The sequence below is a fragment of the Limanda limanda genome, chromosome 4 (genome assembly GCF_963576545.1).
Source record: "Limanda limanda chromosome 4, fLimLim1.1, whole genome shotgun sequence".
In the NCBI taxonomy this organism is placed as follows: Eukaryota; Metazoa; Chordata; class Actinopteri; order Pleuronectiformes; family Pleuronectidae; genus Limanda; species Limanda limanda.
Window position 1 is genome coordinate 5993977 of NC_083639.1, and position 121541 is coordinate 6115517.

General features: G+C 40.6%; 7 protein-coding genes across 12 annotated transcripts; 2 read left to right on the top strand and 5 right to left on the bottom strand.

Moving 5' to 3' along the window:
- Positions 1–15585: 15585 nt before the first annotated feature.
- znf362a (zinc finger protein 362a) lies at positions 15586–25763 on the bottom strand. Of its 4 annotated transcripts, none has more exons than XM_061069932.1 (9): positions 25417–25763; positions 21839–21902; positions 20401–20641; positions 19600–19725; positions 18278–18605; positions 17588–17812; positions 17152–17230; positions 16874–17032; positions 15586–16776 (listed from the first exon to the last, which is right to left on the bottom strand). In XM_061069932.1, exons 2-9 carry the CDS (start codon positions 21899–21901, stop codon positions 16657–16659), a joined length of 1341 nt encoding a protein of 446 aa, XP_060925915.1. In that variant the 5' UTR covers position 21902; positions 25417–25763; the 3' UTR covers positions 15586–16656. The 4 variants fall into 4 exon arrangements, with proteins under 4 accessions (XP_060925915.1, XP_060925918.1, XP_060925917.1 ...); XM_061069935.1 differs by having other exon boundaries at positions 20401–20602; positions 25417–25687; XM_061069934.1 differs by having other exon boundaries at positions 20401–20608; positions 25417–25686.
- A 2321-nt stretch (positions 25764–28084) lies between these two features.
- LOC133000067 (uncharacterized) lies at positions 28085–31877 on the top strand. Of its 2 annotated transcripts, XM_061069937.1 has the most exons (3): positions 28085–28138; positions 28707–28856; positions 29824–31877. In XM_061069937.1, the coding sequence occupies exons 2-3, from the start codon at positions 28709–28711 to the stop codon at positions 30945–30947; spliced, it is 1272 nt and encodes a 423-aa protein (XP_060925920.1). In that variant the 5' UTR covers positions 28085–28138; positions 28707–28708; the 3' UTR covers positions 30948–31877. The 2 variants fall into 2 exon arrangements, with proteins under 2 accessions (XP_060925920.1, XP_060925919.1); XM_061069936.1 differs by lacking the exon at positions 28085–28138 and having other exon boundaries at positions 28417–28856.
- Positions 31878–36006: 4129 nt separating this feature from the next.
- On the bottom strand, positions 36007–70617 carry trim62.1 (tripartite motif containing 62, tandem duplicate 1). Its single transcript, XM_061070507.1, has 6 exons — positions 70590–70617; positions 68740–69296; positions 46599–46694; positions 43674–43930; positions 42074–42189; positions 36007–38889 (listed from the first exon to the last, which is right to left on the bottom strand). The coding sequence occupies exons 2-6, from the start codon at positions 69145–69147 to the stop codon at positions 38339–38341; spliced, it is 1428 nt and encodes a 475-aa protein (XP_060926490.1). The 5' UTR covers positions 69148–69296; positions 70590–70617; the 3' UTR covers positions 36007–38338.
- A 1009-nt stretch (positions 70618–71626) lies between these two features.
- tnfrsf1b (tumor necrosis factor receptor superfamily, member 1B) lies at positions 71627–77107 on the bottom strand. 2 transcript variants are annotated; one of them, XM_061069864.1, is made up of 9 exons: positions 76972–77107; positions 75542–75629; positions 75079–75204; positions 74783–74941; positions 74022–74115; positions 73679–73941; positions 73466–73552; positions 73205–73263; positions 71627–72553 (listed from the first exon to the last, which is right to left on the bottom strand). In XM_061069864.1, the coding sequence occupies exons 1-9, from the start codon at positions 77020–77022 to the stop codon at positions 72032–72034; spliced, it is 1449 nt and encodes a 482-aa protein (XP_060925847.1). In that variant the 5' UTR covers positions 77023–77107; the 3' UTR covers positions 71627–72031. The 2 variants fall into 2 exon arrangements, with proteins under 2 accessions (XP_060925847.1, XP_060925846.1); XM_061069863.1 differs by having other exon boundaries at positions 71627–72556.
- A 2154-nt stretch (positions 77108–79261) lies between these two features.
- On the bottom strand, positions 79262–82684 carry miip (migration and invasion inhibitory protein). The gene is made up of 9 exons (XM_061069181.1): positions 82416–82684; positions 81144–81291; positions 80724–80823; positions 80525–80636; positions 80354–80433; positions 80119–80245; positions 79927–80023; positions 79653–79754; positions 79262–79551 (listed from the first exon to the last, which is right to left on the bottom strand). Exons 1-9 carry the CDS (start codon positions 82682–82684, stop codon positions 79426–79428), a joined length of 1161 nt encoding a protein of 386 aa, XP_060925164.1. The 3' UTR covers positions 79262–79425.
- Positions 82685–97264: 14580 nt separating this feature from the next.
- On the top strand, positions 97265–106209 carry mmel1 (membrane metallo-endopeptidase-like 1). Its single transcript, XM_061070296.1, has 23 exons — positions 97265–97421; positions 97779–97823; positions 98110–98169; positions 98299–98460; positions 98593–98673; positions 99089–99184; positions 99651–99769; positions 100150–100215; positions 100771–100905; positions 101140–101229; positions 101495–101631; positions 101722–101815; positions 101924–102052; positions 102941–103039; positions 103129–103212; positions 103410–103513; positions 103947–104005; positions 104122–104241; positions 104410–104543; positions 104679–104744; positions 104832–104927; positions 105371–105447; positions 105917–106209. Exons 1-23 carry the CDS (start codon positions 97265–97267, stop codon positions 106014–106016), a joined length of 2310 nt encoding a protein of 769 aa, XP_060926279.1. The 3' UTR covers positions 106017–106209.
- Positions 106210–110358: 4149 nt separating this feature from the next.
- Positions 110359–118986, bottom strand: prxl2b (peroxiredoxin like 2B). The gene is made up of 7 exons (XM_061070336.1): positions 118866–118986; positions 115414–115618; positions 114772–114823; positions 114542–114605; positions 114367–114442; positions 112732–112850; positions 110359–110718 (listed from the first exon to the last, which is right to left on the bottom strand). Exons 1-7 carry the CDS (start codon positions 118926–118928, stop codon positions 110692–110694), a joined length of 606 nt encoding a protein of 201 aa, XP_060926319.1. The 5' UTR covers positions 118929–118986; the 3' UTR covers positions 110359–110691.
- Positions 118987–121541: the final 2555 nt, after the last annotated feature.

Here is a 121541-nt window from a genome sequence, read left to right on the forward strand (position 1 = left end):
ATGGCGTTGACATCAGCTGCTGTGGCTCGTGTGTTTCTGAAAAATCGCTTTAATCAGCAGACGCCTCTTAAGAGAAACAAGTCTCACAAGTTTCTTCCAAGGAAACTGAAAATTAGGTTTCGATAAAAACAACTCTAAAAATAGTCCAGGAAATTAAATGAATTTTGTTTGAGACACACCTTGGATTCCTTGAATGCAGAAACTCAACGAAGCTGAGAGGGTGGGGCAACGAAATGATCCGGTAGAGTGACACACTGAGTTCCATGGAAGAGCACAACTTACAAGGAAATGCTAATGAATCATTTCCATGGAATTGATACAAAAAACACGTGCATTAATGCATTTTTTTTACAAATTAATTGAAGATGTGTTGTATCGTCTATTTTTAGCAGGTGTCGATGATGGTGAAGTTGATGCTGAAATCTCCGCGGACCCAAAACTTGCTTGTATAGTTTAAAGTTTATTACACAAAAGTCTTACAGGTCAGGACGGACTCTAGAAATCCGGAGACATCCACACGCCAATAATGGAAGCCTGCCTTTGCAGGAGTCAAGCCCACATTTTATAGAGAGGTTGCGACCCAAGGCAAAACAACGTCCCAAATCTCGTGGTTCAGCAGGACATAACTGCATGTGTCTAAGCATATAATGTAAATGAAATAGTGTATTCATAAAGACATGCCTCATCTCTAATGATGATGTCCCATGTTCTATACTCATCCATTAACAGGTCAGAGATCACTCCCTAGAGGAGAGAACTAACTAAAATTAAAGCCCTCAAAAAGCCAATTAATTTGCCTGAATAATAATAATAATAATTAAAAATTCCTCCAGAATACGTAAATTTTCACCACTTTCTAACTTTCTGCAAATTTTGGTAAGAAGTTGAGCATGTTAAAGCCCTCAAAAAGCCAATTCATTTGCCTGAATAATAATAATAACTAGGAAGACTGAAATCAAAGTATTCATGGTCAATGGAACATCGTGTTTTAATGGCGTGTAATCAAACTTTGACGCCACGCCACGGTCACACCGTGTGATTAAAAAAAAATCCGTCAGTCAGTTTTTATCTCCATCTTGTCGTGATGACACTCATCTCAATTTGAAGTTGATCCGATGAAAACCCTGGTACAAGTGTATCAAAGTAAAAATGTGGAATATGGCCAAAATGGCCACTAAATGCAAAATAGCAGGCTTCCTGTTGTGTTTTTCCAATTGCAACTAAAGACTTTTTTGTTTGTCTGGTCATGATGCACCTGTATATCGATTTTTGTGAAGACCGGTCAATGTGAACACCTTCCGGGGGTCTCGGGCTGTCTCGGGGGGCACCGTTGAGCCATTTTGCGACGCCCATTGAAAATTCCTTCAGAATACGTAAATTTTCACCACTTTCTAACTTTCTGCAAATTTTGGTAAGAAGTTGAGCATGTTAAAGCCCTCAAAAAGCCAATTAATTTGCCTGAATAATAATAATAATAAGAAAGAAGTAAATTTTCACCACTTTCTAACTTTCTGCAAATTTTGGTAAGAAGTTGAGCATGTTAAAGCCCTCAAAAAGCCAATTCATTTGCCTGAATAATAATAATAATAATGAAAATTCCTTCAGAATACGTAAATTTTCACCACTTTCTAACTTTCTGCAAATTTTGGTAAGAAGTTGAGCATGTTAAAGCCCTCAAAAAGCAAATTCATTTGCCTGAATAATAATAAGAAAGAATGAATAATAATAATAATAACGAGCACATCCATTTTGAAGCGTTGCATGCTTTTTGTCTGAAAAAACTAAAATAACCAGTTCTGAGAGAGAGAGACGTAACCTTTGCAAAACATAAAGTTTCCTTTGATCTAGGAAGACTGAAATCAAAGGATTCATGGTCCATGTATGTCCGCGTTACAGAACATCGTGTTTTAATGGCGTGTAATCAAACTTTGACGCCACGCCACGGTCACACCGTGTGATTAAAAAAAAATCCGTCAGTCAGTTTTTATCTCCATCTTGTTGTGATGACACTCATCTCAATTTGAAGTTGATCCGATGAAAACCCTGGTACAAGTGTATCAAAGAAAAAATGTGGAATATGGCCAAAATGGCCACTAAATGCAAAATAGCAGGCTTCCTGTTGTGTTTTTCCAATTGCACCAAGAGACTTTTTTGTTTGTCTGGTCATGATACACCTGTATATCGATTTTTGTGAAGATAGGTCAATGGGAACACCTTCCGGGGGTCTCGGGCTGTCTCGGGGGGCACCGTTGAGCCATTTTGCGACGCCCATTGAAAATTCCTTCAGAATACGTAAATTTTCACCACTTTCTAACTTTCTGCAAATTTTGGTAAGAAGTTGAGCATGTTAAAGCCCTCAAAAAGCCAATTCATTTGCCTGAATAATAATAATAAATAAAAATACCCGGCAACATATTTACCAAACAATTGCTCCATGAAGGCATAGCCAACTAATTATAGAACAGCATTAACAATATTAGAACACTGCGGGTTCACTTCCGGTTACCCCGGAAGTCGAGCACCTATTTACATCCGCATCACGGACTGCTCGCATTTCCCAAACAAACAAACACGCGACACTGAACAACGGTAAGACAAACGCTGTGTAATATGGAATTATTGTGAGATTTTAAACTAAAATAATAATAATAAATAATAATCCTTACAATTTCAATAGGGCCTCTCACCATTCGGTGCTCGGGCCCTAATAATAAGAAAATACGAAGTGAATGTGATTATTGTGAATCGCAAATGAAGCGTTGCATGCGTTTTGCCTGAAAATAATAATAAAAATAATAAATAAATATGCTAAAATATATGAAAATATAACATTTTTAGGGCTGCAAAGCAGCACTGGGTGGGCCCGAGCACATCCATTTTGAAGCGTTGCATGCTTTTTGTCTGAAAAAACAAAAATAACCAGTTCTGAGAGAGAGAGAGAGGTAACCTTTGCAAGACATAAAGTTTCCTTTGATCTAGGAAGACTGAAATTAAAGGATTCATGGTCCATGTATGTCCGCGTTACAGAACATCATGTTTTAATGGCGTGTAATCAAACTTTGACGCCACGCCACGGTCACACTGTGTGATTAAAAAAAAATCCGTCAGTCAGTTTTTATCTCCATCTTGTCGTGATGACACTCATCTCAATTTGACGTTGATCCGATGAAAACCCTGGTACAAGTGTATCAAAGAAAAAATGTGGAATATGGCCACTAAATGCAATATAGCAGGCTTCCTGTTGTGTTTTTCCAATTGCACCCAGAGACTTTTTTGTTTGTCTGGTCATGATACACCTGTATATCGATTTTTGTGAAGATAGGTCAATGGGAACACCTTCCGGGGGTCTCGGGCTGTCTCGGGGGGCACCGTTGAGCCATTTTGCGACGCCCATTGAAAATTCCTTCAGAATACGTAAATTTTCACCACTTTCTAACTTTCTGCAAATTTTGGTAAGAAGTTGAGCATGTTAAAGCCCTCAAAAAGCCAATTCATTTGCCTGAATAATAATAATAATAATAACCAGGGATGTCAGGGGATTAGAACTCCAAGCTGCTGCAGATGGAGAACAAAAAGCTGTCATTTCAGAAAGAGCAGCTGAGGATTCACATGCAGGCCGGACTCACCCAGAATATGATGTTGAATCCGAAGATGAAGTACTTGATGCAGCAGCTCACCTCCTGAGCCTTGAAATGCTTGCCTGACATCATCTGAACGCCTTTGTGTTGTGATCGTCCAACCTCAGGGGGAAATGAATCGCATCTATGATCCTCGGAGCCTGTTCTCCTCCTGGAAGAAACACCCTCTTTATTTCTAAAGGGCTCGACAGAAAGCCAGCAGCAGCAGCAGCTCCAGGTCCGTCTCAGCGTCTGACAACAAACATCATCCCCCTCATCTTCCTCATCCTGAATCTCCGCTGATGAAGAGGCAGCGCGGCCCGAGCTCCTCCGAGGATGCACCAGCTGATCCCGGCTCTGCTCTCCAGAGGTAGAACCGTGAGATAAATCCCCCCGAAGTCAAACCGAGTCAAGCCGAAGGTCTCCTCTCCCGCATCTGAGCCATAATACAGACATGGCTGTTCGCTGATCGACGCGTGCGGGGAGCCAATCGGGGGTCTCTGGTGGTCAGCGGAGGCGGGACTTCCTCAAGCACAGCGACCGCAAATAATCTGGAAATAAAACAACGTCATGATATATAATTAATTAGACTATAATTTATTCATAGAGCACTAATTAATTAAGCTGATATGAGAAAAAAAGAATAGCCAACGTGTGTAATAGACCATATTTATAGCCCATATTTATTATGTATTCCATATATTGCATACATAATGAATGCATTATACAAAATACAATATTAAATATTTGTTTGATATAATATCTATTAGATTATGAAAAAACAATAGACTACAACTGTAACATAAAATGTTATTTTGTTTCATTTTATGAAACAAAATAACATTTCTTGTGAATAAAGACCTGAAGTTCTACATTTCTATTCATTAATTTGAGTATTACATACATAATAAATTTCGTAACCTTTCACAATCTGGTCTAAGCTGTCTATTCTCTGTTCATATTTTAGTATTGAAATAACATCTTTTTACTTCTGTAATCTATTTTCAATGAGCCTCAGATAAAATATAAATAAGGAAGTGATTTAATGTTTACGTCTGCTTTTATATTCCTCACTGCTGTGTCCACGGCCAAACTAAACATTGGATTATATCATGGGTATATATTTTTATTGATTATTTTAAGCATGATTATATATTTTAGTTGTTTGATAACATCGCTTTTAAACTTATAAATAGTAATATAAGTAAAGAAGTGATTTAATGTGTATTCTGCTTTTATATTAATCACGATGGTGTCAATGTGTAAAATAAATAAAAAATTCTGCTGTGTAGGGCAGTGTTCACATACTCTTACTGTTCATTGTGTTTCTGGCTCTCAGAGCTGAAAACGTTGCGCCCTAGTGGCAAAAACTGTCAGCTGCACCATAGTGAGTCCTTCCATATAAATACAATACATGCAAATACAAAAAGCCATAAAATTCATTGTAAATATTATTGAAGCATGCATTATCATTATTTTTGATATTGTGTTGGATTTGTAAAGAAAACACCAATACAAAAAGCCATAAAATTCATTGTAAATATTATTGAAGCATGCATTATCATTATTTTTGATATTGTGTTGGATTTGTAAAGAAAACACCAATAGTCAGTTTGAGTATATAAGTTTATTGCATAAAACAAAATAATAACTAATGTTCTAGTCTATTACAAATACTTGTTTATAAAACAGGATAAATTATGAAAATAAATATTTTGTGCAGTTTGTCTGTACTGTCAATGCAGAAAAGCAGAAAAAAAAGAAGAGATTTACACACAAGTCCATAAAAAAAGACACCTCATTGTTAGGTGAGCGTGATCATACCTCATGCCAAGACAAACATCACAATGCAGTGGGCACCATTAAACAGACACCTCGGTTCCCACCAAGTCTTTTCTCACTTAATTCTCAACTTGTTTATATTAGCATACAAAAAAAAAACACCAACAAGGACTATTCTCAGGCAGCACAACTACTTAGTTCACATTGTCAATATTGTCCAAAAGATACAAAGTAAAATGACACTCATCTCAATTTGAAGTTGATCCGATGAAAACCCTGGTACAAGTGTATCAAAGAAAAAATGTGGAATATGGCCAAAATGGCCACTAAATGCAAAATAGCAGGCTTCCTGTTGTGTTTTTCCAATTGCACCAAGAGACTTTTTTGTTTGTCTGGTCATGATACACCTGTATATCGATTTTTGTGAAGACAGGTCAATGGGAACACCTTCCGGGGGTCTCGGGCTGTCTCGGGGGGCACCGTTGAGCCATTTTGCGACGCCCATTGAAAATTCCTTCAGAATATGTAAATTTTCAGCACTTTCTAACTTTCTGCAAATTTTGGTAAGAAGTTGAGCATGTTAAAGCCCTCAAAAAGCCAATTCATTTGCCTGAATAATAATAATAATAATAATAATAATAATAATAATAATAATAATAATAATAATAATTACAATTTCAATAGGGTCTCACCAGACACCTTTGATGTCTGTGCTCGGGCCCTAATTATCACTGTGATAATCTTGACTAACACTGAATGACTGTTTACAAATCTGCGTTATTTCTTTCGGTCTGTTCTTTTAAAAAGTCTGCAGCGACAAAGTTTCCCAGTGATCGGAGCTCATGTTACCTGCAAGCGTCAGTCCATGTCTTCACTTCCTGAAGAATAACTGTGAAGACCCGAGGAGCAAACAACCCATTCACCACTGGAACAAAGTTCACTGAGCTGCGTTGCAATAGCGCCCCCTGCAGAAAGAGACAAGTGGACCCGGGGGATTACAAATATTGGACTTTCCTCCAGTTCTAATAATGATATAACAATAATGATAGAAATATAATTATACTAATATAAATTTTAAGTTGATCTGAGGAAAGCTCTACGACAAGTATATCAAAGTAAATATGCAGAATATGGCCAAAATGGCCACCAAATCCAAAATGGCCGGCTTCCTGTTTACTCTAGCATATTTATCCAAGAGACTTATTTCTTTGTCATGAAAAGACACATGTCCCCGTCGATTTTTGTAGCTGTAGGCCAATCGTAGTGCCGGGGCTACCCTTTAGGGGGCGCTAGTCAGTTATATCGCCACGCCCATTCCTTAAACCTGTCTGACAGCTTTCAGGGGGGGGCTGTTGACACACACATGTAGTTTGAGGGAGATTGAACTTTGAACACCAAAGTTATAGCAATTTCGTGTGTCATGGCGAATTGATGAACTTTGATGCCAAGCCATTAATATGGCGTTTGACGAAAAGTCACAGAAATCTTATATCTTCATTATCAATGTCTTGAGACCCATTTGACATAGTTTCACATGGTTGTGCAAAGTGGATGAGGAGAAATACTTCCAAGTGTGAGACGTACCAAAAACAAGACATTTCCTGCTGCCACCAGGGGGCGCTGTGATTTTAAGTCACTATTTCTGTGTTGTTGTCTTCGGGTCGTGACTCTTGTCTTATGTGTCTAGTTTGGACTTGATTGGACCAAATATGTCCAAGATACAGACGCCCGTGTTTTGATGGCGTTTCATCAAACTTTGACGCAACGCCACGGTCACACGCTCTGACGAAAAGTTGATTTTTTTTGATAACTTTCGTAGTCCATATTGTTGTGATGACACTCGTCTAAATTTTAAGGTGATCTGATGAAAGCTCTATGACAAGTATATCAAAGTAAAAACGTGAAATATGGCCAAAATGGCCACTAAATCCAAAATGGCGGACTTCCTGTTACGATTTTCATAATGCAATGAGAGGCTTTTTTGTGCGTCTGGTCATGATACACAACCTCCTTTTTTTTCGTGAGGATCGGTGAAAGTTAACTGAGGGGGCTTTCCGTAGGTGGCGCTGTTGAGCCATTTTGCCACGCCTATTTCAAATTACTCCAGAATGCAATTACTTTTTTGGGCTTTGTACTTCCTGCAAAGTTTCAAAACTTTTCAACTATGTCTAGGCCCTTAAAAAGTCAGAAAAGGGAAATAATAATAATAAGAAAAATGCCTTCAATTTCAATAGGGCCTCACACCGGAGGTGCTCGGGCCCTAATAAAATTTTTAGGGCTGCAAAGCAGCACTGGGTGGGCCCGAGCACATCCATTTTGAAGCGTCGCATGCTTTTTGTCTGAAAAAACAAAAATAACCAGTTCTGAGAGAGAGAGAGACGTAACCTTTGCAAGACATAAAGTTTCCTTTGATCTAGGAAGACTGAAATCAAAGGATTCATGGTCCATGTATGTCCGCGTTACAGAACATCGTGTTTTAATGGCGTGTAATCAAACTTTGACACCACGCCACGGTCACACCGTGTGATTAAAAAAAAATCTGTCAGTCAGTTTTTATCTCCATCTTGTTGTGATGACACTCATCTCAATTTGAAGTTGATCCGATGAAAACCCTGGTACAAGTGTATCAAAGAAAAAATGTGGAATATGGCCAAAATGGCCACTAAATGCAAAATAGCAGGCTTCCTGTTGTGTTTTTCCAATTGCACCAAGAGACTTTTTTGTTTGTCTGGTCATGATACACCTGTATATCGATTTTTGTGAAGATAGGTCAATGAGAACACCTTCCGGGGGTCTTGGGCTGTCTCGGGGGGCACCGTTGAGCCATTTTGCGACGCCCATTGAAAATTCCTTCAGAATATGTAAATTTTCAGCACTTTCTAACTTTCTGCAAATTTTGGTAAGAAGTTGAGCATGTTAAAGCCCTCAAAAAGCCAATTCATTTGCCTGAATAATAATAATAATAATTAAAGCCCTCAAAAAGCCAATTCATTTGCCTGAATAATAATAATAATAATAATAAATATAACATTTTTAGGGCTGCAAAGCAGCACTGGGTGGGCCCGAGCACATCCATTTTGAAGCGTTGCATGCTTTTTGTCTGAAAAAAACAAAAATAATTAAAAACAAAAAATATGCTAAAATATATGAAAATATAACAATTTTAGGGCTGCAAGGCAGCACTGGGTGGGCCCGAGCACATCCATTTTGAAGCGTTGCATGCTTTTTGTCTGAAAAAACAAAAATAACCAGTTCTGAGAGAGAGAGAGAGGTAACCTTTGCAAGACATAAAGTTTCCTTTGATCTAGGAAGACTGAAATTAAAGGATTCATGGTCCATGTATGTCCGCGTTACAGAACATCATGTTTTAATGGCGTGTAATCAAACTTTGACGCCACGCCACGGTCACACTGTGTGATTAAAAAAAAATCCGTCAGTCAGTTTTTATCTCCATCTTGTCGTGATGACACTCATCTCAATTTGACGTTGATCCGATGAAAACCCTGGTACAAGTGTATCAAAGAAAAAATGTGGAATATGGCCAAAATGGCCACTAAATGCAATATAGCAGGCTTCCTGTTGTGTTTTTCCAATTGCACCCAGAGACTTTTTTGTTTGTCTGGTCATGATACACCTGTATATCGATTTTTGTGAAGATAGGTCAATGGGAACACCTTCCGGGGGTCTCGGGCTGTCTCGGGGGGCACCGTTGAGCCATTTTGCGACGCCCATTGAAAATTCCTTCAGAATACGTAAATTTTCACCACTTTCTAACTTTCTGCAAATTTTGGTAAGAAGTTGAGCATGTTAAAGCCCTCAAAAAGCCAATTCATTTGCCTGAATAATAATAATAATAATAATAATAATAATAATAATAATAATAATAATCCTTACAATTTCAATAGGGTCTCACCAGACACCTTTGATGTCTGTGCTCGGGCCCTAATAATAATAATCCTTACAATTTCAATAGGGTCTCACCAGACACCTTTGATGTCTGTGCTCGGGCCCTAATAATAATAATAATAATAATCCTTACAATTTCAATAGGGTCTCACCAGACACCTTTGATGTCTGTGCTCGGGCCCTAATAATAAACCTTACAATTTCAATAGGGTCTCACCAGACACCTTTGATGTCTGTGCTCGGGCCCTAATAAATATAATACCAGACACCTTTGATGTCTGTGCTCTAAATAAATATATACAGGAGCAGTATCAAATGTGATTCTACTTGTAACAAGAATAATATAAAATTTTTAGGGCTGCAAAGCAGCACTGGGTGGGCCCGAGCACATCCATTTTGAAGCGTTGCATGCTTTTTGTCTGAAAAAACAAAAATAACCAGTTCTGAGAGAGAGAGAGACGTAACCTTTGCAAGACATAAAGTTTCCTTTGATCTAGGAAGACTGAAATCAAAGGATTCATGGTCCATGTATGTCCGCGTTACAGAACATCGTGTTTTAATGGCGTGTAATCAAACTTTGACGCCACGCCACGGTCACACCGTGTGATTAAAAAAAAATCCGTCAGTCAGTTTTTATCTCCATCTTGTTGTGATGACACTCATCTCAATTTGAAGTTGATCCGATGAAAACCCTGGTACAAGTGTATCAAAGAAAAAATGTGGAATATGGCCAAAATGGCCACTAAATGCAAAATAGCAGGCTTCCTGTTGTGTTTTTCCAATTGCACCAAGAGACTTTTTTGTTTGTCTGGTCATGAATGATACACCTGTGTATTGATTTTTGTGAAGATAGGTCAATGGGAACACCTTCCGGGGGTCTCGGGGGGCACCGTTGAGCCATTTTGCGACGCCCATTGAAAATTCCTTCAGAATACGTAAATTTTCACCACTTTCTAACTTTCTGCAAATTTTGGTAAGAAGTTGAGCATGTTAAAGCCCTCAAAAAGCCAATTCATTTGCCTGAATAATAATAATAATAATCATTACAATTTCAATATGGTCTCACCAGACACCTTTGATGTCTGTGCTCGGGCCCTAATAATCCTTACAATTTCAATAGGGTCTCACCAGACACCTTTGATGTCTGTGCTCGGGCCCTAATAATCCTTACAATTTCAATAGGGTCTCACCAGACACCTTTGATGTCTGTGCTCGGGCCCTAATAAAGATTCCTTTGATATTTGACCGGCTCAGCATCAAAGGATTCATGGTCGATGTATGTACAGAACATCGTGTTTTCATGGCGTGTAATCAAACTTTGTCGCCACGCCACGGTCACACCGTGTGACTAAAAAAAAATGCGTCAGTCAGTTTTTATCTCCATCTTGTTGTGATGACACTCATCTCAATTTGACGTTGATCTGATGAAAACCCTGGTACAAGTACATCAAAGTAAAAATGTGGAATATGGCCACTAAATGCAAGATAGCAGGCTTCCTGTTGTGTTTTTCCAATTGCACCTAAAGACTTTTTTGTTTGTCTGGTCATGATACACCTGTATATCGATTTTTGTGAAGACCGGTCAATGTGAACACGTTCCAGGGGTCTCGGGGGCACCGTTGAGCCATTTTGCGACGCCCATTGAAAATTCCATTAGAATATGTAAATTTTCACCACTTTCTAACTTTCTGCAAATTTTGGTAAGAAGTTGAGCATGTTAAAGCCCTCAAAAAGCCAATTCATTTGCCTGAATAATAATAATAATAAGAAGAATAAATAATCCTTACAATAACAATAGGGTCCTCCCTGACCTTTGATCAGTGCTCGGGCCCTAATTATAAGAAATAATAATCCTTACAATTTCAATAGGGTCTCACCAGACACCTTTGATGTCTGTGCTCGGGCCCTAATGAATACGGGTCATTTTTGACCCATGGAAGGGTAGTGATACAAAAATGTTTTTTATTAAAAAAGTAAAAAAGGACAAATGAAAATAAGAATTTGTGATGATCAAAAACAAGTTAATTGAGGAATTCCTGAAATTCTGAATGATGAAATAAATTTATTGCAAAGATATTTAAACTTTAAACTCCATCGGGTCATTTTTGACCCATGTGTGTAAACTTGATTTAAAAATACAAAAAATATTTTAGTTCATAAATTATGAAAGATAAACTCAAAATAATGATTTGTGGTAATCAAAAACAAGATATTTAATGAATACTTTGAATATTAAATGATGAAATAATTATATTTCCAAAAATATAGCAAAGAAACACTCAGCCGTGCATGAAATAACATTTTAAGTCAGTACGGGTCATTTTTGACCCATGTTGTGCCTTAGAGGGGGTTTGCATAGCTTGTGTATCAAAGGGTTAACATACCCCCTCCAGTATGGGAGGGGTTAGCCGAAGGTATAAAGTAAATGATCTGCTCTCTATCTGGGTGCATATTACAATCTGAACTCTGTTGTATGCACCATGCTCTGAGCATTAAAGTGTGACAATACTGTAAGAGAATTTTGTGTCTCGTTTCCTCATTGGTAGTGGGATTGTAGAAGTTGCCACGACAATCTTCACCAAGGAGGTTATATTTTCACCCCTGTCCGTGTGTTGGTTGGTTTGGTTGTAAGGAAGACTACACAAAAAACTACTGGCTGGATTTCCACAAAACTTGATGGAAGAAAATGATATGGATCAGGGACGAACCCATTTGATTTTGAATTGGATCAAACAGACAGGGGTGAAAATAGATTGGCAGAGGTAGTAGAAAGGAATCAATCAGTCATGTTTAGGGGACTGATGTTTATGACTCAAATAGAAATTCTGATCTTCGAAAGGAGACTGTTGGGCCTTGGTCTACTGAGTGCCCTTGTTTGAGGTATTGATACAACATCGAAGTTTTTAGAATTCATTAGAAACTTAAACTTACCGTGGACATATTTTTCTACGAATCAGTTTGCGCATATGTTTTATTTTTAAGTCAGACGAAATCTATCAAACAATGCTGTCATCTGTATAATTGTGAGAATAATACATGCAATTCATGCAGAAATCTGGATTTGAAATAAAAACAGATACAGTTAAATTAACAAATACTCTATTTAACTTCAAAATATGATGCAGTATGGCTTAGTCAAACATTCTTAGAAAGGTAAAATGTTCCTGTAACCGCCTCAGTTTCTGGTTTCTGCTTTGCAATGACAACAAAGTTGATTTAAATTCAAGATGCCAAATCTCATTTCAATCATTTGTAAGGTTTCATTGTATTAAATTCATCAAGATCAGAACAGACTCTCATTACATTTCATAAACAGCTGATTTATTTTTATATTTCCCCGCTCCACTGACTCTTTACTGTATGTTCCAACGCTGCTCATGAGAGTAATAATGATGATCCAGTGAATTGTGCTAATGTCTGGTTCCAGCAGTCTGAAGCCTGAGATTGTGTTTGAGGACTCGTGAGTTTCATATGCAAGTTTTGCATTATGTTATCAAAGATAATAATATTTTCGTTTGTGCTATAGTACTTGTGGAAACTACAGCAAAGCAAACAGAGAAACAAATCCATAATCTGGAAGAGTGTACATTGGATCAGGGAGGGGATCGTTGCAGTATTAGCTAGTTGATTGTTACCTATGTATTGAGCCCATTCATGCTCCTACAGTTGCTTAGAGGTTTGTACCATTTATTGCTGATCATTTCAAACAGGTCATGATGCCAAGTCGCAAATGTCTAGTGCTCAGCCACAGTGTATTTTTAGAGCCGGGGAAAGAAACCCTGCAAAATTAAATCCAAATTTCTATCACATGATCTTCTGTTGCCCTTGATTTTCGTGTTATCTCCTGACTTATGTCCGAGTGTGTGCGCACTAATATCGCATCACTGGTGTACGCTTCAGAGATGTCGGGTTTAAAGTAAACATCTTATTACATCTGCTGCCGTTCGCGGAGGCGGCTGTCACATTGTTAACCAGCTGTTTGCGAGTAAAAACATCTTCTCTTACGTTCACGACAAAGATCATCTTAATCATCATAACAAATCTAGAGAAATTGAGACATTTGTAATAAACCCGCTGCAGATGGATGATACAAATGTGAGAATAAACCCACCTGAGGCTGAACGAACTCCTCCTCTCCGCAGGTCCATGAATAAACGATGCAAAATAGGGGGAGAAATGTCCAAAGTCTGGAATGAACCCCGAGGAAAAGGGTGTGGCTCTTTGAAATAGTTCCTCTGCGGGCGTGAACCAGGTAAGAGTGCGTGTGTCGCCTCCCCAGCCACAGATGGTGTTGGGACCTGCAGAGGGAGGCTGGAGGCGCTTCAGCAGTTCTCATGTTTATGGGTAAATTGTTGTCACGTCTACCTGCATGCGCAAACTGCTGCTGGTGACCAGTACCGTTCCCAATGTGCCAACAGGGCCGCCTTTTTACGCACTGGTGTCCTGTATGTGTGGCCCCTGCACTGACTCATACAGCCTCACAATATAGTCAAAAAATAACTAACTGTGATGGAAATTCATCTTGAGATTTGAAATAATGAAATTCTCAAAAAAGAAAGAGGCATTTCACAAGACAATATAAAAAAAGAGGATATGAAAGACATGAGATCATCTTCTGTGTCTAATCTGCTGTGTCCATCCATCCGCTGTACCAGCTTGAAGAAAACATCGCCAGAAAAGGGCCTAGATCCTGTTTATCAAGGTCATAGCAGTGAAACACTGCCAAATAAGGGTTCCATCCTGTCAGGTATAAAGTATCACAGCAGTGAGACACCTAGGGAATTTCCACTACCTTAGACACTGGTCAATGGAATATTCCTCCAGATAACTCTAAGATTTTTGATTAACCAATTAATCAAATTTTTTTTACGCACAAGCCTTTCAGTGCATGTGCAACATTTAATAGTCAAATCCAGGCTCCAGGCTGGTACTTGCTTTCATCAGGTAACCGGTCCGACTACATATTCGTGTAAGTGCACTTGAGCCCCACCTTGTGAAAACTTGTCGTGTCCTTCCCTGTGTTTATAAAGTAATATATATAAAAATATATACAAAATATATAACATGGGTCTTTTTGCCTTTAGACATTTTTAATTTGTACATATTACATCTAAACTATTGAACAATTTTGCAAGTTTTAGCTGATCAAATCCAATTTGCTTTTACATGTATCACTGATGACAATGTTCAGAGTTTTCTGTAGATTTTCATATTTCATTATATTTTTCAGATTGCATACAGTTTCAATATGTAGACAGTGAACATCAGCTTCGTAATTTAAACAACTATTGATCTATTTCCTTTTTGATAAACAAAAAGTCAACACTATGTTGCCTCAGAACTTGATGGTTATGAATTATATATCTGAAGCAAGTTTCAGGAGTCTGCTGAGTGGATGGAAACCATGCTAATGGAAACCATCGGCTGCTTGCATATCAAACAACCACATCACAACACTGGTTAGCAAAAACACCAGCAGGGATGCGAATTATCATTTGTAGTGAATGAGCTAAAACACGTCAATTGATCGGTTCTAAATAGATAATCTTTTTTTTTATGTGTTAGTAGTTTTCAATTCATGTAAATGTCCAGTGTTTTCTGATTTGTACTCATTTGGATGTGTGGTTACAAGAAGGAATTTATATTTGCAGAATTGCAGCCAAATCCACAGACACTTGATGACGCCACAGCTTTCTAACTCCAAAAGTGTTTTGTTGGCTCAAACACTTCACCCTTTGATCAGTTGTCACTTGGACTAAGATTTTTGGAGAATAGTTACGTTTCAGTGGTCAAAAGTCACAGTGACCTTTTATGAATCTGGGGGGAAAAAGTGTGTCGAACTGCACTGGTTGGCAGAGGCATACAACTTCAGTGCAGTAACTCTAGTTTATACACATTATGCACACATTTTAAATTATTTATATGCATGTTACACCTGTTTCCTTTTAATTGCTATTCATTATCATAGATATTACAAAGAAGTGTCAAAAGGTGTTGTTTAAACGCTTGTTGACATAATTCATTTTTTTGTTCCACATTCCAACTTCAAGGCACATGAAAACATCGAAAAGGACTTGTTTTCTACAAGTTTGTTTTTTGTTTGTGTGCAGCCAGGAAAACTGAAGAAAGACTTGCACCAATAACTGTTCTTTTGGAATGATTTATTATAAAAACGGGCTGACAGTTAATATAGTTTATTTACAGTGTATATCATGCTATGATATAAAAGGCAAATGTAAAATGATAAAACAACTGAGTGGATCCTAGAGTTGTAACAAAGTTAAGGCTTAAATGCATAAAATGGCAACGTGTTTATTCATAAAACAACAACAATATTATTCAAATAGGGTTGATGCCTCCATTAAACATTATAGCTGAAAACCCCAGAGGAACCTCATTACTGATGTTTGTTCATGTGGCAGCAGCAGAGTGGTGGTAACTTAAAACCACATGTATTTATTAGCATATCCAAATAAATACAAAGTAAACAGAAGAAGAATAAGTGCATCATTCATTGTTGGGGAATTAAATTGTTAAAAATTCAGGAGTGTTTCCTGATTTTTAATCGAGAATTGAACTTATTAAAATTGAACTAATTTAGTTTTTGGTGTCTTACATGAAAAAATTTATAAATGTGCTTCTATTTTATTTCATTTTGAACTCAGTCATATTACACTGAATACTTGTGTCTTCCTTTAGCATATTCTTCTAACACTGACGATTATACAAGCTAATAAAAACACCCATCCATCTCATTTACGAGTCGCACATCCTGGTAAAGATAAAACCAGTGTGAAAATTACTGAAAATAAATGTTTACATGTCATTTATGTGTTTATTATGGCCACGTGATTGTGAGGTATTGCAAACATTGACATAAGTGGACAAGTGGTACAATATGCAATCCATCATATAAGCATTCATCTTTATGTTCAGTTGGTCACCGGGCTAACGGAAGACTACTTCTGATGCAAATACCTTTTTGAATTTTTTGTAAAGACTTGGGTAAAGAAAATAAAGGGCCATATAAAAAAGACAACGTGATCTGTTATAACGCAGAAAGTTTAAAAAGATTTTCCATGTAGCTGCCAAGAGCAAAACCACTTTACTATCTTATAGAAAAAGACATTTTGGGCCCGTCGTTTCCAGGCCCGAAAGTGCTGAGAAGTCATCTTTGGATGTCCCCAATAATACTATCTGGTCAGCAAGAAAGGAAAGGAGGACACGCTCATTAAAAGAGCACCTCTTCACAAGATATGAGTACAATCTGGCACATTTTTAGAACCCACTCATGGGTTCAAGTCCGTCAGAGGAATGCTGACATATCTCAGGAAGGAGACATGCGAGGAGATCAGATGAGGGATATCCGTATAGGGAGGTTGGATGACTCTGTCCTGTGGTGAGGCGAGTGATGGGACATCACATGTTCCACCACTGTATGCTTAGCCAGGTGCTTCATAAGATACGTCTCCTGGAGAAGAAAAACAAGAGGATGATCACACTTTTAAGCGTCGCTGCTGCAATAACTATATATCTTAAAAGCAAGCCGGATTTGATGGGCAACTCACTGAGGTGTATGCCCTGCCGCACATGCTGCAGCAGTAGGCCTTGGCATTTTTGATGGCGTGTGCAGACATGTGGATCTGCAGCGAGGCAGAGTCTGAGTAGGCACGGTAACAGTTGGAGCATTTGAAGGGTTTGTCTTTGTTGTGCTGCCTCTGGTGAGACTTCAGCAGGAACAACAGAGAACACACAGGGTTAGGCGTTGTGAAAGTTGTTCCCTCACAAACTTCATTCAAGCATTTGGTGGTAAAACAGCTGAAGCAGAAAAGTACTTAATGTTTACCTGCAGATTAGAGAGCTGAGTAAAAGATTTTTCACATCCCACATGGGCACATTTGTATGGTCGGTCGCCCGTGTGGATCCTGAACAGGAACAAGAACAGGTTAGACAGGAGGCTTAGTAAGGACTTTATAATCTCTCATATACAAATGAGGTGATGTGGCTGAGTAAACAAAAGGGAACAGACCTGTAACCCTACCTTTCTAAAATGTGTGCAACGTTTGTAATTTTAACATGTATCATGTTTAAACTGATTAAAATGTATCAAACTTCTGAAAAGGCTCTTGAACATATACATGAGAAAATGTACAGAAGAAGAAAAAAAGAAAAGTAAATAAGATGAATCATCTTAATCCACCTCAGCTCAATATTTGTACAGAGATTTTATGCAACTCTTGAATAAAACTTCATGAACACAACGATTTATTCCAACGTCTGACCTGGTGTGCTGCTGCAGGTGGGAAAGCTGGCGGAAACATTTCTCACAGTAGGAACAGCGGTAAGGTTTGACACCCAGGTGTATGCGCAGGTGCTGGGCCAGGTAGGACGCGTTCGCAAAGGACTTGGTGCAGTGAGGACACTTGTGAGCCTTTGCCTCTGTGTGTGTTTTAGAGTGAAACTGCATGTCTGACTTTGAGAAGAAAGTCAGAGGACACATTTTACACCTGCAACAAGGAAACAGTGACAGAGAGCGGAGACATACATTAACAAAGTGCAGACAGACAAGAGGATCAGGGCTATACAGTGTAATTCATGCATTCATACAAATCAAATTGCAGTGTGGCTCACAAACACTTTGGCTTTGACCGTTTTATTGGATTAAGGCTTTAACTACTGAATACTTGTATGTGGTTATAATTAATGTTTTATCTGTTGCTTTTCTATGTTCTTTTTTAAAACTCTTTCTGTTATTTGCTTATTTGCTTTTTAGGGAGCCTATTGTTACATCTGGCCAAGGACTGCAGATGGAAACTAACCTTCTGGCTAAATCTGGCATATTTACAGAAATGTCTATTAATATGCACTGTCCCTGTCAAAATAAACAAACAAACAAACAAACATAACGGTTTGTGTTTCCTTCCTTTTTGCACATTGGTGCAGTGGTTACCATAAAAAAGATCCTGCCTCACCTGTAGGTCTTTCCCTCTTTGGCAGTGATGGTGACACAGGCTTGGTCGTTGCCCGAGGCGAGGATCGGGTAGGGCACCACCAACAGCGAAGACCCGTTCTCTGCCTTGATCCTCTTGCGGCCTCGCTCCTCTTTTGGAGGGGGCCCGAGGAGTCCTACAAGACCCCCGTTGTTTTTCCCAAGCTCCATCATGTGACCACTGGCTAACCCTGAGATGAGGTGAGGGGTCGGCGCCCCGCACAGCCGACTGTGGCTGCTTGAAGTGGGCGTAGTGGGGGTGATGATTTCTGAGGTGTTGAGGTTGCCTGTTCTGGACGCCAGCGCGACACCTGACGGGTGCAAAAATGAAGAGATGGACGTGACTGTAAAACCTTATCAATGAGGTTTCACATATTGAAGACAATAAATTCACATTCAAATGCACATAATAAAGCAATATAAGAACAGCAAGTAGAAAATATTATATTCATTTTGATTTACTGAATGTGACAAAAAAGATTATTTGTATATGTAGAAAGATATGTAGTTATATATCTTTCTATGAAAGGTCTATGTAGTTAAAATTCAGTTAAAATTCCCTCGCACATGACCCGACTACCAAATAATACAAACTGCAAATCAGTTTTACTGCCTGGCACTTGTCGGTCTCCACCAAACATTACACTCATATAATATATGTTTGTTCTCTGCATGGGTTTTCTCTGGGTACCCAATCTTTCATGTATATTATAGATTAATTTGAAACCACTATAAACCATTATTGCCGTCAACTATAACACACATAAATACGTCAAGGGCAACAGTCTCTAAAATCATGATAATAAAGTTTGTCAAACACAGACAAACAGCTAGAGACAGAGTTGAGACGTTGGGCCTGTTACTCAGTCATTTAATATCTTGTGAGCTTGGCTGCAGATCAGGTCCAGGGGTTAAAACTCAGCTGAAACAGGACCTGATTACTGGGTCATTAGTATATACACTATTTATTTCCATTAATATGATGATGTTCAGTGTATGAATATATTTGTTCTGTAACTTAATACAAAGGATATAAGTATTCATGTTTCTGACAAAATTAATTGCGATTAGTATTTTATTTTATCGGACACCTTGATTGTCGTGTTTAAAAGGGTTCAAAGTTGTAAAACATCTAAAATTGAGAAAAAAATCAAATAGTCTGAGCTGTTTAGCTCACAAAGAGTGATCTCTATATAAGTGTGAGTAACGCCCTGAACCTTCAACTGTAGCTAAACTAATCAGGCAGATGATAAATGACATGCAGACCCCCCTCCCCCCGCCCCACGCTGAGAGCTGTGTGGTTACCTGAGACGTGGTTTGTCCTGGACGGATGATCAATGAGTTGGCGCAGATGCCAGTCTTCCCATAATCCTCTGGCTTTTATAGCTGCCTTATCGTCCAGATTCAAGTTTACGTCCCCCAGAATACGACCTGGTAGAGGTATTCAAAAGATGCTTGCTTAAAAATATCCACACACAAATACTTTACATAAAAAATATTAAACAACTTATGTGACTGAATTCTTCCTGCATGGGTACGAAGAAGATATGTCTATGTTTACCAGATTAGTTCCATATTCAACAAAGCATCAAATATAAGATGTTCAGTATTATTAACTGTGATAATCATTCTGGCTCCACTTTACTTCATGCATACCAGTAAAAACCATAGACTGTACATAAAGATGGTGGATCCCAAAAAGTGGATCCAAAACGTCTTGATAACCCCCTTGTGGCTGGCTGCAGTATAGGTACAAGTCTTATTTTTCCCAAGATGTTTTCTGTCATTTGAGGTAGTTCTCATCACACGTTAATTGTTCAAATGATGGGTTTTCTGGTAAGTTTGGCTTTAATTAGCTTTTTGATTTGTCATGATTGACAGTTGATACTGACTCGTGATTGGTACGAAGCGTGTGTAGGTAGAACCTCAATGCCACAGCTCCTACCCTGAATGTTACTGCAAAGATTGGAGCTCCAAATGTGCAAGATGGCAGCTTTTGTATGCAGGATATTTTAGCTTCTTTCCTGAATAGTGGGAGGAGGTGGAGACTTCTTGTCCATCTTTATCTACAGTCCATGTTACACACTATGGTCACAGTTTGAGTACCTGTGACTGAGCTGGAGGTCGGACGGGCGTGCAGGGCGATGTCGGGCTGAGATGAGCTGTGGCTCTGGAGAACTTGCATCTGCTGGGCTTTGGACATCCCGTGCTGGCCACTTTCTACCTGACTGGAGGGAGTCAGCTGGGCCTGTTGGGAAGGTGCTGAGGCAGCGGGAAGATGTGGCGGTCTGATCTTCTCGGCCATCAGCTGCTCCTTGATTTTATTGATCAAGACTAGGTTATCCAGCTGACAGCCAGGAAACAGCGTTTGTGACAAGAAAACAGCCATCGTCAGTTTAGTGAGTGTCGGTTAATGACACGATGGTTCCCTCTATTGGCGGACACCTGACATTGTCGCTACGACTCGCCCTGAATGTCTCTGAGGATCAACAACAAGTTCACCATTGGTTCACAACCTTTTCGACTTGTGACTCTTTAAAATCAAGTAATGTCTCCTCGAGTGACACAGGTGAATAATTTGTTTAAAGGGAATTTCACGGCATACAGCATATAACTTCAAGCCAAAAAGGAATCTATCAATATTTCAAAAATGACTTAAAAGATAAAACATTTATTTAATTCTTATTTCTTTCCTTTTAACGTATCTCTTTAATCATCTAATGTGGTCATTAATACATCCTTTATCTGTTCTCAACCCCCAAATAGTCAACCACTATAAGGTTAGGAAGATATGATCATATTACCTCCGCCAAGGATGTTATATTTCATCACTGTACTTTTGTTTGTTTGTGAACAAAATTACACAAAATCCACTGAACTGATTTGTACTGAACTTGGTTGAGGGATGTGGTATGGGTCAGGGAAGAACCAATCAAACTTTGTCACGGATCAGGAGACAAATCACAGTTTTCGCTTTCTGTAACATTGTGAGATCTGTATTTTTATTTAAATGTTAACTGTTTTTTACGGGAATCAATCATGGGTTCTGATCCAGTTTATTTAGGGGACGGCAATCTATGATTGTGTGAAATTTGCTGCATGATTGATTGTAGGTAAGGGGACTGTTGGGCCTTGGCGGAGTTATGGGCTCTACTGAGTGCCATTAGTTACTTAATCCTTTTTGTTATACTTATTTGCTTTCCTGCTGAGAGATAGATCAGACTATCAACACCACTGTCACATCAGTATTGTAAATATGAAGCCACCGGCCAATAAGCTTAGCTTAGCATAAAAACTGGAGGAAACAGCTTGCAGTGTTACAGGTGGTTATGTACCCGACTATTACTTGTTATCAGAAAACCTGTAAAAACATCAGAGTGGAAACAAACTTTTAACAGAACCATTGTCCAGAATGCAGATGATGAATCTCCCAAAAATGTCAAACTACTGCTATAAAAATGTGCAAATGGTGCAATGACTTCTATTACATTCCATTTTTTTTAAAGGGTGTTGACAAATAAGTGTGGAAAGCAGAATCACTCACCTGGCCAGACATCGCGGTGGGTGGAGGCCAGAAATACGGATTATTAAAGCGAGGTTCAGCCATCCTGAAATGACGGAGCAGACAACAACAAAATAATCAGCGCACCACTCAGCCTCTCCATTTTAAAAAGTGCCTTGAGGAAAGTTTGAAAGTATAAGCTTGTGAAGTAAAGTATTTGTTTTTCCTAACATCCTTCTCATCTTGCGTCCCATCACCCTACTGTCTCATCTCAGGTTAAATCTTTATGTGTCGCCCTACTGTCAGTGTGGAAAACAGGGGTTGGAAACTTGTGTCAGTGGCTCTCCGCCCAGGCAGCAGCTGACTGTTTGATGTGATGATTTGGGAGAGCTGGTCCCGGTCTTGTGATGGTGCATTTTCAAAGACATTCTGTTTTGGTTCTCCTCTTTGCCAAAAAAGTGCAAGAAGAGATGCAGTGTCCTCACGCTTTCTTCAAGATGTTCAGTGATGTCAGCAACAAAGTTTTTTTCGAAAGGACATTTAAGTGATGCAGAGTCCAGCAGGCTTTTTCTCTCCCCGTGCTGCCTGAGACAGGCCCTCACGAGGTCACCACAGCTAGTGAGAGGACTCTTCACAATGGTTATCAGAGGAAACAGAAATGTTAAAAGTGATGTGGCAGATGCTAATCTGTGGCTGCTGGTCAACTCCTCCTCGACACACGCAAGCTCGGTGGTAACGCGAGAGTTCGATGGAGAAATACAGTCTCACCTCAGAGTGCAAGAAAAGACTTGAGTGACGTCTCAAGAGTTCAGAGGTCAGTAAATCCAACTAAAAAAGGTGAATATTGAATAACTTAGACAGGGTTGCAGTGAAACCACATCTGTTTGTTAGAGCGTTTTTCTTTCTAATATCTGGGGATGTGACTGCAAAATAAAAGTGTGATTCTCTTTTTAACGTACAATATGTAACTTCCACTGCTAGGGGTCTCTTACTCAAACAAAAAAGAAACCCAGGAAAAAGCCATAGTTTGTAGATCATGAGGCAGTGTAGGATCATGGGAGTTGTTGTATGTAAGTTCAAGTTAGGAGTTGTGTAATGTCCAGCGAAAATTTATTATGAGTAACCAATGCAAACAATGGAGGAAAAAACAGCAGACAAGCTCAATGGATGAAAGTGTGTTATTCCTGTGTTATTCCTTTGTTTGCCTGGAAGTTAAAGCAGGCAAAGCCACAGGTAAACTGGATATGTTGCAATTAAAAAACAACCAAAGTGAAAGGTCCTGTTACCTTGAAAAGATTGAGAACTTCTCTGCAGGGTTTGAACCTTGTTGAAACATTTTTAGATAATTTAGGTACAGATGTCAACAATATATATAACATAGGTCTAGTCATTTAAGACATTTAAAATAAAGAAGGGCTACATATTATATCTTTAAAGATCAATGCTTGATCCAATGGCTTTTCTACTGACCGCATAGAAAGACGCCTTCTAAATGTTCAGGCAGAGAGAGCTGCTTGCTGCTCCTGTTGCGATCTGAAGGCCTTTCTTTCCATCGCTTCTCTATTCAACCCTGTATGAGGTTCTTTTTTTTTTTTCTTCTTTAAACATTTTGCATTGCGTGCTTTGGCGTACTTCACCATTCCGAAGTCTGTTTGGCTTAGCACAGGCATAACACAGTCCACGTCTGCGGGCCAAGACAAACAAAAACGATACGTCCAGGGGTACAAGCGTACAGTAAAGCCCTCAGAATATTTCTCTAATGATGCCAGTGTGGATCAGTTTCACTTCCTGGAGGCTTTGTGACTCTGGGGAGCAGGCTCAGGAGTCTGACTGCTGCATGTCAACTCCTGTGTCACTTTTAGAAATGCCACACTTCACCTAGAAAACACTTAATGGTTGCAACAGGGTTCCCTACCATGTATGGTGGTACATGCACTATTTCCCGTGTTACAATCCTTACAATCAGCTGGTCTCTTTCTTTTTGCAGATACTGTTGATGTAGAGGAAGGTTTAAGCTCCTTTACTTGTGCCACGAGACATGGCATTTTCTACATATGTTTCCATATGATGGTTTGTTTCTAAGCAAGAAAACACAAACACAACCTAATGGATTACCATGAAACTTGGTGGAAGGATGTGGTATGGGCCATTAAAGTTTGGTGCGGATACATATCAATGGATGAATCCAGGATTTTTCCCAGGAAATAATTATGGATTTTGATGGAGAAAAATAATGCATCGAAAAAAGGCACAAAAGCAGATTTAAATGTGGTTTAATAGGAGATTATGATTGTGTCAGCCGCTGTACGTTTCCAAATTAGGCTAGAAACCAACCACCAAGGTAGCAGAGTTAATAAAGACTCAGTAGGGAGACCGTTTTTTATGTATCTTTTAGTTTTAGAACTATAGTGGTTGTATCACATTGTATCATATCTTATTGTATCAGATTGTACGTATATCGTACCACATTGTATCACATAGTATCACATTGCATCAAATTGTATCGTATAATATCGTATGAATATGACTCCCTTTGGAAATAGTTTGTCAGATAAATCATTAACAAATAGAAAGCCACAAAAAGTAAGCCACATCCTGGAAACACAAAAAATAGTATTAATACTTATACTATCTTATGAACTCTTGTAAAGGGAACCTGACAGTTGCACTGAGATACTATAAACCAGCCAAGGCTACATGCTATTAATTCTGTACAAATGTTTAGCAGGTAGTCGGGGTCAAGTGTTGCCACACATAACTATTTTAAATCTTAATATCTCAGCTGCAACAAGCATCACCAGTGAAACACAACAGGACTCTGGAGAGATCCTGGCCTACTCCTCCATCTCTAAAAAAAAACAGAAAAGTTAGAATCAAGTTTTTTTTCTCCATCTTTGTACCTGAATTATTCCTCATTCCCCCGAAGGAAGCAGGAGCCGATCTCTTCCAATCTTAAGAAAAAAAAAACAGCAGCTTGAAAAGCGAACACACAACATCTCCTCCGCGGAGAGAAAGGATCCTCCGCAGCGCCTCGCTCCTCCTGTCCGCCTGCCTGCCTCTCCCACATTCTCAGACAGTTTATTAAAAAATTTCAGACAAAAGGAAAACAAAAATGGCAGCCCCAGTCTTATTTTTATAAGCACCGGACGCCATATTCTGCAGATCTGAATATTATAAGCAGATACATTCTCCACGTGTGGCTCCAGCGCCGCCGCGACGCGCCCTGGATGGATGAGGCATATTTGCATTAAAGCCTGCGAATGATTGTTTACTTTGATACGCAGGTTTGAATAGCCCGGCTGGAGGAGGAGAGAGGAGAGGGAGAGAAGAAAAAAAAACCCTGACACTTCCTACAACAATCACCAAGCCTCTGCTGAATGCTCCGCAGCCTCCGAGACACACAAACCCAGACGTCGACGCTAATCCCCGCGCGTAATGGAAGCCTGGACTCGCTGCACGGTAGAAAAGGAACCAGAATCCTTCCAAATGCTGCTGTTTTTAAACGCAACTTTTGCATGACTTAAAAAAAAAAAAAATAGAAACGTCGACCCCGGAGAGAGAGAGCGAGAGAGGGGGAGAAGAAAAGGAGGGAGAGAGAGGAGGATGAAGGAGCAACATACCTGAAGCAGCGAGAGGAGGGATATTTCTTTTTTGGGGTATTGTTATTATGGATTAGTCTCTTCTCTCTGCTCGCTCGCTCTCAGGCGGACTTCAAACCTTCCGGGTCGCCTGCTGTTCACTTCTGGGTGCTGCAGGCGAGCAATTGTTCAGCACAACAACACCAGAAATGAAGCCGATGGTTTTTTAACCCATTTCGTGTTTTTTTCGGTCTGATTTGAACACTGCTGCTGCGGCTGCTGCTGCGGCGGCATGTGTCCGTGCAGCTGCTGCTGCTGCTGCCACGGCACAGGGACCCGGGCATGTGCTGCTGGGGAAGTTCATGGCTACGCACGGTTCTCCGGCTAAAGTGACAGCTTTTAATATTAGTGCATGTGCGAGGCTCACTCATTATCACTGGTGATAAACATGCACAGACAGCACAGCAGAGAGAGAGGGAGAGAGATAGAGAGAGAGAGGGGCAAGGTCCAGAATGAGTGTATTAATATGCTGCATCACAGGTGTCATCTAATCCAGGCTCTGTGCACAAGCTGCGAGTGTCACCGCCATGTCACGACCCTGGTGTACAGTAGATATGAAGAGTAATCCTCTCATGTGTGGCAGGATGATAACGTGCTCTGTGCTGAGCTCATCAGGAGATGGCACTGCTGCCACAGCTTCAGCCACAGCTTCAACCCTTTATATTTACAGTCTATGCTTCAGCCACAGCTTCAGTCACAGCAGAAAACATGGTGGACTGTTCCTTTACACGTGATACCAGCTACACATGGAGCTGAGAATAAAAAATATATCTGCATTTCAGACTTATTCGAAATTTTATTTACGAGGTGGAAACTATTTTACAGATTCTACTTTACTTCTTTTTGTGGCGCGAAAACTCAACACACAGTGTGTATTTTGTGTGTATATAGTGTGTATTTCTGCAGGCGGTACTCAAACATACTACTTAAGTGAAAGTACAAATAGATTAACGAGAATGTACTCAACACACAGTGTGCATTCGAAGTTGTCATCATATTGTGTGTATTTTTTGCAGGCAGTACTCAAACATTCTACTTAAGTGAAAGTACAAATAGATTAACGAAAATATACTAAACTCAAAGTTACACATTGACTTGAATTGAAATCATTAGGTACTTGCTTTTAAATATACTGTAACTTTAAACAACTTGCTTTTAAATGTATTTTTACTATTTAAAGCAAATTCTTTTGCTCAAGTAAAAGTACAAATACATTGGCATGTAATCAAAGAAAATACCACATTGATTTTTCTACTTTACGTTTTTACTTTTGAGTATAGTTCAAGTAGTTTTAATACTTCAAGTTTATTTAATTGTGAAAGTACAGATAATTGCTGATTAAAAAAACCCTAAGTTCCTCTGCGAGAGCTAAGTAAGTATATTTTATTACATCCCACAATAAAGACATATTCAAATACCTGTGTTTAGATATCCATAACAAATGCAAAACTCCACAGAACTCCATCTCATATTCAGTATTTTAAGTGAATCAGAGTCGAGCGGATCCAAAATCACCCAAATGAGATGACGACCAATAATCTGAGAGATAAACAGAGCTTGGTGCTCAGTTCTCCTCCTTACATCTGACCTGAGCAAAATGTTTTAATGTTTTCTATTGTCATTTAAAATAAAAGTTTCTTGATTCCTATTGCTGAATGTATGTGGTTGCATCCGCTTAAAAAATATATCTTGTGATTATGTGATTATGTACCCATGACAAGCAGTGCAGTTACTAAATGTGCATTTATTTGCTTTTCTAGAGCTTTTCATCATGGTCTCATTGAAAATAAGTATTATCTTAAGACTCTTGAAAATGTATCACAAATTAACTTATTAGAGACTGAGAGTAATGTTTGGAAATCCTAAAATGAAAAAGAGTAATTCATAGTTCAATTTATATACATTTTTTGCAACTCATTCTCTGTGATAAAACAGTTTGATCTTGAGCTCCAGTCAAACAGAAACTCTGCTGGGACCTGGCATTAAAACCAATGTATCTAGATGTGGTCAGGGATCAGAGTTAATGAGCCAGTGTTCCCAGGAGAACAATATGAATAAATAATGTCCCATGTTGAAGAGGACCTGTCTAAAAACTGCACGTTGGCTATTACTGAAGGATCATGTTAAAAAGTATGCACAGGCAACATTCTAACAGGATCTGAAGTTAATTAAAACACTGAAAACCACAAATGTCTTGAGCCCATTGAACTATTAAACCTGTATCGACTCTCAAGCTAAAGAATGTTTTTCACAATAGAGCTGTCTTCTCTCTAATCCTGATTCAAGCAACACCCTGAAGGTGAGTGTTTTGTGTAACCCTTGAAATAGCAAACAGTAGATTCATAAGGTGGGTGTAACGCAGAAATATTAAGACACACACACACACACACACACACACACACACACACACACACACACACACACACACACACACACACACCTCACTGTTGTTAGACTGGTTTTCTTGAGCCTACAGACGCTGCCACACCCTCTGCGGTGCACAGGTTCTCTCACTTCCACACAGGCCAGGTGCAGGGAGCACAGGAGGGGGGGTGGGGGTGGGGGGGGGGGAGGAGGCAGGGTCATTATCCCCCCCCATCAAGAGGGTGGAGCAAAGGGGGGTTGGGGTGGAGGGGTGAAGGGAGCGGATGAAACATCTGAAGCTCATATTGACATGCTGCTCTGACGGCTCCTGCCAGTACAGGTAAGAACTCCTGAACTTCACTGCAGGTGACATTTTGTCACATGTAGTTTGAATTTTCTTCTATGACCATGTGACAAGAGTGATTGTTCAGTATTGTTGTCAGGAGGTGGACATGTTTACAGCCTTGTCAGAGCTGCAGATTTGCATGCTCACATTACTGAGAGGTTTAATGGCACTTGTTTATTAATCTATGCTGTTAAATATGATGTTTTAATTGAATTCAAATACGATCATTTGTGTTGACAGAGGACAGTTGACAAGCTGTTGTTATTCCTGAGTTTCTTCCTTTTTGTGATCAACTGTAAACAGCTGTCTAGTCCAGGGTTCACTCCTCATGTACAATGAATTATTGATCCGCAACCACGAGGCAGAAACTCACATTCAAACTACAATCACGATGTGAAAAGTTTGAGTGAGTTTCACACAAACTACAGATTTGTAATTTCCATTGTTGGAGTGTTGGCATTCTTGAGCTCCTCCACCTTGAGGCACAAAGACAACACGTTTTCCAGACACACTGTTTGGGAAACCTGTGTGACCTGTGTTTGTGTGTGTTGTTTTGTTCTAGTCATGGATGGTGTGTTGGAGGGAGCAGTGGTGTTGTGTGTTTTTAAACTGGCCTGCAGTCTTCTCTTCGTGCCCTCGCTGACCGCCTCCTACAGCCCTGTCAGTTTCTGCTGCTGCTGCCTCCTGCTCTTCACCGACTTCCTGGCTGCAGGTGACGATCAGCCATTGTAGAAGCATCACAGATTAAACATACTCTGTCAGTCCTGCATTCACGGAAGTACAACCACTAATATTTACTTCAAATAACCACACCCATTAAGCAAAAAAGCCCCTTTCAGAAATGTTCAAAGTTTAAAAAGTATCTTTTTTCCTTGCACAAGGTAAATATCTTATTGCGCAAGCTACCATCTTGCGCAATAAGATATTTATAGATACAGCTTTATTATTCAGATTAGTACATTAGTAATTACCATCTAACTCCAGCCTGTGTAGCTCTACTAACCATAACAATGTCACCTGCACTATGGGAATTCAGGGACTCTAATGCATCATATTTCATAATTTAATTCAATGTTTTGTGTGTAAAATTTAAGCAACAATTAACTATTTCTGTTCAAAAGTACATTTCACTCAAAATGTAGTAACAGTGGAGTCGAAGTACAGGACTTGATTAAATGGAATTAGTAACTTTCCATCACTGCATTTGAATGGTTGTTTATTAACACTTAATGTTAGGATATAAATAAAACAATGACACTGAAGAGAGCACATAGGCCCAACAGTCTTCAATTTAAATGCACAAGTTGTGGATTTTTATTGGCACCTGCACCAAATTGCACACGCTTAAAAGTCAGTCCCTTAAAGAAGTTGGATTTTTTCTACTATCAAGAACCATGAATAATTCTCAGAGAAATCCCAGTACATGATAGAAACACCTTGTCTCACAATGTTGCAGGAGGGGAAAATGCAATTTCTTTATTTGCCTCCTTATCACAAGGGTTCTTCCCTGACACATGTCATATCCTTCCAATAATATTTTGGAAATCTGTTTAGTAGTTATTGCGTAGCTTGCTCACTATATAATTAGCTCCACCAGGATGTAGCCCTAGTTGGGATCACTGCTCTAAACCGGTCCGACCAGAATCAACTAACTCGCTGACACTTTGTTTTTCACCCAGTGTCTCTGAGTTTCCTTTGTGTCTTCGGGTCCTGGGTGACGGCCCCAGCCCCACCGGGTGATGTCATCGCCCTGCGTTTCCTGCTGTTCCTCAGCCACACGTATGGAGCCGTGCTGCTCCTGACCACACCTCTGATCGCTGTGGAGACCCTCGGCCGACTGCTGTGGCCTCACTCCGTAGATCACAGGGCCAAGAGCCAAACAGTGGACACTGATGGAGAGCATTGTTATACTGGAGAGGTGGCCGAGGAGGAGGAGGAGGATTTGGAGGACAGGAGCCATCCGGACAAAGATGACGGGTTGTCTTGTGTCGCCGGATACTTCTGCTGCCTGTCAGTGTGGGTAGTCGTCGCCCTGAATGTCAGGTGGCGATGGAAGCTGCAGGACGAGTGGGCCACTGCCTGTTTGCACACAACCAACTCCCTCATCAGATGTTTACCCAACCTGTTCAGTCCCATACCCAGTGCTGTGAGTCCCTGCTGGGCCATGGCCTTCCTCTCCCTTCTCCTGCTGCTCCTGACTACAAGCCTGCACATGCGACGCCCGGCCTCTGCACAGATCCAGGCACATCTAACGAAACGCAGGCTCCACAATAACAGTGACAGCGGCCGGCAAGGCCTGGTTCCAGTCGGCTCTGCGCCCACCAAGCCTGTGAACCGAGGGATGTCGGTGTCAGAGTCGGCCCAGTGTGTTGACCCAGAGAAAACAGAGAGCAGCTGCACTGTTCACAGAGCATATTCCTGGAACATTGAGCAGATGTTAGCGCATCACCATGGAGACTTTGTCCTCATCTCCCCCGGGTGTTTGTCTGCAGAGTGGGGAGGACATGAGCTGGAAAGGAAAAAGAGAGGTGTTCCTCTGACATTTATCACGGAGGGACATGTGGCCTCACAGCTCAGGAGCCAGCTTGGGTGGCGGCGGTGGGGTTTTCCCTGCCTGTGGGTGAATGTAATGATAGGGTTGGTGGGTGTGCTCTCCATCTTTGTGCTGCCTCTGAACCTCAGCGTGAACATATTTCTGATCAGGACTATAGAGACACTGCTGGAGCTGAGTGTTACAACTTTTGTTTCATCTGCAGCAAATCCAAGCGACACATCAGCCTCTCAGAATGAAACGTTTGTTTAAACAGCAGATCGGTGCGAGGGAAACATGGATGCCGATAAGAGGCTGTTTGCAACCGACTCACCAGATTAATATTGCATGTGTGCCGAGCAGACGGCGGGTCTTCCTGTCACTGGTAATAACACTGGTTTGGATATTGTGTAAATAAGCATTTCTGAGCAGTTATTCGCATGTGAGGAATAATATGTTGAAAGTGCTGAAATGTGCTGAGGAGGCAGGTTGAGGCGTGTCTGTCAGAGAGACACTAAACCCCGACCGAAACAGATGGCTGGAAGGTCTTCTTTTACTATTCAGAGCCTGGAGATCCGCGGTGATTTGTCATCTCCCAGTGTTTTACAGAGTGAGTCTTTCCAGTGGAATAAAACTAATCCAGGGGCAAACAGTGTTTCTGAAAGTACTGATCTGAGGTGTGCTGATGCTGCATCGCATAATCCCTGCAAGACGCAACCTATAAATAAATACTGAGGGATCTGAGGAGGAACCACATGTTGTTTTCCTTCTATGTAGTTGTGTCTCTGTTGGTTTAAAGGGACTCTGCTGCTCCTCAGAGGTGGAAACTAACTAAATACTTTTATTAAAGTACAATTTTGAGCCACTGAAATCGAGTTGTTTCATTTTATACAACTTTATATTTCTGCTCAACTGCTTCCAGAAGGAAACGTTTTAATCTTTACAGGATTGATGTGACAGCCATAGATACTATAGTTGCTTTTCAGATTGAGATTGTACATAAAAAACAGGAAATGTGTATAAAATGGTGTCTTGTGACTCCCCTGTCTTCCCTTTTTGGCCTGTGATTAATAAGTAGCTTTGTTACACACTGTATCTATCAGTCTGTCGCTTAAATGGTTTCATTCAAATAACAGTTAGAGGCCTAACTATGGCAATTTGTCATATTTCATGAAAGATAAGAGAAAAGCTTATCTTCAAACTTATGAGGCAGAACTAATCAGATCAGTAATGGTTCACTAATATCTACTTATGTCTGAATTATTACTGAATAAAACAAACACATCTTATTACCAAAATCTTATTCTCATCTTATTTCTTTTAAGAAAAACAACACATACGAATGGGAACTTCTTAAAAAGTGAAATAAAAACACCTTTGACCACCAACATTTCACATTTATGTTATTATCAACAGGTGGCACAGGAGCAGACCAGTTAGTAGTGTAGCCTCAAAGCAAGAATGTTTTTGAAAGATGAGAGAAATGTCCGGCATCAGGAGGATTTTCAATAAATGACTTTGATTATCTGTCACATCCGAGATAAAGATATCCCTCTGAAAGTAGAAGCCTAATTTATGAGTCATAATCTGGCAGCATTGCTGACACGCGCTCATTGTGGCTGAGCGGGGACAAAGAGGTGAGCAGTGACACACACATCAACACCAGAGGGCACTCCGGTGCAACAGCAGCTCGGAGCGACTGACACCCTGCCCCTCTAGGCTCCTACAATGTGTGATGGACGAGCTTCAGGAGGTAACAGGAGAGGGATGAAGGGGATTGAGGAAACAAAGGAGTGCAGTCTTTGCTGTGATGGAGCCACAGGCCTGCACAGTGCCACCCCCCTTTCACAGGGCAGAGACCTGTGCAGACAAACACTGCTGCAGCACACACTGCCAGGTACAACACGTTCCTGTGCGTGTGCCTTCATGCTTTTTTCCATTTCCTTTTAAGTCAGATGATCCCTGATGTATCCATAGGCAAAGTATTGCCTCACAACTGTAACCAGACATGTTCCACTGACGAGTGCGAGAACAGATCAAAGTTTAATGAGCGCTGTGCTTTTCTGTGTCTTTGAGGACTTTATGTCAAATTAGGCCACGATGACATGAAAGGGAAATATCTCAGTTTCTGTAAGTTTCCTCAGTCATTAGTATCTGTTCAGAGCAGGAACTGTGCTCTGTGAATGTTAAGGTCAAAGGCCAATACAAGTTGAAATACATTGCTTCCTAATGGTGTTGAATTGCCTGGCTTTTTAAGTTTGTTCAGCTATCCTTGGACTTTGCGATCGCCTTCCATTCCATTCATGCCAAACCTTAACTGTAATCTAAGCACAATTCACATCTTCATCCTTATCTCATCCAGGAGCTTAGAAAATTATGTTTAGGCTCATTAGGACCAGGCTTTGGTCCCGGTGAGGTCCACCTGTCCTGACAAAGGTCAGTGTTAATACTGAAAAAGGTTCACACACACACAAACACACACACAGACAAGCACACACAAATACCAGCAGTCCAAACGCAATTATATATATTTTAAATTAAAGAGAAAAGTAACCTGTCACATCATGAAGATATGGAACAAAGACATTACCTTAATTAATATAATCCATTATTGATCAAAACAGTCGATGACAGTGTGTTTCTGAAATTAAAGCATAAAAAATGTATTATACAAAAGTAAAGAAATTAATCTTTAAATAGATCATGGAATCTGTCCATCCATAAAATGATCTACATCCCAGTTGACATAGGGTAAGAGGGGGGTACACCCCCATCACAGGGGCAACGTACAAACAAGAAAAAAAATTCACACTATTAAATCATTGAATCTAAAATCATTAATTGTCATTACATTTACTGATCCAGCAGCCGAACACTCTGACAGGGCTATTTCTACAATGGAGACATAGTTGTTAATGTCTACCGAGCACTTCAGCAGATGTTCAGAATTATATTTGCAATTGCAGGTTGCTTTACTTTCACTTTCGCTTCAATTAATCTGAAACCTGCTCCATGTGGTTTGAATCTGGAGAGTTCCAGAGTTTGGGGTCATTATCTGGCTGGATGAAGCCATGAACAACCACTCTGTCTTGTTAGCACAACTTCCTGCAGTAGAATATTGTCCTAATAATGCATCAGATTGCTTGGTAACACTGTGAACAGTTTGGTGACATGAACCTAAAATGAAAACATGTGCCTTTTTTTCAAACTGTGGGCAGTATATTAATGGAGATTAAAAAACATAATTGTAATGTATAATAATGTTCTTCAAGTGATATTTAACCTATTATAAAACATGTACAATATAAAGGGGTGGTAGATCTTTTCATGCTTTAGCAGAATTATAGCTGCAGATCTTCTTCTATAACTGAGCCTTCATTTCTTTTTTCCATCACTTACAAGATTAAAAACGTTCCACTCGCCTCAGGAGGGCCACATCAGCCTGGAATCAGATACGGGTCTCTCAAAGGAGAGCTCAGTGAGGATTTAATGGACACTTTCCCCTCGGGTAAGACTCTCGATTACAGGACGGACACCTTCTCCTTGGACAAAACTGTCTCTATCACAGGAGCCAGCCGGAATCAAAACTGAAAATATGAAGCCACTTGTCCCGAGGGTCTGCTGTGGATAGATGTGGGACTCAGCTCCAAACTTTAGTTGGTTATGGAGCAGCTGTAATCCTGATGCAACAAGACTCAATGACTCTGGAGTGTGAAATAATAGAGCAGCGAGATACAAAGCCTCACACACAGCAGCACCAGAGGATGACTCAGATGTTCACTTTTGATCGTGATTTCAAACCGATTTCAAGCGATTTCTCCTCCACGCATAGCGACTGGTTATTCAGACGTGCCACAGCTGGCAAATGAAGAGGATGGGTTGTGACTCACCCGCAGTGAGGGAACACTTAACACCGGCAGACATCTTTCTTATTCATCATGACACACGCCCGGGCCTCGGCCTCTGCCAAAAAAAAAGGAGAAGTAACAAAAGACAGTGCAAAACCTCCCACTTCCCTGGTGGAGAGATTAGCAGATCTGAGAGTTTGGAACATCTCAACTAAAATATGTTTAGGTAACAGGTTTCTAGCTCTGCAGTGTCAGTCTGTGCACAGCTTTGCTCTCAACGACTACGGTTACACAGATATTCTCATATTAACCAGATTAAGCCGATAACCTGAATAAGAACTGCTATGTTAGGAGCATTTTCTGTTTTTGAATAAGGTCATACTCTTGAGTGACAGTAGAGTATACCAATGTTATCGTTTAGACATTTATACATTTTTATTGCATTATAACGCACTATTGGACTTTTCACAGCATTTTCAACAACGACATAACAACTGCTATGCTATACATGCTAAGCCCCTGAGAATATATTTAACGCAAGCTAGTTTTGTGATACATTGATCTATTTTGACTTCTAGCTGGTTCACCGTCTGTAGTGATAGGTGTTCAGGTGGAAGTGAAGGACAAAAGTAACTTTTTACCTGTTAATTTCTTTGCAGGTGACCTGTCCGGTACTCGCTGGTGCAGGACTCTAGCCTTAGCTCTTTATTGCTAATCAATTACCAGTTTTTAGCATGCTTATTTGCTATTTTAAGATTTACCTGACACATGTCAACATGTTGCCATTGTTAGAATTTATCATGCTGGTGTTAGCATTCAGCTCAACCTCTACTACGGCTGCTGATTGTGTGTTGTTTGGAAAATGTTTGAAGCTTGAAGATGTAAAACAATGTAGTATTATATGAGAGAGAGGTTAAGAGAAGAAATTTTTTTTTTATTTAAAAAAAACTTTAGTGTTTAAACACCTGGGTTGGAAACTAGAGATATATCAACAACACTCCAAAACTGATCTGGAGATGTTAGGTATCTCATACTGATCTAGTATCAGGTGAGACTTCCGCATTTAATATTAAATACATTTTCTTTGTCGTTTAATGGGTGCTGCCATCTTGTGGTTTTGACTTAGAGCCAGAGTGTGTTTGATACGACCTAAGATGATGGAAACAATCTTTGGGAAAAATCTGTTTAACATGTCTTTAGTTCGGTTCATGACTTATTCAGCAGACATGTCCATGTTTTATATACTGTCTGAGGCTACAGCTAATGTAGTTTTTCAAGCCACATTATTATCCAGCTCACGTTACTCAAATTAATTCCAGTTATTTCCACTCAGAGGAGTGCCCAGATTTGAGAAAAGGAATGCACTGATGTGGGATCAGTAATCTGTAAAAGGAATTTGGAGAGCAGAATTTTTTTTATCTACTGGTAATGCCCCACTTTTTTTCTGCGCATCAAAAACAGGAAAAAAGTTGAAGAGATTGTCTGAGTTTCTCAGTAATTTATTGTACATCAAAACATTTCCCACAAACCTCCAGCAGCAGAAGCACACCAGAGTGTGTTCACACGATGATGGGTGCCCAGCGGCCATCATCAAAAGACACAATCATCATTTCAATCATATATAATTACCATCATCAAAATCATTTTACCCACCTGCAGCACCAGTAACCCGCCACCATCTCACAATAATCTCCTTCTTGATATTAAAACATAAAATCTTGATGAAGCCGACCACACTAAGGTCTGCAACACAGAAAACTGGCGTCAAAATGTGTTCTAACCTGCATGAGCCCAGCTGGTTGGAAATTACTTTCAAACAACATTTTAGATCACAACAGATTGATCAAGGATAAAATAACAGAACAGTGTCCTGATTGTCTAAACCCCACATTCATAAATAAATCCTAACCAACTGAAATGGACAGATTTGCTGAGTAATTCCCAGTAACTCACCAGTTTTACTCAGCATGTTACTTCTTTCCTAAGCAACTCAAGGGCTCTTGCAGATCTGTGCAAGTTAAAGCAAAGACCTGAAATCCTTTGCACATGCTCACAGTTTGACCCCAGTTTGCATCATACTGCACATACCGGAATAAGATCCTACAGAAACGAGGGCACTGCCCAATTTTCTTTAAAGTGGACAACACAGACTATACATACACATAATGTAAAGATGTACAGTGGCGAAGGAAAGGTGACTGTTCATTCAGAAAATGTGTTAAATTCAATCTGATTTCAGCATTTCAGAAGTATTTTTGGCCACTTCATGGGTATATGCTGAGGGATTTAAAAATAACAGTTGAAGCTGGCAACTCAAACACACTGTGCACACGCCCACCCACAGACCCCCAAAGACACACACACACACACATATATCTCTCAGTATGCTGGATTTGGCTGAGGGACAGGAGCCTCTTAGGGCAGATTCTGCAGGACTTGTTTACAAATGATGACAAACAAGAGCGTTTGAGGGCTGTGGGGGGGAGAGAAATAAACATGAGTGAGCCACAGAGGAATTATCAGCTATTTGATCATTATGTAACGTAGCAACAGCCACGGGAATCCCAGGATTACACAGTCGGGATAAAGTCCATCAACCATTCATCCAACCAACAGTCCATTCCTCCATCCAACTGTTCACTGAAAATTGCCACATCGTAAAACAGACAGCCATATGACATTAAGACAAATGAAATGATTTGAAATAATAGTGAACAGTTGGTCTCTGCAGCTTTTTTTTAAAGCAATATTTGATCTTTAACGTTTCAGAATCTTACAACCAGGGGTCTCTGCCTCAAATACCCAGACGATGAGTATTTAGTATTCTTTTGAGTCAAAGATTAAATGATCAAACATTAAAGGCTGGTGGCAGAAAATTGCTTAAATTTATCATTTAAGTGAACAAAAAAAAAAAAAGGATAAGTGTCGGAATAGAATGTGGGTTCTGGGCAAAAAGGGGAAACTTAAACATGAGCCAGCATGAAGATAGACTTAATCCTTTTCACCATTGTTACAATATGTACAAATATTTAAGAACTTATTCAATAGCAGCACATTTCTGAACCACCTCCAAACGTACCTTACCATCACGTGTGGGTAGGACTGAGACAGGGTCAGGGGTGGGCAGCCTATGAACTACTTTATCATTCATATGATATGTGTTAGGTGATATGGAGAGCCGCTGGTGCACATAGAATGAAAGAACAGACACATGTGAATGCATCATAGATCATCGTCTCGGATGGAAGTAAAAAAAAGTGCAGACAGACTTGACAAGTTCAGGGCGAACGCCAAACAAAAGGCAAAGATAGGAAAAAAGAGCAGACTACTGTCAATCACATTCCACAAACAAAGCAAAGCCAACTGTACAGCACAGAGAAGACGGGTGCCTGGACAGAGAGGGGACTTCAACTCTGACGAGCCTGGAGCTAGATAAGGGGAGTGGTGCCCCCTGGGAGTGTGCAAGTCGGGCCTGGGACAGCCACGGTAAGAGTGGAAATCACTTGTTTTTAAACACGCTGCCACAGACCCCAGAGGAGCCCAGGGGCCCCTTTCTCTCACCATTTCATGTCACCTTTTCAATGAAAGATGTGGAATGAGGCTCAAATGCAGGCCTTTACCGTACAGTCGTTTCAAGTCACAAAGAAAACAACAGCGTGGGTTTTAAGAGCAACATCAAGCACAATTCTTAACACAGAACTTAAAGGAATAAACATGTCAAACACCCAATTAAACACTTCTTAAACTTTTTTCCTACACAAGTCCTGCAAGTTCAGGATGGAAACATCTCTGAGGACAATCACAAGTGTGTCGCTCCTATAGGCGAACAGTGTTGATTCGTAACGGTTGCACATTCTTGCCGTTAGCGTGGCTTTGGCCGGGGCTGAAATAGGGGAAGACCTTGGTGGGGAATTTATCTCGGTAGGTGTAGAGCCAGGACATGTCGTCTGCATTGTAAAAGATGAGCAGGCCTTTCGGGTAGTCCAAGTACACGCCCACCTTCTCCAGCTTGCTCTTGACGTTGAGACGGGTCCAGGGCTCGGTGCAGGCACTGTACTGGTTCCCGTCGTGCATGACAATGCAGTAGAAGCCACGGGTGGGCTGGATCTGGATGCTGCCCTTGCGACTGACCGTCTCGTTGGCCACACCAATCATCCACTGGGTCTTCTCCGACACCATCACCTCCCAGTAATGGACACCCGAGGCAAAGCCCTCAGCGCCAAGAACAGACACTTCCACATCAAAGCGGCGCGGGGAATCCTGCAGCGGTTGCGGATGGAGATTCCCGTAGGCCACGATGGTACAGTCATCTGAGAGGATCAGTCTTTGGTGGGCTGTGATGTGATCGAGGGTCAACGCTGCTGGCACTGAGGGAGGTGAGAAAAGGGAGAGGAGGGAAGAGACAGCTTTAGCTCTGAGACTCAGCATTTACTTTTACATTTAACGCAGGGGAGAGACAAAAATCGGCTGAGATAAACAGGACATGTGTATACAGGTAGAACGAAACTAGATCAATCAGCTTGGACAAACAGAAAACAGAAGACTGCAGCGTCACTCTTAGCCCCTGATTTTGATTTATAGTTGCCGTGTACAGTTTTGTGCTGAGGCAGTAAACACATCCTGGCAGCTCGGCCACTTCTCAGCAGAAGTGAGGTCAGGGTTATAAATCACAGGAAGCTGATAAAAACAAAGGACACTGTCTGAATGTATATACTGTAGTTTATATGTTCAGACAAGGATAGCACTGAGGATGAATATTTGTTTGACGCTCCTCCATCGTAAAGGGAACAAATTAAAGCACATTTTGAAGTCTGCAACAGCAGCTACCATTTTATCGAATTTATTGATCAGGGTACCAAAAATATCCCTTGTGTGTTTTTTTGTGTGCTCCATTTCTATAAGTGTTACCTGCTGCAAGTAGTTTGAGAATAATCTCCACAGGTAGCTGCTCAAATCTCTCACAGTTGTTTGTTGTGAAATGATCACTGCCTTAATGATGCATTACAATAAGCAGTTTGGTTTCACAATACACTTTGTAATGTATTTCACTACAGTGGGGGAATAAAATCAATGAATGAAAAAAGACTCAGCTCCTGAGGTTCTAGGCAGCTGACAGACCCAGAGAAGGTTCAAGTCAAGTCAGGTCTAGGTTTCATTACCAGTAACACAAAGGAGGAGTGTGTGTCGATGTGTGTCACAACTCCCAGGTTACTCTACATGACCTCACTGTTGACAGTTTCTATTTGAACAACCTACTACCAACAGTCTCCAGGTATTATCCAGACTAAAAAGACAATGATAATGATTTTTTTTTTCATTTTGTAATCGTTACTCAGTACTCCACTCTATTTCTTTATTCATGCATTGGACCATCGACTGTATAAAGTCTTGACTGCCACCAGGTGACGGGCTGGCTGCAGTATTGGCATAAACACAGCCTCCTCAATTTTAGTGGATTGGACATGAACCCACCCAAAAAATGTCAAAATGCAAATCAAATACATTCTTCTCACAAATGTTTTCTGTCGTTTCAGGTTCAAGTTTTGTTTTTGATTACGTATATGCTGCTATAAAAGTGGGGTGACACATCATGATTGACAGCTGAGACTGATTCATGATTGGTCCGTCATGTTTCAACATACCTCACTACTACTTTTCAGACTAGTTCCAAACAACGACTGGGTGCGTGATGGCAGCGTTTGTACAGATAGACCATGTGAGTTTTTTGTAGTGTGGCTGACACTGTAAGACCAACAACCTTGTGGAAACATTACAGTTTATATATATATATATATCACTCAGCCGGAGTTAGAGGAGGTGATCAAAGCTATGACCTGTGGTACACGATGACGGATTGCTTGTTATTGTTCAACACACCCAACTCCAGCTTGACTCTTATTTCAGGAAAACAAAACAGGGCTTTAAGCAACAAGTGAGACTGTGAGTACACCACGATACATTATTTATAATCTGTTTTTGCCTTCATGCATAAACTACAGTCTTTTACAGACAAGTGCTCTCCTGAGCTTTATAGGGGAGCTTGGTGTGAGCACTATTAAATGATGTGAAGACTGCAAACCATACAGTGAGGAGGTAACTACAGCGAGGGGGGGGGGGACGCTGCAGCTCGCTGTGCAGACTCCAGGTCGGTAGGAGGCTGTTCCTTGGTGCAGTTATGTGGTTTTAGGGAGAGAGAATTTGCATCCACGTCTGCTCTAAGCATTCAGTATAAGGTAAAGATACCAGGCTGAACAGTAAAGGCTATAAATAATGGATAAAGGCACCTTTCCAGTTCCTCTGTATTTTTTATTAGGTGGGATAAATGAAGGTGAAACGTCTGGTGCTCGGCCAGCGGACAGGACAATGCCTCCTCCACTCAATGACATCTCTAGTGTTTGTTACAATCTAGCCATTAAAATTTCATGAGCTGAAAACCTCCTTGTGCCATGCAGAGAAACATGCCACTATACACACATCAGCAGAGAGGCCATTCTTCCTGGTGAACATGAAAGAGAACCCACACTGTCTGGTAGATATTCCCCCTAACCCGTCGGTGACAGCGACGGCTGAGCGATGATGGGAGGAATGTCTTTGTTGCGTCTCTGGCAACCGCTGGTGATGGATTGTAACCAATTGTTCCGTTTGGCAGCCACTCGAGGGGAGGCCAAAAAGCTGTCTTGCCTACCCTCGGCTGGCAATGAGCTGAAATGGGAGGATTGACTGAAGGAGTGAAGAAAAATTCTTCAGCACATTATTATAAACAATCTCCTGTGAGAAAATAATGGCTGTAGGGCAGAGTGAGTAGAGCTCCTCTCGACACCGTCAGCTCAAGAAGGGCATTGCTGCCTTCCAGGTCTCACCACCATTTCTCATCCGAGGATGGAGAGAAGCTCAAAAACATCAGAGCAGTCTTAATGCAGGGCACGATTAGTTCTCTCAAAGCGAAATGTTTGAGACGTTCAGCTACCGAAAGAAAATTTGACTATAAACCTATTTGTAAAGCTGGAGTTGGACATCTTTGAAAACTATTTGTTCTCTCTTACTGAAAGTGAAGAAGATTGATTCCACTCTCAAATCTGTCCATTAAATATAAAGCTCTAGTCAGGAAACCATTAGTCGTGAATACTCAAACTTATCCCCACAGGTCTGTGTCAGGGCTGGAGCATGGCCTGGCCGCATCATTCTGCAATGCTACAATGTTTGTCTGTATTTTTTTTAAACCAATCATAATTGTCTTCAGAAGGGGGGGGCTGTCAAAAGACATATGTTGACTGTGAGATTACACAATGCAAATCTCTGACAGCCCAAAGGTAACAAAACTACCATACTAGCACCTCTGAAGCTAGTTAGTCAGCACTTTATATATCTTGTTTGTATAATCTGTATTACAGGGAGGTCACAGTCACTGCAGCTTGCTAAGAATCAGTACAGTCCGCACGAAAACAAATCAAATGCTAAACTATTCCTTTCACACCTCACAGTTCTTTACACTAGATTCCACTCTGTATATTTACACGTTTAGACATATGAACTGTCCTGCTTGTGTCGTACCTGGTGAAACGTCCTGAAAGAGGGATTTCCATATTGTGTACTGTAAGGGCCCCATGTACTTGGATGTCGGGAAGTCTTCGTACGTCAGATTGGTCTCATGTATCTTTCCTTTAATCCTGTGACAGAAAAAAAACAGATCAATAGAAGTCGAAAATCCAATTAGCTGCTTATTCCAAATAACGCTGCCTCTTACTCAACCCAAATGATGCTTCAAGTAATTAATCTGGTTTGTGTCTGTGCGGTTAGAGACATTAAACAGCTTACAAACTGCTTCATGAAGCTCCAACAGCATAGATGAATAAATCAGAGGGTGTGTGTGTGTGTGTGTGTTTGTGTGTGTGTGTGCACTACATGTGGGCCATCCTGGAGTGAGATGCTTACCACAACCACAGCCTCATAATAACAGCACAGTATGTATCCTACCCATTTCAATTTTTTTATATTGTAGCCTAAAATTGTTGAAATTATTTTTTTCCCCTCAGCACCCCATAATGCAAATTTTGACATACTTTTTTAGACCTGTTGCCAAGAAACGTGAAACGCAGCTTCTCTGCCATTAAATTAAATAAACAATTTGTTCTCAGCCAATACATTTGTCACAACAATTTTGGATTACAAATGCTTAAATACGTTTAAATAGTTACTAAAAAAATATAAGCCATTTTCAGATAAGAAATGTGCAGAAAATTGGATCTGGAGTTTAACTTTCACAAATGAAGAACCCAGCTGTAGATTGTCAGAGTCTGACATGTTAACAACAACAGCAAAACGTTGGGGTGGTGTCTGGGTACAACACGCAGGAGCCAGGACATAATAATATAAATTCCACTGCAGAAATCACATGTTTTTTTTTTATAGCACATCAAGACTGCCGTCATCTATTCTCAGCAAAAAAGCTCTTGTATCCTACCTTCGCCAGCATCTTCTACATGTATGACACCTCTTTTTCATCCTGAGATCTTTGTACTTATTACATTTTTTTCAGATTTCTGTCTGTCATGTGTTAGAAACATCATCAACACGCCCACTTGCGGAGTTCAGTGCAGGTCTGAAAGCAGCTACAGTGTGAGTCAATCGAAGACATTGTGCCCTGATTCAACATTAGAGCTGGTTTATTTCTAACACTCCATCTGTTCAGGGATTAATGCTGCTTAATGATGCGGCTGCTTAAATTTGTACTTTTCACAAAATGCTACCAGCCTGGTGTTTAGCACAAGCAGATTTGGAGAGTTTCCAAGAACTATCATTATTACAGTTTTACTCCCATTTATTCTAATGTTAGAACCAGCTTTGACAAATGACTTGAGTTGATAACACTTAGATCACAAGAGTTTGAAACCTTGGGCTAGACATTGGGGCCTAAACATGATGTCAAGATTCAGTTGATTTTGATAATTATCAGCCTTTTCGTCACATTATTATTTATTTTAAGTTCAAAGACTGATTTTTACTCCTTTATTTTCTGCTAGCACCAATGAGCATTATACATAGATCTTTGGTTATATTGCTATTTATTCCTTGCCAAGCCCATTTTCTTCTTATGGGACCGCATTGATGATGTTTGAGATGGTTTTTGCAAAGCTCGGGGCCGGTGAAGCACCTCTCAGATGTGACGGCGACTCCCTCCAGGAAATCGTGCCGTTCGGACTCGTTGAGGCGCTCCTGCAGGATCTGGATGCCCTCCTTGACGTCACGCAGCTGCTGACTGTAGCGCTGGATCTTGTGCTCGATGTCGGAAAGCTTGCGGGCTGTGTCCATCTCCAGCTCCTCCAGCATGGTCTTCTGACGCTCGCGCAGGAAGCGGTGGAGCCTCTCGAAAGCATCGCCGATGGTTGCACGCAGACTCTTGGCGGAGGACTGAAGCAGAAAGACAAAGGTGGGTTTACTGGGTTAACTGTCATAACAGGGCTGAGAAATAACCATAGTTAGCAGGGTGTGTTGGGGATTTAAATGACACAAGGGTTAGTATTTCAAGAGCTTACAAAGTGGTCTAAATCGTGTAGTATTAGATTAACATTCATTTAATGATTCAGCTTGTATATGTATTGATCTCAAGTGGCTCTCAGTGAAAGTACAACTTTCAGCATAGAAAATAAAGAAGATTTGACTCTGTTACTGCGAGGAGACACAAACAAGAGCATACTGCAACAGATATAATCCAAAGAGATGGTGAGTGTTAACGGGACTGGTAGCCGGGCAGAAGGGACAGCAGACTGGGAGCTGAAGAGCCCTAGAATGTGATTTGTAGCTGAAGAAGATGAATGGGAAGTTGGACATTACAGAATGTATCATCTGAGTGTTAGTGGTTGGAGTGACTGGGAGACAGCACAAAGGGATGTGATGCGAAAACCCTGTAAACATTGCGCGAGAGGAGCAGGAGCCGATTGATTCGAAGCTTCTGAGGAAAGCTAAACACTGGACTTCATTGAGACATTCTGCTGAGACTTTCCCTGCTTGTCTCGTTTTTGTACACATTCAAAACCACACTAAAGATCTGCTCATCAAAGAGCAACTGGGAAAATGAATGACTAGTCACAATGATCAAAAAAAAAAAAAAGAATTCAGAAGAATCTTGTGCGTATGAACCTTTGATTAATGAATCCTGATGATATTACCTGATGGGAATTTCACCACCTTCTCTGATCCTTTCAGGAGGAGTTGGATTCAGGAACTTTGATCTCAAGTTTAATTACACGTCCACTGAAAATTCAATCAATCTCTTTGAAACAGCAGACATTTTTCTCCTGTTCTCCCAGAGACGGGGGCAGGCACTCTCACTCTGTATGTGGGAACCTATTCACATAACTATTTCTCTGCAAGCCTGAGAACGATGACATTCAGGTGGGCTACGTCCCAGCACTCCTGCCTACTTAAAGAGCTGAAATCTGGAGAAAGGGGAGGAGGAGGAGGAGGAGGAGGAGGAGGAGGAGGAGGAGGAGGAGGACTGCAGCAGCCTCGCGATCAGTCTCACTGACGTGTCCGCTGCTTTGGCCCAGCAGGCTATGATGGCTCTGAGAGGGAGTCTGCAGCCCTTGGAGACAGGACGCTGTCTACCCTTCAGGGAGAGCAAATCCCCTGCGGGCATGTGAATAGGACACAATGTCTATGCTTCAGGTGGAGATCCTCCCAGGCATACAGAGACCCCGCACTCAAATATGAGTGCGAGGAAGGCAAATTTTTTTTAAATAGGAGCTGGGCTGCTCCAATGCTTCCTTCTCAATCTTAGTATAAGAGGTGAGATCCAGCTCACGCAATATTACACATCCAAGTCTATTCAAGCCTAGTTCACATGTACATGTATTTATCCCAGTTTCGCCAATCGCTGTGTGTAAACTCTTCAAAGACGCGAAAGGAGGGGCTAACTGACACGTTGCAGACTTTGACTTGATTTATAGCCGGCTAAACATAAAGACAAGTCGGTGACGACTACAGCCATTCAGAGCACAGGACGATGGGGAAGGTAGTGGTGATGAGTCAAGTCTTAAAGTCTGAACTTCACAGCAATTAGACAACTTTGAAAGTTGGGTAGTGTGATCTTGGAATTACAGATCAAGGGGAGTAGTGCATTTGTGAAGAAAGAGCTGTATGATAATTGTAGTTAAAAATAAACTCCAAACATTTCCTGTAGCTCTGTAGCTTCCTGTCCATTGCAACGATGACTGTGTTGATGTGATGCCTTGACAGCAGGTATGAAAAGGAAAACGCAGGAGTTTGCTCCCTCGATGAGAAATAACCCTGATGTCTGCAACACCCTCACCTGGTTTATAGCTTCAGTGTCACAGGAAGCAGCACAGAAATGTATGACCACGTTTTCTTTTGAAACCATTGCTGTGAGGCCAAATTCAACGGGTATTATCATTCTAAGTGTGTATGTGTGTGTGTGTGTGTGTGTGTGTGTGTGTGTGTGTGTGTGTGTGTGTGTGTGTGTGTGTGTGCGTGTGTGTGTTGGGGTTGAGGGACTGACATATTGAGCGAATGCTCCCGGTTGGCTGATTAAAACAAGGTGTCCAGATTAAACTGCTGCTCAATAAACCAATTTACGTGTCACAATTGAAAAGTCAGTCCCAGTCAGTTAGAAAGGAAGACGGATAGTCAGTGACTGAAGGTCTGCAAACATTAAACAGACCCTGTTTTTATTTAACACTTTGTATTGCATGAAATTGTTTTATTAAGTGAGTATTACTGTCTACACTTGCGATGCAAAGAAGGCAAGGGAATTGTATTCATAAAGCACCTGTCAAACACAGAGGTAGAAGTACTGATTTAAGGATGTCACTCCAGATCCTCAAATGAGAAGATTTTCTGCATTTCTGATTCACCTCTTTGAATATTTTCGGATCGTTAGTGAGGCAAAGCAGAATCCCCTCAGGCACTAAAAGAATGTCATGGCCTTTTTATAGACGATGCTGGACAGTGATATTTAGTTGCAGCCGCAGGGCAATAAATGGTGCTAGTCCAGCTCTGCAAATGAAAACACATATTCCTTGTGTGTTATACGTGTCTCGGTTTTGTGTAACAAATGTACCTTGGTCTCGGTGAGTTGTCTCTGCAGGAGCTGCAGGGCCTCAGTGTGTCCCTTCTCACTGTCCTGCAGGGTGGTCAGCTGCTCCTTCATCTCCCTCTGCAACACAAACCACGGCTCAGTAATCAGTGACTGGATTTTAATATAACAGTTTGTGGAAATAAAATTCAATCAGGTGATGTGCTTGGCCGAAGCTTCTGATTTGCTCAAATAATCTCTTGAAAACAAAGTCAGTTACAAACTAAAATAAATATATAATACATTTTTATATTTGACAGACCTTTTTTTGCGAGTGTGACTTCTGTTATATTAATCTGAACTGCATTATTGGTAAACCAGCTCAGTTTGCTTCAGTACGAGGCAGAAAAGATGTGAGCCTTAGATACAAGAGAAGAAAGGCAGAAGGAGAGTGAGATTAAATTAAATCTTTGGAGATGATGGGCTGTGTCAGAGGAAACTGGGTCTCATCTCGAGTCGGGAACACACAAGCTGAACTTGCACGGCTCAGGCACCTCCACGTCTCCCATCGGCACAAGAGGAGCTGGCAGGGACACATGCAGTCACGAATGGTGCAGGTTTTTTTTTAATGTAGGTCCCATGTGCCAACAACCGCCGTGCACAGCCACTTTTGGAATAAAGTGGTTCAGCAGATGTGCTCCCATTAGTACAGACTTATTTATAGTAATTTGCAAAGATTTTACAGTAAAATACTTGAGTACTGCACCTAGTTTATAAGTTCTTTTCGTGATGGTTATTTCCTAATTAGTGACAAACAAATAATAAATAAACAAGTACAGGGTGAGTTTGAAATTTAATGTCTCACTAGAAAAACTGAAATGTGTTGATAAGACACGTGTTGGTTCTTCAGAAAATGAAAGCTGACGATAATTTGGGCTACAGGACAGTCTTACTTAAGCTACAACTTGGGTACATTGTGTGTCATTAAATGAGGTTAACAGAGATAAAATTAGACATTTTGTACTGAAACAAGACTAATGTGCTGCACTGGGTTTATGGAACTCGTTTTGCTCAATGCAGTGACGAAGTGTCATGGTGTGGTACAAGGCAAGCCATCTGAAGTCAGGGGTTTCAGAACCAATGTCGTACTAGCATACTGGTATCTTTGTGAGGGTAACATTCTGATGTTGCTAATTAGCACAAAACACATAGTGCAGCTAAAGCTGTTGGGAATATCATCGATATTGCAGAAAAGAAAATGTTGAAAAGATATTTTACCTGAATGAACACAGGAATTGTTTTTCGGCACAAACATAAAAGGACTGTTTGGCCAATCCACCCTGACTTATGAATGTAGATAGAGGCACTCAAAACTCACATGATTTCAATACTCTGGCCTCATTTAATAAGTACATTTTTTGTGCTTACGTAGTTGGGCACAGTCGCCCCGTCAGAGCAAAAAAAAGTGGTACTCTTTGCCATTCATAAAGACCTAGCCAGCCATCCTCCTGCTTGTCTCTTTGCTCATATAACCTGTGCATCACCTTCTCTCTGACCCGTGAACTGCAGCAAAAATCAACCAAATGGAACTGTCAGCACAGCAGGGTTGTAAAAACAACCATCACTCCCACGGTGCTGAAATGAATGCCAAAATGGATCTCTACTGACAAGAAAAATACGTAATCATTGAGCCATCTAGTCTAAACGGAAAGAAAATATAAGGGTACCATTCAAAAGGAGATAATGAACCATGCATCAATTTGTGATGCATTAGAAGGTCCTTGGCCTTGATCATCAGCTGCAAAACTATATGGCACAGTGGGTTGGCGGAGATAAAGCATGTTTCCTCTCAAGGACAGAACCGGAGGAAAACAATGGATGGTGCAGAGGGGGAGCGTGACTCTCCATGTTAATGATAGGAGTGCGGCAGGCTCAGCAGGATCTCTCCCTGATCGCTACAAGCTTGTCTGCGGCAGGTCAAAGGCCACTCCCACACACTGAGATAGATCAACACTGGCAGAGAAAACATGCTCCTCCACTCTTCTGCCCTCACGTTGTCTGACTGACTGGTCAGAGAAGGGCAACTGTAACTGTTGCTGCCGTCAAGCACAATAGATGGATGTGTTGACATGAAACCAAACATCTTGGTAAACTGAAAATCCATCTGCAAAATGCACTAAACTGAAAGTACAAGATTTTACATCATGAACTGCACCAGCTCTTGTCGCTAAAAAAAGAACATGTGTACTTCAGCTGAATTTAAGCAGGGAAAGCAGCATTTTATTAACAGCGAAAAAATCTACCGTGGCGAGATCATCTTCGTACACTTCAATCCCCTGAACCTCCTCCATAACACGCAATTACATAATCCGCTTTAATCTCCCTTGAAGCAAAAATCGTCCTTTGAGCATCCTACAGAGGGAGGTTTCCTGTAATGACTTCCAGAGCAAAACCTGGGGGGAGAAAAGCTACAGCGACAGTGTCCATCCCTACGGTCAAGGATTCGGGTCTAAATCTGGTGTAATTTACAGGCATCAAGGAGAAAAGTTTTTATCAGGGCAAGCACAGGGACAATACAAAAGTAAATACTGCAGGTGGATGAATACTGGTTCAGACAGAAACACTGAAATGAAAATGTGTGTGTGTGTATACAGTGTGTGGAGGCGTCTCTCTCCTGTCCATCGCATCTGGCCAACACAAGTCTGACATGACATTTCCTCAGGACGTAAAGTTGCAGGATATTGGGGGTCACGGCTGGTTGCTTGTAAACCTAAAACTCATTCACCCTGCTGGGATTTCCTTCTTCCTCTTTCATCATGTAAGCATTCTTGGATAGATATGGGTAGATGTACATACACAATTAATGAGTAAAACAGTAAGCTACTTAAAATTCCTCAAACTTTCCTTACAGCTGAAAGCTCAATTATGTGCAGCAGCTCACTCAGGATTGAAAGAGCATCACTGGCTTCAAACAGCAAGCGCCCGATGAGAAGGTGAACAAAACAACAGGCGGCAGTGTCACAGCATGAATAATAAAAAGCCAACAGGATGGAGAACACCCTCTCACACACAGACGTGAGTACCTTCCTGTGCTTTCATCCACATGTGCTCTAATGAGAGGGAGAAAATAAACAGCTAAAAGACTTGCAGCTCCTCTTCTGCACTGAGCACAGGACTAACACTTGCAGTGAGATCCCTTACATCAGTTCATCATTAGACAGAGGAGGCAAACCCGAGCTGTAGATCATCTTACTGCAAGTTATTCTTAAAAGGAGCAGTTCGGCTCAGCCTTTGTGGAGCTGAAGGTTTTCTCCGGGTACTCCTGCTTCCGTCCACAGTCCAAAGACATGTAGACACGGGGTTGGATTAATAGGAAATTAATTATAGAGGCCATGCCAACCAAGATAAGTGGTATAGATAATGGATGGATGGACAGTTATATACAAATACAATTACCTCTAATTAACTGTCGAGTAAATCACCTTTACAGGAGGCCGAGCCTGTGTGATTTTTATTGCTAATTAGGTCAAAGCGGAGAGTTTGACATTACTATTATATATAGACGTGCATGTTCTCATCTATTGCACAGCACGTTCTTGTCACAGACTCCCTCTGTTTCACTAGGACAAATGTTGGAGGAGTCTCTGTCCTCCAGCCTTCTGAGCCAGTCCCGCTCAGTCAGCTGGATTGGCCTCTGCCTGATCTGCCGGCTGAGACACGGCTGCAGGGACGCGCTCGTCCCCTGGAGAGGCTGCGGGCTCTGCTGATGCCAGAGAAAACAAGGCTCTGGGATGTAAAGCACAGCTTGAGCTCAGTTTGATGTCTTGGAGCAAAATACAGCAGGGTTTGCAGCCTGAGACAGCAGTTTTGTTCTTTTCCCCTTTGTTTCTTTGAACACGTTTTTTTGTTTTGATAGCCGCCACCCCAGCGGCCCTGTGCGGGGGTGGCGGCTATCTCACCAGACTGGCAAGTCAAGTAGGTGTGTGATTGGTCTAGACTTCTTTGGCCTGTAATTTATCATAAATATGCAAACTTCTCAAATAAATTGGCATGTGTTGGCTTATTAAGATACATTTTTATTATCCCACACACACAGACATGCACAGGCACACTCATGCAAGGGGAAATTTAACCTCTGCTTTTAACCCATCTGGTGCCAGACACACACAGAGCAGTGGGCAGCCGTGTAAGGCGCCCGGGGAGCAGATGTTAGGGGAGTAAGGTGCCTTGCTCAGGGGCACTAGACAGGGTAGGGAGAATCCTCTTGGATTTTTGGACAGATCAATCCAGGTTCGTCTTTTTGTTGTTTCTCCGTGGAGTCGAACCAGAGACAAACCAGAGACCTTTTCTGCCCATAGTCCAAGTTTCTGCCATTAGTCCACCGCCTCTCCGTTATCCATGAAATATAAGCAAATAGAAAAACTGTGTGCTTACAAAGTGTGTTGTATTCCCAGAGGTTAACTGTAAAGAACGGTGCTTCAAGGATGACAACATACATTTCAAATCCTGCACAAAACTCACTTCACAGAGAGTATTTCTGTGGTTGTGACATCATCAGTTGCTGTTCGCTCTTTCTCTGCAGCTTGTGTCAGTGTCTTCAGGCTGCACTTGGTTTGGCATTGAGTGCTGTGAACGGGTCCTTGTACAGTGAGGACAGGACCAAGCACAGGCTGGTGGCTTGTCATCATGTTTCATCAGGACAACGTGATGATGAGATGCCCTGAACTCTGCTCTGCTTTTATTTGCTCTTGCTTACATCACTTTGTATAAATCCACCACCTCTTGCTGTACAAGCAGACTATGTATAATTGCTTTCTTTTGTTTTTTAGTTTTTTCCCTGACATCTACTTGCTTGTGCTGTGTTTACTTTCAGGTCGAACTAGTGCTAATGGATCCTTTGTCCAGAACAACTTCCTTCCACAGAGTTCGTGGAAATCATTGGGTTATCTTGCTGGTAAACAAACCAACCAACCAACCAATGAACATATTACATATAAAAGGTAATTTTCTTACACTATAAGAAAATGCAACGGATACATCCCATCCCCTCCCATCGTCAAAGCTATTCTCCCAAAACACATTAATGCACACAAGCTGCCTGACAGAAAAGAAGCTCAATTTTTCGTGACTCGCTTGCTAAAATCTGGATATCGTCTCTGCTTCAGCCTCTTCAGGTTGTCGTAATCTGAGGAGGATTTCAACAAATAAAATAAATGTGTTGAAATGTATTTTTACGAACCCTACCTTTAAAGTGAATTTAGCTTACAACTTCAATAATGTTAGCCTGGTAAATTCATCATAAGGTCTAATAATACAAAAAAAAATCCATCTTCAGCTGCAGTTTCAGCACAATTTCTAATTTTCAAAGATGAAACAGATCTACTGTGACTGATCCCGGTTCTCAGCATCAGATCACAAATGACCCCCACTTCCACGACTTCCACTTAACAAGAAACATTTGGTCAAAGCAGAAGAGATGAGAGGAAGTGCTGATGCTAGAGGCCTCTTCCAGTCCTCTGAATATAGGCCACGTCATGTAAATGATGAATGCTCAGAAGCTGCGGCTCCATTTCCTGGAGTGAGGAGAGGCACAAAGTATGCAAATATAACACCCTGAACATGAAATACAGTAGCTAAGGAAAAAAAACAACACTGCTTGTCAGTTTTGATATTTTTATCCTAAAATGAACAAGATTTATGATGTTTGAATTGCTGACAAAGGTCTACCGAGTCTGCACACTATTCTGAGGGAATATCAAGAACAATGTTGTATTACTGAAGCTTCTGCAGAGTAGTCAATTGGTGTCTGAGGGTTTAAAAAAGAAAAGCAGGTCTCAGAGCCGTCAATGTTCAGTTTGATCATCTACACAGGGCAAGTCATTAAAGAGGAACAGGGGGTTTGTTGTTGGCACTAGATTGGAAATCGGAGAAGTGTTCGGTGATAAGAACAGGCCTGCTGCTTGTATACAATCACCAGCTCGACAGAAGCTACTTAGCGCTTCACCTTCCGCTGCTGAGGTTGTGACAGAAGCCTGCTGAGCCCGACGAGCCTCTACACAGCTCACACTGAATTAATTTTGACGGGCACTCAGTTTTAATGCTTCTTCTCCAAATATGAAATTCAAGAATATTGTCAATACAGCAACTTCTGTAGCTATCAATCAACCTAAGAGCAGAACACTAATCCTGGAGAGCTTTGTACACCATCTCAACAGGACATTTACCTTCCTTAAAGGGTATGGTATTACTAAGTGTCCAAAACTAGCCACACATTTCTCCCATGAGTTACTGACTCTAATTATCATGTTATAAATTATAATTCAACATTGTTGAAGTCAAACCACAAACTCCCAGCTCTTAAGGGCGCTTTCACACCTACCTTCTTAGGTCCAGACCTTCTGACTTAAATGTGCCTTGGACCAGGGTCTGGACCAATGGACCAAAACTCAGACCAAAAGAGGTGGTCTCGGTCAAGATCGAGCGGTGGGAACATTTATTTTAGATATTTTGAACCTTCGGACCAATTGCAATAAGTTGAGACAGTATAAAACAATAGAAAATAAAGAGGTGGTACTGGTTCAAAAGATTGCTTGTAGTCTTTGATTTTTTCATTTGGTGCATTTGGCCGGAGTTGGTGATGCTGGTAGTAATACATAAAAAACACTAAATGTCAACTATGTGTAGACGCACAATTTCAATGTGAAAACCCATCGAACTGGATCAAATGTAAACAATGAAACAAAGACACAGTCTGTCTTCTATTTGAACAGTTTAATTTGTTCTTCTGTCAATAACTGCTTCTTTGTTGTTTTTTATGTCACTTTATACTATAATTAACTTTTAACAAATGTTAAAGTGCAATGATTTCTGCAGGGGGCACGTCTACATTTACATAAATTAAGCACTTTCCTCTTTGCAAAGAAAGGGGTCATTAGTCAGACTGGTTTAAGCAGCTATATTTGGAAGCTCTACCTGGCACAGCAGACACCAAACACAAATGTAGGCTTAACAACCCGGATCTGACGAACAGCAATTCCTGCGAACATCATTATCTCTACTCTGCTGCAGACTGCTGAATTCTTTGGACTCACTGGGTTAACACATCTAGAGAATGACGCTCAGATATGTTTGACGGACGGCAGATTTTCTCCACAACCAAATACAAGCTTGTGTCATCTTTTAGGAAAAAAAATGACTTTCCTAGGATTAGTCAAACCTCTAATAGTGAGCATGTAGTGGATACATAAAACCGTGTAGCATGGGTCAGGCTTACAAATCACCTTGTGAAAAAACATGATGTGGTTGCAAGCCAGCCTTGGCCACACGGTAGGGATAATAAACAGATGTATTTGCCTCTACTTCATCTTAGCGACATGGGTACAGCTGGAAGCTGTTCTGCTGTAGCTGTTGTGTATATTCACTATGCAGGTGAGACTGCCAGAGCTCGCCAGCAGCTCCTATCTGACCAAATACAGAGCGTGTCTGCTTCTCTTTCACTCAGTCCCCTGACATCAAATAAATATTTGGGATGTACGCCTCTTTTGTCAAGTCACAGTGTTAAATAACCTCCCTTTCTGTAGACACTGGCAGTACGGTACAGTTCTGTGAATTATAAGTACAGCCTGTACAGGTCTGTGTGTTATTTAATTCCCAGACAATTCTCCAATCATTTACATATTGTAGCCTGGATCATCATAATAAAAATACATTCCTGGCACCGTTCAAACAAGGAGGAGTAAAAATAAATCTGTCTACAATTAATGTACGTCTTGTTTATACAGTTCTGACAATTTTCAACCTGCAAAGGTTGTCAGCAGGTTTCTAAAACTCTATGTATTGAATATGATTAAGATCAGCACTCAACACAATCTCAGATTTACTCCTAAATACAGGGAAGATGAGGCCATCTACAGAAGAGTGCACTGAGCAAACAAAACACTGAAAATACAATATATGAAGTCAATTATTGATCAATATCACAGAAACTAGCAGAAGGCAGAAACCTGTACACATTAACATTATAGAGCTGGTTTATAATACCTCTGTCAATATGTTAAAACAACATAATAGGCCTCTATTGAGTCTCCTCCTCTCTGTGATCATCTGTGCTTCTATTCAATGCAGCCAAGATTACAATTTTGTTCTTCCTGTTTTCGTACTTTTCGGCCTCCTTGATAGTGATTGCTATGCTCTTGTTAGTAAGGGCATTTTAGCAGATATTTGACCAATCTGGGAAGTAAATCCTTACCAAGAAATTTCTTCACAATTGTGTTTAGGAAGGTGTGTAATATCATGTCTTAAAATGTTGAAATTCAACTCCCGTGGGAAACCTCCTAAAAAATTGCTCAAAGTTGGGGTACCTGTAACCGATTTTTGAAAAATCGAAAATGTTAAATTTGGCTTTAAGTAACTTGTGAGGGGTCAAACTAGGGGTTTTTCATGATTCTGAGTTGATTGCAAGCATTAGTTTTTCACCAAAACCACTCCTTAGTGCAAAAACAGCCACCCCCACTTTTCCCACTCACTGCATTTTCAGCCATTATTCATGAATAAAGGGTTCCAAACCCCCCCCCACCTCCCCAAAAACAATAAAAAATAACCCAGTTAACACCATGAAAAATTCTATCTTTTTTGTATTTGTCTAAAGCAATAGCCTCATGGAAAGGTAATAATTGTCAGGGCAGCATTAGTTTTTCACCAAAACTGCTCCTTAGTGGAAAAACAGACATTTGAATTTGAAAAGTAGCGTTATTCGTTTATTTCAGTATCTTGCATAATACTGATCCACTCTGCCACACGCTTCATGTGTCAATGTCTGAGTCGTCTCCAAACTGAACATCATCATGAACACAATTCTTGCACGTAATGCCTTTGCAAACTCCACATGCCGAGATACACTTGACACCATTCTTTTTGCAGCTGCACCGGCGGTCGCTGCAATCTCCATTGCAATTGCAGACTGTGAATTGAAGAAGCTCCTCAGGAGCCATGGGGTCTAGTGTTGGAACTGGCTCATATCCCTGAACACCTAGTGTCCACCCGTAGTCACTAGGGTCCAAAGATCCAGTCCCGGGTTTGTATATATGCAAGGAGAGAGTGCTGTGCAGCTGCACCCTCTGTTGGAGACAGGGTTAGGTTAGGGTTAGGGTTAAAACTTTTAAAGGTTTCCTTTTAAGCAGGCAAAGTTTCGAGTTGCTTCATGAGTTGACAGTACAGCCGTGCCCCCTTGGCGTATTGGTGATGCCCCGCAGCTGCAAAGATGTCTAGCATCCTGGTGAAAATGCAGGACAGGTGCCCATTGTGGTCTGCAAGCCATTCAGTTCTGATGAAGATCTTGATTACATCTACCATGTAGTGGTACTGCACCCAGAGTGCAGGCGTTCTTCCTCCTTTGGCAAGTCTTTTAAAGATTTCTTCAAACCCCTGTTCAAACACTATAACAACTGGATCTGTGTGTCTGGCTCCCATTTTCCCATCAGCTACCTTCTCCATCAAGGTCCTCATTTCACCAAGCTCCTCCTCAGTGAAGGCATGTTTCATGATGTGCTGATAGATGGCTGCATCAATTAGGAGGTGAGCACGGATTGCCTTGTCAAAACATCCTCCATCCAGGATGTGGTTGGCTGTCGTACTCCCTGGATAGATCAGCTGGATCAGCTCTAGTGGTCCAGAATCCTCCATGATATTACCCAAGGATCCAAGTTAGGACTTCAGCAGGTGAAATCCACCCAACCGTGGAATGATGGGTAGATTTGCCTGGTTTATGATGTCCACAGCTTTGAGCCAGATTAGGAGATTGAACGTCACTATAGTGACTTTGTCTTCAGAGAGCCGCATGCACTCTTTGAGAGCGGTGAAGATGGTGTTGTGGTCATTAGGGTCACCTTCGATGACTGGGAGGAAGTTGATCAGCGTGCTCTGCTTGGCATCATCTGCATGGATACGTTTCATCCAGCCATTCCAGTTGGACTGTGATAAATCAGGATCCTGTGCTTTGATCACCCACCCTGCTGCCCAGAGTGTATCGCCCGGAGTGAGGAGTGGCTGGTCTTGTGTTACAAAGGAGGAGAGCTCAGCGATGGGAAGAAATGTGATGGTGTTTATTCCAGTCTGTTTTCTGTTGGTGAATGGAAGAATCTTCACTTCTTGCAGTGGCTTGCAGACCACAATGGGCACCAGGATGCTAGACATCTTTGCAGCTGCGGGGCATCACCAATACGCCAAGGGGGCACGGCTGTACTGTCAACTCATGAAGCAACTCGAAACTTTGCCTGCTTACAAGGAAACCTTTAAAAGTTTTAACCCTCACCCTAACCTAACCCTAACCCTGTCTCCAACAGAGGGTGCAGCTGCACAGCACTCTGCAAGATACTGAAATAAACGAATAACGCTACTTTTAAAAATTCAAATGTCTGTTTTTCCACAAGGGAGCAGTTTTGGTGAAAAACTAATGCTGCCCTGACAATTATTACCTTTCCATAAGGCTATTGCTTTAGACCAGAGGTCTTTAACGTTTTTCAGGCCAAGGACCCCCAAACAGATGGAGAGATGGAGCAGGGACCCCCTACTATATATATTGTATAAAATTGTGTTTTATATTAAATTGGGCCTAGTGCCATGTATAAACATAACTACCCTGATATTGTGCATTCAATACTAAGCTATTCAAATAATACACAGGAACATATATTCATGTTTTTAATTTTAACATGTGCAAGGTACAGGGTGGCCATGCCACTGCCATTTATAAACATACAGTGGGTACGGAAAGTATTCAGACCCCTTTACATTTTTCACTCTGTTTCATTGCAGCCATTTGCTAAAATCAAAAAAGTTCATTTTATTTCTCATCAATGTACACTCAGCACCCCATCTTGACAGAAAAAAACGGGTCATGAGCCATGAGTCTTCTTGGGAATGATGCAACAAGTTTTTCAAACCTGGATTTTGGGGCCAATCTTCGTTGCAGATCCTCTCCAGTTCCGTCAGGTTGGATGGTGAACGTTGGTGGACAGCCATTTTCAGGTCTCTCCAGAGATGCTCAATTGGGTTTAGGTCAGGGCTCTGGCTGGGCCAGTCAAGAATGGTCACAGAGTTGTTCCGAAGCCACTCCTTTGTTATTTTAGGTGTCTGCTTAGGGTCATTGCCTTGTTGGGAGGTGAACCTTCGGCCCAGTCTGAGGGCCAGAGCACTCTGGAAGAGGTTTTCTTCTAGGATATCTCTGTACTTGGCCTCATTCATCTTTCCTTCAATTGCAACCAGTAGTCCTGTCCCTGCAGCTGAAAAACACCCCCATAGCATAATGCTGCCACCACCATGTTTCACTGTTGGGATTGTATTGGGCAGGTGATGAGCAGTGCCTGGTTTTCTCCACACATACCGCTTAGAATTAACGCCAACAAGTTCAATCTTGGTCTCATCAGACCAGAGAATCTTATAGTCTGGGAGTGTTCTCCATGTGTTTTTTGGCAAACTCTATGCGGGCTTTCGTATGTCTTGCACTGAGGAGAGGCTTCCGTCGGGCCACTCTGCCATAAAGCCCCGACTGGTGGAGGACTGCAGTAGTGATAGTTGACTTTGTGGAACTTTCTCCCATCTCCCTATTGCATCTCTGGAGCTCAGCCACAGTGATCTTTGGGTTCTTCTTTACCGCTCTCACCAAGGCTCTTCTCCCACGATTGCTCAGTTTGGCTGGACAGCCATGCCTAGGAAGAGTTCTGGTCGTCCCAAACTTCTTCCATTTAAGGATTATGTAAGGACTGTACTCTTAGGAACCTTGAGTGCTGCAGAAATTATTTTGTAACCTTGGCCAGATTTGTGCCTTGCCACAATTCTGTCTCTGAGCTCCTTGGGCAGTTCCTTTGACCTCATGATTCTCATTTGCTCTGACATGCACTGTGAGCTGTAAGGTCTTATATAGACAGGTGTGTGCCTTTCCTAATTAAGTCCAATCAGTTTAATTAAACCCAGCTGGACTCCAATGAAGGAGTAGAACCATCTCAAGGAGGATCAGAAGAAATGGACAGCATGTGAGTTAAATATGAGTGTCACAGCAAAGGGTCTGAATACTTATGACCATGTGATATTTCAGTTTTTCTTTTTTAATAAATTAGCAAAAATTTCTACTTTTCTGGGGTTTTTTTCAGTCAAGATGGGGTGCTGAGTGTACATTAATGAGAAATAAAATTAACTTTTTTGATTTTTGCAAATTGCTGCAATGACACAAAGAGTGAAATATTTAAAGGGGTCTGAATACTTTCCGTTCCCACTGTACATCTTGCATACAACACTGAGCTATTCAAGTAATTCACAGATTCATGTTTTTATTTTTAACATACATGTAGAAGAGACAGTGAATCCTCAAGCTATCTGTGCATGGCACACATACTCCCACATTAGTGAGATGTCGGACCCTGATGTGTAGCAAACAACTTACCTAATCTTGGATGGATGGAGGTTGTTAGGCAGAGGGTCAAATCAGCCTCACAATATGTTGGATGCATGTTAATGTGTATTGAAAGACATTTAAATTCGTGAAAAAAAAAAAAAAATTATTAATTTTTTTAAAAATTGTCTAATCAACCAAAGATTTGGTTGAGGACCCCCTGTTGAAGACCTCTGCTTTAGACAAATAGAAAAAAGATAGAATTTTTCATGGTGTTAACTGGGTTATTTTTATTTTTATTTTTTATTGTTTTTGGGGAGAGGGGGGGTTTGGAACCCTTTATTCGTGAATAATGGCTGAAAATGCAGTGAGTGGGAAAAGTGGGGGTGGCTGTTTTTGCACTAAGGAGTGGTTTTGGTGAAAAACTAATGCTTGCAATCAACTCAGAATCATGAAAAACCCCTAGTTTGACCCCTCACAAGTTACTTAAAGCCAAATTTAACATTTTCGATTTTTCAAAAATCGGTTACAGGTACCCCAACTTTGAGCAATTTTTTAGGAGGTTTCCCACGGGAGTTGAATTTCAACATTTTAAGACATGATATTACACACCTTCCTAAACACAATTGTGAAGAAATTTCTTGGTAAGGATTTACTTCCCAGATTTTCATATGTTGCCCTCACTATGTGTGGAAATTTCACATTAATTACTATGTTGAGATTCACAAGCAGCCTCATGACAACACTTCAGAGAGGGGACAGGGGAAAGGCCGTCTTTTGACAATGAACTATCCTCTGGGTGCAACAGACAATATTTAATGGGCTTCCAGTGTAGACAGCATATATCTGGGCCAAAATTCCTTGGAATGTTTTATCCACACAAAATACACACAGCAAACCAGTGTCTATAGGTGTTTTACATCCAGACAAAATGTTGGCTACGTTTAATTGACAGCTATCTGCATGTGAATAAGAGACCGAGAGTTGTTCTGTGAGAGTGCTGTGGATCAGTCTTGTGGCATTTTGTACCGTCTCAATAAAAATCTTACATTGAAACGTTTTCAGTGCCACTTGGTTGAAAAATTTATATTTCCAGGCATCAGCTTAATATAGACAAGAAAAAAATGAAGAGAGAACATGCTTTTTCAGTTTCAGTTGACACAGAGTCGAGTCATTCAAGAAAACAACCTCTACATAGCTCTCTCAAAGCCTTGATATATTTTTTATGAAACAGCATTTGTCTAATCCACAAGATGTGAGATGAGGTTTTATGTAGAGCAAACTCTATATTTCAAGAGATGAGCTTTTTCTTTCAAGTTAAATATATGTGATTGATGATGAGAGGGATTTTCTTACTTGTCTATTCATGATTAAAGCTGTAACACTTTACACAGCCCTCTGAAACTATCTGACAGCTTTACACGTTTTATGTGCGAGGAAAGCTCATTTGTTTTACAAGCACAGTTTAAGTGAGCCACAGTGGATAAGAACCTCTGCTGAAAACCTCCACTGTAAACAGCTGCTGGAGCGGGGAACCTCTGTTAATGTGCAGATGGAGCCGGGGCAAGGACAGAAAATACAGCTGGCTGCTCCCCACTGATTAGCCTGACCCTCCACGCACGCTAAATGCATTATGGGAAATAAACAAGCACTAAAATATCTGGCCAGAGAAACCTGGATTGGCCATGTGTCCCATTAACAAGCAATTTAGGAGTTATTGTTAATGTGCATATCAATTATTATACAGACTAAACAGGCAATCATGGAACACTTAATTTATTAAGTTTTATTTGCAAATTTTGTCTCACGGACCTACTGACTTTCATCAGGCGTTTTCTATTAAACAGATATTTGCTAAAAGCCATTATTCAACCAGGTTTTCTCTCGCAGTTATTCATAATCACACAAATGTTTTACAAAGAATTGTTACTTATTTTGACATTACTTTTGTGATCCTGCAGATAAAATTTGAGTCAGACTGAGCAGGTTAACCGGAACCTGCCTGTCTGGCAACTATCTGTCCCCGTGCACGTGGATTGAGAGAATGACCATTCATGTACACTTGGCATGTGCGGTGTAAACAGGAAGCAGATCGTCTATCTGCAGTTGGCCTCATACTTATAGCAAAGAAAAGTAACAAGTAGCAACACTAGTGAAAATAAGATGAGGGGTTTATATAGAAGGTGGAACTGTTACTGAAAGTAGGCATTTACAACATTTTACCTTAACCGCTGGTAGTTGAGTCCTGACTGATCAGAAACAAATGCAGTTGGCAGCATCATCGTTTCTGTTTTAGTGTGTACATACTATTAGGCATCCTCGAGTTTTCAAACTAAAATGTGGCCAACAGCGTTTGAAAACTCGAGAAAAGTGTGGACAGCAGGTTTAAACGTAGCAGGAATCATACGTTTTAAAAACTAAAACCTAGTTGTATGAATGTAGCCTGTACCTCATTTAAAGACGAGTGTCAGTAAACATCCAGGGGAGGGGGGTGTCAGGTCTGAGTCTTGCTGATTGGGAGTTTTAAATGAGGGCTCCTATCTGCAGCACGTCTAATTAAATCATCTGCAGCAAATCACGGACACAGGGAATTACAGCAGATTATTTCCCAGCCCGGCCATGCAAAGACCCCCCGAGAACAATGGCCTGTAATCTGTGTTAATTCCCCAGCTAATCAAGCAATGCAGGGCTCAGTGTGGCGGCTGCAGCGGTGGGTTACAGCAGTTCACATATACACCCCTTGAAGAAAAAAGAAAAAAAATCAAACAGACACAGACAAAACTAAAAGGCAGAGAACACTGGAATATTAACTGCTCTGTCTCAGATCACTCACCACTCATGGATTTTTAAACATTTACTAAGATCGTCTCTGCCTAAAAGCCAAAAGGCATTTCACATTCATCACTTTTTACAAGCTATTTTTCAACCCCCAGGGCAGTTTAAGAAAATAGCAACCATCTCTACAAAACTTTTCTCTGCCTGGTCTTTTATTCTTATTTAATGTGGTCTATTATAGCAGTGTCACCGGCCTGCAGGCTGCATTCCCTGCTGATCTGCCTCACATTAGGGAGGCCAGGGCTCAGCATTAAGCCTTACTTTAAGCCACGAAACTTTAAGGACAGCACTTCCTCTTTCATTTACCGAGATGGCCGGTAAATCTGCGCTCGCCACTGATCCTTCCTTTCACCCTCTGCCCTGCCAGACCAGTTCCAGCTTGATCACTGCACTCCTGCGACATGCTGCTTTTAACTAACTGCCAGGTACATGTCTGACTGCTGGTGTCATCCAAGGTACAATGCCCTCAGTTAAAATGAATCATCATACAGTCATTCGATGGAATTTGTGTATTTCTACAGAAATGGAAACAAAAAAAAACTTTAGAAGAAGAGTTATGTGAGAAGTGATGGTATCTGTAATATTCATTCATTTCTGGACAGTGGGAGGAAGTGGAGATGTGTTGTCCATCTACAGGCTATGTGTCAGACTATGTGTACCTAATAAAGTGGCAATAGAGAATATATATTTAATCACATTGATGAGGTTCTATATTTATCCTGAGCTTTTCTAATACAGCTTCTCTTCTCTTCCCCTTCCCACATTTTAGAATTTTGCAGGGTGTAATATCTGCATGACTCGTAATCCTCCTGTCTGTACTATTGTAGTTATATTGTCTTATTTATGTCATTTTAACTTCAATCAGTTTACTTCTGAATCCACAGATGGTATCAGTGGTCTCGACAGACCTAATGATCAAAAACAACAAAAAACGTAATTTTCACATGATCTGTGTTTTCTACAGGCCAATGAGGTTTGAGACACCTGTTGTTCTTTAATTATTTCTAAGAGTGTTAGTTCAGTACGTCACTTCGGGGAAACACTTGCACCTGTGAAATGAAAACACTTAGAAATATCTCCTTTAAAAGTGCATAACATTAGACATTTTTACTTGCAAGAAAAAATGGCATATTGCAAACTCACATGATCTGCGCAGTAGGCCTACATACATCTCTAATGCACAACAGATGTATACAACATCTGAATCATTTGGCTTAAGTGCAAGCCAATGTAATCACCCAAACAAGACAAAGTGTTCTGTGCGATGAGCAGCAGCAGCTTTTCTTTCTCTAATCAATGTAACTGTTCATTTACAAACAGCATGGACTGAAGTAAACATGCCCGAGCCCCATGCATCATTAGTGCTATCAGTAATAAGTGCAGCCCAAGCTACCGCCTCTTTCTGGATGAGGATCAAATTATGCCAGCACTCTAATGGAACAGGACTATTCCATCTTTCCCCGTGGCTGCATTTCCACATGAACGGCGCCTCCCTGCCACACCACCCTCACTGACCGCCACACTGGACAGACACATTTGTTTTGGATGGGTGGTTGCCTGGTGAGATATTGGCAGGGTGAGGGGGCTGCGACCTACCTTCCTCAGAAAAAAAGAAAATCGGTTACCAAACTGGATTTGAGGCATTTAATAAAGCACTTACCACCGAAACGAGGGGACGATTATTAAGAGAGAAAATCGCATGGGAGGGAGAATAAAAAGAGACAGAGAGAGATGGGGTTGCTACGGGAAAGGGGAGCAGACTGAGGCGAGCCACAGGGGAGATGGCAGCCGTGGGTGCCCTTGAAATTGCCTGACTCATTACTGCAGCAGCACGGCCATGCGTGGTGATGGCAGGCTCAGAGAGAGCTCTCGGCTGCGCTCTGACAGTCATGGAGTGAAAGACAGCCTCGTTTCAAAACCACCAGGGGAACACTTCAAAGGCTGGCCGTGTTCATTCTGCCTTTTCAAACACCACGCTGCACTACAGTGAGGCCAACGAGAAAAAAGGTTAATCCGTTTTCAAGATTAATCCATGTGTGTGGTCTGATAAAGGACGAAATAACTAGGTATGACAAAGGCATTAATGGAAGGCGGCACGTTTGCATCTGGACACTGAGTGACAGCCCTGTGTGGGAGAATCATTTAATTCTTCAGTTGCATGGGCTTTAGTTGAATTCAGACAGGCATTGCTGCACAGCCGCCTGTTGCTATTCTTCTTTCACAAACCATTTATAGTGTCTACAGTGTCAGCAGCAAAAGTTAAGTCCCCAAATATGAACGATAGCCATGAACTGCAGTCTTGCATTCATTCTTATCCGGTCTTGCACTTCTGTCAAATAGGGCGCAGAGAAGTCCCTACGGCAAGAAGACACCAGGAAGTGTGTGTCTAGCCCATCAATACAGTCGCTGCACACGGCCCAGCGGCGGTCTTTATCATCACAATTACGGCACAGTGGCTGCTGTAGCTTCCACTTTGTCCTCTGCAGGAGCTGTCAACCAACAATAAGTGCACAGCTTCACCCATCTCCAATCAGGGTCACTGCTATCAAGCCCACCTCTATTTAAGATGGAGACAGTGCTCCTCGTGTAGCATGATATGAGCGAGTGTAATCCCATCCCCAATAACCTATGTTGTCTAAATCGAAGGCATCATTTTATTTCAATACATTAAGCTTGGTCTATAAGAATGTCTGGCTCCTCGGTTACAACCTTGTTAAATGAGTTTTCACAACTAAACAATAATGGATTAAAACTGTGAGTTTGTTATGGTGTGAATTAAATATCTGGAGATTTTTCAGGCTGGTTGCGGCTCTGTTTAATGGTTTAGTTCCGGGCTTTCCGCTATTGTACATCAGGTTTAAATGGTATTTAGTGCAGTCCAATAAGATTGGCGAAATATAAGTCCTTCTACTCAGAAAGAATTAGTTGCATGTGAAATCTCGGCTCCCTGAAATGAAGAGCCACAGACAAATCCTCCTCGATCCTACCTTAAAAAGGTCCACTGTGTAAGATTTAGGTGAAAGGGATCTATCGGCAAAAATTGAATATAAAATAAACCTAGTGATGTTTTCACTAATGGGTTCATCTAAACTGTGCAAATTGTTGTTTTCTCTACCCTAGAATGGGCCCTTTTATATTTACATTGGGAGCGGATCCTCTCTATAGAGGCCGCAATGTTTTTTTACAGCCCAAACTGGACAAACTAAACACCTTTTGAGTTTTGAGACAACTGGAGGCTACCACAGGTTCTCTTTCATGTTTGGAAGCTGGAAGATGCAACTTCACCACAAAATATAAAAAAAATTCTACACACTCGTCGGAAACTAGCAATTACTGTGTTTGTTGGCTGAATGTTTACCAGATGTGTGCGTCACCCTGCGATGGTTGAGTGCTGATGTGTAAGTGTGTTACAGATTTGGCTGCAGGAGCGTTTGCGGAGTGAGAGGATGCAAACCAGCGGGAGGTAAAGCTGTCAACACAGCAACAAGAGTCATGGCCTGAGGTCAGTGGACTGACATGCCAAGCTAAGTAGATTACAGCCTCCCACAGACCAACCCAACGCTGCACTCATCAGTGGACACTGGCCAACACACTATCAACCCGTACAGACTATGTTGTCAACACAGTTAAAGTGGTGGTGGTGTGACATAACAGAAGTGTGCGGCAAATCTACACCCGGTGAAAAACGAGTCTGATGGAGAATCCAATCTAAGACTGAAATGTGTCAAGGCCCATTTAAATGATGTGATGCTTTTACTCACACAGAGTCGGAGTTTCTGACACAAAAGCGGACGTGTTGTTAAAAACAGTGGGCCCGTTTTCCTACTTGCAAAGTCTTTCTACATAAAGTTCTGCCATCCTTTAAATTTACTCCTAATGTCCTATTGGCGTCTCACTTGTACTGTTCCCTACAATGCCCCCCCCCCACACACATACACACACACACACACAATTTTCTGGTGGTAATGTTCCATTTTTTCAGTTTTCGCAAGCTTTCAGATTAGGTGCACAAATATGGATGTAATGAAGGCAGAAAACAGACAGAAGGATCTATCGGTATCTGTACAAGTGTCCAACGAGCATAAATGAGTTAAAGCCTATGTAAATGTAAGCCATGAATGCACCATTGTGAAATTATGCATTCATAGATCGAGTGCTCCTGATTACATGAGCAGCCAAAGGAATTCAGCAGCTCTGGGTCATGTCCGACAGTTTGTATGTTTCTGTTTTTCACCATGGTGATCCTTAGCAATAACTCTGATTGTGAAAGACAGTGTTTACCAGTGTTGCGTTGAGTGAAGAAAGCTGAGTAACAACCGCAAGGTGATGTAGCATGTGTCATGTGCCATTCTGCTCCACCACTGGGTTATGAGTGAATATGATGTAACATCTACTGCAAAACGCTGCTGGGAAAAAGGACAGACTCATCATTACTGAGCAATTTTAACTGCAACGAACGTTTTTACTTGCCATCTTTGTGAACTCTCCTTAAAGTGTCAAACAAACCGGCACAAAGGCTCTGGCTCTCAATCCACCAAATGCTTAGCCTCTTGTCTACCAACTTTCCCACCCTACAAAATCTCTTCGGTTCATTTTAAAAGAGGCCACCGAGCTGGCACGACATGTTCCCCTCTGGTCCAGATATTCAAAGCACTGGGGCTGATTGCTGCAGCACTTTAACACATCCTCCCCATGTTGGTTTGGCACTTCAGTAAAGCATTGTCAAGCCTCCTGCAAAAAGGGAACTCAGTGCCAAAAGTGAAGCTAGAGCCTGCAGACACAGCTCTCTATCTGACACGCAGCTTTTTTCTGATTTCTAGTGAGAAAAGGGAAATAATAAAGAAACCTGTGAATTGAAAAATACAACCTGGTTTTGTTTAGAGGGTTAAGACCAATAACAGGTTTAGACACAAGCCTAATCATGTTAACTTTGTGATCACTAACGAACATGACAGAAAAGAACGGTCAGACCATCTGCTGCCGTGTTCTAAAGTGTGTGTTTGTCTGGTAAAGAGAAGACATTACGTAACCAACAATCCCATTTGTTGATCTAAAAGTACGACTTTGCCAAGCTCATCATGAGACATGCTTGTTTCCGATGGGACCTCAGTGTACTTGTACGGTCTTTCAGTGTTGTAGATCTGGGAAGCCTTGAGTTTCTGCCAGAAGACAAAATACCAGATCTCTGCCTTGAAAAGAGCTCCAAGCAGAGGGGAGAGCTGGTGCCCAAAAAGAAAGAAACATACTGGGCCTAATTATTTCTGCTCCAAGATTACACGGTTTTGACCTTTCTCAGGATTTCAGCACAGCATCTGATTGGGAGATTAAAGAAGAAACGCGTTGATGCTCACAGCACTGCTAATTATATTTAATGCAGAACAAAGACGTTTACAGCTGTAGCTCTGTACTGCACACCGATTGCCTGATGAATGTTGAATGAACTTATTGTAAGTCGCTTTGGATAAAAGAATCAGCTAAATGATATGTAATGTAAAAATGTTCATATGTTGTCCATTCACTGAAATAACTGTAGATGACTTTAATTGCTATTGTTAATTATCTCCACCAAAGAAGTAACGTATTTAGTGCTGTTTATTTGTTTGTCTGTTATCGGGATTATTCAAAAATTAGATACTGAGTAACTTTTTGGAGCAGATTCAATCACTTTCTTCAACGTGCTGAGGTCAGGAATTTGCCTGTTACATTTTGCGCTGACCAATAAGAGAGTATCATATATATCTCATCTGCAGGAGCTTCAATAATGGCTGCTTAGAGGAATTAATTTGATAAATACAAATACAACAATTAAGAGTTATTACCTTTTTTTGTTGCAAAATGTTTTTTGTTCCACACTGTACTTTTTGTTTTTAAGTAATGCAAGTTTTAAAGAGCACAACATCAAACTGAATGAACAGTCAGAGGCCATCTCACTGAAACTAGAGGTACAGATAAATGTAGTGAGGTGCCTGAGCTGCAATGAGGGAGCATACACTTTTCAAAACTGCATATCTGATTGTCACCAATCACACTTTGTTGTGTTCAGCTCAACGTGCTGTCTACCAAGAACATCTGTACAAAAATATCATGAATATCTCATGGAAATGAGGGCGACTACATAACGTTTTTATGTGTGTTTCTATGCACACTGGAGTAAAGGAAGAACAGGATAAGGAGCTTTGTTTCACGATTATTGGATTTTGACTCTGTGGGAATGGAATTATCCAAACAGTGAGAGGAAAGAAAACACTGAGCAGCCCCAGTTTATGTGGAAAATACGACGCATAAACATGAGCTTCATAAGGAAGTTCATTTATTCAAAGCCGATGTCATGAAAAGTTTAAAGCCTCATTAGGGGATTTCTGACATTTTTCGCTCTCATTCAAACTGACATGGTAAATGTCATTTGCTGGTGAGTCAAGATCTCTGCACTGAAGAAATATTTCTTGACTAAGTAGATTCCAAGAATTTAGGGGCATTTTGGGCCGAGTTCAAAATAGAGAGATGACAGGAAACAAAGGGAGAAATTTATATGACACTAGAGTCCCCTGCCAGCCTCAAACCATAAATATTGCATTTTTCTAATACCTAAAAAAAATACCTAAAATACTTCTAAAACAAAAAATAATCACAAATACATCTCTACTACTGTAATATGTAAGTAAGGCTGAGGATAAGTTAGGCATGGGAGGCTATATAAAGGCATGTTTACTGTAAATCCGGTGTTAAAACAAACAAAAAGTATTTGTTGAGTATGTGAACTAACTGAAATCACATAAGAGCCAGGTGATCAGAGAGGAAGAAAGGAGATACGTCTCCTTCCTCACCACTTACTACAGAATCCCCCAGAGTGCATCAGTGGAGCTGCTCTGTGTCAGTGTGACAGAGTAGCTGATGTTTTTTTTTTACTGTAATGTCAGCCTCACCCGTGCTAATGACCTGTCACTGTGTGTATGTGCTGCTGCTGACCTGTATCTCCTCGTAAGCCTCGTCAATAGTGGTCACTTGGTGCTGTTCATGTAGCGCCGGCTCGTCGCAGAAGAAGCACACCAGACTCTTGTCGGTGAGGCAGAACAGCTTGACCTTCTCGTGGTCCTTGCAGGGATAGGAGCTCCTCTGGGCGTTAAGGATGGCGTCCAGCGGGAAGGCCGAGTAGCGCTCCACTATGTTGGACAACTTGAGGCTCGGGGAGAGGTGAGGGTCGGCGAAGGTCCTCCGGCACTCGGGACAGTCTCGCACTCCGTGAAGCTCCTTCCTGCTCCAGTGCTCGGTGATGCACTTCCTGCAGAAGTAGTGCTCGCAGCCGAAGCTGACGGGGTCCTGGTAGATGCTGAGGCAGATGGAACAGAGGAGCTCGTCCTTCAGACAACAAGCCATTTGCAAAGACGAAGACCGAGCGGCATCTACGAGGGCAATGCTCTGAGGCTGAGGGTTCTTGGTTTTAGTTTTCACTTTGATGGTTCACTGCCATGTACGAGTCCACAGACAGGATCTTCAGGAATCTTGGGACTTTACTTTTACTGTGTCTGTAGAAAGATGATAAATAACAACGATAAAATCAACTTGTCTTTTACTAGATAATAAGCATCTCGTGCATGGTCGGATATATTCACAGTGGAATAATCATTAACAGAAGATTCTCTCAGTTACATATTAACAAAGTAGACGGCCGACTCAACACATAATCGTACTCAGAGAGATTTCAGTGCTATGCAGAACACGTTTGGTTACCTCTACCAAGGAGGCTCTGCTTTCCTTGGAATTTGCTTGGAGGATAAAGCTGAAACTACTGGATGGATTACCATGTCATTTTGTGGAAACATGTTGAAAGTGTCAGGGAGGAATCCAGTACATCTTGGTGTGATTCCAGAATTATGATTACTTTCCTAAAATTGTGAGATGGTTAAATGTATATGACGTTATGACTGTTTATCTTATTTTTTCATGAAAAAAATGCAGATACAGAAATGTATGAATTGTTACAAATGTCTGTTGTCTTACAGTAACCTGCACAGTTGCACAAAGTAATCCTGGTTCTGGGTTTTCCAACACAATATGACCTAAAAAAAAAAGAGGCAAAACTGACAACTAGCCCCTTATTAAACATTATTAGCTTCACGATTACTTTTCGTGATGAATTAAAACCATCTTAGCTTTAAGGGAAGTTGGTGACCACAACATATAATTTAAAGACAGTGACATTTTAGAAAAGAATAATTGCCAAAACAACGACTGACAATTCAAATGAGTGTTCCATGCAGACCTACTCAAGAGCACTTGCGATCAGGTAACTTGGGACTTTTGTTACATTGAATAACTGAAACCACAACGTGAATCTCCAGCTGAACTTTTGTTTTCGCTTTGCTGCATCATGTCACTGTGGAGGATTCACGGATCTTTGCCTCAGATGAGAGTCTGCACCAGCCAGCAGGCAAACAGGGAAACACCTGCAGCGGTGTGGTCTCCTCCCTCCACCGCCCCCGGTGTTAACACGCGTCCTTCTCAAAGAGGTTCGATGCCGGTTCCCACAGGACAACGAGACCCTCCGGCCGTGAACACTTGTGGCTTCTACCAATGATCTTGATCCACCTCTGTAAACAGAGAGAACCGAGCAGGACCACGACACCTCCAGCCCCCCGCGGGAGGAGGATGAGAGGGGGCAGGAGGCGAACACACAAAAGGAGGCGAAATACTAACTTAACAAGCGACTTCCTCTGGAGGTGAACCCGGGGGGCAGTGAGCCAAGGGCCGGGTGAATTCACTTGGCAGTTCACACGAGAAGGAATGGATGGAAACAGAGGAGAAGAGCCTCCACTCACCCGCTTCAGCGCAGAGACGTCGGTGGATCTGATCCGAGGCTCTTCCAGGAAGGAGAGCAACACACAGGGCAACAGACCGAACCAACGCTGCCCGGCCAGGGGGGTGTGCGTCTATCAAACACATCCATTACAAGGTGCCTGCGGTTTGGGTATGGATATAAAAGGTCTGCAATATGAGTTAAGACATATTTATCTTATGATTTTTTTGTGATTTGGTGAGTTCATATAAATCTTAACGAAAACAAGTCCACGTCTCACTCTCCTTTCGAACGATGGAGTGGCTTAGACTTCCACAGTTAGCATAGCATGGTTAGCCACCTCGGTTTCAACGAGCTAGCGTGTTCAAACAAACAAGACAGGAAGCGTAACGTGACCCGCAAGAGAAAATACACTAAAGACCAGAGCAGGAGCTGCCATTGAAATGAACTGTCACCGGCCACGGGCACGTTTCTTACGAGCAACACGACCGAGAAGCTGCAGCAGCTGCCGTGCCCATCTTTGACCAGCAGGGGTCAGGGTGGTCCGCAGGGGGTCCACAACAGTTTCCTGACAGGTCGATGAACGTGTTTATCTGCCATGGGCGGAATATAGAGATCACCACAGAGCTGAATATACTGAGTCTATATCTACTAGCCTCAATAGGAGGTCTTTCATATTTGTATACAAAGGTTTTCAATATTTTTAAAAAAAGGTTTTCAGTATTTGTACAAATGTCCCTCGATATTTTTACGAAGGTTTTGAATTTTGTTGATCTTCAATACTTTTGTTATAGATGTCCTCAATACTTTTTCCTACAATTGTCTTCAATGTTGTTTTTTTATACAAATGTGTCCAATGTCTGTTTACATATGTATTATATATATTTTATGCAAAGCTTTTCAGTATAGTTCAAAGGTCTTCAATATATTCTACAGAGGTCTTGAATATTTTTGCAAAGATTTTCAACATTATTTCCACATAGAGCTACAATATTTTTTCTCGAAGGTCTTAAAAAGTTACAAACAACGCTTATAAAAAAAAACGTTTACACAAAAACGTTGTGTTTCGTAAGTTTATTGTTCACAGCTTCACTTTCAATCAAGCATGTTTTTGCCTTTGCATCATACTGTATATTTTACATTAGATAAGTTGAACATCAAATCATGATAAAATACTGTTGTAAAAATATGAAAATTATAGATTTTTACCACTTTTTACCCTACTCAAAGTGATATGGCAAATTGTCATACCTTTTTCATGTGCAATTACTTGTACTTACGCTATGCCACAAATGGAGAGGCAATACTCACAACTTTATTTACAGTATTCTGTATATACATATATACATAAACAGTGACAGCATTACGTTTTGGATATGGACACACATCATCTCGTTCTGATGAGAACATACAGTCCTACAGGTTGTATTTCATGTTAAAAACAAAGCATTTCATTCACACGCATTAACTTGCACTGTCCTGCACTGGCCTCAGCGGGTGTTTGCCATCTTCTTGTTGTGGAATGCTAAAGGACTCCTCTTCCTCTCCAAAGGGGAGGTGACTGTCTGATTCTGTTAGGTGTGTGGGCGTGACGGATGGTGTCACTAAAGACCCGTTCCCAATGTGGAAAGTGATGTTGACGTTGAAATGGGGATTGGCGGTCAGGGGGCTGATGATCTGGGGGCTGGTAGGCTGAGAGGAGCACTCTGAGGGGAGAGTGGGCCGAGGTGTGACAGGCTCTGTGTTGGAAATTAAAGTCATGGGCTCTGACACAGCAGGATATGAATTGTTTAAAGCTAACGTGGACTGCAAAGGGCCGATGGAGTCGTGGCTGCCACCGCCGTCTGTTCTGGTGTCGGTGTCGGTGTAGTTGCTGGACTGACTGTAGTCACTGCAGGCTCTCGCTTTGTCAAGTAGAGACTGTTGTTCTGGACACGTAACTGTGAAACACATCAGCTGCGTTTGCTCCAAATTATTCTTAGTGATCTGCTGTTGAAAAAGATTGTGACATTTATTATTTTAGTATAAATTAAGGCCACAACTACAGTCAATGGCCACTTTATCAGTAACATATGTACAGTATAACGCAACCTATGCAGCTGTTCTACCACAGAGTCCACTCTTATACCTATAATGTTCAGTTCTCTTAATATGTCACAGAGGTTTTTATTCATTTGAAGTTTTATCACTGAAGTCATAGGTCATTGTGACAGTGCTTAATTATATTCAGATGTATTTTGAAGATTCACCCCCTTCATATAGGACATAGAATTAACTTCACAGTTTATATAATGTGTTCCTATACACAACCACCTTTAACTACAACCTCAGAAATAATCATGTAATTGAATTTAAACGTATAATAATAATAATAATAAATGGTAATAATGAGAATAATAAACTTTAATGCATAGCACATTTCTTAATCATGTCAGATAATAGAACAATAAAATAAATATAATTATGTAAATAGATATATAAATAAAATTAGTCTGTGTAAATAAGTGCTAAAAAAGATTTCATAAAAAGAAAAGTTATCAAAGTGTCAACAAAAACAGAGGTTTTCTGTGAGGGCAGAGCTTTTGTAATGAGATTCATATTTTCATTCTCACAGAAGAAAAGCAGCAGATGACTCACTTTATCATCACTCTCACAGTTGCCATTTGCATCTACTTTCGGGTGAAATTTTTTTGCATCTGGGAAAAAAAGCAGAGTGAACGTGCAGTTAACAATGAAAATTGATGTAGAAGGTTCAACAAATATGTCATGATAAAGATGTGGCCGAATAATGGTCATTATCCTGTATTTCAAATTGATACAGAAGATAAATATATTCTAGATACAATCAGAAGAACTAGAGAACGATTTATATGCCTTTTTTCTGCAGGATATAGTTACCTTTGCTCCTGACTGCTTTACAAACGAATACCAGAATAATTATAATGAAAAGCAAAAGGAATCCAATGACTCCGGAAATGACGGCAGCTAACACAGAGGTGAACATAGACAAAACAAGGGAGAGAGAGAGAGAGAGAGAGATATTTAATACTAATTAGACCTCACAGTTTTTCGCATAACGACTGCTTAGATACTGCAAATCAATTATCATACCCATTGAAATTCCAGGTTCTTTGTATGGTGGTGGGCTAGTCATTGAATGGTTGAATACTTCATTTGAAACGGTTGTACTGACGGACAGTGTGGCGTCTGAGATCGCCAAGACTGTGCTCCTCATTGTACCTGCAGTCGAAAACAAAGTGCCAGGGTGATACCCTTTGGTTGTGTCTTGAAGCAATGTGGATTCATCAACCCTTTCTTCACACTTGGTGTCGGACGTAGCGTTGCCTTTTCTAACAACAGCCATCCCATGACAGCTGTAAGAAAAACAAAGCACAAGGTCAAAGGTTTGAGTTTCTAAAGAGCTGAGAACAGTGTGTGTCCTTCCTTCACTCACTCCGTGTGAGGCCGACAGGCGTCCGTGGAGGATCTGGTGTCGGAGAACGTCCCAGTAGGACACCGTTTACAGCTCACATCTGAGTCCGCCGTCCCTGACAACAACATGCATCATCACACTTTACACCTCATTTTACGCATCACATTAATTAAGTACATTGATTCATATAGAGCTTAGATACAGATGTGTTAGCCACCACTAGTTCAGGCCGTCAACTCAAGCTCTATTCATGTGACATGCCGCACTCTGCACAATCCTCTATTATGAACACCCTCCCAATTTGGCATTCTATTTAAGCTGCAAAGATTTCCAATCTCTCCCTCTGCTTGTTAATGTCTCTGTTGCCCTGCGTCTGTCTCTTATTGCCTGTCGAATCTGCCCCTCCACCACCCAGCATACACCTGTAGGCTCTTTATTCCCATTATATCTGTGTAATCATATCTGGGGAAAAGAAGAAGTCAAAGCCTAGACACCAAACTCCAACTATGTTCTACTGCTGCGATAAACATTTCAAACGTGAGTTCACTGACTAAACTAATGACAAAGATATTTTATAATAAGTATTCTATAGTCTATAGAATCACCCGTAGATTGATGAGCAAGAGCACATTTTCTTCAAGCTGTAATTGTGCTGTGCATTATACATTTTCCATAAAATGGTTAATTTTAAAATGTTTTTCTTAAAACGTAAATATTTAGGAATTACATGTAAGTTAAACAAACTGATATGTGAAGTGATTGAAAAGTAGCGGGCGCTGTACCTGGCACGGACACTCCATAACCAGCTATACATTGACTGTACTTTCTACATTCTGCACAGTAAGGTTCATCATATCCCAAGTCGCAGTACATCCCAGGCTTGCACACACACCCGGCCCGTGTGGTTGAGGAGCAGTTTTGGGCATATTGCAGACCTTTAACTGGTTATATAGAGAAACATATACGACAGTAAATGTGTTAGAAAGTTGTGTAAAAAAGTAGAAGAAGCAATAATTATAAACTGCTAAATAAAATCATTATTATTTGTGACATGGAGATTTGAAGTGCAGCTACTGACTTGGATTGCATAGGTGACAGATTTTGCAGTTTTTTGCGTAGTTCCATTTGTCCCTGTACTGGTTTCGGTCACACTGTTTACACACAGTCTCAGCGGTGTCAGAGCATTCCTGAAACAGTCGCTGTCCTGTAATAATAAATACAACAATGAATCCATATTAATACACATCAGTCACCGATTTTCTTACAACAGCACATTGACATTGTAAGTCAAAGAAATCCATGAACGCTCTCAAATATAAAGATGCCCTCTATGACCTCTATGCCCAAGCTTTTACCAACAAGGTTTTGATACCTGTCTTAGATAAGAGGGGGGGGGGGGGGGGTTCAGACAGGACACAGTTATGTTTTTCAGTATAGTACTTTGATATGAGTATCTGTACCTTTTTTATTTTATTTTATTTTATTTTTAGATGAAACTTTAAAAGTTGCTCTCCTTGCCGTGTTCACAGGACAACACTCACCAGGAGGGCATTTCTTGCAGCATCGATTATGAACCAGGTACTCTGTTGTCGAGTTGCGACACCTTCCATCTGAGTCCGGTCCATAGGGCTGAAAGCACAGCGACAGAAACTGAGATGATTTAAGCTTATGCTAGTTAGGATGAACACGAAACGCCTCGTCTCATAAGTTCCATTAAAACAACTTGGATGCCTGTTCAAATAAGGTAAACTGAGTCATTTCAAAATACGGATATTTATACAATGTCGTGTCTGTATATAGACAAGAAGTTCCAAATCCTTCTCCTGGAAATTCACCTGTTCAGAGGTAAACTGTAAACTTTTAACCAATCTATAAAGGTACAATTTAGCCAGTGGCTAAGAGGAAGCAAACAATTTGACAGATACATGGTTGACTTTTTCATTGAACCTGTCCACCCACACCTGCACACACTTGTTCCCTTCTGGTAACAGCCCTGGCCTGAGCTGCAGACGTGGTCAAACAGGCAGCCATTGTTCTAAGTCTGTGGGAGGGACATTTCACTTCTACAGAATCTCCCCTCTCTGTAGGGGCCCACTAAAGTGTTTTGGCAGTAGGCACACATGCATCCTTATTGTAACAACCAAAACCTCACTTGCTCTTTTTTAACAGAACATCACATATATACAGTAACCACAGCCTTGTTGTGCAGAAAAGGTTCAGGGCTCAGTAGCTGTTCACACATACCTGTCCTGTGCATGCTCTCAAGCTTTCTCACCACAGCAATACCCTCCAATGACAGGCAAAAGTCAGTTATGCTGACAGCAGCAGAGTATTTCTCGTATAACAGGAAACGGAGGAAGGAACCTCAAAGCCCAAAGTTCCGAAAGACGTCTTCTTTGGTGTGACGCTACATAGCACAGGCAGCAAAGGTAAAGATAAACCTGAGGGAAGCCTCAAGTTATTAATTACCAACGGTGAAGAACATTCTGTTATTTCCTCTTTCTCAACCCGTAGGTTCCAGGTCAAGTGCACAGTGATAGTGAAAGACAATAGAGAGAATTGCTGCATCATTTCATAACCAGCTGTCTACTGTAGCAATGACACCAAAACTAAATATTCAAGCTGTTTAACCACATTTATTATGTGTGACACCGCCACAGTATGACTCTAACTCTGTATAACACAGGCACACTCACTGATAATGATACTGAAAAGGAATGTAAGGAATGTCAGGAGGAAATTCTTCTTTCTGTTTTGTCTTTAGGACAGGTTACACAGGTGCACTTTATTGTAACATGTTACAATTTACAAGTAAGGCAAACATCATTTGCCACTATTGTAATACTAATGTTGAAAGTGCCTGCTGCTCCACATTCCTTAGGATTCATTCAAGTGAAACTCGAACACTTCCCAAATCCCTAAATAAACACCACAAATGCGCCACAGACTGAAAGACAGACACAAAGCCTACCGTGGTGGTTCGGACACACAGCAGAACCAGTAGTGCAAGTATTTCCTTCATTGCAGCTTAAAAGCAAATTAAAGACCGGAGAGGACACAGCGACCTGCGTGTGAGTTGCACTGATAATTTTTTCAAGGCGAGCCGACAGTCTGTGAAAACAGCTACAGCAATTTCCTCGACCTGAGTCAAGTATTTAAAGGAAGGAAATGAGCAGGCGGGCGCTAACTCTTACTCACTGATCTGATGTGAAAACCCATTATGAGGTTAGAGAGACTTTAGATGAGGTTAGTAACTGATGTTGTAAACTTGTTATCTACTGCATAATCACTATACTGTGAATTTCTAACCAACTTGTATCTAAGGGGATTAAACGTGTCTTTTTGAAGTAATAGAAAAAAGCTCCCTTTCAGAAAGAAAAGAGATGTCCACAAACTACTTTAAATTTATTTTAAATATACATAATATGTGATCTCTATAATAGGACACACCTAAAATCGAAACTGGTGAAGCCTTTTCACAGTGAATGTTTTTAAATGCCATGACAGAAAAAAGCACATTTGAATTTAATAATACCAATGGCTCAGTTCCATGAAGTGTCCTAGTAAACCCTCCGACTAAACCAGAACCAAATACAATAGTCATATCTCCTTCATTCATTATCATAGCGTATAACAATAAGCATACAAGTACAAGTGTGAAAAAAATGTGTTTATCCTCCATGCTCTTTGTCTCATTCATTTGTATGAATAGTTGGACAATGTTCAGGGCTCACTTCTTGGCTATGAAATAAACTCAGCAGCAGAGGAAACAGGAAGTGGACTCACTTATGCTTTCTGTTCTTGTTTATAACCAGACAAGTCCAGATACAGTGAAGTCCCTCAGAGACCAGTTGTGTGTGTCAACTGTTCATCTACATTGGTTTTGTAGATTTTGAATTACGAGGACATGATCCCTATCTACTCTATTAAGATTTTAAAGTACTCCTTCTAAATTTTAGGAGTACTTAGGAGAAGACGCTCATGCCTAAGGTGTCTAAGCTGTGGTAGGATAGTGGAGCTGTTCTGATAAAAATAATAATTTCAACCACAAACCCTGTGTGACTGCCTGGCAATACTGACGTGTTACTGAGAAAGCCACAGTCCACTTCACCCACAACTAATTTATTTTCGTCAAAAACTTGTGTCTAATGTGTCTATTTTTTTTTGTTCACGAATAAGATGCTGACATTTCATTTTAAAGTTTCCCCTCCCACATCCTCAATCTCTACTACTCGAGTCGAGCAGTAGCAGCCCCTTGCTCTTGTACTTGTTTGTTTTATTAAATAACTTCTTATGATGTGATTGGTATTTGACTTTGTTGCTGTAGTTGAAACTGTCTTTTGCTTTTTATTGCCTATTTAATGGAAAGGACATAGGAAGCTTGTGAAAGGGGGGATAGAGCGAGAGAGAGAGAGAGGGGGGGGGGGGGACATGCATAAGTGGGAGTGGGTCGGAATTTAACCCGGGCCTCTGCAAGTTGAGGTGGCTGCTCTACCAGGTGAGCTGTACACAGCACCTAACTTTATTCACTTAACTTTGACTTTAATGCACTCATAATTTTTCTTGATTTTATTTTAACACACCCTGATACATTTTCTTCAAATCCATCGGCCTGACACAAAATGGAACATTAACAGTGATGGTGGGGATGGCTAAAGAATTTGACATGAAGTATATGTGGTTGTTATTTCCTGTGAAATACAACACATGTATAGTACCTCTTGCCTTTGCTTCTACCGTCTTCATGGTAGCACAGTGAGGAAGTGTCAAAGGAAGTTAAAAAATAAAATACGTGTGAACCTGGTGGCGTGCAGTGTACAACTGGAAAGGGAAACAGACAGACGTCTCCAAGCAACAGACCTGACTCAAAACGACTTCCTCTGTGTTGTGAGATTTACAGAGGAAACTCAAATTGAACTTTTAGGAATAATATGGTAAACACCTCTTGCCTCTCATTCATGAGGCCGACAGTCACATGTAGAGCTTAATCTGTTTGGAAAAATTATTACATTATCAATCCAATGTTTTTTGTTCAAAAAAATCAAATGTAAGCAAACACATTCCCTAGCGACGTAACAGAAAGGCATTATCGAAATGATCTTTTTACAAAAAAAGACAAACAGATCATAGACTGTATATAGGAAAAAGGCTCATGTCCCTAATAACTAATTTGTGTCAAACTTACTGGACAAATGACCACTTGAACAAATATCGGTGTTATAGGAACTACTGAAAATGATGTAGACCATATAAATGTATTTGACATAAACTTTGAACTCTGCAGCCAGCCACCTGGCATCAAGATGCTTCGGCTTCATTTTTGGGGAGCTGTCATGTCTTCCCTCATTATCCATGGAAAATCATCTTGGATGGTGTCTATTGGCTCACAGTATAAACAGTGATCACTTAAAACAGTTTTCATTCGTCAGCATCCTGGGTACGATGTGCTTCCCATTTTATTCCTGGGAGAGAAGTGTTGGAAGTTGTGACGTGCCAACTTTGACACATTTGATATCTGGTCAGAGATCTGGTTCACAGGCACAGAGAGATTCTGAAAAAAAAATAAAACCATCATCAGAGAACGTTGCCAATTTTGATCTTGTGAATAATTTTTTGACTTTGAGATTATGTGGTTAGCCTGCAGTGTCTCACCTCAGGTTCATTGTTCTTCGTATTCAAACTGCTCCGCAGGTCGAGTTTGCTGGGGGATGGCAGGGTGCTCTGACCTGAGTGGGACCAGCCTGAGAGACAGTGCTGGAAAAGATTGAAAAGATCCAATGAAATGAACTAGAACAACAGCTACGGAACTAGTCATGATCAACACCTCCCATTTCTGTTCCTGAGTTATGACATTGATGGCACAATTAAGTACTTGACAATTAAAAATCATCACGTAGTGGATTTTCGAATAAAAACTCTTACTCACCGAAGGTAACCCCAAACTATCAGCAGAGTCAAAGCTACATCGCCGGTGGGCTTTGTACTTGTATGCTGGCAAGAGAGTGGAGCGAGGGATGCTGACCCTTTAAAATAAAAGAGTATGTGTATTTTAAACTTAGTTATACGTTTGATTGGCTTTAAAACTGTACGCAACCTCTGAAAGCATGGTATGTGATACCTGATAAGAGCTGGTTCAGCGGTAGTGTGAGGGTGAGAGGACTTGGGCCTTTTGCAGACAGGACAGCACTCCTGATGGTGAAGCGGGACAGGGAACAGTCTACTGTTAATCCTGTAAGAGAATGTACCTGGAGAAGAGGTGAGCAGGTGGAGGCAAGAGTTACTTCAACTGTCGTGAAAAGAACAGTTAGAGAACTGAGCATCGTGGTAGCATTCAAATAAAAGTCTCTTCTTACACTGATGAGTGTCTGTGTTGGTTTCTGTTTCATCCTTGTCTGTTAGCAGCGTCATCCCTGAATGGTTCTCCACAGATAATCTAGGAAGGGAGCTGATTAATAGTGATTTAATAAAGGTCAACTTGACACAATTAAACAAGTCACAGGTGCAGTGAAAAGGGAAGCACTCACTCTGCTTGTGGGCTCTGGACACACTCATCCTTGTGGAGTGATCGGAAATTGCGGAGATCGTTGAAGAATTCGTCAGAGCGCTCTACAAACGTGTCCTCGGCATCAAGGACTCCTTAGAGGGAAAAAGAAAATCAAACATTGGACTATGCATAGAGTATGTGTTGAAAGAGATGTACAGAGAGAAACCAATGGGGAGTACCTGCTATCCAGTCATATCCAAGCAAGGGCTGCAAATGATGCCTGTCAGACACATGGGTCTCTACACATTCGTCCAATGTGACTGGGCTCAGCTCCTCACTCTAGAAAAACGAATATTTAAGAGAATCAGCGTTTAACCGATAATTCCCTGTACTGTAAAACTTAAAATCAATCAAAACAAAAATGATGTTTAGGGTGTTTGTCTTGTCGTTACATCTTTGTCTCTTCCCAAACTCATAAAAGTCATAATTTACGGTAACAACTCCCAAAGTAGCTCCAGCAGCTTAATGTAAGTTTTTTATGGAGAAGTGTTTACAATGGTGGTTTCTGAAGTCTAAAATTAATCTTGTATTTCCCCATTGGTTAAATACAGCCTTGAAACAGTCCTCTGATAAATGTAAGCTGAACATGTTGTGCTTACATCTTCTTTGTGGTTCTTCACTGAACAGGCCTTGGTCGTGTGTGATGTTGTGTCCTGCAGCCTGTCCTGGATTTGAAGATGTCTTTCCCTGTCATGGAGAACGTCTGACGAGTCGGCACATTCTGAGGAACAGATGAATCCATGAATGATTCAAGGATTTATATTCATCACTTGCACACCTCACGATGTGGATGTGCAGTTGTAGAGTCACAAAAGAAAAACAACAGGAAACATTTAAAGTGCAAAAGAAAAAAAAAAAACTACATTGACAATGTCATTGCTTAGATTATTGTGTGCCATATATTTTACATGACTATTAATATTCCATGTCACCTGTCCCACTGGCTCCAAACAATGCTGACACATGTTTGTATTCGGTGCTTATGATATCTTATATGAATATTAAATACATTTTTAACAAATAGTTTTTTGAATAGATATGATGCCATGTGTCCCACAGACTCCAAACTATTATTGCACTAGAAAAACCGGTATCAACTATTTTTCATTGGATTTTAGTGCTTCTCATATTTTATTTTGATTAGTATTTTAAAAAGTCATATTTCTTCTCTAGGTTCTGTGTCATTTGACCCATTGACTCCAAACCAACGCCGAATTGTAATATTACACTACATAAATAAGACACACCTCCTTTTACAAGAATTCTATTCTTTTGAAATTTTATATGAAGATCAATATTTCTCTAACTATAGTTTTACCTGCTGATTGGGGTGCATGCAAAAAGTTTGAATAATATTGTAACGCAATATGAGGACTTGTGGACGACAATGCAATTCTCATCGGGCAGCTAACTCTGCTCCGATCAGACTTCAGACCTGTTTCATGCACTGAGCCTCATCGTGAACTGTTTACTTACCCGCAAATCTTAGGGTGGGTTTGGTGGGGATGGGTCTGGTGACGGAGGGTTTGGTGAGGGTGGGTTTGGTGACGGTGGGTCTGGTGGAGGTGGGTTTGGTGAGGGAGGGTCTGGTGATGGTGGGTCTAGTGATGGAGGGTTTAGTGACGGTGGGTCTGGTGATGGAGGGTCTGGTGACTGTGGGTCTGGTGATGGAGGGTCTGGTGATGGAGGGTCTGGTGATGGAGGGTTTAGTCACGGTGGGTCTGGTGATGGAGGGTTTAGTCACGGTGGGTCTGGTGATGGTGGGTCTGGTGATGGAGGGTCTGGTGACTGTTGGTCTGGTGATGGAGGGTTTGGTGATGCTGGGTTTGGTGATGGAGGGTTTAGTGTCGGTGGGTCTGGTGATGGAGAGTTTGGTGATGGAGGGTTTGGTGAGGGTGGGTCTGGTGGAGGTGGGCCTGGTCACGGTGGGTCTGGTGGGGGCATCCCTGGCAGGACCTCGGCCTCCACCGGTCCCAGGCCCCGTCCCCCCGGGCTTTCTCCTCTCCTCCGCCTCGTCCTCTCGGTCCCTCTTCCGGCTGCAGCCGCTCACCTGCTCCAGTTTCTCTCTCTGCTGCTTCAGCTGCTTCAGTAGATCTTTGTTACGCTCTCGTAGAACGACCTCTGGCTCATTGGAAGACATCTTCCCTCGTTAAACCACGTTTTAATCCCGTTGTTTCAGCTGCAGGTGGAACGAGCAGCAGAAGTTTCGAATTGAATCCCGGACACCATAACAACGCGTTGACAACAATATCTGATTGGCTGCGGGTGTTTCTACGCTACTTCCGGTGTAACTGACGGAGGTTTTTCTTAAAGGGACAGACACACATTTTACATACAGGACATGGTGAACAACAGAGGACAACAGAGGGCGCCACTGGAGAGCCAGGTAACACAGGTCATACAGATTATCCTTATTATATATATTTTATATATGGACGGATGGAAGGGTGGATGGATAGATAGACGGGCGGTTGAATGATGGATGGAGGAATAATGGATGGATGGATGATGGATGGATGGATGGATGGAGACGAGATTGATTATTATCTTAGTGAAATTATACCATACACCTGCTACCAACTTCTTAATCAACAAAAGAAAAGATGAGCTTAAAGGGACTCTTACCTTTGTTGCATTTTTACACTTTTTTTGGATAGGGTTAAATTGGTATTAATAAGGTAATGACACTCTAAAATGCAAGACAGACCCACCAGGAGTAAAAACAAACAATTATTTCACTCTCATAATATTTAGTGAAAACTTCAACCAATAAAATTCTTCGGACCGAAGGACCTTATTGGCCGACAGACCTGTCTGTTTGCTGCATGGACATGCAGGTTTTCCGTCTGCTTCTTGTGGCGCATTCGGGCCCGCGTCATCAAGGCATGTGAATGTAAATGTATATAACTTACCGAATCCATTGCTTTGGTAAACAAAAACTCAAGTGCGTGCGCGGAGGCAGTAATTGTAAGTCTGCTTGTAAATAAAGTTTCTTCAAAAAAACACCGCGGATGGGAACGAGGGGGTGGGGCATTGGAGGAAGGCGGGATGATTTGAATGTGCTGTAATTCTCAAATGCAACAAAGGTAAGAGTCCCTTTAATATAAACTAAAATAATAATTCAGGTCTTACAACAAAAATGCACAAAAGCCAGGATGGGGTGTGGTAGACCTGTTATAATTAATAACCTACTGGCTGAAGGTGAGTGGTGCAAATCTCTATCAAGTCAAGTGTAGAAAAGATGTGAAGCGATACGGCTTGGAGCCCTACGACAGTTAACACCTTTGCCAGGTTACTGATTTTGACTTGATTACAACAACCTCAAACACAGCCAGTCATACAGAACTATGAGTCACTATCAGTTCACTATTAGTTCACTATCAGTGACAAGAAGAAAGATGTGTCCCCACAGATTCCTGGTCTGATCATAGAGTCAGACACAGAGGCTTGCAAAGTCCACAGAAGACCTGTTGGAAGTTGTCCAAAATGAATAAGAAAGTATAAAAAGGATAAAAGAGCAAAAATATGTCAATTTTATAAATTTTTTCTTAATACAGACTCAAATATAGCAGCCATGGAGTGGATTAATGTAAATTGTTAAATACTCAGGTACAATCATCAAAAGCTTCAAAGTTGTTCTTATTTACAGAGCTTTATAGAATCGTACAATGTATTCAGTTACATTCCACTACTGACTAACAACCTCCACTATTAAAAATATCAGTGTGCTTTAAGTCAGATGTATTTAGTATGTCAGGTCAAATTGAAGTATATTTTATCAACTAGAACTCAAGTAGATAAAACTAAGACCACCACAGTTTGTTGAAGATCTGAAGGAAGCCTTTGAGAACTGAGTTGAGCCAAAACAGCACCACTGCAGCTCTCCACATAAAACCATATTAGGTAGAAAGACGGAGTTAATGTCAGGGCAGGCAGTTCAAATAGGAAACTCCTACGAGACGGCTGCAAGAGGTGCCAGGACAAAACAATAAAACATGGGGTAACATGAAAGTCCAGAAGGTTTTTATCAACAAACTTTATCGCATATATTTACAACCAAGGGTCATCTTTTTCATAATAATTGTGGGAGGCAAAATATAAATAACTTGTTTAGAGATTTGCAGCATGTGGTGACACACTTTACTATCTGACTGTGCAGCCCATCACGAGTCAAATTATTATTAGTACAATACCATCACTATCCTAAACACCCTATTAATTATTATTTAATAATTACTAGTTAACACATAATCTTCTAAGTATTATACATTATACATCATAAGCTTAATAATGGTATAGCATGTGATAGTGCTTTTATGTTGGTTTGCATAAGAGTGCATATAAAAGTTCATTGATTAACAAATCAGTTGTTATAATATTGTATTAAAATTGACATTAGAATTAGAATTTGTAATTTGAACCAATTTACAAGAACATTTACAAAAATAAAATGTACAACAAATTAAATGATTAACAGCAGAACTCACTTTGCTGAAAAGTGTTGATGCACTGAACACGACTAAATACTGTCATTCAATCATGGACACATACATCATCACTCACTAATTTTCATCATTTATATTTAAAGTTTGAAGAGTGATGAAACGATGCTTCTAATGAACACCACTTGAATTCACATTTACATCTTAAATCTGTTGCCCCAGTGCATGCTGGGTTGCTTCCCAAAACTCTAACCTCATTGCCAGTCAACCAGCCCATTCATGGTCCAGTCAAATGGTCCATGAATCAAGTTAATTTCAAACAGGATTAACAAAACAATCTTCAAACTGCTTTCATTAGAACCAAATTGATTGGATAAGAATATAACAGATTATGTCAGACTGAGTCCATGTATGACTGCAACACACCTGGATGGCCACGCTCTAACTCACTCATGTCCATTCAATGCAGGATTGGATTTGCTTTTTTTAAGATGCATGTATTTATGCTCGTATGAATATGAACACATCACATGACACTCATCTGCGCACACAGCCTCCTTCTGTAAAGATGATCTGATAATAACAATTGGCAATGGCACTAACACATTGAGTTCTATATGTGATCTCCCATTAGCACTTGAGGTAGTTTGAAGAGCTTCTAATGCAATATTACCAAATCTCAACTATCTGTACGTGTTGCTGCTATAAGATAATTGTAGGCTATTTAATCAGCATGCATGTAAGAGATAATCATAATTTCTCTATATTGGCTGATGGTTTATTGACTTTCTTCTTCAAGGACAACATGTGCCTGCAAAAGTGTGGACAGTAGTATGCATTCAACCTCTGGTAGAAGGCTTGATTACATTAGTGTATTTACATTAAACCTGTCCATCCATGATGGCGCTAATGACAGTGTTGCAGGTGGTGCAGGGTCACAGGCATAATCGTATGCCTGATCCCCGTGGTGCGAGTGGTGTGGAGCTGCGTGGGTGAGCTGCTGCTCAGTATTCCTGTCACGGTTCGTTTGCACTGAGAGCTGTCCAGGCCAGTCCAGTATGATTAGTTGACCACAGTAGTGTGGAGATGCACCCCATTATCATTTAACGGTGCCAGTCATGAAGTCATATACTCCTCCCTGCCTCTCTAATTACACCCCTACTGTTGGGCTCCAAGCAATTACTGCCTGCCGCCAGAGCGCTTCATTGTTCATTAGGGTCAGATAACCAACACACCATCAACAAAACAACAAAAATATGACCTAAGAAATATATTGTTGATGTCATTACCATAAAGAAAATAAAGGTGTTTGTAAAGAAAAATAGAGGAAAATGAATCAAACAATACAGAGAAATTTGGTGCAGTTGGACATTATTGAATGTTTTTTATGTTCCTTGATATAGATATATCTTGAGTCTTTGTGTCCTGTGTTTACTTCTGTGTGATGCCTGTCCTGCGAAGGTCTGATATTGTACAAAACTACCACATAAACAACCAAAAACCATTTACCTATTGTTGGACTCTCTATTGCCTAGCTGCTTTATTTTGTGTGTGGTAATTACACAAGGTTCTGACAGACTGTCAATGAGTCTCTACTTTGTATTCATTTATAAGTCCATCTATCGGAGTCCAACAAATTGGCTAGAATATATTAAAAGACACTTTTATAATTATAATACATCCAAACTTCATGATTTATGCATCACCATTTCTTTTCATATTGTTTTTTGTTGTCTAGATAACTTTTTTATTCTAATGGAGGATATGATGTAACTTCACTACATTTACCTGCCTTGGTATGCATTCGTGTCTCCCTGTAAACCAAACAGATGTGTTACTTGAGTAAGAACTGTATGATTTGCGTTATACCCTCATTGATGTATATACTAAGTGTAAGAAAGACAAGATGGGTGTGGTACTGAGAGGCTGCTGTGAGGATGGCTCACAGTAAAGTGTTAAAAAAGACGTAGCTAAAGAGTTATTTGACAAACTAAAGGACTTTATAAATAGTCCTGATTACCAGCCAGCGCCCCAGCCTACTATAGCCACCAGCCAGTGTCTGAGTTGGCTAAACTTCAGTCTGTATTTCAATTGGCTAGTCTGCTTACCAGTCAGCATGCCGTTGGCCTTCTGGCCTCCGAGCAACCCCCCCCTGTTGGCTATCCTCCAGCCATGCTAGCCCCCAGCCAGAATCCCTGTCATTCCCAAACTATGAGCAGTCTCATTTCCAGGGAACTCACCTTGCTTTTACTCTGAGGTATCTGCGTTAAGGATCCCAGCAGACATTTAAATGTTTTCTTGTGTCAGTGACATGTGTCGACTCCTGCTCCTGGTTCCCAGGTGGTTCTTGTGAAGGGGTTAGCGCAAACCTATGCTCAGCAAACACCTGCCCTGGTTTTCCAGTGACCTGCAGTCTCCAGTTTGCCAACTAAAGCATCTGTAAACCTGTCTCCTCCAATTAACATATCTTCACTGTTTCTACCTGACTTGGTATGATTGTCTGTTTCCAGTTTCTTGTAATCCTTAAATCATGACAGAGATACCTTCTTACCTTGTGACATGGTGCGGTATCATGGAGGACGTACCCATCACATGATGGTAAATTACAGCACATACAACAATTATGCACATGGTGAGCAACAATACTGAAATGCTCAACACTTGATTGTGGCATTCAAGCCATGTTTGATTGGAATAGGGGCTGAGACTGTGCCAAGAAAACAGTGTGTGTGTGTGTGTGTGTGTGTGTACGTGTGTGTGTTTCTGTATGTGTGTGCAAGTGTGTTCTATCAAAAACCTGGGACATCTGTCCTGTTGAACAGCTGCAATATCTTTTAACAAGCTTTTAATATATTTTCTGGAAGCAGGCATCTCCAAATAAATACTGCCTGGGGGATATTGTGACAAAGCAGAACAAGATGAGGCAACATCACAGAGTAATAGACCAGCCGAAGAGTCTGATTGAGAGAGAAAGGGTCACTCTGACAGAGGAGGGCGACCAACAGGATTGGTGAGGGAAGTGGTTTTTGCTGATAGAGAAAGGGAAAGGGTCGATTGTCCCCACGCTGCTGAGATAGCGGTGGATGCTATTAAGATAAGGAGGATTAGACCTGCCACAGTGCTGTTCCCGTGCTCTAACCTGAGGGACGGAGAGTGAAAAGTAAAAGACCTCGGTCAGGAGGCTTTATCGTCACTATCGTCAGCTTTCAGCGACCAAAGAGAGAGTGAGTCGGTCATGTCGATTTGATGATTTGATGTGATATTTTTAGGATTAGGAGCAACCCGAGCAGCATTTGTCACCACAAGCAACTCTTCAAAAATCAGGAAAACTAACTTAAGACTACATTTGTTGTGGTTGTATCAGAGGTGGAATTAGTTTCCAGGCCTTTAAATTAAATAAAGCAATAGCGCACTTTAAAATACACGAAAACAGTGCAAGAAAAGGTTCTGCATTCAAATAGTTACTATTGTTTAAGTTGAAACATGAAAAAAACCCTAACCCTAATTACCTTGAGGGGATTTTTTTCAAATTTGGTAATGTTCAGTGGTCTAAGGTCACGCTGACCTCATATAAGTTTGGGAAAAAACATAATGTAAACTGAAACTGAACAAGAAAACAAGTCAATGTGATTCCCTTTGTTTTGCCCTTTTCTTATTATTTTCAGATTATTTCAAAGCAGTTATAAAATGTTTGAATTAATAATTTATGAAAAAACAACATTTTGTTCTTGTTAGTGTCACTGGGATTCTGCAGGTTTATAATCCCACATCTAAATCAGTGTAGGAAAAATACCTTTAAAAAGCTGAAATTACAGCATCTTTTCTTTTTGAGTGTGTTGCAGCCGCACTGAGTTAATTGAGATGAGGAACATCACATGCACGTGGCACATGCACATTACACACATGTTCAGAAAAGAGGGAGGGACACTAATACACACATCCTATAAAGCACACCCTGCATAAGTAGATTACTATTTCTTTTTAATGGCCTGTTTTTTACTTCTTTTCAACCAATTTATTCACACAGCAATTATGCTCTGCCACACTTGGGTTTTACCAGGAGGAAGAGTGAGGAATGAGGACGCCACAGAAAGTGTCCACGAGGACCCAAGCAATCACGCGGTGGTCACATATATTTCAGCGTGTGACACCTGGAAGCGGCGGTCTAATGGACACTAATTTACGAGACGGGGACAGAGACCGGGAGGTTTGCTCTGGGTCTGTTTCGTCTGAGTCAGTCGGCAGTGGGACCTCATTCTGGGGCTTTTATGTCACTGCTGTGCTTAATGGCCCCTGTGCCTTCTCTGAGGCCTGGTAAACACATGCAGTAAATCAACAGAGGAGGAACATACCAGTTAATCACAGCCTTTGTTTCTGACTGAGAGAAGACAATACATCTAACTGAACGCCACCGAGTTGACAGAGAGCGCAACAGGACGACTAACGCTGTCATATCAGAGAGACCGACTTCCTCAGCAGCTGTGGCTGCGTCTGAAAGGATCCGTTTTTTCATCCAACTCTCCCCACTGTCAGCAAACCACAGTTATATAACTGAGACTAAAGTGTTGGGACAAATGTAAGATAGCATCACCTCATCCTACAGTCACAGTTAAAAAGCTTGTCTTTTTAAATAAGCATGGTTGTAAACATTGCAATTAAAAAACTCAAATATTCCGGGTCCGACGGCCTAATCCCACAATATTCAACACGGGACATAATTAACAGGCAGAGGAGAATGTAAAGCAGTGATTACTGCTATTGTCAAGCTGTGTAGGCGCTAAAATAGCTTCAGGCTTAGCTAAAAACAATATGAGAAACAGTATATTATGTGTTGAAAAATGTATCTGTCTACAAACAAGAACATGCTGCTGATTTTTTAATCCAGGGTGACTGTTTTTAAAGAAAAACACATTCTTATCTTCTCTACATTATGCAACCTGTAATTTAATATCACTTTTTAGAAGACAATTCATTCAAAATATATAAACTGGCAACAGCCAACAGCCAACTCCCCTTTTTTTAAATCTGAGAGTTTCCGAGCACATATTTCAGTTTTTGCCGCAGGCTTTTAGCAAAGTTTAACAGCCAGCTCCATCAAATACATACAGTAGCAGCCTTCTACAATAGCCTAATTAAAAAGCTTTCAAGCTTGTTTTTCAGATCCACTAATCACTGCGACAGTTCGCTGGTTGTTTATGGCCTGTGTGAGCACAAGCACACAACGCCTAACAGCAAATTAATCTCCAATAATCGAATTTGAGGTCCCCTATTTAAACGTAATTAGACTTGGCATGTGGTCCGCACTCAACTCAAATATGACCGTTGCAATATCTAGACTGAAAACTGCAGCAATGTAAAGGTTGGAAGTTAGGTAATGATCATGGCAGAAATGGAGCGAGCGACACGTGAGCGGACTGTTCTGCAGCTCGGAGCCGAAAGCAGAGACACAGCCCATAAGAGTTAAAAGCTTTTGAATTCATATGGTCATAAATAAGATAACATAAAAAAGGGATAAAATAAAAGGCTGGGATAAAGCAACCCACCTTTTAAAAGCACTGATGTTCTTCTTAGAAAAGAAGCTCAATTACATCAGATTATCCTATGTAAAAGGAGACTAAGATAAAGTAGGTTTCCTCTCGGAATCATAAATTTACTTTACTACTTTAATGTCATGTGGTTTGTCATTCGTTGGTTTGCAGTGAACCCACGACAGCATGCATCTGGGATGACGTCATGGTTCAGGGGGACAGAACTGTGACACTGTTATGCCTGATTACAAGTTGTCTCTTGGCCTTTGCTGATTTCTTTCCCTGCAGTAATAACATGTAGACCATAAATCAGTATTTCAAGAAAGTGCTCATGTGACCAATATGTCTTACGGTGGAAGATGAATAAGTCATGGTGAGTTTAGACGATGATGCTCATTAAAATTTTTAAATCTAATTCGCCGGAGCTTTGACAGAATTTCTTTACTTATTGTGGGGCCTTTCCTTTTGGATATTTTTGGTTATGTTATGAAAAGTTTTGACATATGTACATATTATATTTAGGCACATGCCCTTAAAAAAGTGTTATCAACTTCAGAATATAAAAATATTAAATTAAAGATTGAAGATCATTATTCTGTAACTGAAATCCTTTCATTTCCATGGATGAAACAAATGGAAATTACTGGTTGTAGGAAATGTTGGAAGCACAGACAGCGAATCAGAAGTGGACCTTGACCTTTCTCACTAAAATAAAGTTTATTTACGCATTTTTTAGCATGTTCTATTTCATTGTGGTTAGATTTGTAGGCAGAGCTAAATACTTGTTCGTCTTAATCTTTGTTTATGAAAGGATCGTTTATTTAAAAATGGGTTAGGGTGAATTAATTCATTGGTTTTTTTTCTCCAAAATACGTTTATTTTAAGCTTCTACTTCGATACTTCAACATTTTCATCCTCCTTCTTCTTCTTCTCTGAATGCATGTTTTGATTGAGATTTTGACCGAAATCAATCTGCGCCTAACTTGTTTACTCTCATCTTCTCTCAGGCAGCAGCACCACCTGAGCAACTGGGCGCCTACGAGCACCAGCCGAACACACTGTGGCCCCCACTCTATCTCTTTATTATCAGCTAATTAGTGTGGTTAATCAGGCTGATGATGAGCCGGGGCACCGTGCCATTTCAATCTGACACCAGGCCGGGGTCCAGACCCCCACCAGGCACACCGCGGCCATCCGAGATCTCCCGAAGACAAATCATCCTCGGCACCAGAGGACAGAGGGATGACAAGGGCAGGAGTGGTGAGGTGTGTGTGCATGGATGATAAAGGGAGGATGGAAATCCACAAATCCAAAGATGATAAACCTGCAGATAACTTTAAGGTCATGTTTCTGTGTCGTTGCAGTCTTTTCCAGATCTTTCTGCCCTTTGGGCTCAGCAGCTGGGGACACTGAACACATCAGAATCTGATGCTCTCTGTCAGGTATGACCCTTCAGATCCACACAGACACGTTTCCTGACCCGCCTCCCTCCTACAAAACACACACATCCCCAACAATTTCCCCTCCACAGTCATGTAATCGAAAACAATCCAGTGCTATCACCTCCCATCTGTCTCCCATCTGTCTCCTCTCTCTCTCTCTCTCTCTCTCTCTCTCTCTCTCTCTCTCTCTCTCTCTCTCTCTCTCTCTCTCTCTCTCTCTCTCTCTCTCTCTCTCTCTCTCTCTTCTCTCTCTCTCTCTCTCTCTCTCTCCCTCCCTCTTGCTCCCCCTCTCCCTCTCCCTCCCTCTCTCGGCTGCCTCACTCATTCCCTGAGCAGCGCTGAGCTGAGCTGGATAGCGTCTCCTTCAGCCCGCAGCACAGACTCATTTCTCTCCACACCAGCTCTGAGCCGATGCTCAGGAGGGGTGTTTGAGATATTAGCACGCTGTGGGGGGGGACGGCTCAGGGACATCTACCATCCACACAAAAAAGGTAAGCCTCTGGATGTTTTAGATTTAGATTCCTGCTCAGGTGCCCCAAGTGAAGGTGTTTCAGAGGTGGGAGGGAAGTGGTGGAGGGAATGCCCTCTCCATACAAACGTTCCCTTCAGATTTAAAGCTTTTGGGATTCTTTTGTGTGGGAGATGTCATCATTATAGATGTGAGGGTGTTATGGTCAGTGGTGAATACCACTGAAGTGGAGTAAAGTTTGCAGCCTGTTGGCCCAGCCTTACCTGGGATCCTTGTTTTGTTTGGGAAGTTTAGAGAAGAACAGTACCAGTCACTGGACACGGCAGCATTTTAATCTTAATCCAAAACATTTCACACAGATTAGTCTCACTTTCAGAGGAAGGATTTTATTTTTGACCCTTTTGATTAAACTATAATGGGTCACTCTGGAGGTGAAATTACAAATAATCAGGCTGAGAAAACAACTGAGGCAATTTAACTATTGGTGTCGCTGGAGCCTTTGGCATAATATCTGCTTTCACTCGTGCCAAAGAGTTATTACCTAACTGTGTGTGTACCTGTGCAGAAATAAAAACCAGCATGGCCTGTGTTATCGTTTTGTTCTGAAAAATGTTAGTTCTCTGCACAAGAGCAAAAAATAAATATTTGAAAGTACGCTGCCCCTTTCCACTGGCTTTGAAATTAAAAGAGCTTCATCACTTTTAAACAATCTGCCAACAGTACTCTTGGTCAATGCTTTTGAATTGGATTATATGAATATTTTGTTTTATACTTGCTTGTTAAAAAGCTGTCTGACTATGAAAGCCACAGAAACACTCAGCTGCAGTCAGGTGGTCTCTGAGCGATGGAGCCTATAAACGCTGCTTATCAGGGCTTAGTGTTTGTGCTACACTGAACAAAACATTTATGACTTAACCGCTGGATTCAAAGTCGACTGAAGACGGGCAGAGGATGCGTTGTGCATCACTGCGGCTGTGAACGACCCTGTGATCATTCGCTAAGTCTTTCGACTGACCTGAATGAAGTGATTTAAATTAGACACTCAATCGGTCCCTCTCCAACTCAGTGACGCTGGATGCAGAAGTGGAAGACACGTCGTCACTGATCATGTCGTCTTTTCCCGCGTTTCCACCGATCAATGCACTTCAGTTAACGTGCATTGAACACATGACTACTAGTATTGATGCATTGCCTGTTCAACCTATTGTGTCCAGTTCCAGGCTGAAACAAGCTTTAATTATAAGGTCGGTGGATCAGCAGCAACCTCTTTAGAACCGAGTTAACACACCATGATTGTTTCTGGTGTTTTCTGGGTGCTTTAAAAAAGCTTCAAGTACTGAGTGTCACTGCAGCTGAAAAATGTCCGCAGCTAGAGGTCCTGATTCAATCAGAGACAACAAAGATTTAGTGCAGTTGGTGATGTTTCTGTTTTAGATATCCTTTACTGATCACCTCTGCAAAGGCCTGTGCGCTCTGTGGTTTCTCCAGCACCAAACTGGAGAATCTGTGAAGCTCATTTCCACTGTCACTGCTCCCTCTTACTCTGTTGCCAGTATTTTAAAAAAAAATTTGCAATTAATAAAAATGCGGATCACTCTTAGGGTCAACTATTATCCTGCACTCACAGCAATGAGGAGACATCAGCTATTTCGGGTCCAGTTTATCCTTGGTCTTTACCGTAGGGTTTGGGGAGCTCATATACAGACTCTACTCAAAAATGTACAGGTACCAATGTCTAATACTATTTGAACTAGCATGTTTTCTTTCATATTATTAGTCATAACTAACTTAGATATTGTGGGTGTCTGTGTCGTGATTATTTGTTCATTTTGTGTTGAGAGAAAAACACCTCTATAACATATTTTACTATAACGGCAGCAGTGCATGTAATCGTTGGCAGGGACTGTACACTAGCATTTTGTCCTCACAGTCAAGTGGTATCTTTGAGTTTTGAATTAAAAAAAAACAACTAAAAAAGACAGCTCTTATGTGTAATTAGCTGTGTCCAAAAAGATTAAACAATCAAAGCTGAGATAGTTAAAGACAGTGGTCATGTCACAGTTCATACAAGTTAATATATTTCTTACACAGCTATTATTATTATTATTATTATTATTAAGAAGAAGAACAGTAAGACTGGCCTGCTTTTACTGGTCTGTTCAAATCTGATGCTATTTATCAAAAAAACAGTGAGTCTGAAATTATTTCTAGGATTAGAAAAATCTAATTTCTCCAAGGATGAAAATATTATTCATCCTTTTGTCTATTTCAACAATCATGAATGTATTGAGCTGCAAATGAGTCATCAACCTGATAGGGAAATGTAACATTTTGGCCACAATATAATCATGTTATTTCCCCTTTGATTGATCATGATTGGATCTCATACAATGTATCCTTGATCAAGCTGTATCCTGTACTACTGAATGAATCTTGGCCTGATTGCTTTAACTAAGGCATTGTTGTTTTCATGTCATCAGAAGATCCCAACCTTTGACTAACCAGAGTGGGAGGGGTGAGGCAAATGTAGAAAGACAAAGAACTGTTTCCCATCGGTGTGCATATTACAAACTAACCTTTGTCGTATGCACCATGCTCTGAGCATTAAAGTGTGACAATACTGTAAGAGAAGTGTGTTTCGTTCCTCGTTGGTAGAGTGGGATGTAGAAATTGCCACGACAAACCTAATATTCATCATGTTTGTTGTTAGGGTGGCACAGTGTCGGAGTGATTAGCACTGCTGCCTCATTTTTGGGGGGTTTGAATCCTGGATATTAAGATTAGTTTTAACAAGCGACTTGTCCATAGATGTGAATATTTGTGTGAGCAGTTGTTTGTCTCTACATGTTGGCCCCTTGATACGCTGACAACCTGTCCAGGGTGTAGCTCGCCCATTGCCCAATGTCAGCAGGGATTGGCCCACCAATGACCCTTAAAGGAGAATGGGTGTAGGTAATGGATGAATTCTCGTTTTTCTTAATGAACACAGTTGGAAATTCACGTTACTATAGATAAATCAAAAATAAATGATTCCTGCCTCCTGAAAGATAATAAGCAGTGGGAGTTGGACATAACAGCTGCACAGTCATCTGATGATGACATAAAGATGTAAATAACTCTTTCTGCCGGGCGCAACAAATCTTGTACTGACACAGCAGACTGCACATTATCACACAGTTTTCCATAAAGCGCGACCTGTCTTTACTGCAGTAAGCCGGGATTTCGCCTCAGAGAGCATTACTGTGCAATCTGATGCTGAGGTTGGCAGTGGAGCTCTAACAAGCCCCTGTCTGCTCTTCATCACTGTAGTGCCACAGATATGTGCCCATGAGTATTCATCAGGAAGGGCTAATGGGGCACAGCAGTGTGAACCTCTGATTTACAGCCCGTCCCCTGTCAGGCCTAATGATAGGGCCGTGGGGCTGGTTATGGAGAAACAGGTGCTGCAGAGTGAATAGATGCGAAGCGATGCTGCTGAAAGCCACGGGTGATTGCCGTTTTGTCCCCAGCACAAACGCTCATTTGCAATATTGTCTTCACACATACATAATTATTGTACAAGCTGTGTTTGTGTGTGCATGTGCATGTGTCTTTTCAAAATTTCAAAGACACACACATTAACTTTAATGGTAATTTACTCTTTGCCAAATCGTTCCAAGCATAACTGTCACATTGACTGTACACAATGACTCCTCTCTGTCCTCGGCAACAGATGGAGCTCGGTGCTAAAGTGAAAATTATGTTTCAAATGAAGTCATACGCTGAACAAAATATGGTCAGGTTATTAGAAGAGGTGAGTCTAACATTGTAGAACCACCATCATTATAATCTGTTAAACAGCCAAAGCCTCATACAGCGAGACATTAGGGCACCACCATATGGATAAAAAATACATACAACATTTTTTTTCTAACAACTGTAATATAATGTACTGTAATGTCGCGGCAGGTAAGAATCCAGTGTTTGTTGATTTTAAAACACATTATAGTGTTAACTTAGAAAACTAAATTGTGCAATAATACATCATATTTAAAGACAACTACCACAGCACCTTTAACACAATAAACCTTGTATAATGATAGAGACTTGCTGCAAAGGTGCCATAACAATAAATAAAAAACCTGCTTTATGTCTTCTAAATATGTATACGTATATATATATATATATATATATAGAGAGAGAGAGAGAGAGAGAGTGAGATAACAAACTAGACTTTTCTAGCTCAAAGATCAGAGGTTCTATGAAAAAGGCCAAAAGAAATGAGTATTCACAAAATAATATATATAATCATATTGGGACCCTTTTGGGGGGGGTTCTGACATACAGGACTCAATGGCATATGGTTTCTTATATTAAATGCATCACAGAACTTATCAATTATTTGACAATGAAACTCTCCTACTAAATCTACCAATTCCTTTCCTTTTGAAATCATCTCGTTAACGCGGATGATAAATCAATCAGAGGGGCTGCAACAAGCTCTTAAGCTTTTAGTGAGATTCATGGATTTCATGAGTTTAAAAATAGCGAAAAAATATCTATAAATACCATGATACAAAAAGAGAGAATTAGGTGAAAAGTGACCAACTGTTTTTTGCAACTAGACAAACAGTTTCCCAACAACTGTCAGTGGTGTTGTTGTAGGTGTGCAGCAGTTCAATCTCACTCACTGCAGGTCAGCTGGCACTGTTTACTGATGGATCACTGCACAGCCCACAGCCCACACACACACACACACACACACACACACACACACACACACACACACACACACACAGGGAGCTCTCTGCCTGGACCATCCCACACTCTAACTGTGTCTCTCCCACAGTCAGGAGGAATATGGGCAAATCCGAAAGTCAAATGGATATCATGGAGAAATCAAGTAAACCTGGAAAGCGTCGTTGGACTGTTGCAGAGATCAGCCTGTCCGTGCTTCTGTTGTTGGTCAGCTGTGCCCTGGCCGGGCTGGTAGTCCTCTACACATCAGTTGTGAAAGGTAATGGCTCTGTCAGGTCCAGATATTACAGATGGCAGCAGTAATGAAGTGTCTGCTCTGTTGTTTTCTGCATGTGAGCCCAACTTGACACAGGAAATGAGAGTGGTGGTCGAAACATCTCCAAAATGAACATTATTTACAACACACTTAATGATATGTCTTGAGTATTGGCTCATACTAACAACTGTTATCTGACCTTTTTGACCTTAAACTGCAGCTTTGAAGCTATTTTTAAAGAAAATATCATTTAGTTTTCTCTGTGCAACTTCTCAATGTTGCCAGCCGATGGTGTAAAGATGATGCAGTGTTCTTCATTATTTAGAATAAATAAAAATCTGTCTCTTTCATCCATCTCAGAACAATCGAACAGGTCCAGTGTGTCAAGGAGCTCAACACGAGAGGGTGAGTCCTTTAATCCTGTAAACTGAACGCAGGATGTGGAACCAGTGGGCCGGCTTGTGTCATATTCCAGCACCTCACCTCGGATAGTCACTGTAATACTGTAATTCTCTTTACTGCCACATCAGCAGTGCCACACAAAAGTGAAAGTCGCTGCTGACACAGACAAACCCCCGTCACACACAGACCCTAGATCTAGGCTAATTAGAATTTGCTTTATACTTTGTACTGCAACAGCCACCAGTCTCTTCCCGTTCTCTCTCATGAGTGTCAACACTGATTTTTCCAGGTCAGCTGTTTCGCTCCAACCTCAACGATGTGTGCACCACGGAGGACTGTGTCACTGCAGGTGAGAGGAAGTGTTTTTTCTTTGCTTCCCTGCTGATTCTTTTTGCAAAGTCGACCCCTCATTCTTGCAAAAAAAAAGGACCACGTACCGAACCCTCATCCTGTCCATGTTTCTCTCTTTCCCCACCAGCTGCTCGGCTCTTGCAGAACATGGATAAGTCAGTGAAGCCCTGCGATAATTTCTACCAGTACGCCTGCGGGGGTTGGCTGGAGCGCCATGTCATCCCGGAGACCAGCTCTCGTCACAGTGTCTTTGACATTCTGAGGGACAAGCTGGAGATTGTCCTCAAAGGTCAGCTGGCACAGTCGCGCAATGCCAGGGTCATGGGTCTAACCTTTGGTGGTCAGTGGGTGGTGGCATTCAGAGCTGCATGCGTGGGTTTCATTCGGAGTGCAAATGTTTGCATGTGTCTTGTTTTTGCAGGTGTTCTGGAGACGGAGAACGAACAGGACAGGGATGCCATCAGAAAGGCCAAAACCCTTTACAGTTCCTGCATGAATGAGAGTAAGGATCTTTTCACTCACTCTAAAAATGGGTTTCTCCACTAGAAGGAGGCAAGAGAACAGGCATGTTGACCTGAACAGGTGATCGTACAGACAGCCTCCCTCTTCTATACTACACAAATACATACATACATTGTGCTCAATGAACAATAAGAGTTTAAAAAAAAAATCACACTCACATTCAAACCTACAGTCACCTTAGAGTCTCCAATTAAATTAAGCTGCATGTCTTTGGACTGTGGGAGGAAGCCTGTGACCACCCACACAGACATTGTGAGAACATGTAAAAACCACACACAACAGGATCTTTCAGTCTCACTGAAGATGAATAGTAGATACTTCAGAGAGAATAGAGACTGCAGTGTTGCTGTTATATGTTATCATGTATGCATTATCATGTGGTTTTTTACCTGCAGGCCTCATAGAGCAGCGTGACTCCCAGCCCCTCCTGACGCTCATTGAGAGTATCGGAGACTGGCCTGTGGCCTCAGACGACTGGAACTCCACAACAGGTAGAAATACCTCTGTACTCTGATTAGTGTTAACTCTGTACAAACAGGCAAGTGTGCACCTGTAACACATCCACACAAACAAGCACAAGCATATTCCTACTCAAATACTCACATAGAGACAGGGCAGCTATGTTTGGACTCTGTGTACAGCTGAGAATTAGGTTTGTTGATGGGATCAAGAGGCCGGCGGAGGGTCTTCAGCCGAGCAGTTAGGTGAGGAACATGAAGGGGGAAGGAGCAGGTCCTCATCAGAACTCTGAAGGATGCTTTAAATATTCTACATTGCCCAAGCTCCTGAAACTCAAATCACAAACTGCACCATCCTCGCATATCTTCACACAGATTTACACAGGGGACCCAGAGCAGCAGGGACACACGAGAAACCTGCTTTTTGCAACCTGCTACGTTGAATCCTGCTTTATACTTTTTCTGTTTGAATTAAGTTCTGATGTTTTCCTGTTTGCAGAGGAGATGTGGAGCCTCGAGGACACACTGGCGATGCTCACTGCTCGTTTCCACAAGAAGGTTTTGCTGGACTTGTACGTTTGGACAGATGACCGGGACTCTCGGCGTCATATAATTTATGTGAGATTACTGTTTATCTGAGCACGAATAACCTTTAATCAACCTTTATGCAGTTATTACAGAACAGGCTGCAATTATTCTATATCTATCTCAGACAGGAGTAAATAGTGAACTTGTGGGGTCTATTTTTAGCTGCGTATTAACATGCATTTAGTGCTGTAAACAGTATTTATGGCAGGATGACCGTCTAGTTAATGGTACAGGGGAATACGTTGTATCAGGCTTTGGATATGCAGAAAATATTTATATTCATATTAGTACAAAAATGTTACAGTTGTTTTTTGTGGGATTTTTTACAGTATTGCTGCCTTAGCTTTTAATCACATTGTAAAAAATACATGTGCAAACATTTTGTATTGCTCTTCTGGTATATTGAACAGATTGACCAGCCAGGACTTGGAATGCCATCAAGAGACTATTACTTCAATGATGGAAACTACAAAAAGGTGATAACACAAAGGATCAGCTCTCATAAATCTCAATGAAAGATACATCTGCTTATTCAACTGTATCAGACTACACAGGTAGTTTAGGTTTTATGTAATTTTTATTTGATTTATTATAATTTTATCTTACATGTTTAAGAGATACCTATCTCCGACATTGCTGTTTTCACTTTAGTACAATGGAGGTAAGTGGACTTTTGTGGGTGGCTTTCAGCAATGGCTTTTTTATTCAAAAACATTGGATTCCTGATTCATTGATTAAAACTTAATTCAAGCACCATACATATTCCATTTACCTCGATGGTTTTGAGTTAGCAGCAACAAAAACAATCAAAAAATTGCTTTTTCTATAGGATAAGGGTATGAATGTTACTAAAACCAAATTATATTGTTGTCACATTACAGTTATCAATCATACAGCAACACAAATATACATTACTTTACCTTTAACTGACAATCTGGCAAACTTATCAGATTAAAAACTTACTTCCTGACACAACCTTGATTTTGTTGTGGAGGCAACATTATCAGTTTGTTTGATTGTTGGCACCACAGGTTCGAGACGCCTACCTGCACTTCATGTTCTCTATCGCGAAGATAACCCGAGAGGACAGGAACTTGACCCAGGATGACGAGCGTGTGTGGGAGGAAATGATGCAAGTGCTGGAGCTGGAGACAGACATCGCCAACGTGAGTGCCAGCCACGACAGGAAATGGAATTCTGGGACCTGAGGAAAATGAATAATGACTAGATGATAAATGAGCAGCTCCAGTCTCTGCTTCCTGTGAACAAGAGTGCCAGGCTCAATTGAGTGTGAACCAGGGAGATCAGCCAAACTTTTAACCCATTTCTTTTTCAGTAAATATAAAACCAAGCATCAGTCTTTAGACAGTGTTTTTGTTTACTTCCCTGTTGATGGACAGGCCACATCACCAGCAGAGGAAAGACAAGATGTCACAGTTCTCTACAACAAGATGACACTGGGTGAACTACAGAGCACGTTCAGCTTTAATGTAAGTGAGGTTTTACTTCTTTCTTCTGCTTTACCTTATTAACAAAGAGCAGACAGGTCAACGGTTCAAATTATTTTCTATCTTTTGTTTGAAAAACTGATGAACTTTTTCAACATTGTCTCTGGAGTTAGTTGTGATTAACTTCCCACACTAGAAAAAAGGAAGAAAAATCTAAATAAACAAGAATATTTTTTAAATGCTGTATATATGCTCCATATTTACCTTAACTTGTGGTGCTCTAAACATGTTAACATCTCTTTTTCAGGGTTTCAACTGGACACAATTTATTCAGGGTGTGCTGTCGAGTGTGTCCGTCAAGGTCCAGCTAGCGGAGGAGGTGGTGGTCTACAGCTCCCCCTACCTGGAGAAGATGAATGACGTTCTCTCCAGACACAGCGCCCGGTCAGGCCAAAAGCCACGTGCAACGCTGACACCATAAAGATTCAGTCTTTAGAGAACAGGTTGAATTTATCAAAATATATACTTTTGCAGAACTATGCAGAACTACCTCAGCTGGCAGCTCGTCTTTGAAAGAGTCAATAGCTTGAGCCGCCGCTTCAAAGATGCCAGAGCCCGTTACAGGAAGGTACGAAGCACGTAGCATCACAGGGCATGACACATGTTAATGTGAGCATGGTGAAAAACAGTTCTCCAGTGTGTGTGCCTGTGTGTGTGCCTGTGTGTGTGCGAACAGACTCTCTATGGGACGACGGTGGAGGATGCTTGGTGGCGGGAATGCGTCCGTTACGTCCAGAACAGCATGGAGAACGCAGTTGGCGCCCTGTACGTGCGTGAGACCTTCGCCGGAGAAAGCAAACGAATGGTGAGTTGTTTTTTGGGTCTGTTAACACCACAGAACCAATCAGATATACATATTCGTCCAAGCATGGAAATCAGTTACTACCACAGCAGATGTTTACGTCAGACTATGATGCCTGAGCTTGTGCACAGAGGTTCGTGGTGTGACATTCATTATGTGCACCAAATTGACCTGGAGGTGCCAAGAGTTCATTTTCAAGCTTCACTGTGCATTGCGTCACTAAATCAAGGATAAGAATATACAGTCATTCATTCTTCTTTATTGCCTTTTGTGATATTTGGACATGAGCAATATTTTTCTTGACATTTTTCAGTTTTATCAAGTATTAACAAGACAAAGCCATTTAGTTTTAGGAAATGCATTTCATGCCAGATCTCAATGTTACACATTGTGGTAATGACACTTTAAAATTCTATCTATATACATTTACAGAGCTTCACATTAAATCCACCAATTTAAGGTTTTTTCTTTTTATTTCCTATTTAATTCTATGTCATACTTTCACACGTTCTCATGTCTCCCTCATTCTGACTATGTCACTTAGATCTCTAACTATCTTATCATATCTTACCTCTTCTAAATCCACCTGTGGGCGTCTTTAAGTGACTTAGCCAAAATACAATAACAGTATAGTAAAATGCAGTTTAAATAATATAACATATGTCATCAGAGTAAGAATTATAATTACAACAAATACTGTGTCCTAAAAAAGACGTGTTACAAAATGCATGATGTACTTGTTAAGTGTTTTGTGTCCATTTCGCGAAACATTTTATGCCATAAAAAAAAACACCCTCTAATTTGTAGCCTCAGGAGCTCGTTATTATGAAAACTGCACTTCTGCTTTCGACTGTGCCTGCAATCTTTGCTATTTGTGTCAAATGTTCACAGGTCAGTGACCTTATCGGTAAGATCCAGAAAGCCTATGTGGAAACTCTCGAGGAGTTAAGCTGGATGGACGCACCCTCAAAAGAGAAAGCAAGAGAGAAGGTGCAGTTTGTAGTCCCACTGAGGAGATAATGGAGGATCTCACCCACATGTGTATTCATATCATACAGATCATTCTGCTTCTCTTATAGGCCATGGCAATCAAGGAGCACATTGGTTATCCAGATCATATTCTACAGCAAAGCAACCTGAAACTTGACCAGGAGTATGCACATGTAAGTAGACACTGAGTCCATGTCTACAGGCCACACTGTGGACACTAGCATATGACCGCCAAGGCTCAACAGATTGATTTTTTCCTCTAGATCCATAAATTATTCCCTACGAACTTGAAGAAAAACCTAAGCTCCTTGGTAAAGGTAATAACTCAAAGATTCTCTTTCCATTAATCTCGTCCCCTTTCTCTTCCCAGTTGAACTTTAGTGAAGAGCACTACTTTGAGAACATCCTGGAGAACCTGAAGTCTGAGGCGCAAAAGAGTCTGAAGAAGCTCAGAGAACCGGTGGATCCTGACTTGTAAGCTGCTGATTGTACAAAATGTTCTTAATAGTAAAAACACAAGGTTGTGAACTCAGGCAGACGCCATGTTTTTCTAAGTGCGTGACCGAAAAATGTCATCGGAGGTTGGAACACAAACTCCTCTTCTAAGTGAGTTGGATTATACAAATATGGTTTGCGAGGACAGTTTAAGATTGTGGCTCCTCTGTCTGTTACCAGGAGAATAAACCAGGTTGTGTTCAGCCTTAATGAAAAAAAAACTGATTTGATGAAAGGGACATGCTGCGACAATTTATTGCTTTTACAGTCCCAAGAAAAAAAAAACCACTGTCCTCATCTAGAGAATCAAATAACATTGAGCATGACGGTCTAAAAACATTTTTTTATCCAGCTTAAAATGGTTTATGCTTTTTTTATCGGCTTCAATACATTTTTTTCACTCCCTCCTCAGATGGATTATTGGTGCTGCAGTGGTGAACGCATTCTACTCACCCAACAGAAACCAGATAGGTGAGAGTTTCAGAGGTGTTTTCATGGAATAACCTAGTAATAACCTCTTCAATGTAATCCTCATCAGTGCTGCCTGAACACAATGTTTTCACTCCTGTTATTTTTCCTGTGTCCAGTGTTTCCTGCTGGGATCCTGCAGCCGCCGTTCTTCAACAAACATCAGCACCAGGCCCTGAACTTCGGTGGAATAGGAATGGTTATCGGACATGAGATCACACATGGATTCGATGACAACGGTTAGACGCTAGTGACTCATTGTGGATGGTTTTAGAAACCTGAAAGGATAAATACTGTTTATCATTAGAACAACCGATTTCAAATCTGTTAAACAAGCACATTTTCAAATGCTGCTATGTTTGGAACATGAAAACCTCCCTTAGCCTCACACGTTGTTTTCCTTGCAGGTCGTAATTTTGACAAGGACGGCAATATGCTGAACTGGTGGAGTAATTACTCTGCCGAGCATTTTAAAGAGCAGTCGCAGTGCATGGTGCAGCAGTACGGCAACTTCAACTGGAAGCTAGCGGGTGGACAGAACGTAAGCACCCATGTGGCCTGCGTGAAATGAGAGGTGTTGTCTCAGCTGTAATCCCCGACTCTGTGAACCTTGTATTAAGAGACCAGCAGAATGAGTGGTTTCACGTCGGTGTGTGGTTTTGTTTGTGTAACGCAGGTGAGTGGAATCAGCACTTTGGGGGAAAACATTGCTGACAACGGAGGAGTTCGTCAAGCATACAAGGTTCGATTCAAAAGCACTAAGCCATATTTTATTATTAGGCAATAACAACTAACTTAAAATAATTGTATGTGTTTGTTTATTTTGAAGGCTTACCTGAAGTGGGTGGAGATGGAGGGCGAGGAGCCCTGTCTTCCTGGTCTCGACATGGATCACAAGCAACTTTTCTTTCTCAACTTTGCCCAAGTGAGTGTTACGGAAGGGATGTTTTGTTTCTGAAAGAGGATTTCAAAACCTGAACTCGAGAGTGAAAGGTCAGGAGGAGCCTTTTTCAGGGGATGTTTTGAACTGAGAAGTACACAGGGCGCCAGGGGGGAGACGCTGAAACAATCACAGATAAAAATCAGTTTTCAGCTTAAAAAACATAGAGAATGAGAAAAGCTGCCAAAGTAAACACCCTTGTGATGCCCGGGAATTTAAAAAACAAGCAAAAAACACTGACAGTGCAAGAAAGCAACAAGTCTGTTCTATTGGTTCATGAGTGAAAAACCTATAAGAGCCGTGAATTAAGATAATTATCAAAAGTGTTATAATAAATTATAAACAGGTGATTATATTATACATTCTGAATAAATAAACACATTTCTCTCTTCTTCTCTCCTCCCTCTCTGTAACTGTTCTATCTCCAGGTGTGGTGTGGTGCTTATCGGCCTGAGTACGCCAGCCAGTCCATCAAGACGGACTCACACAGTCCCTTAGAATACAGGTAATCAGCTTCAGTATGACCTGGGGTTAACAGCAGAGGCTGCACATTTTAAAACCAGTGAGGACTTATTACTTTAGAGCTTGTGTTTCTGCCTTTGTCCATTGGTTTGTTTGTTAGATTGTCTGTGTGAGAATACAAAAACTACTAAACTGATTTCAATGAAACCTGCTGTAAGGCCTTTTTTTTGCTAAGATTTTCGTTTTTTCAACATTTTCACTATTTTCCCAGGAAATTAATTCTTGGATGTCAATGAAAAAAATTCAGGCCCATTTAGCTAACTGCTGTCTATGAGTGAAATGTGGTGCAGCTTGTTTGATTTTAAGGCGACAATTTGGCCTTGATGGAGGAATGTGCTCTAAAGAGGGCAATTCTAATAGTCCAGTTGTTTTGTATTCCTTATGAAAACATAAGAATCAATGCAGCTCCACTCACAGATATTTCTTAATGTTTTTTTTACCTTTGTCTTTAGGGTGCTTGGATCTCTCCAGAATTTCGAAGCCTTCTCAGAAGCTTTCCAGTGCCAGAAGGGCAGTCAAATGAACCCTGAGCAGAAATGTCGTGTTTGGTAGAAAGTTTTAATCATGAAATAATTGTTTCCTGACTTGGGCCACTCAAATCAAGTTTTACATTTTAAACCCAGAGAGAAGATTCTACTGGAGACTTATTCCAGTTTATTTAGGGGCAGACTGTCAAGCTCTCAAGTTTCAAAACTTGAAATATGTTCTGTACTGTTTAAAAAAAAGAAACTTGCTTGAGAATCTATCAAGTTTGAAGTGTTGTCTCTGGATGAGTTAGTCACTCATTCTTCTTTTTTTGCTGTGTCCCACAACAGGAGACGAGTGGGTACATGACTGAAAATGTTCCGTAGTAAACAAAAGATCTTGTGAAAGGGTTAAACCCATGACTTTAAATACATTACTGCCCTTCTTGAATTAATCATTTACAAGCAAAAAAAAATCTCTGGTTCAGATCTTTGTGATTTATCCATTAACGTCTGACACTCAGTTGCCTCTGTGTCTTTCCTCCGACGAGTTCTTTTCAAGATGTTGTGCCACTCTAGAAAAAAATCAACAGTGAACCAATCTAACACTGACTGAAGTGCGAGTCTGAAAGAAATGAAAGCTGGTGAAAGCTACAGCAGAATTAGTCACACTCTGAGAGTTTGGTTATTCACTGTTACATGAAACAAATTACCTTAAGACTTTAAGACTGTTAAATCTTTGCAGCTTTAACCTTAAATTAACATTCTGAGAGCTGTGGCTGTCAACGTTTTTACACTGGATGAATATTTCAAATTAAAGAGGCATTTAGCAGTTTTGCAGTTTTGGCCCGTCCTGCAGTTGGACGCCTGGTCCTCGGTGCAGAGGTGTACTTGTATATCATGGTGGTTTACTGTAACACGTCATTATCCAGATGTTTAAAAAAAATATTGGTGGCCTACCATATTTTAGTGAGAAATACCCAGCACTCGTTGAATGTAGTCATGTGATAATGATGAAAATTTCACTTTATTAAATTATTGGTTACTGACATGTCAGACTTTGATCACATAGATGTAGGTTTGGGTGAACAGTAAAAACACTGATCACAGTTGTGCTGTGTGTTTGAAGCACACTCCCCCATTTCTTCTTACAGCCAATGTTCATACTGGTTTATTTTGGTTCTAAAATTCCCAACACGACTCACACCTACAATTACTCAAAATAAGAAGATCTCTTTGTATGATATGTGTATGTTATATTTAACCAAAAGAAGGTGGCTGGTTTGTAGACGAACTGGTCTTCTCTTTTGTTCCACATTCTCTCGAGACGAGTCTTGAACACATTGATTACTAGACTTTAAGCCTTTGGGGGTGGGGGGGGGGGACATAGCCAATTACATGCTAAGGGGAGAGGAAAAGAAAACCCCTCAGATACACTCACGCATGGACAGGCAGCAGATGAAGTGGTTCGCCTTCTGATCTCGCATTGATCAGCGCCGTCAGAGATGAAAGGGCGAAGTGCAGTGTGCCGAGGCGCGGTGACCGCTGTGGCCGAACCTCGAGCCAACAGGCAGGCAGCTCTGAAGAATAGAGCTCGTCATTAAAAAGGCGGCCAGGGCCAGGACTGTTATTTTCTACCTTTATTAACAAGTAATGACAGGAGAATCAAAGGTGAACACAACTAATACGAGAGGGTGGATGTCGTGGAGCCACCATTTTATGTGCTGAATAGAGCTTTCAAACACAGCAGAAAAGAAAACATACACACACACAAACAATACTCAGCCCGTTTGAATGTCTTCTTTGTCGTTGGTCACATTCAGAATGCCTTGGTAAACTGAACACGACTGTTAGGTCTCAACAGAGGCTCACAAACTGAATGTGCATATTGAAGCTTTTATTCTCAGTCTGTTGCTTAATCGTCACATATTGGCAAATACTGTTGTGTTTAGCACGGGTAGAGGACGCAGTACGGGGATATAGCCGAAGTTTAACATTTTGGGAAACACGTGTCCCCGAGAGTCAGATGAGAAAAGTGATACCAATCATATTTATTCCTTGAATACGAAGCTTATGCTTAAAGTTCATTTTTATTAGCATAAAGATTAAAAACAGAGGTGGATTACTAATCTGGTTCTGTCAAAAACATCTGCTTATTTACTTCTACAGCTCATTTAAAAATAAAAAAAACCTTGATTCCAGGGACCATGAACTGTATATAAAGATGGACTCCCCTAACGTGAAGCCAAATCCCCACCTGGTGGCTGGCTGCAGTATAGGTCCTAAATCCCGCCTCCTTCATGTTAGCAGATGGGACATGGGCCAAACCAAAAAGTCAAGGTTTTGGAACCAGTAACTTTCTCTTATTATACTCACGTTAATGACCTTCACACCAAACCAGACCAGGTTGTTTCCCCGAGTTTTTTTGTTTTTGTGCTAAGCTAAGCTAACCAGCTGCTGTTTTCAGCTTAGCCTCCAGTTTACTTAACGGACAGACATGAGAAAGGTATCACTCTTTTCATTTCCCTTTCTGCCTGAATCGTAGTTAAAAAAAAGAGATCACATCTGACTCAGAAAACTGCTGGAGGCCACGTCATAAGCTCAGAGGTTTTGAAGAGTAACAGCTTAGAATCTTGTAACGTTTGTCTGATTTTCTTCAAAATGAGTAAAACAGTTAAAAACTGTTTTGTGAACACAAAAAGTACATGATATAATATGTGTTGTTGTAGATATGTTCTATACGACTGTGTTTGCATAGTAAGGCTTCAAATCAGGTAAGACAGAAAGAGTATATTTCATGTTTACTTACATGGTGTCAAATTGTGTGGTTTTGAAATTATCCGCCAAGTACAACTCAATGTTTTTTGCTATATATGAACATGTTTTCATCTAGAGTGTATACCCATCAGAGGAGTTTATTTATCTACTGAATATTTATGAAATAGCCTTGTTGCTTTGCAAGAATTCAGATGTTAAAGATGTTTTATGATTGTTCCTGCTGCTATGTAATTATTTAGACTAACTGCTATTTTTGTGATCTGTAATTATTGCCATTAAAGTGACTGTCTCAACTGTGACCTCATGTCTCAATTGCATTTATATGTATTGAAACCTGGCAAAACCACGTGGGAGTTACTCTGATCCAGTGCAGGAGAAAGAGATCTTCCCAGAGGCAGGACAGAAACCTCTGAGGCCAATTTAAAAACCCTGATGGCTATCGAGGCTTCTCTGAACTCCTGACTCTCTCATAAAGCTGGAGGGAGAATCGCGATAAACAGAGATGATGTGAATTTGGCAACAAACCACGTTAAAGTAAACCCTTAAGATGCTGTCGTGAAAAAGAGGGGAAAAAGATGAAGAGAATATTAAAACGTTTTTTTCCTAATCTAAATTGACTTTATTCTGTAGACCCACAGAGAAAAACACTTAAAAAAACAGAGCAGGAAGTCAAGGGAGCTGCGAATTCCCAACAAGCAAAGCACCAGGCCCAGATGAGCTTTGAATTCTGTGAAGAATTTAAATCCTTACTAATACAACGCTTGCCTAATGACTCACTGAAGAATGGCTTTCTTCACAAGTTGTTAACAGGCCGATATCAGATTTATTGTGGGGGGGAGGCTGATGATGATTTAGCTTTTCCCACAGGCCTGTGAGACCTTTGAATTCAGACTCTTAGGCCCTTCCTTTGGGCCCTTAGCAAATTACGTTGAGCTCCTGAAGCTGGACTGAACAGAGATCACCTAATCTCTGTGTTTACTGTTTGTGCTGCAAGACTTAAAAGTAGACAGACCCCGTTGCCAGCACCCACACCCACAAATATTATGCAACCTTACTCAGGAAATATATTGTCTTGCACAGTAAGTAAGGATGGACAGACTACAAACAGACTACATACTTCAAACCATTGTTGGGTGGCACATGGTTATTTTTTATATAATACCTATGACGAATACGTAACATACAGCACTTCATGGCAATGAGGGGTCTGACCACAGTTAGGAAACCATACAATGTGCTATTGTAGAACTAATTTGTTATGGGAGAGCATGGATTACATTATGTCTCAAGAAAACAAGGTGCTGTTCTGTAGAGGAACGCACAACTTCCATTTTATTTTCAATATTATAATCTTTGTGATGAGTGACATCGCCATATAGTATATGGTCTGCTGGCCTGTTTTGTTTGTATGTGAGAAAGTTTTATAAAGATGTAACGACAAAAAATGCTCACAACTGTCAAAATGAAGGGGAACAATGTAAGGAAAGGTGGTTTGATTCTATTTTGTGAAAAGAAAAAAACATTATTTTGAATCTTAACAAAATACTTAAAAGTAAGTAAAATATGCTTATGTTTGCATACGTATATGTATAGCATAGTCCTGGTTTGTCAGGTAACGATCATGCAAATGTTTCATGAAAAAACGACTGAAGACGTATTGAATATAAGTTTAATTACAGTTTGATAAATAAACGATAATAATTTCATTTTGTAAAGTGAGTGTAGTAAATGCTCATAAAAATAACCACACCAATCTGTCTGTAACTGTAAAGTAAGTTGAGGTAAAAACTACACAAAGCATTTATTACAAAAATGCGCTTTCACTGCAGACATAATTTTAAACTATAAATTACACAAATTTATAGAAATTAGACACATTTAATATTGTTGGCCATTGTTTTATATTCACTCTAACAAATCAATAACATTCCATTTCCCAAATCTCCATCTGAGTTGTGTTGATCAGGTACCATGAGGCGCCGTCATCACCGTGAACAAACACCATCATTACACTGGAAGAGAAAGCACAGAGGTTAAATACGATAAATAATGAGCTTGAACAATGTTATTTACACAGAGCCTGATGCGAAAGAGCCATTTGTTATTCGAACTTCAGGTGTAAGTCCCATTACTGGCAGTCAAGTTAATCTGCTCCCACAAATCTAGTGTGTGATTCAGCCCTGATTCCAGAGTCTTAATTACAGATTACGATGTGGAAAACTTTGGGTGAGGTTCAGATGGAGAAATGGCTTCTATTGATACCAGGCTGAGCCACAGATATTCCCAACTGCTACTGTGTTCACGATAGAGATGTTATGATGCTTCTGCTGTAGGTTGATAAGGGTCTTGATCAATATTGAGTAAACAACAGAAACTTCCTGAAACTATCGTGCCATGCGGTCTTTTACCAGTTTGCTAATACCTGCCAAAAAATACACATAAATCTGTTCAATGTGGGACATTTGAATTCAGTTTCTGCCAAAATTACATCTCAGACTGTTGATGTGTCAATGTTTACTAACACATGTCCTAGCACCACTAAAAATAAGGCTACCCATGTACAGGGGAATATCCCTGACCTTATCGTGCCTTATGTTTTTTATTATTAATAAAACTCATATCATGGATGCATGTTTTTCAGTTCTCAGATAATTATTGCCTTTTTTCATTCATCAACTATCCCTGGACTCAGTAGCTTCCATCAGATATGACCAAACTTCAGTTTCATTAATCGTTGTGAAAATCAATCTCAGGTGGAAAGCTGAGTGCAGAGAGAGGAGAGATCCACTCTCCTTTACTTTGAAATAATTAAACACTGTCTGGATCATTTTCAATCAGCAGCCAAGTAATCAGTAATCTACAAATTGACAATTCTGTCTAACACTATAAATGATGTCCATGAGTCTCTTACGTTGTTGAAACAGACTTCTGAGAAGTTTTCAAGTTTTCTCACACACAATCACACACACACTCACTCTCACACACATACACTTGTGACTCGCGCTTGTTTCTGCCACATTTTAATACTGGAGAGAAAACAAGGTCGATCCTGTTCCTGGGCTGTGGAGATGACATCTGTTGGTCTTCAGACAGGTCACGGGAAAGACGACAGTATATATCGCAGTAGCTCAGACGTGTTGTGGGAGGCGAACAACAGAGCCGGGGGGGAACGGGCGCTGACAGACCATGTGCTGCTGGATGTCAGGGGCATGCCGACGGCCCCGATCATTACAGGGAAAACCGCCCAGTTCTCCGGACTTCAAACGTAATGTCAATGACCTCTGAACATATCGGTTCTACATGTGATAATATGACATAGATGAATGTACCAGTTTCTATTCATGAATGTATTTTATACTGACACCACAGAACCAGAGTAGCCGATGTAGGATTTTAGAGGCTGTTTGTTTCTGTCTCTGCCTTTGAATCAAACTGTTTTGTATGAATCTGTCATTATAGTAAAGGCACGATGCCCCATTTGAATATCTGCCTCTTGTATGCTTCTTCTAAAGGTCCTGGTTATAAAGATAACAACAATCAATGGCATGTTGAATCTATTCATTATTTCCATGGTATTCTTGAAATTCAATTTGTTGGAGTGTGGAAGGGGCTCCATTATGGTCTTTGTAAGAAGCGTAAATATTGCATAAATCTGCACTAGTTGTTGTATAATAAAAAAAGGGAAGTACAATGAGGAACTGACTGAGCTCATCCCTCGAGTTTTGGAGATGTAGGGGCCTCTAACCCAGACACTAACACGGCATGAAGGTGGAGTAATACGTGTGAAATGGTCTGTGAAGAGGCTAACTGATGCATGTGTCACCACTGACGTAAAACAGAGTCTGCTGGAAAACACCTGACGAGTGTGTGTGCGTCAATGGACAAAATCATATCATTTGGTTCTATTCTGTTTAACCCTTCACTGTACAGTTCAATGTTCAATAATGGGCATTAAGAAAAAACATGTGAATTTGAGGAGGGGGGGGACATGAGAAGTGAGACATCTTCATCGTGGGTCGTCTTACCACTGGTTGCTGTCCCGCAGTTACTTTGGATGTGATACCCAAGGCCTTGGAAACGTCCTCCAGAGCAACGTGGTCTCCAGGTGAATCCTGGATGAAGTGCAGCAGGACCGTCTCTCCACCTTTTCAGAGTAAAATGTATTTAGAAAGTATCTCAAAACAAGCGGGTTGTCAATTTTAACCAACCAAAATTAATTTGTTACGAATTTAGAAAACTTGTTACTTAATTTCACGCATAAAAGCAAACAGAATACACCGTGCAAATTTCAATTCAATATTTACCATGATTACATTTACAGCTGCCGATAAAAAAAATTATTAAAAGGAAAAATAAAGAGTTAGAGAAAGCACAGTCCTAATACATGTCTGATCCATTCTGGTTTTACCTCAGTTCTTCCGTTTAATAATTAAGTATTAACGAACTACACTGTTCCCCTAAACATTCAGATTAGAGCCTAAATCTCCTTCAAGTGGGAAGGTGCTCATCAAGGTTTAATGTTGGGTGAGAACGATGGGTACTGAAACCCAGTATACACCCAATACTGTGGAAGTGAGAAGGTCCGACATTATCAGTTCCCATGTCATTTTCTTTTACTATTGATAATCTGTTGATTATTTAGTCCATTAATCAATACATTTTGTGATCTTAAAGACTTAAAGTTGAAAAATGCTTATTAACAGACAATGCTCTTTATAATAATAATAATAATAATAATAATACCTTTATTTATATAGCACTTATCTTAACAAGGTTACAAAGTGCTTCACAAAATACTTGCAACATGTCTTCTGTATGCAACGGCTGAAGTACCAGCAACCTATCGAGACGTGTGTTGAAAGTCTATCACACACAGGAGGAGACATCATCTGACTTACTCACTGTTATGAGGTAAATGTTAAAGGTAAATATGAACCACTTCATTGCTATGGAGGTGTTCATAAATTAAAGAAAAGTTTGAATGATACTTGTCTCTGGTGAGAACTCTGCAAGCACTGAATTTTACTGGAGCAAAGAATTTTAAACTGAGGAGTGAGACAGGACAGGATCTACTCCCCTTCCACAGATTCCTTCCCACTGGGTCACTCTGCCAGAGCAGAACTCACCAGTCCCAGGACACAGAGAGTTAATTCACTACTGGTGACGGCCCAGTTGAACAGGGTTGCTTCTCCTGCTGTATTCAGACCATGTCTGTATATCACTACTTCACTTAAAGAGAAACTGAAAGGAGAAGTTGTAAAACATCTGCCTAACTGGTATTTTTCATTAGCCTATTCCTAAAATTCTTGAGTCTTTATTTTCTATGCTGTATGGTTGTGTGGCGAATTCATTAGTCTATGCTTCTTCACCAGTTTAGAACATTTCTTATATGCAGATAAATTACCAGAATACTATAACTCTATCCAGCGGTATCATTTGAAAATGTTAATAAAAAATATGTATCAATGCATTATGACCCTCTGACTACAATGATGTGATGCTGCACTGCCCTCTAGAGGAGAGACTGCAAAACTGCAATTTGCATTTTTTTCTTTGCTTTCTTTCAAACTTCACTTGTTCCCTGGGTTCATCAAGTCTTCTCATTAAGATCCTGCTCTGAGACAAACCCACATTACTGTGTATATGAATTGTGATTGTACCTTTGGCCACAATGAGCATGCCTCCGCTCTGCAGCAGATCTCCTGAGAAGTTTCCCTGAATTCCTTCTGCACTGGCCTGAGAACAGCAGAGACAACGTGAGGTCAGAAACAGTCAGAGAGGAACTCTCTCTCCATGTGACCACAGGTTAACTTTACGGACCACGTGGTTATCTACCTTTGAAGCTGCATCTCGTACTTTCTTCCCCAAAGCAGCAGGAACCACACTTAGGCCTGTGTACCTGAGAGAGAAAAAAAGATTAGCAGCTTGTTAGTGGTCAAACTGAAAAGCTGTAATTTAACACAATCAATCTGACAATATTTATGGGCTTTTCGCACAAGGCAAGACCGAAAAATATTTGAACCTAATATCTGAAAAGTTGAAAAAAACTGACTGACTGTTCTCACCTTTTAAAGCCCAAATCCTTGTAGGTTTTCTTTTGTTCATCCACGTAAATGGCTTAAAGAGAAGACAAGTAATGAATATTTATATTTAACAAGAGTGATGGAGTCAATAACAGCGTCAGACCCTGGGTGACACATCCCACCTTAATAATACACAAATTGTATCAGTTACATTTTATTTTTATTTTGGTGTATCTGAAAAGTAGAAGATAATATTGGGACTTTATTGGAACAAAGCTCCCCATGAAGACGTGCGTTTGTCTGAATTCAAAAAGTTCTACTCATTCCAAATCCAAATTATTAAAACTGGACCAGAAGATTTATCACCTCCACCAAGAAGGTTATGTTTTCACCACAATCTTTTTTTCTGCTTGTTTTGGTTTTATTTTCAACTAGATTAAGAAAACACTAAACAGATTTCGGGTTGGATCAAGAAAGAACCCCTTGCATGTTGGCATGGATCAAGACAATGATGTGAATCCAGGAATAGAAATAAATCTAGTGTGTGAAATTTTGTGCATATCCAAAAAAAAATCTGAATCTAGTGGATTTCAAGGTGGTTTCATAAAGGGACTGTTGGGCCTCGGCGGAGGTTTGCACAATCTACTGAGTGTTGTAAGAAGAAGTGTAAGTGCGGCTGCTTACATCCTTTAAAAAATCCTTTTTCCTTGAACTCCTTCAGCCCAAACACCTCAGGTCCGATCCCGACCAGCGCCACACCGCTGGCTCTCATGTCCGGCTCCAGTTTGCTGATCTCTGACGCCATCCAGCGACACACCTGACAACCAAACCTGCGCAGGAAAAACAAAACCACGGGCTGGTCCTGCCACAGAGACTGGAGCTCCACATTCTGAAACACAAATAGGAAGCAAATAATTAAATCATTGTCTTTTCTACTTTTTTTACAAAGTTATCCCAGACATACAAACAGATAATGGATGCAGTGCAATTAGAAATCTAAACATGAATGATATTTTATTAATCAATTCCCAAAACCTCAGGCAGCCAGTGCAATGAGGGAAGAATGGATCTGAGGTGATCATATTTTCACTGCTTTTAGACAATGTACATGTGCAACATTGAAAATAATATTGTGGAAATTATTATAGTTTTATTGCCCAGCCCTGGTCAATTGGTAAATAAGATGTCAGAAAATTGTATTAAAAAAAAGTAGACTCCTATTCTACAGAGCCCATGATATTGTCTTTAATGTCTTGTTTTACAAAGATGTTGTGTTTACTATCATGAGAAACCAGGAAATATCCAGATCCAAGAAACTCGGCCCAGAGGATTTCAAACTTTCTACTATTTTCCCAACAGGTGACACAAAGGCTGCATGTGGGAAATGTGCAGTGGTGGGAAGTAACAAAGTAGAAATACTTTGTTACTGTACTTAAGTAGATTTTTCACATATCTGTACTTTACTTGAGTATTTATTTTCCTGACGACTTTTAACTTTTACTCTCTACATTTGAGCACAAATATCTGTACTTTCTACTTATTACATTCTCAAAACTGGCTCATTACTTGAGCAGCGGAGGTTGGCGCAACGTGCACCTTTACGCACGGCGCACCTCTCTCTCGCCTTCTCGCTCCTGCAGGAGCTCGGCTCAGTATTTATTATTAAGGCCCGAGCACTGACAGGCACTGACAGACGTGAGGCCCTATTGAAATTGTAAGGATTATTATTCAGGCAAATGAATTTGCTTTTTGAGGGCTTTTATTAGGTGACTTTACATAATTTTTTGAAGGTATTCCTTTTTCAATTCATATTCGTTTTCCCTTTCCTGCTTCGTGTCAACATCTGCACATAAATACATAGCTCGAAGCAGCAAGTGTTTAACTTTTCTTAAAGAAAATATTGGAAGTATTTGGTTTAAACAAAAACTGTTGGCAAATAGACTATCATTGGTTGGCCGTGTCTACTTAGTCTTACACGTCCACGTAAACAAAACAAACAGATTTAAAACAAGTCAAGATGGAAAAACAAACAACACAACCAATTATATAAGCAAACGCAAAAACAACTTTCAGCCAACACAACCAAAAACAAACACTGTGTCGTGGACTACTGCATATTCACGCACACAATTCAGGTTTTTTAATGGTCCTCGCCAAATGGAACCCTGGGTAATCAGGCCCAGTTTTCCACTCACTATAATGCCAATATAATTTTTGCAAAGATATTATATATCTATATATTGCCAATTCCAATCCTTAGTCGCCCTTTGTGCTGACTCAACACAACTTAGAAGCTGTTGAGTCTTTATATATGTATTGTACAAACTGGCTAATGTGTACAACCTCAAGCAGGGTTGTGTCTTCACTTTGTCATCCCTACAGGCAAGATACCCTACAGGTGTATTTCAAATGCAAACACAACCCCAGGCCCATTCAGTGAAGATAGTCTAATGATAAATAAACGGGCTTACATGTAGATGCGTGGACAAGCTGGCGGCAGATATACAGGCAGGTCAATATCCAGGCAGTTACAAAATACAGCTAATAGACACAAAAGGTTCATTTGGTCTGTTAGTGGCAGGTCTATTAGTGTTCTTAGGTAGAAGCAAGAGGCACTTGTTTATTCTGTTGTGTTGATTCTTTGTTGTCGCTAGAAGTTCAGATGCACTTGTCCAATACTATTTTAACCTCAGCATCTCGGGTTCAAAATTTGTAAAATTATACATTATATATATAGTGTTGTTATAATTTTTTAGTCAGTTGAAATAAATCCTGAACTGAACAATTTTGGGTTATTTTGTGTCTGTATAGGCCTACTATAAAAAGCACTTAGCATTTTTTATTTTGGTACTTGTACTTTTACTTTTGATACTTAAGTACATTTCAACACCAGATACTTTTGATACTTAAGTACATTTAATATGAGCAACTCTAAGACTTTTACTCAAGTCATTTTCTGACAGGGGACTTCTACTTTAACCGGAGTCACTTTCAAGTAAGATATCTGTAATTTTACTCAAGTATGGCTTTCAAGTACTTTATACACCACTGGAAATGTGTGTCGGTAGCTTTAACTAACTTTATCTACAACTGCAATAGAACTTTCAACTGGATGTCTTCATGAGACATCAGGCAACTGATCCAAAATTCAGCCGCAAGAGTTTCTACCGGATCTAAAAACAACAGCCCACGTATCCCCTGTGGTTAAACCTCTGGCTTCCAGTGAGCCACAGGATCAATGTTAGTTTTACAGCTTATTTTGAAATCCCTTTATGGAGCTGCGCCCATATACCCAACAGACATTATAGAACGATATGACCCTGTGAGATCACTGAGATCAATGGGGAGTGGTCTGCTAGTGGTGCCGGGGGTAAAGTCCACACATGTGAAGCAGCCTTTAGCGCTGGGACTGACTGCCTTATGGTCTCAGAAAGGAATTCCCATGAATCCAAGGCCACTTATAAATCCACACTGAAAACGTTTATTCATACATTCCTACTATGAGGCTTATATTATTTTTAGAAAATAAAGTCACACTATTATTCTATTTTTATTATTAATATTTTACTCACACAACTTATTTTTAAAATCTTAAACAGATTGTATTCTTATTATTGGTTTAACTTTTTTAAATCTCTTTAACCTAATTTATTCTTCTCCTTTTTATGATTTTAATTCCTTTCGTATCTATTTTCATACTATTTATTTATTTTATCTATTCTTTATTTCTTCTTTAGTACTTGCTGTGCTTTTTGATTCTAAGTTGATTTTTCTCAGTGGGTTGAATGTCCCTGTACACCACCTTGCTTCCCTGTGTATGCAACGTGTTTTATAAACGACACTGCATCACACATCAAACATTCAAACACTGAATATTCAGTGAATATGAGTCATGGTGTGTTGATCACATATTTTCCCATCTGATCATCCTTATGTCACAGAGTTACAGCAGCACTGGGAGGTTAATGGCAGGTTTATCACAGCAGGAAACTGCCCTCGGTGGGAACCAGAGTTCACAGCTTCCCCATGAGACGGAACATTTCACACATGTACACACTGATTATCGCCATCATCGTAACATTCCCCCCCCCCTGAGGTATTTGGCAGGAGATGCCACTGAACGTGTTGAACCTCACCTCCTCTGTGTCGCAGCTCTTCAACAGGTTCTTTCCGACCCGAGCCAGATCCACCTTCGCCATGTTCTATGAAGAGGAGCGCGTAGGAGGATGAAGGTTCAGTGTTATGATCGTACATGTGTTTGTGAAACGCCCATGACCGAAACTGTTGCAAAACGACAACCGTACACGCTTACTTAACTCCGCCGTCCAATCAGATTCCTCTAGTGCTCGACAATCAGCCAATCACAGCACACAGTGTACAATGCGGAAGCGAGGCATTTTTAAACACGTGGATTTTACTACTAGAATCAAACCCTTTTTATTTTTAATCTATGATACATTTTACTATGCACTGCTTTCCTACCACATGTGAAACATCGGTTATCCAGGTTAGATTTAATTCATTTAAAATGTTTTAAATGATTTAATTTTCAGAATGCAGGTTGCATAAGGTTTCACACAGGTTAATGGATTTATGACATGTGATCTCTTCTTCCTGTGGGGTATGTTTCACCTGTCTGTCTGTCTTATAAACCCGTGACAAAGACAGTTTGCTTAAATTCACCAACCTGCACAAGAATAAACATTGACTCAAGCTCTGTATTTAAATACAAAAATGTGTTTCTTTGAATTCATTTAATAGTTTCATATCCGTGATCGGGCAACAAGGCCACACAGGTTATCAAGATAAATATTTCTATATCAGCCGATCAATGATAACAATAGTGTCAAATTATTTCCTTCAAGTTTACAGGCTGATGTTGATATTGATTTACTATTCAGATTCAGGGTCCACATAAAATATAACACAATATGGAATAAAATAAATACAAAAACACAACAAAATAACATGAATATATATATATATATATATATATATATATATATATATATATCAATCCACAGCTGGGATTGGTAGCATATAGTGATAAACATAGTATTTGATAAAACCAAGATTATTTAATTGTCAGAGTCTTTGAGATGCAAATACATTTATATACAAGATATTTTAGGACAGTTGGATAAGTCTGCAGTCATGACATTAAATATTGCAACATTATGTCGTAGCCACCTCCTCACTGTGCTCGCACAATTCATTGGCGATATGACGATATATTTTGAACTTTTGATCAAAGTGTAATGCAATAATTGCTTGGTATTGATTAATCACCCAGCCCTATAGTTTTGTTTGGTGCCCTTCACCTCATATCAGAGGGACCTATTGCACTACAAATTTTATCTGAGACCCATAGACAGTTTCTATTAAGATCCAGATTTGAACTTACAAAAAACCTGTTTCCATTTACCAAAAAAACAAAAACAGAGAAAATGCAGCATTCTCTTGGTTCGGTAACTTAATGAATTCATTACATCGTACCGCAGAGACCTCTCTTGTAACCAGCTGGACAACCTGCAGGCCAGATTATCTCACTACAAGTCAATTAGACAGGATGAGCCTGCTATCAGAGGAGGCCCCAATATCACTTCAGCACGCCTACAGGGACCAAGCCCAGACGAATAAAGTTAATGAAGTATGCATAATTATCTAGGAAGTTTCATGTAATTAGGCTATTGGAAAAATACTGTCAACTTATTTATGTAATATTTAATTAATTTGCTCCGATCTTTTTTATGACATACTTTATAATAAAATACCTCTGACTAAAGAGATACATTCGGTGTAATGTTTGATGTATTTGAATGACACCTAAATGCAGTACATTGTTGTATTGGACAAAATTACCATCCATCCATCACTAACTTTGCATGTGCTTTTATCTTTAGGTTGAATTAAAAATGTATTGTTATTATCTCAGCAGGGTTTTTATCTTCTCGTTAAATCTACTCTTCTGTTCACATTGTCTTTTGTAGAGTTTACTTGCATGGGTCACATGTCTTGTGATCTTATGAGTTTTATTCAATTCCTTAAAATGGACAACATTTACATATTATATTTGCAGTGGTGGGAAGTAACAAAGTAGAAATACTTCGTTACTGTACTTAAGTAGATTTTTCACATATCTGTACTTTACTTGAGTATTTATTTTCCTGACGACTTTTAACTCGCTACATTTGAGCACAAATATCTGTACTTTCTACTTCTTACATTCTCAAAACTGGCTCGTTACTTGAGCAGCGGAGGTTGGCGTAACGTGCACCTTTACGCACGGCGCACCTCTCTCTCGCTCTCTTGCTCCTGCAGGAGCTCGGTTCAGTCTTTATTATTAGGGCCAGAGCACTGACAGACGTGAGGCCCTATTGAAATTGTAAGGATTATTATTCAGGCAAATGAATTTGGTTTTTGAGGGCCTTTATTAGGTGACTTTACATAATTTTTTGAAGGTATTCCTTTTTCGATTCACATTCGTTTTCCCTTTCCTGCTTCGTGTCAACATCTGCACATAAATACATAGCTCGAAGCAGCAAGTGGTTAGCTTTTCTTAAAGAAAATATTGGAAGTATTTGGTTTAAACAAAAACTGTTGGTAAATAGATTATCATTGGTTGGCCGTGTCTACTTAGTCTTACATGTCCAAGTCCAACAAAACAAACAGATTTAAAACAAGTCGAGATGGAAAAACAAACAACACAACCAATTATATAAGCAAACGCAAAAACAACTTTCAGCCAACACAACCAAAAACAAACACTGTGTCGTGGACTACTGCATATTCACGCACACAATTCAGGTTTT

Excerpts from the sequence above, each read along its gene's own strand:
- miip (XM_061069181.1), bottom strand. The coding sequence starts at position 82,684 with ATGTCTTCCAATGAGCCAGAGGTCGTTCTACGAGAGCGTAACAAAGAT. Across the intron at positions 81,292-82,415 it reads ACCAAACCCTCCATCACCAA|CATTCATGGATTCATCTGTT; the intron begins ACTCTCCATCAC and ends AAATCCTTGAAT. Across the intron at positions 80,024-80,118 it reads GCTGAACCAGCTCTTATCAG|GGTCAGCATCCCTCGCTCCA; the intron begins GTATCACATACC and ends TTTATTTTAAAG.
- trim62.1 (XM_061070507.1), bottom strand. The coding sequence starts at position 69,147 with ATGGCTTGTTGTCTGAAGGACGAGCTCCTCTGTTCCATCTGCCTCAGC. Across the intron at positions 46,695-68,739 it reads AGGCTTACGAGGAGATACAG|AGGGAGATGAAGGAGCAGCT; the intron begins GTCAGCAGCAGC and ends TTTGTGTTGCAG. Across the intron at positions 42,190-43,673 it reads GTCGCCGTCACATCTGAGAG|GATTAAAGGAAAGATACATG; the intron begins GTGCTTCACCGG and ends TTTCTGTCACAG.
- prxl2b (XM_061070336.1), bottom strand. The coding sequence starts at position 118,928 with ATGGCGAAGGTGGATCTGGCTCGGGTCGGAAAGAACCTGTTGAAGAGC. Across the intron at positions 114,824-115,413 it reads AAAAGGATTTTTTAAAGGAT|CCATTTACGTGGATGAACAA; the intron begins GTAAGCAGCCGC and ends CTTCTCTTTAAG. Across the intron at positions 114,443-114,541 it reads TACGAGATGCAGCTTCAAAG|GCCAGTGCAGAAGGAATTCA; the intron begins GTAGATAACCAC and ends TGCTGTTCTCAG.
- znf362a (XM_061069932.1), bottom strand. The coding sequence starts at position 21,901 with ATGGCTGAACCTCGCTTTAATAATCCGTATTTCTGGCCTCCACCCACC. Across the intron at positions 17,231-17,587 it reads CACCTGCAGCAGCACACCAG|GATCCACACGGGCGACCGAC; the intron begins GTCAGACGTTGG and ends GTTCCTGTTCAG. Across the intron at positions 17,033-17,151 it reads CTCAGCTCTCTAATCTGCAG|TCTCACCAGAGGCAGCACAA; the intron begins GTAAACATTAAG and ends TTCCTGCTGAAG.
- LOC133000067 (XM_061069937.1), top strand. The coding sequence starts at position 28,709 with ATGGATGGTGTGTTGGAGGGAGCAGTGGTGTTGTGTGTTTTTAAACTG. Across the intron at positions 28,857-29,823 it reads CACCGACTTCCTGGCTGCAG|TGTCTCTGAGTTTCCTTTGT; the intron begins GTGACGATCAGC and ends TTTTTCACCCAG.
- tnfrsf1b (XM_061069863.1), bottom strand. The coding sequence starts at position 77,022 with ATGAAGGAAATACTTGCACTACTGGTTCTGCTGTGTGTCCGAACCACC. Across the intron at positions 73,942-74,021 it reads GCCTGTCGGCCTCACACGGA|CTGTCATGGGATGGCTGTTG; the intron begins GTGAGTGAAGGA and ends TTTTTCTTACAG. Across the intron at positions 72,557-73,204 it reads ACTGTGAGAGTGATGATAAA|CAGATCACTAAGAATAATTT; the intron begins GTGAGTCATCTG and ends CTTTTTCAACAG.
- mmel1 (XM_061070296.1), top strand. The coding sequence starts at position 97,265 with ATGGGCAAATCCGAAAGTCAAATGGATATCATGGAGAAATCAAGTAAA. Across the intron at positions 97,422-97,778 it reads CTACACATCAGTTGTGAAAG|AACAATCGAACAGGTCCAGT; the intron begins GTAATGGCTCTG and ends CATCCATCTCAG. Across the intron at positions 102,053-102,940 it reads CCGGAGAAAGCAAACGAATG|GTCAGTGACCTTATCGGTAA; the intron begins GTGAGTTGTTTT and ends AAATGTTCACAG.